Source organism: Acinonyx jubatus, chromosome A1, assembly GCF_027475565.1.
Source record: "Acinonyx jubatus isolate Ajub_Pintada_27869175 chromosome A1, VMU_Ajub_asm_v1.0, whole genome shotgun sequence".
NCBI lineage: Eukaryota > Metazoa > Chordata > Mammalia > Carnivora > Felidae > Acinonyx > Acinonyx jubatus.
The window spans coordinates 43,159,976-43,304,154 of NC_069380.1; the positions used below are offsets into that span (position 1 = coordinate 43,159,976).

Here is a 144,179-nt window from a genome sequence, read left to right on the forward strand (position 1 = left end):
TGAGCCTTGTCATCCATGAACATGGGCTATATCTCCATCTATTTAGTTCCTCTTTGATTATCATTCACCAGAGTTTTGTAATTCTCTTCCACGTATATCTTGTACATACTTTGTTAGATTTATACCTAGTTATTTCATTTTTTGAGCGCTAATGTTAGTGGTATTTTCCAAAAACCCCTCAAATTCCATTTGTTCATTCCTAGTATATAGGAAAGTTGGTTGACTTTTGTATATTTTGTGTTTTAACCCTATATCTTGCAACTTTGCTATTTAGCAAAGTAATAAGCAATTTAGTTAAAAGAGATTTTTGTTGTTGATTCTTTTGGATGTTCTACTGGGAAATCATGCCATCTGTAAACAAAGACAGTTTTATTTCTTCCACCTCTATTATCATACTTTTTATTGTCTTTTTGTGTCTTATTGCATTATCTTGTACTTCTAGTACAATGTTGAAAAGTTATAGTGGCAAGGTACATTCTTACTTTGTTCCAGATCTTTGTGGAAAAACTTCTACTTTCACACACATTAAGTTTTTAGTCTAGAAATCTGTAATCACTCTTCTGGTTAAACTATAAATCATTGTTTTCCTCTTTCTAAACTTCAAACCACATAATTTGTCTCAAAGAGTAAAATAATCCACACTTTATGTTGAAATATTTTTATATTGACTATTTAAATCGGATTAACATTAAAACTTTTATTGATTTTTACTTTAGACATGTACTAATATTAAGAAAGTGGAAGTAAATTAAGACACAATTCAATCTGCATAATAATAACTTAATAGAATTGTCCAGGCCCTATAAGGATATCAAACTGAAAGATACATATTCAGAAATTAATATACTCTTTAAAGATCTCTTTTCATTAAAAAAATATTGTCTGTGAGCTAGCATCTCAAATGTTACTTTGACAAAAAAACTCTTTGGTACTCAAACATGCTTTTTATGTTTTCTTAATATATTTAGGATAGATTTGGTATTAGAAAGACTTAACACATGTATATCAAGTACTTTAATCCTCTCCATGATGATATCCAAAAGAAAGAGAGTTTAAAAATTCCTACAGATCATTAACCGACATACATACATTGTGGTACATATAAAATTATTGCTCTTTAAAATATAAGATGTCTTTTAGAAGTTGATATTTTAACAAAAAAGGAAAAGGAGTGTTAAAGACCAAAGAACCTGAGGCTGTTACTCTATATCTCAGGACACATTTTTTAAAGAATGATTCAGTAATATCCACTATCAAGTAAGAAATGAGTTTCAGTTGCAAGTAATCTCCTAAGGAAAGAAAAACACAAAATGAAACTGTGTATCGGGCTGATTACAATGGCTGGAGTGGCATAACTTCAAGTGCTAAGAAATCAACTTATGTGAAATTAAGTAAACAAAAGTTCAAAGGTTTAGTTTCAAATCCCTATATCTGAGCCTAATGAAGCTGGATAAAATTTCACAGGAGCAGTTTTGTTGTTTTTTTTTTTTTTTAATAGACTGGTTTTCTGAATTTCATTGTTGTATAAGAGAAAGTCAACGTGTTTTGCTAGTTTACATCAATGTATATAAATTAGTATTTCTAGCAGCATTCCATTTAGGCTTTTAAAAGGTATAAATAAATCAATTTTATGAATCTGAGAACATTATTTTTTAAAAGTAACAACAAAGTATATTAATAAAGATTTAGAAATATGTTGTTACTAAATTGTAAATTTTTGAAGAGATATTTATTGCCTGGAATTATGTATTTCATAATAAGTAATGAACAATTTCCTAGAAAGGAATTAATATAAAGACTGATGTGAACCTTAATATAGATTTGGCCTAGGTTTGAGACTAAAGTCCTTTGAACTTGGGGAATAGATTTTTCCTGCTTTTATTATTTTTTTCTTATTTTTAATAATTAGAGTCTAGCAGATATCATAGTGCATATGAGACATTGAATATATATTTGTTACACAAATTATTGAATCAACAAATGTATTGTTAGTATTCAGTTTATAACAGTGAAGGTTCAGAAATGCCAATAGCAGTTCATGATAGAATTTTCACTATTTAGGAAAGGAAGATATTCAATTGAGTTTATAAATATAAAGGAATTAAGTTTGTTTCCTGAGATTATATTATATCCATTATTTATTGTTAAGATACATTTTCTCTTATGGGATACTGTTTAATGAAACATTTTTTTCTACCTTTTGTTTTATATCACTATACTGTAGTATTTCCACTTATTTCCTTTACTAAGACTGTCCCCACATTTTGGCTTTATTGTTTTGCACATTTTTTAGTATCATGCATTAGATTAAAAACGAAAACCTAAAATTAAGGCTATGCATTCTCTCGGAGTGCATCTGGTGACATTCTTCAATAATTCTTTTATGCAGCATGACACATAGTTCTACCCATGATAATAAGAGTTATGTAGTATTTTTTCCAGTGGTTTGGTTATTTCAAAATCACTAATAAGTTGTTATGAATTCTTTTGTATTAAAATCAGGAACTGTGTATTGTGAAATATTCATCGAATATATGAGATTTCCATTGTAGAAGTATACAGAATGTTTACATGTTTATATACATGGAGAAAATAGAGAGAGATAAATGATAGATGATAGATAGATAGATAGATAGATAGATCTTGTATTTTACAATGTGCAACATAAAATAAAAATTTGAAAACCTTGATTTTATAGTCCTGAACTTCAGATGCTTTTTTATTTTACCAAGTATGATATTATAAAGCAATCAGATAATATACTATTGTCTAGAGTATATGGAAAGTATGTCTAGCTGCATACGTAAACTACAGTGATGTGTTCCAATAATATTTTGTGAAGACTTGTAGTACAGTCATATATTCACTATAATCTCAGGGAATATGCTGACATTAAATTGTAGTGCTTTTTTTGGTCAGAATATCCACTATTCAGGTATTATGTGATATTAAGTTTGTGTTTTCAAGGTCACAAGAACATGAGCTTTAAATACACGCAAGAACATGAGCAACATAGTAAAAAACATTTTTTTTTTGCTATTTAATTGACTTAATGTTGAAGGACATCCAAGTGATAACTATTAAATATTTTTCCAATTATTAAAACCCATTCTTTAACACCTTTTCTCTTTCCAGAGAACCTTAGTAATCAACAATGTGCCTTGAGTATAAAATCAACAAAGAACCAATGCACTGAGTAATATTTATGTACATTCACAATACATAATTCTGTTAACATTTATTTCAAGGGTATTTTAAGTAATACTGATGTTTTCCCTATTGAATCGTTTTACTAATGTTCATCAAAATAAAGACACTGTGTATTGTAGCGAATAAGAACAGTAGTTGAATAAATATAGGAAGACAAATTTATTTCATGTCATTTATCAGAAAGGTCCCAATATTTACATTCAACTGTGTTAAAAGACAGTTGATGGGTCAAGAATGAGGGGAATTGAGGCTTGACAGTAGTTCAACAGAGTTTAACAGTAGTGATGTCAGTGATGACCTATTCCTTAACGAGTCATGTTGTACAGCCTAAATTTATACAACTTTTATTTGTCTATCATTCTTCAAGAAAACTAGCAAAAAATTGAAAAGGAAACAACATTTATTGAATAATAGTGAGAAGAGTAGCAAGTAGAGTGAATAAAACAATGGTGCAGGAGGCAAACTGGAGAATTGTCAATGTTAATTCTTGGAGTTGCATAAAGGAGATGCAATTTTTATGTACACGTGATGGTAAAGATTTTTTCCAGAAATATAGATAATTTGGAGAAATAAAGTATCAAGAGAGAAGTCAGTGTGGCCTCAGATGCAGATAGATAGATGTAATGAATGGGGCTTGCAAATGTTGTTTCCTGAATGTTTCATTTCTGTGTAAAATAGGTGGCGAGGTCATCAGTGGAAAAAAACTCAGTAGAGATGTAAGGGAAGAAGATAATCCCCCAAAAATATCTAAGTGGGATAATACAGAGAAGTAAGATAGTAAAGGGGCTAGGGAGATTCTAGTAAAACATTAGGACACAACTTGTTAGTTATTGTGAATTTACAATTTGTTCATTACAATGGCTTTGCATTTTACTCCAGCCACATTAACCTATAGGGTTAAGCATGGAATAGTCTAGGACTGGATTTTGGTTTACTCAAAATAGTAAAATGAAATTAAAGGGACTTGGCACTTAAATTCATATAAAAGTTTCAGATAGGGTTATATATTTTAGTGGTTGATATATCAGAATAAGTGAGTTTTAACCATAAGATGCAGTATTCAGAGGTTGGAGTGGCTAGAATGAAAATTGTGAGAGATTGCTGACACCTAAGCTGTAAACACAGGAATGGATACCTGAGATTGTATAAAAGATAAGAACACTGGAGAAAAAAAGTTCAAGGAACTGAGATGTCAAGTATTGGTAGCATTTATATAGTAATAATATTATTACTACACAGAATTATAAGAGGAATAGGGGCGCCTGGATGACTCAATTGGTGAAGCATCTGACTCCTCATATCAGCTCAGGTCATGATCTTATGATTCATGGGCTCAAGCCCCGCATTGGGCTCTGTGCTGACCATGTGGAGCCTGCTTGAGATTCCCTCTCTCCTTCTCTCTGCCCTTCACCTGCTGTGCGCTATCTCTCTAAATAAATAAATAAATAAAACCTAAAAATAAAGAATTATAATGGGAATAGTGTTGAAGAGAATGGGAGTAGATTCAAGTTCAAATATTTTATTGTAATATTTATTTATATAAAGAGATAAAATAATATTTTTTCCATACTACTTTTTTGGCATTGGTATTAGTATACTCCATTCTTGAAATACCGTGGTAAGTGTAATATACTATGACTATACTTCTGTGCAGTATTTACTGTTGGACTGTAGTTCTCTTGTGGTAATGCAGTGAGATAAACGAAAGGAACAATGGTGAATTCTCCCTTCTTTTTGGACCAATAGCATCCCTTTTCCTCTATCCTTAGTACTAAGACTTCTCTTGAGGTTTCTGGTGACTTCTCAGTCACTGACATCCCAGAAGTATAGATCCTTGACTGGAGCTGTCATATAAAGGCTAAACAAGTAAACACCAATTAAACCACTAAAAGAAACTCCTCCCTCATTCCTGCTGGTAAGAATCAAATTTTTCATTGCTCTAAAGAGAGATAGTTTCCCCTAGATATTTTGCTATACATACTTCTGACCAATTCCAAGACTCGGGCCCAACATTGGGTCAAAGCTGGAGAAAACAGCAACAAAAACAAAAATCTTCACTGCTATATAGGACTCTCTTCAAGTTTTGACTTCATTTTCAATCTGCCTGAATTGATTTTTCACAGTCCTCATAAAGATGATTTTTGGAGTCTGTCCAGTGCTTTCAATTGTATCTGTGGGGAAATGAGACACTGGGAGGTTCACTTCATCTTTATCAGCACTAGAATTCTGATATTGCATTATTTAATTAATAAAAATAAACTTGTATTATTCAAAGGAAAAAGAAATCACAACCAATATTGGAAGGTCAATCTAGGTTTCTAGGAAACAAGTTTGATGATAAATGAAAAATTATCCTATCAAAGGTCAAAAAACTGGACTGTGTTTAGAGTATAATTTCACATTAGATTTTGAATATATATTATAATATCAGTAAATTATCATAAGTACAAAGAAACAGTATCAAAGAAACAATAGTATAATAATCAATATCAAAGAAACAATAGTATATCAAAGAAACAATAGTAGAGTAACTACAATGTTCTCTGAAATTTAAACAATGTTCAATTTGCACTTGTTTTTGTATACCTAATTATATATAAAACTGAATTATTTTCCCCCCAAAATTTCATTATAATTAATCCGTATTTTATTTTGTTCATTGTAATATTAAAATATTAATAACTATAATAAAATAAAATAGAAGCATCCCATAATCATTCTTATAGAAGAAAATATATAATGCCCACAAGAAAAGATATTTTACAACGTTGTGAGTAAAATTCTACAACAGCCTCAGGATGAAAGGAAAAAATCATCTTTTGTGAAGCAAAATCTGTTGTTTAATGTGGTATACCAATATTTATTTGTTTCAGCACCTGATAATGTGGTATTATATTTTTTCCTTGAAATATGGTATCTATCCAACATAAGTAAAAACAGCCAACACTGAATATTAATGTTTCTTTTTAAAGCCAAACCAGACAAAATGTGCATGTTCAGTGTGTGTGTGTGTGTGTGTGTGTGTGTGTGTGTGTGTGTGTGTTGTAGGAAAAGGGAATAATTTGATGTTGCAACAAAAATGTCCAAGTGCCCCAGGCCAAAGATAAACAGTACAGTGATAAGAGTTCTGTATCATTCAATGTCATATTTGCCTTGGCTGCAGCATCTCATTAAAAGTCATATAAATTATTGTCCAGTTTTACTTCAATGGTTGGAAATAAATTACTTGCACATCTCTTGTGGATTAAGTTATCTCTATGCATACACATAAATCATGGCAAAAGAAACCAAATTACTCCCTAAGTGCTCATAGACCCATATTCTTCATTCATAATAACACGCATTTCATCTATAGACATTTAATAGTGTAGTGCAGTTAATATGTTTCAAAGATGACCCTCTAACACTCAGAATTATTAACTACAACAAATCTGAACAGCAATTCAAGGCTGCCAGTTTCTTGGCAGTATAGTAGATCATTTCAATACAAGATATACCTGATAAGTTTCAGCTGCTCTCTACTTTTAAAGGCTATTTCTGCTGCCCATTCTGCCAGAATGTTAGGATAACTTTAGTTATTCTGGCACTATATATATTTGGCTTTTTCTTTAAACCTGTCTTGGTTCATCTTTAGCTACTTAAAACTTCTCTTCTAGTAAAGTTTCAACTATTTAAAGTTTCAACTTTACAACCCACAGAATTAGTTGAAAAGGTATTATAGAAAAGATTTTTATTTGAAAACTACCTCAAGCCATGATTTTACAACTGTATTTCTGGCAGAACTACCATAATTAAATTTAACATGGTAGGAGGAGAATTAAAAAAAAAAAAACACTTTTGAATATGATGCATTCACTTTAAGTTACATAGAGGTAGGGAAATTAAATGTCTTTACACATATCTTTATTTTTCAAAATACCAAAAATCAAAAGATGGAAGAAAGATATGGAAGCCATATTTAGTGTTTATAGAATTGCTTAAATAACAATAAAATTAAGATAGTAAAATAGTAATAAAATTAAAATTTATTTAATAGGTTCTAAGCTTCTATAACTAGCAGAGGGTTTGTTGAAGAGAAGTCTTATATTGTAAAACCATAACACATCCTACCTTAAAGTGATTAGATGGTTTTGAAAATCATATGCAATTGGAAGAATTAATTATATGATGAGCAAAAAGATTGATATGTTAGCTTAAATGATTCATGTACTCCATAGATCTCACCTATTGGCAAAATTTACTAATTCCTATTAGTATATGTTGTTAAATGTTTTATGTTATTGTAAATGCTCTAAAATTTTGGAATGTTACAGACAATATACTATTTATCCACTCTTTTAAAACATACTTTAACTATAAAAATTATATTATGCAAATTTATAAAATATGACAACTAACAGTTACGCTGATCATATATGAGGTCATTTAATATAGTTCATATATATACACATATATCTTAACATTAATTTTGTCTTTATATTATACCTTCTAATACACATATCCTATTTCACAGGTTCAGAAAAGTGTATTTTCATGCTTTAGTAATTCTGAAAATTATCAAGATTTAAATTAATATTAAATGTGCTTGCCAGCCACTACCAAAAAAGAATAAGTTGTGAGGAAGATGTAATACTTTTGGGCTGGTTGGAGCAATCTGCCCTCAAATGTAAGTAATAATTGGATGTGTTGTATAAAGAGACTTTAAAATGATAATGATAAAAAATAATAATAATGGTAAAGACTAGAAGTGAGTCTTTTTATCACCCTGTACTAGTAATTCTAAACAATGTCAGTGATTAAAAATTCCTCTATGACGAAACAGACTACTCCTGCCAAAAAAAGTAAAAATATCTCCCTAAAGTTCTTGTGTGGTATTCACATAATTTTTTATTTATTTGAGTGTAGTTGACATACTCCTGCCAAAAAAAGTAAAAATATCTCCCTAAAGTTCTTGCGTGGTATTCACATATTTTTTTTATTTATTTGAGTGTAGTTGACATACATTATCACAATAGTTTCAGGTGTACAACATAGTGATTTGACAAATTTATACATTATACTATGCACACCACAAATGTAGCTACCACCTGTCACACTACAACACATTACAGTATCCATGACCTTATTCCCAATAAGTGCCTTTTGTTCCTGTGACTTACTCATTCCAAAACTGGAAGCCTGTGTGTCCCACTCCTCTTCATCCATTTTGCCCACCCCTCACCTCCTCAATTGAACTTTAAAATAACATTTATCATAAATCAAATTAAATATGAGTGTGACATTGACAAAACTGGAAGTGCATATGAAATGCCAGTATCCAAAAATGATACAAACAACCATCAAGGTTGTGAAGAGATCAATCTTCTAAGGCCCCATTTCCAAATACCATCACACTGAGGAAGGATTAAGTTTTGAAAATAAATTTTGAAGGGACACAAACATTTAGACCATAGCATTCTTTGTGTGAAGAAACAGTATTATTAATTGGAGTGCCTGGGGGTGGCTCAGTTGGCTAAGCATCTGACTTTGGCTCAGGTCATGATCTCACAGTCTGCGAGTTTCAGCCCCGCATCGGGCTGTCTGCTGTCAGAGGAGAGCCTGCTTTGGATCCTCTGTACCCACTGCCTCCCCCCTTCTGCCCCTCCCCAGCTTGTACTCTCTCTCTCAAAAATAAATAAACATTTAAAAATATACCTTAAAAAAAGAAACGGTATTATTAATCCAAAAATAAAATCATTCAGATCTTTTAGACATCATATGTTTTGAATGTTTATAAATCTGTTATTTTTATAATTTATAAACTTGTTTCTCTGTACTCAGTAATCTTAACAAAGTATAGACCAGCTCAAATATATTTTGGCCTCCCTTCATATTCATCTTATGGGGAAACTCTAACAGTATTTGAAAACTGAATACATCCTGCAAATATAAAATTCATATTTTTTAAAAATCTGAGATTAGCATACTTTGTATTTTTTATGTTAACTCATTTTATATTCTAAAGTTTTCCCCTCAGAAAATTGGAATTATTCACATAATTTCTTTTTAAATCAATGATATCCTTGCTAGGTTAGAAGGTTCCATGAAAAATAGCTGTCATTATGGGGTCTATAAAATATACATCTCACAGATGCTCACATATTCTTTCCAAAGATGAGAGAAAATGTATCTACTAATAGGCAGGCATGCTGATTTTTCTTTTGTTCTTAAGAGTAATTAGGATGTCTTTTCAGAATACAAAAATGTAAGGAAATGGTGCCACTAACACAAATAACTAATATAACTCTTGCCAACGGGGGCAGTTAGAATTAGGCAAAGGTGGGGGAGGTGAGGCTTTATAGACAGACAAAGGGTTATGTCATTCATGACATTATAGAATGTGTTGGAATTTGGGTTTTAATGAAACAGCAAAGAGAACTAATTAACTCAGTTAAAACTAGAAAGTGACATGATCATAGCTCTGTAAAAGCACTATGCTCCATGTAACATTAAATGGACTGGTGAATTAAAAGACATGGGTACATCTGTTAGGATGTTAGCATTTTGAAATGTTCCAAGTGGAGGATGAAGATAGAATAAAGTGGGATGGTATTGGTAAAGATTCTCAATTTCTGAAATGTACAAATCAAGGTAAAATTCCTTTTTAATTTGTGTTTTAAATGCACAAATATTACTGACCAATAGCTTTCAATTTGGCAACAAGAGAATATTAGAATATGTTCTTTAGATGTGCATTATAGATCATAACATGGAGGATTGCTCTCCATGATTATTTTGAGTTTTTGAAGAGGATAAAAAATATTTTTTAAGTTTCATGGTATTATAGTATTTTATTGTTCATTTTCTCATATATAATATAGAAAAATAAATCTCAATGTTAGAAAGCCCTCAAGCCTATAGCACAGTTGTATAGATTAAAGAAGCAGGTCAAATTTGTGATAATAAACTTTTCCTCACAAGAAAAATACTCTTACCTTGTTTCCTAGCTTTATTAAAGTATAAATGAAAAATAAAATTGTACACATTTAAAGTGTACAACCTGATGATTAAATATAAATACACATTGTGAAATGATCATTGCAATTAAGTTAATCAATATACCCATCAGAATAAAGAAGGTTTCAATGATATTTATATTCAAACTTTATAATAGTACCCTCAAAAAATATAGCAAAGGAAATTAACAAATAATTTCTCACTGCAAAAAGGTCTTACTGACAAAAGCAGTCATATCTGCCAGTGATAAGTATAGAGTACATAATAATTCATACCTGTGTGTTGTCAGGGAATATGTCCATTATTTTGAACATTCGAATGATGTTAGTTTTATTTCAAATATGACATTAATTACAAATTTCCAGTGTCTGGTACAGTATTTCAGTTGCTACTTTTTTTTTGAAATGTCCAAAATGGCTTTTCACGCAAAAACCAATGCTAAAATTACCGTTAAAAAAATGTTCCTTCTCCTTCACCTTGTCATGCTGAGAGCATAGAGAAGGTAGAAACAGATCAAAGACCAAATGACTGTGTTCACAGATTGATTTTTCAAATCTGTAAGGTATAGCACCTTGCTTCAACATACAAATTTCTTTTTTATACATACCAAAAATTTGGTTTATTTTTCTTTATCATAAAACACAAAAGAACATATATTCTTAATATGTTCAACCCCTCCAGCCTGTTCTAAAAAGTTCTCCCCACATAGAATCAGCAGCAACATTCTCTACTTTTATTTCTATTATTCCAATTTTTAGGATGATTGCTTAACTTTATTCTATTTTATTCACCTTCAGGGAAAATATCAGAATGAATTTGACAAAATGGAGGATTTTTGATGCTTAAAAGAGCATTTAGTAAAATTTTGGAAGTTGAACAATTTCATATCATTGTCTATCATCAGATTTAAGAAAATTAAAAAACACCGTCAGCATAGCCATAGGCCTACGGCACATTTCATAATATTATTAATAATAATAAGGCATATTCATAAAGCATAGTTTATCTAGAGTAAATTTCAGAGTATATCTACAGGCCTTCTTTTGTTTGTATAATATGATTTGCATTCCTTTGCTCTGTTGGGCATGTTCTTTTTCATAAAACAGAAGCCTGTACTGCAGAATCTCATGGCGGAAGACTCTTAATTATATAAGAGATCTCTATTCAGAGGCCTGAATGGAAAATATTCTCTTTAATACTCAAGTAGTATTTTTCCACAGTTATTTAAATTATTTTAAGTTTATTCATTTTTTAAAATACTTATTTATTTTTGAGAGACAGAGCATGAATGAGGGAGAGACAGAGATAGACAGGGAGACACAGAATCTGAAGCAGCCTCCAGGCTCCAAGCTGTCAGCACAGAGCCCGACATGGGGCAAGAACCCACCAACCGGGATATCATGACCTGAGGGTAAGTCGGATGTTTAACCGACTGAGCTACTCAGGCGCCCCAAGTTTATTCATTTTTGAAAAGAGAGAAAGTGAGAGACAGAGAGAAAGAGTGAGAGACAAAGAGAAAGAGACAGACAGAGAGAGAGAGAGAGAGAGAGAAAGAGAAAGAGAGCGAGCATGAGAGGGGGAGGGTTGGAGAGAAAGGAAGACACAGAATCTGAAGCAGGCTCCAGGCTCTAAACTGTCAGCACAGAGCTGGATGTGTGGCTCAAACCCACGAACAAATGGTGCGATCATGACCTGATCTGAAGTTGGACGCTCAACCTACTGAGACACCCATGGTGAGGGCCCCCTATGGTGAGGTGCCCCGCTTGGTTATTTTTTAATCTGGCATTATGAACCATCTCCATAGTACAGCAACTGGATTTAAAGACTGTCATTTTGCAGTAAAATGTGACTTCACAGGGTTGTGTTGTTTAATAATTATTATTGTGATAAATGGAAAACAATTACACTATTAAAAGCTAGCAAATAGTAAATAGATTTACGATAAACACTTCTTAAATTAACAGATATTACATATCAATCCATTTATTATGGAATTGTTTATCTGATATTTAATCAAAGGTTTATGGGTCTGATGTCCAACAAGATAACAAAGTTTTATAAAATAATTTAAAGTCTCCCAATTAAGTATATACTCTAATCTTTTTTAATGCAAATTTGCAAAGATAGTCAAAGTGATACTCTTCCACTGATCTAGGTTGATATCAGAAGAGATTATAGAAGACATGAGTTGAGGGGTGCCTGGGGACTCAGTTGGTGAAACCTCTGACTTCGCCTCAGGTCATCATCTCTTGGTCTGTGGGTTCAAGCCCCACATTAGGCTCTGTGCTAACAGCTCGGAGCCTGGAGCCTGGTTGGTATTCTGTGTCTCCCTCTGTCTCTGCCCCTCCCCTGCTTATGCTCTGTCTCTGTCTCTATCTCAAAAATAAACATTAAAAAAAGAAAAAAAAGAAGACATGAGTCCATTTTTAGGAGAAATCAGTGAACAAATGGAGTTTTGTATCATTTGTATCATTTTCAGTTTGGCTATATTGCAGTACAAAAACTGGGAAGAAAATATTGGAATTAAAAAAAAACACTAAAGAAAACTTTGCTGCCTGTAACAAATGCTCTAAGGAATTATATGAAAACAAGAAAAATATGTTTTACAAATATCAAATATCAGAATTGGCTTTTACTCCTAATATTAAGTGTATTAGCAATAAAATCCCTTTTATATAAAGTATGTTCATTGTTGAGAACAAAAATAAGAGACAATCTCATATCTAGACTAGTTTTTATTGTATTCTCTATAAATTTTGACTATCAACAGGATGCAATTTATTTGAGCATTTTTTTGATGATTAAAATATTTCTGATTATCTATAATGATTTAGTGTGATAGCAAAGTGTGTATACATATTTCCTTTTTTTAAACAGAAAATCAATTGGAGTCATTTGTATCAGTTAAAATGCATAAATACAAGGCATTTGCTGTTTATAACACACACAGCACACTCTATATATAAAGTTGCATATGCATGTATCTATCTCTATAAACATGTATATATAGATATACACATATAGTTGTTTATATATGTATATATATTATTATTATTATTATTATTATTATTATTACTATAGGGGAAATGTAAAATAAATGATAAGAAAGTAAAGTAATGTTTCATTGCTATTTCTGTTATTTTCTATATCTTCTTCGGCAAGATATTTCATCTATCTGTGCCTCAGTTTCCTCACCTAAAAAGATGTTGATAGTAATAATGACATACTTCATTATTTGTCCTGTTATGTAATTAAGTAAATCTCCATAAGCACTTAATGAATTGTTTGTCAATGGAAATCTTACAGTACATATTTATTATTAGTAGTAGTATTATCTTTTTTGTTATATATCAACCACAATCACTAATATTAACATTTGATTTACATACATATATTATATATTCTTTAATTAAGTTGTATTTATTGAGACATACAGATGGCCAACAAATACATGAAAAGATGTTAACATCACTTGTTATCAGGGAAATACAAACCAAAACCACAATGAGATATCATCTCATACCAGTCAGAATGGATAAAACTAACAAAACAAGTAACAACAGGTGTTGGCAGGGATGCAGAGAAAGGGCAACTTTCTTACACTGTTGGTGGGAATGCAAACTGATGCAGCCACTTTGAAGAACAGTATGGAGGTTCCTCAAAAGTTAAAAATAGAAATACCTACAATCCAACAGCTGCACTACTAGGTATTTACCCAAAGGATTACAACAATACTAATTGGGAGGGATACGTGCACACTAATGTTTATAACAGCATTATCTACCGTAGTCAAATTATGGAAGAGCTCAAATATCTATGGACTGATGAATGGATAAAGAAGGTAAAGAATGTATATGTATATGTATACACCACATATATATATGATGTGGATGGAGCTAGAGAGTATTATGCTAAGAAAGATAATCCAGAGAAAGATAAATACCATATGATTTCACTCATAGGTGGAATTTAAGAAAAAAAAATGACTATAGGGGAAAAAAGAAAGAGGCAAATCAGGAACCAGACTCTTAATTATAGAGGACAAACTGATGGTTACCAGAGGGGCGGATGGCGGGGAGAAGGAGGAAATAGGTGATATGGATTAAGGAGTGCACTCGTGATGAGCACCAGGTGTTGTATGTATGTGTTGAATCACTAAATTGTACATTTGAAACTAATATTACACTGTATCTTAACTAACTGCAATTTAAATAAAAACTAAAAAAAAAGAATATTTTTTGCCTGTCACTATATGAAACAATAAAACTATGTATTTCTACTCAGTTTTCATTTAAAAAAATGAATAATTTAATATGTAGGTAGTGTTAGGAACTTTAAATATGCTAGTATCAAATAATTACTAAAGTCAGATATCTTTTAGCAATGTCTTTGAAACCCATACATTTTTCAAAAATATATAGGAATGTCTCCAATTGCATTTAATGGCATCTTTACAAAATGTCCTTTCTGAAATAGCATGTTTACAAAATGTCCTAATAATCAACTGTTCATATTAGTGTTCTATTAGTGCAGCTTTTATTGTTTAATATTTTATTATATGTATGAAATATTTTGCTTACATTTTCGGAACTTCATTTATCTTTGTTTTATTTCTGTCTTTGTGTCTGTTTTATTTGTAGTCCTTTGTTTTAAAACCAATATGACTAGCATAAATACCTGAATGCTTTATAACGTATTTGACTGGTGTTCAGATTAGTATTTTAAATAAATGATATTTACTTGTCATTTACTATGATAATAGATGACATATCCAGGGGAAAAAATAAAACTAAGAACTAGACTTACCACACATTTAGTTGAAGTGTTGAGATCCTTACGCTTTTCCTCCATTACTTCAGTATATAAACTACAGCAACTCCTCACATAGTGTAATGTGGCAGTAGAATTATAGAACTTTTCAAGTCGTAGACTCAATTTGAAATATCAGAACCAGTGTCCCTGTGGGCCTAATTTTCTTTTCTACATCCCCTTTTCCTGCCTGCACGCCTCCCCTAGACTATGACATTTACAAGACACTTGTGAGAAGTAGCCCAAGAATACCACAAACATAACATACATAAGGAGCCACATATAAATAGTCTGTGTTTGTTTGTGTCATGAAGTTCGACAAGTGTGGTCACATCAATGTGAATCTACCTAAGCCACTAGTTTGTCTTCCTGCATTGCAAAAGGACTAGCATTTTAAAGGCTATTGTTTTCTTTAATTTTCAGATGAGCCCTAATTGTTGGACATAAAGTCAAAAGATCGGCACTTGAAAATTATGAGTGAGTAAAGTTCACATTCTTCTGTATTTCCACTTTGATCTCTTTTCACATGTTCATTTTGTGAGCAAATTGGTGAGAACTATTAATATGAATGCTATTGCAGAGCTTATAATTTGGCATGACTATTGATTACATTCATGAATGCTGGCTACAGGACTAACATATATGCTGTTGTTCGCCATGGGGAACTTTAATAGGGAGCAAAGCAGTGGCTGTGACTCTGAAAAGAACAATATTCTCCTTCTCTAATGAATTAGTGAGCTATATCTGTCATAACAAAGTACCAAATACTGGGTGACTTAAAAACAGAAATTTATTTTCTCACAACTCTAGAGGCTAGAAGTCCAAGTACAAGGGTTTGGCAAATTTCGTTTCTTCTGTGGCCTCTCTGGTTGGCTCATTTTCTCCCTGTTTTCACATGATCTTCCCTCTGTATGTGCCTATGATGTTTATAGGACACAGTCAAATTGGATTAGGATTTACCCTAATGACCTCATTTTAAACAAATTACCTGTTTAAAGATCTCATCTCCAAATATTGTCACATTCTGAGATAATGGGGCTTAGAATGTCAATTTATGAATTTTGGTGATAGGGAGGCACAATTTAGCCCATAAGACCCAACAGTGGCTTATCATCCTGCATATGTGGCCATTATTAAATTATCCACTGAACTAAGATGTTTCCGCTTGGAGTAAAAAAATAAATGAATAAAAGATTGCTTCACAGTGAGCAATTTGTGAGAATAGGGAAAATGAGAATGAGTTCAGAAAGTCAGGAAGGGAGACTTTTTGTTGAATTCCAGGAAAGAAGGCAGACAGTAAAAGTCCACTGGTACTCCTTCTATTTACAAAGAATATATAAAAATTTGCACTACTGCTAAAAGATTCAGAGAAAATATAGATTAGATTGTCTAGGAAATTATATCTGATGTTCAGTTATTATGATGGAGTAAATATGATAATAATTTATCAGGCTAAAAATCATATCTCATAAGTTATAGTTCAAGCTCTTTGAAAGGTTGAACAAGGATATCTCTCAGGGTAGGTGTGGAATTCAGGATTCAGAGGCTCTTTACAGAGGTCAAAAATACCACAGGGAACAGTGGCCCTCACAGTCATGTCAAATGAAAAACACAAGGCTAACCAGTTTATATAATTGTTAAGTTTCTAAACTTTCTCCTGTTAAATCAAGAATAAGCCATCCTGGGGCGCCTAGCTAACTCAGCAGGTTAACACCCCACTCTTGATTTCGGTTCAGGTCATGATTCTCGCAGTTTGTGGGATAGAGCCCCGTGTCCAGCTCCGTGCTGACAGCACAGAGCCTGCTTGGGATCCTCTCTCTCATGCTCTGCCCCCTCCCCCCCCCCTGCTTGTGCACTCTCTCTCTCTCTCTCTCTCTCTCTCAGAATAAATAAATAAACTTGGGGAAAAAAAAGAATAAGCTATTCTGGCATACTTTTCTTTAAATCTCCTGTTGGAGAAGTAAAAGAAATATGAACATCTATAAGGAAATCTAAATATAGATAAAGCAATTTTTTGAACAGCAATACACACAGGATAATTCACAGAAACGATGAATAGTTTTTGATCCACTTATCTATATCATTTGGAAATAACTAAAGGATAAAAGTAATTTGATAGAATGTGAATGTTTGTAATAAGAATGGTAATAACTATTAATGTCAGTGTAATCATAATTATATATATATGTACATATATACACATACACACACATATTATATTTCAGTGAGTGTCTACCTATGTTATACTGTTACACACTATCAATATTCTCTTCTAGTGTTTTGCTAGGTGGTAGGAAAAAAGTAGGACTTCAGAATTAGATTGTCCTGGTTGAGCCTCCAGACTTTACACTATCCCTTAGGAACTGTGAGACTTTGGGCATGTTTCTCAACCTCTCTCTGTGTTATGTGTAAATGGAAAATATAAAAATGTATACTACCTATTTCTCAATGTTTTAGGAAGAAGGGCTCAGTGTTCTCAACACATACTGCCCAGCAATGCAGGCTCCTTTATTTCTAAGTTTAGCAATTTCCTCTAGAAATGTTTTTCTGGCCAGAAATTCCCACTTCCTGCCCCATCTGTGCTGATAACCGTTGCATTTATTTTATAAGGCACTTAACAGATTGAATTGAATTCGGCATTAACATGTTCATTGTTCCTGTTCCCACAAACTGAAAGGTTGAGGATGGTGGTAAGCATTGTGCCTGTATGGATTGGCTTTGTATATCCAGTGATTTGCACTCTGCCTACCACATGGCAGGTGTTCCATAAACATATGTTGAATAAAGTCATGAGTGTTTAAGGTGTCTTATTATGTAATAACCTGGTAGTCTAAAGGAAACAATGTATTTTGCAGTGTCTTATGGTATACGTGCATAATGTATCTAAGGAGCAGGTTTCATAACTGTCTTTCCCTCAAGCTGGAGATATTCTTAATAAGCTATTTTATTACTCCACTGAATAGAAAACTTCATGATCAAAGAGAGCAAATATCATTACAGAATCTGGTTCACTGACTATGACTCAAAGATAATTAAATATTTGAAAGATCTTACTGATTTAATATACTGCACAGAAATACAACAGTAATTGTTTGCTAGAATTGTAACCGTCGTTTATATTTCTACATCAATGGTCTGGTTTATTTTTCAAAAACTAGAGGAAACAAAAACCTAATGGATGGGGATTATTTAAAATAGAATTATCAAATGTTGCTAATCTTAGTAATTATTTCAAATAATAACAAAATGACATTTTTTTCATTTAACTAGAGTTTAAGGAACCAAGAACCATGAATCAAGAGCTTGGGGTCTGGTCCCTTGTGTGTCTGGCTGATAGATGTTTGCCATGAAACAACCACTCTGGCCAACTGTTCTAAGCTATGAGTCATAGCATTAGATCAGTGGTTTTTCAGGATTTTAACAGTGGAAAACATTAAGATAATTTTAGAGAAATTTGATTTATAAAAAAATACAAGCTGGATTGTTCATGTTAAATGATGGTAGGGCCTAGAGTTTATCAAGTACCCATGTCTTCCAAAATGACACCAATGGCACCCCCAGGAAGCTTAAAATGTCTTCAAGGCGTGCAGTTTGCAAACTAGTGTGATAGTTTATATTTGATATGCTTTTTATCATAGAATTGTATTATTTTATCTGCTCTTTATATTTTAGATATGTTTAATACCTTATAATAATTTAGACTAGATTATGCCAAAAAGCCCTAAATGTTTACATTTTCTAAAAAAGACACTATGTTGTAAAACTTGCATCATTATGAAAATATCTCATGGATAACTTTGTGCTTAAAATATCAATGCTTATACATTTATATAGTTTTTTGAGTAAATAATATGAACCTCAATATAATTTAAATAGAATATTTTATAATTTAACATAAAAATTGATAGACATTTTTGATCCTTATATAAAAGGATGTTATAAAATATATACGTATTTTTTTTTTCTTTTTAAGTGGTTAATATAGTGCATTACATTGATTTTCCAATATTAAGGCAACCTTTCATTACTGGGATAAAATCTAATTGTCATGAAAAATCACCCTGTTTTATTTATTGCTGGATTCTATTTGCTATTTTTGCTTGTTTGTTTTTTTGGTAAATGTTACATCAACATCAAGAGATTCTCTGGTTTTCTATTTTTATAAATAGTTTCTTTGCTTTTGTTATAAGTGTAATCTGAATTCATAGAAAAATATGCAAAATAGTCACTTTTCCCCCAATACTTTGATGGAGTTTTGGCAGAATTGTTTGTTTGAAAGAAAAATTGTATTTTTAATAATTAGAAAGCTGCTTCATTTATCTCTTTAATATTGACCATGGTTTTGTAGTTTGTATCTTTTTTCTTTTATTTAAATTATAAAAAGTATTACCATAAATGTGATGTGTCTTGGGGCACCTGGGTGGCTCAGTTGGTTAAGCGTCTGATTTCGGCTCAGGTCATGATCTCACAGTTCGTGGGTTCGAGCCCCACATCGGGTTCTGTGCTCACAGCTCAGAGCCTAGAGCCTGCTTAGGATTCTGTGTCTCCCTCTCTCTCTGTTCCTCCCACACTCATGCTCTGTCTCTCTGTCTCCTTCCACAATATATAACATTTAAAAATTTTTTTAAAATGTGATGTGTCTTCTCAAGGAACATTTTTTGGTTACATCAATTTTTCTCTATTGTTTTGCATTTTCTATTTCACTGATTTCTGTTAAGATCTTATTGTCTTTCTACTATTTCTACTTTCTATTTTCTACTTTTCTACTATTAGAATTCCTCATTAAAATGAGAATACTTTAATCTCCCTTCTGTTCATTAGCTTTCTTTATTTATTTATTTTTAATTTTGTTGTTGTTGTTGTTTATTACTTGGAAGTTGATGTCATTGACTTGTGACCTTCAATTCTCATATAGGAATCTAGAGATATAAATTTTCCTTTAAATATTGCTTTAGCTATATTCCCATGTAGCTTTTAATGTTGTGTTTTCATTTTTATTCAGTTAAAATACTTTAATTTTTTTATTTCTTTTTTGATTAATGGGTTATTTGTGTGTATTATTTATTTTCCATATACTTAGGAATTTTCCAGGGTTTTTTTCGTTATTCTCATCTCTTTTAATTCTGTTGTGAGTATTTTGAAATCTGTTAAGACATATTGTATAGCCCACATATGGTCTGTGATAGTAAATATTACGCATGAGCTTGAAAGTATTCTGCTATTGCTGTAACTTGAGTATTAAAGTCACCTGCAATTACCGATTGCTTATGTTTATTAATTGATTTATATATTTGGGTGTTTTCAAATTGGGTGCAGGAACATTTATAATTGTTAGCTCTTCTTGATGGATAGACCCATAGTTATGATAAAAAGCCCTTCATCATCTCTTGTTACAGTATTTAGTTTAAATCTAGTTTGTCTAAATATGGCTCCAGCTTTGTTTTGACTTCCAGTAGCATGACAGATTGTTCTCCATCCCCTCACTTTCAATCTGAAGGTGTCCTCAGGTCTAAAATGAGTCTCTTGTAGATAGCAAATAGATGGGTCTTGTTTTTTTATCCATTCTGATACCCTTTGTCTTTTGATTGGAGCCTTTAGTCCATTTACATTCGGCATTATTTTTGAAAGATGTGGATTTAGTGTCATTGTGTTATCTGTAGGTTTCATGCTTATGGTGATGTCTCTGGTCCTTTGTAGTCTTTACAACATTCCAGTCACAGAGTCCCTCTTAGGATCTCTTGTAGAGCTGATTTAGTGATAATGAACTCCTTCAGTTTTTGTTTGTCTGGGAAAACCTTTATCTCTCCTCTATTCTAAATGACATCCTTGCTGGATAAAGGATTCTTGGCTGCATATTTTTCCTATCTAGCACATTGAATATTTCCTGCCACTCCCTTTTGGCCTGCCAAGTTTCAGTGGATACGTCTGCTACTACCCTTATGTGTCTACCCTTGTGGGTTAAGGCCCATTTGTCCCTAGCTGCTCTGTTTATCTTTGTATTTTGCCAATTTCACTATCACATGTCATGGAGAAGATTGATTCCTGTATCCAAAGTCTGTAAAGAACTTACCAAACTCATCACCCCAAAAACAAATAATCCAGTGAAGAAATGGGCAGAAGACATGAATAGACACTTTTCCAAAGAAGACATCCAGTTTGCCAACAGACACATGAGAAGATACTCAGCATCACTCATCATTAGGGAAATACAAATCAAAACCACACTGAGATACCACCTCACACTAGTCAGAGTGGCTAAAATTAACAACTCAAGAAACAACAGATGCTGGTGAGGATGTGGAGAAACGGGAACCCTCTTGCACTGTTGGTGGGAATGCAAACTGGTGCAGCCACTCTGGGAAACAGTGTGAAGGTTCCTCAAAAAATTAAAAATAGAACTACCCTATGACCCAGCAATAGCAGTACTAGGAATTTATCCAAAGGATACAGGAGTGCTGATTCATAAGGCCACATGTACTCCAATGTTTATAGCAGTGTTTTCAACAATAGCCAAATTATGGAAAGAGCCTAAATGCCCATCAACTGATAAGTGGATAAAAAAGATGTGGGTTACATATACAATAGAATACTACTTGGCAATGAGAATGAAATCCTGCCATTTGCAGCAATGTGGATGGAACTGGAGGGTATTATGCTAAGTGAAATAAGTCAGAGAAAGACAGATATCATGTTTTCACTCATATGTGGAAGTTGAGAAACTTAACTGAAGACCAGGGGTGAAGAGAAAGGGAAAAAAAACAGTTATAAACAGAGAGGGAGGGAGGCAAACCATGAGACTCTTAAATATAACAAACTGAGGGTTGATAGGGGAACAGAGGAGAGGGGAAAATGGGTGATGGGCATTGAGGAGGGCACTTGCTGGGATGAGCCCTGAGTGTTGTACGTAAGAGAAGAATCATGAAAATCTACCCCCGAAGCCAAGAGCACACTGTATACACTGTATGTTAGCCAACTTGACAATAAGTTATATTTTAAAAAATAAAAAATAAATATCTAAATATACAATGAGTGAAAAAAACAAAGTATTCTGCTATTATTGTATGAACATGGAATCTTATATAAATATCAATCAGGTCAATTTGTTTGATAGTATTCTTCAAATCTTTTACATTTTTACTAATTTTCTGATGATTTATCCTAACAATTAGAGTGAAACAGTGGTGCTGAAATCCAGAAAAGTATTCATGGATGTCTTACATCCTTTCAATACTATCTTTTTTTTCTTACAAATAATCCTTGCTTTACACACTCTCTAAAGGCACAAACTTAGGCTAAAAGTTTACTACATACATGTGACCCTCGCTACTTAACAGTTTTATCGCAAAATTCTGTCATCTGGAAATTACCATCTTTCCTAGTGACCACAACTTAATTTTCTATATTTCTCAAATTTCCTTTTTTCTTTTATCTTGTTTTTAAGAAAACAAATTTGGAAGATTTCTTTATATTTTATGAGGCAAGAAAAGCTTCAAGAATTGTGTTATATCCAAAATCCAGATTTCTTCTTCTGGTCAAGGTGATCCTTAAGAGTGTTTGTCTTTCATAATGATAGAAAAGAACACACTGATTGATTTAACCTCATTAAGTCATTCTTTCTGGTGGTTTAATTTTAATTATCTACCAGGAATAACAAGAAAATTATGTTTTCTGGGGTGCCTGGATGGCTGTCAGTTGAAGGCCAACTCTTGATTTCTGCTCAGGTCATGATCTCACGATTGTGAGGTCAAGCCCACTTTGGGCTCCACACTGGACCTGGAGCCTGCTTAAGATTCTCTCTCTCTCCCTCTGCTCCTCCCCACCTGTGTGTGTCACACACACACTCTCTCAAAAAATACAAATAAGAAAAGAAACTTATGTTTTTATATAAAAGCATTTTTCTATAATACAAAAGTAGTGCTGTATTTTTAATTTATATTATTTTATTCTACAATGGTTATTTTAAGAATTGCTTCTAACATAGTTTGATTCAATTTCAGTTAGGAAGGAAGTCATATTTAGAAACCCCAAGCATGTTATGTGAGAAAACTCCACATAGTGCAGAGGACTTTGATCAGTTAAATCATTTTAATTGGCACATTGTAGTAGTAGGAGCTATACAAAAGCACCTGTTCTCTCAGTTTTAAATATCCACAAAGTGAAATTGATTCAAAAATCAATTATAAATGTACTTTCTATTCAATACCATCTTTCTTTATTAAAATTAAAATAGCCTTTCTTTTTTTCTTCAGATTTATCATTTTCTCTAATTATGCTGGACAAAGAATCTCTGTGCTGGGCTAGAATACAACTTAAATTGCATATTTGAAAAATACCTTTGTTAGAGAACAGATATATTGTGTCCATTTTCTGTGGAAACAGAATTATGTTTTTTGACACCACATAACTTTGAAATTTTAATTAATTTAAATGTAAGTTCATCATAACTAGAAAATGGGGGAAAGTTTTATTTCACAGTTCTTTTTTTTCTGTGATCTAAAGAACCAACAATAGAAAGTTGTTTTAATTCATTATACTTAGTATTTTATAGAGTCCTACTAGAGTACTTTATATTAGCTCAGAGTGCCAAGCTTTGTATCTTCTTGAGGTACATATGATATTAATGTTGGAGTCAGGGATATTTTTTTATTATCATTGATTTTGAGATGGAATGAACCTGGTTGAATCTTTATTTCAGTGTTTCTAAGTCGGGTGTTCTTGAACATTACTGTACAGGTGGTTCAACAATTGTGTTTGGCACAGATACAGATTATCTGAAATATTACAGATTATCTAACATATTACAGATTTCTAAAATATTACCATCAAAAACTCATATTCAGTAAGATTGGGTGGATCTATGGAATATATATAATATATTTTAAATAAAATTGCAGAAGAGTTTTATAAAGGTGATCTTTAGATAATTTGTTGCCATTTCTAGTTAATCCTTATCCCTTTAGAATCACAATGTGCAAGCTTCTGCCTTGCAGCAAAATATTCTACATTAGGTATTGTGTTAAATTTTCTTGACATGGTATAGAACATGCAGTGTAGATGTTTTTCCCTAGTGGAATGTTGGACAGAAAGAAATTTCTGGACAGTAAAACAAGTACTAACCAACATCATTACAAAAGGAGGGATCTGAGGAGCTCCCCTGCTAACCTGATCACAATTATATATTTAATGTCACAATCTACTATTCAGCTTTTTCTGGGCAACTGAAAATACCTCAGAATTAATTTTGTGACCATATTTGCTCAATAAGTAAATCATAATATATTTAAATATAAGTTCATTGAATCATCTTAAATATGAGGTGATTTTTTTTTTCTCTAAAATCCAAACTTGTCCTAACATATGAGTTTTAAAGTCACAAGATAAAATATCATGGCATAGCTATTCCATGCCCCATACTTGAACCTTTAAGGAGAAAAATTTTTGACATAGTTTTGCTTGTTTCAGGATCTCTCAGAATCAGGTATATGTTTTTGTCATGTGAAATTTAAGATTCTTTCTTCCCTGTTTCTTGGATATCGCTGTTCAAATTGGACAGAATGAACTTACCTGACATGAAGTACAGCTAGGCCTACCAAATCTTTGTGAAACAGGTATTACCCTTTTGAGAAGAAGTAATAATAAATCTCTCTGAGTAAAAAAGGGCTTCATCAATTGTTAAATATAGAAGATGGCTATCCTCTTCAGCAAGTGTAGGTATGTTCCAACCATGTTCAAAGGACATCTTAGTATAAAAACTACCATACATTAGAAGCTCAATAAATCAGGTCTGTTACAAGGATCAAGGACAATGCTGAGAAAATAAAGAAATGGGATGGGAAGCATAGCCAGTGAAAACACCCTACTACTACTGGACAAATTATTTTTATCTCCAAGTTTCTATAAATTAAAAAATTGTATAACTTTTTTTAAAAAAATAATGTTTATTCATTTTTGAGAAAGAGAGACACAGCACAAGAAGGGGAGGGGCAGAGAGAGAGAGAGAGACAGAATAAGAAGCAGGCTCTAGGCTCTGAGCTATCAACACAGCTTGATGCTTGTCCTATTTGAAGAACAGAAAAATAGAACACTGAATGAGAAGAGATTAGAAAACTGAGAAAAAATATCAGGTACATCAATATAAGAATAGCAGCATGCTCAGAATGCTGAAAATAAAATAGAAAATAGAGAAAATATAAAAGACAAGAAAAATAAAAATATTTGAATAAATAATGGCTAAATTCTTTTCAAATTTGATGAAAAACGTTAATTTACAGATCTAAGAAGCTTAAAAAATTTGAGTATAATAAACAGAAAGTAATTCACATCTAGATAGAGCATAGCAAAACTTGAAAACTGAAACCAAAAATAAATCTTTAGTAAGTCAAGAGAAAACTGATGTATCAATTACAGGGGCACAACACATGATTAATAGATTTTTTTCATTAAAAAAATGAAGAGGCATAGCATGACATATTGAAACTGTGAATGGATTAAATACCCTACCCACAAAGGAGAGGGGGAATCATACTAAATAAAAACAAAAACAGACGCAAGAGCCAGCTTTTTGAGGTCTACAAGAGACACAATATAGACTCAAAGACATGAACAGATTGAAAGTTTTAAAATGGAAAAAGGTACAGTATGCAACAAGCAGTAGGAGAGATGAAATGGCTATACTATGAGACAAAATCGGTTTCAAGAAAAAAGCTATCAGAGATAAAGAATGACAGTTTATAATAAAATGACAAATTCATCAGAAAGTTATAGCAATTACAAACTCCTTCTCAACTAACAACAGAATTACACAATACATGAAACAAACCCTGGCAAAATTGAAGGGAGATATGGGCACTCTAGCAGTAATAGTTGGACACTTCAATATTACATTCTCAATAATGGATGGAACAATTGGAAAATCAGCAATAGTATTGGAGTCTCCAACAGCACAATTAGCCAACTTGATCTAACTGATATCAGAAGAACACTGCTACATCAGCAGCTGAGTGAAGATTTTTCTGAAAGACATAGGGAATATTCTTGATAAATCATAATAAAAGGTCGTAAAACAAGTCTCAATAAGTTTTAAAAAATTGAACTAACTCCATATGTTGTCTGATGTTTATGGCATTAGAAATCAATGACTGAAGGGCTATATTTGTAAGTGTATTTACAAATATTTGTAAATTAAAAGAAAATTAACCAAGGGGCACCTGGGTGGCTTACGTGGTTGGGTGACCAACTTGGGCTCAGGTCATGATCTCACAGTTTGTGAGTTCCAGCCCCACGTTGGGCTCTGTGCTGACATCTCAGAGCCTGGAGCCTGCTTCGGATTCTGTGTCTCCCTCCCTTTCTGCCCCTCCCCTGTTCACGCTCTGTCTTTCTCTGTCTCAAAAATAAATAAAACATTACAAAAATTTTTTTTAAAGAAAATTAACCAAGAAGTCAAAAACGAAATCACAAGGGGAATTAGAAAGTAGTTTGAGATGAACAAAATAAAAAGTATAACACATCGAAAATCATGAGATGTAGCTAAAGCAGTGTTTAGAGGGACATTTATAACTGCAAAGGTCTATACTAGAAATCATTAACTAAAGCATCTAATTTTAGGAACTACCAGAAAGAACAATCTAACCACAAAATAAGCACAATCAAGAAAATAATAAAAATTTGAGCAGAAATCAATGAAACAGACAACAGAAAATAGAGAAAACACAAAATACAAATCTGATCATTGGAAAGACTTTTTAAAAAATACTAACAAATTAGCTAGACTGTAGAAAAAGAAAGAATATAGAAATGATCAAAATGAGGAATATAGGTGGAGATATAACTAAATATCTTACAAAAAATAAAAAGAACTATAAAGGAACACTTTAATTTTTGTAAAAAAATTATACAACTTGTATGAAATTTACAAATTCCTACAGGAGACAAAAATACCAAAACTGGCAAAATATAGAAAATGCGAATAGACCTATGGTAATAGTTTGCATTATTAAGACAAAAAAACAAAAACTTGGTACAAAGAAGAAAGCAGTTTTCACAGGAGAATTCTATCAAACATTTTTGTAAAAAAGGAAGAATACAAATCCTTCATATACTATTTCAATAAATAGAGGAGGAGAGAATGCATTTCAACCTGTTCTACGAAGCCAATATTACCCTGATACCGGATAAAGAAATTTAGAAAATAAAGCCGAAGATCACTTTCCCTCATTAATATAGATGAAAAATACAAGAAAATATTATCAAGCCTTATCTAGCAATATATAAAAAGTATTATACACATTTTTAATAGATGTGACCATGTATATAAATGACCAAGTGATGTTATTCCAGGAATGAAGATACCTTTAATGTTCAAAGAAATCAATTGATGTAATATATTATATTTATAATACAAATGACAAAAGGCATGATCATCTCAACAGGTGCACAAAAATAATTTTGCAAAATCCATTCATAATAAAAATTTGCAACAAACTAGTAATAGAAGGAAACTTTCTGTTCCTGATAAAAAGCAGTATTGAAAAATCTACAGTTATCATTACCATTGATGGTGAAAGAATGATTTTCTTCTCTGAAACTGGGAATGAGGCAAAGATTTGATTCCTGTCACCTCTGATCAACTGGGGCTCTACCCAGTGCAACAAGGCAAAAAGAAAAAAAAAGTCAAGAAACAAATTAAAAATCATTCAGAAAGAAATAGAGCTGTTTTATTCACAAATAACATGACCCTGAATATCTCAAATTGTAAAGTTGCCATAAAATACTACCAGAACTAACAAGTCCCTTGTTTCGGCAAGGTCTCAGCATACAAGATTGACATACAAAAATTAGGCATATTTTTATGTACCAGTAACAATTAAATGAAATTTTCAAAAGTAAAGCCATTACGACAATATCAAATATAATAAAGTACTTAGCAATAAGTTTAATCAGAGAAGTGCAAGACCTGCACAATGAAAATTACAAAGATATTTGAAGAGATGTTAATAAATACAGAATGCTCCCTGTCAATGGTTTGCAAAACCTGATGTTGCACACACTTATACAATAATGAATTTGGTAAATGTTATCAATATGTATGTATAGTGTTCCAGAGCTTGATTTTTCTGTTAATTTGATGTAGTCATTTAAATGTTAAAAATTAAGATCCATGTAATACACATAAATAATGCATATATGAAAATATGTCATCTTTTTACTCGTTTATTGGGCTTTTGTATTTTTTATTAATTGTGTGCACTACTGATTTTGTCTATTTTTTCTATGGGGCGCATATATGTGGTGTATGTAGATACATATTTCTATTGAAGTATATTTATATATGAACAATTATATAAATGTTTTTCTATGACTTAAATATATGTTAATGATGTAAACTCTTGTTGATAATTCGTTGCAACATTTTCTCCCAGAATGATTATTGCCTTTTTAAATACATTTTTTTACCTGCATACATTTTCAGCGTTCATTTGCATTTCATTTTATCAGTGTTTGACTTTAAAAACTCTGTTTTGTATGTCAGGTACTTCCCTTCCTAGCCCAAGATTGAAAGTGTATGCATCATACTTCTTTTCCTCTGGTATTAATATCCTTGTATTAATCACATTTAATATTTACTGTTTTTAGAATCTACAGATATATTAAGATGTTCCAGATTTATTGCTTTGCTATTAGTTTTCTTGCCTTGTTTGTTTTTTTCCCATTTTTCATTTCTAGTGTAATTTACTGATTGGCTTTTAGCCAATTCTCCTCTCTGTGTCTTCTAATAAGATAATTTAAAATAGTCAAATTATTACATTTATTCAGGTGGACAAATATAATACATCTTATATTGTAGATTTATAATATTTAGACACTTGAATTCAAATATGTAAACTTATTTTTTCCTTAGATGCTTCTTTCATTTATTTATTTTTCAAAATGATGTTCTGCATGTAAAAGTTTACTTAATCTCCAAGGTTTTTATTAGAAAATTAACATGGATATGTAGATATTATTCAGTTTGATATATTTTCATATAACAAATCATCTTCTTTATTTTTATCACCAACTCATACATAATTACAATCCACCATTGGAAAAATTATCATAAATTTACTAATCCAAACATAATTAAAGTCATTATGAATGTTAGCAGTACCCTATACATGTAATAAGGAACAATTCTGGTTTTCTTTTGGTGACTAATGCTAATAATTCATTTATTTTTAATTTGTACAGCATTTCCCATTTGGCTTTGACATTTTTAGTTACTAATTAAGAATTAATGTAAGGTGTGTGGGGAATTAATAAGTGCTTTCATGATGCTGATGAATACATATTTGTAAGGGAATTAGTTAATATTATTCTAACCACAGCATGGATACATCCAACCTGCACAATCCACAATTGCCCTCATGTAGGCACAATTCTGGTATTTGTTTCCATTGTTTCTTTAAAACAGAGTGAATTTTTTATCAAATTACTTTGGTTTCAAATTAAACACAATAGGTAGCATACTTTAGATATTGAATGAATACGTGATTGACCATCAGATTCATGTATTTCTTCTGATGGCAATATTTTTATTATTTGATTCAAGATATATTAGACTCCAGTATATTTTTCAAAATTGCATTTTATGACTAACATAGTAAGCACAAACATTAACCTACCATGTATTTAAATGTGTGGCTTAAATTAACTGCATTTCTTCAACATGAAGGTAATTTTCTTCTATTTTTTTTATAAATTGGTTCTTCTTAAAACGTTTGTTTATTTTTGAGAGAGAGAGAGAGAGAGCACGGGGTAGGGAAGGAGACAGAATCCCAAGCAGGTTCCACACTATCAGAATCCTTTGTGGGGTTTGAGCTCATGAACTGTGAGATCACGACCGACTCAAAATCAGGAGTTGGACTCCTTACCTACTGAGCCACCCAGGGGCCCCTTAATTGGTTCTTCTCAAACAGAATATCATGCTACTTTGTTTTATAATTGAGATATAAAAAATGTTTATGTTTAATAAAATCTCTAAACAATTAGAAGTAGCTCTATTGATAAATACATATTAATCTAATAAAAATTTGGAAAAAAGTCAAATTTACTATTTGTACTGTATATATTTATGAATTCTCAATATTAAAATATAATATTGTTACATTAATCTTAAAAAGTTTTAAATCATGAAAGACCATCTATATGGATTTAAGGATAAATTAATTACATTTTATTTCATTACACTATTTCTTTTCCAGTTAAAAAATAAAACACAAAAATAAAATCTGTGTTTAAGATTTGAACTTGTCATGAAAGTGATTAGTATGTTTGACAAACAAAAACTAATGCCTAGGGTCACCTGAGTGGCTCAGATGGTCAAGCATCCATCTCTTTGATTTCAGTTCAGGTCACAATCTAATGGTTTGTGAGATCAAGTCTCTTGGGCTCCAAACTGACTTCAGAGAGTCTGCTTGGGATTCTTTCTCTCTCTCTCTCTCTTTCACTCTCTCTCTCTCTCTCTTTCTGTACCTTCGCCTCCCCTCGCACACACACAAAAGTGCGTGCGTGCTCTCTCTCTCTTTCTCTCTCTCTGTCTCTCAAAATAAATAAATAAATAAACTTAAAAAAAAAAAAGAAAAGAAAACTAACTAGCCCCTAATTGTTAGGTAACAGGGCAAGCATACTTAATTTAATTATTTTTGTAAAATTATTTTAGCAAAATCTGTACAAATAAAAATTGAATCATGCCATATAAATTCAGAGATGTAAATACACCAATCTGTTTTATATAAGTTTACACTTACATAAATAGATATATAAGGGGTACCTGGGTGGCTCAGTCAGTTAAACCTCAAACTCGGTTTTGGCTCAGGTCATGATCTCATGGTTCGTGAGTTGGAGCCCCATGTCAGGCTTTGCGCCGATGGTGTGGAGTCTGCTTGGGATTCTCTCTCTCTCTCTCTCTCTCTCTCTCTCTGTCTTTCTTTCTCTTTCCCTCTCTCTCTGACCCTCCTGCATCCTCTCTCCTTCTCTCTCTCTCAAAATAAATAAATAAAAACTTTAAAAAATAATATTTAAATAGACAAATGAATAGATATATAAGAAAATCTCTCCTTATATGCTTATATTTGTGTGTGTGCGCACGCGTGTGTGTTGCTTGCAAATGTGTAGCTAGCTATAACTGTATCTGTGAAAATAATCAGAAGACTTATAAAAATAATACATAAATATTGAAAACCTTTTTTTTTTTCTGATCTGAAACCTTGAAAACCCTTGAAGAAAGGAAAAAGTTCATTGGCAAGCACACCCAAAATATAATAATAATTAAAACAAAATCATTGGAATGGTGCTCTTTTCTCACTTCCATTTAGAGTATTGCAGACTTTTATAAGTAGCCATCACATGCCATCTTATATTATCTCATCTATGAGGTATGTTGTATTAACAGAGGCACATTGAAATTCTCAAGAGTTCCTTTGAGCAAACATAGATTTCAAATGAGGTGGCACCAAACCACAAATGGTTAGGACCACTCCAGTGCCAGGAGCAGAAGCAAAGCAAGGCAATCATCTGATCGACTATAGTTTAAGAGACTGCCCTATTTGCGAAAGCTGAATTGGCTGTTTGTGACTGGTTATTCTTAGGGTGAGGTTTCATAATTTTAAGGTATTTTGTGGCATTTATTCTGGTTAAGGTTTCATTTTCCTTTCTTAGGCTTAGAGACACTTCAGTCCAATGGTCTCCTCCTTTGTTTATTTTAATAACTTTTATACACAGTGACTCCCATCTGTCTTTATGCACAGCAAAACCTATCACTGAGACATTAGGTATGACTCTAGAAAAGGGTTTATTCGAGAGGCAGCCAAACCAGGAGGAGAGGAGAGAGCAAGCCTCAAATCCACCTCCCCAAAGGGGGAGAGAACAAGTTTATAATCATCAGGATGGAGATTATATACATATTGATGAAAAGGGTGGGGAAATATAACTATTCATAAGGAAAAATGTAGCAAGCACATTGAGCAAATATATACCTAATGTATCCCATGCTCACTTTGGAGTAGAGACTTAGCATCAGAACAAGGCAAAATTCAGCCCCTGAGGTGAGGAAGTTCTCTTAGGACAAGGAGAAGGGGCTGGCAGCATGCCTCCAGAGCTGGTATAAACTAGATGGGTTCTTGGGCCCCTTCTCTTGGGTAAGGAATGAAGGGCCTTACTTGTTCACAAGCTGGAACTGTATCAGTTGACCTTGTGTCCAGGCTTCTGCAGAGACAGCTAATGGATTTGTTAGTGGGGTGTGAAAATACACAATAGCTGATTAGGAAGAAGTAGTTCCCTGAAAAACAAGCTCTAAAGTTTCTATTAGTCTCAAACTCATTAACCCTGTGGGGCACAGTTTCTCCATGATATACTCCAAACAAGGTTGTTGAAGTTGTATAGTAAACACCATGATATATATGCCTTTGTTTTTTTTTTTTTAATTTGTTTTTACATATGGATGCAAAATATTTTAGAAGCTAAATTTTAAAAAAGAATGTAAGAAAAAACAATTGTTATAAGTACAGTGAGTTCACACTGGGAATCCCAATACAAATCTCAGTGACCAAGAAAAATGTATGAGAGAACATCTAGGCCTAGAGAGAAATTAATATAATGCCCAGAATTATAGGAAAACCCTACTTGCTGATGTTAATTTGTTGCTTTGACATTATTATTAAAAGAGTATTTGTCACTCTCAAAAGTGTGCTGTTTTGAAAGATAAGTTCAAATTGTTATCATCAGTTTCTTAATAAGAAAAAAAATAGAAATTAGCCTCGGAAACTATGCTATATACTATTGTAGTTGCTTTCAGAGATCGGATTCCATTTTGTATATTAATGTATTGATATTGATCTTTGTAAATATAAGATTATAAAAACTTTATCCTTAATTGAGGGGTTTATACTGAAGGAGGATACAAAAGTGAATATGAAGGAAAGTCAAGAGTTAAATAAAAATAATCAATATAAATCACCTCTAGTTAAGGATGAATTCAGAAGAAAAAAAAGTATTTATTTTATGTAAGCTTTAAACTAACCTGGATAACTAGCCAGACTGAGGAGAGGTACATAAATGGTTGCAGAGATTTTCAAATAATGCTTAAGGCATGACCAGAAATTAGTCTCTATTAACAAGGAGTATATTTAATATTGTTAGGGAAAACACAAAAATCTGGGGCATGCACTTTTCTTCAGGGAGTTAGAAGCAAACATTATGAGAAATATGCTTGATAAAGCAAAGGATATAGGTTGCTACTGACATGGGATTAAAATTGAGAATGGGTAATAGAAGAGATTTGCACTGATCTATGACCTCTGGTGGGGGAGGGGTTGCGGGGAGAGTTAAGAATATAGGTGCAAAGATTGCCTTGAAGCAGAAGAAGGAATTTCCAGTGTCATGGAGAAAAGGAGACATAAAATGAGCATGGATATATAAATTGTATAATTGCAATATAGAAAACATTAGGAAACTACATAAGTAATATTCTCCATTTTGTTTAGAAAGTGAGAAACTAGGTCATTTTATGAAAGGGATATAAATTTAACAGGATAGTGGCAAAAACAAGGAATAACTATTCAAGGGTATAAAAGAAAATTGGCAGTTAAGAATGAGTAAAACACTTAACAGAAGGATTGAAAGAACATCTTATGTTGGTTTTAGGTAATCACAGTAAATGTTGACATGCATTGGGACTGCCTACCGAAAGTTGATTATTTTCTTAAAGACAGACTTTTTTCTTTGATTAATCAATAGAAACTCATGTCTGTGATGTGACATGTGAAAATTTTCATCTCCATGTTAAACTGACAACAGCAATAAAGTCATAAGAACATAAGTAATACATTTTAAGTTTTTTTCTTTTTTGCTATTGTGGAATAGTCCTATATAGTACTTTATAGATCATTAATATATGTATTAAATATTACATAAAAATCTGAGGAAAAAATTTAAAACAGTTTTAATAATTATTTGCTTTTAGAATTTAATATATCAGGCCCACCTTAAACTATATCTTCCTTTTTGATATGAGAAGAATTTTCCTTTCCTGCTGTAATTTTGTATCAGGAGGGAAATTGTATTAATTTAAGAGCAAACCCTTTTTGTTCTGTCCATTTCAACCTTCACATCCAAAATCTCAACCTCTGCATTACAACAATTTTTCCCTCCCTGAGAATGTGTTTTCTTATAATACAGAAAATGAAATGAAAAAGAAAATTCAAAGTCTCCATCCTTTTAAAACTGAAATAACACACACACACACACACACACACACACACACACACACACACACCCCTACAATTTGTTTCAGCTCAAAATATCTGTGTTGCCCTTGAGTGAAGATTAGGGCAATTAATTTTGGTTGTTTCCTTTACCTGAAAATCAATCAGGCAGTGATGATATCATCAGGTACATCAAAGGTTTTAGAGAAAACAGTAAACAAGATTTAATTATTGCACTCACCACATAGTGGGTGCACTCTAGGAACCTAAACTGTAAGGCAGATTAATTTTCTTTTATTTTTCTTTTCCTGTAGTGATTGCTATAGCAACAAAACTGAATTGCATGTGAGACCAACATCTACAAACTTTTAAGGCAAAGAGCTGCTACAGGGTACTCCCAGTCTTCAGCATGAGAGAATATCCATCCAAACAAAGTGTTGAATGATTATTTGTACAAAAGGTCCCTCATTTAATGTGTATTGAACAGATCTCTCATTGTTTGGAGGGAATCCTAGAAACATCATCTTTGTTTATAGGGATAATGCAAATCATTTCTAGGGATAGTCTTCTACATAAAAGAGTACAATAAAACCTTCTTTCAGAGTTAATTAGATTTAGAAGATAAGATTATTTGTGTAAGCAATGATCCTTTATAAAAAGCTTACTCTAGCAAAATTAGAACAGTTGAAATTACGCTTTTTATTAAATGGGTGTCTTTTGCTTTTTACCATTTTCTGTGTATACATCAAGGCAAGACTGTCTGTAATACAAATCATTTTATGTGAAGTAGATTGGCACATAATAGTCCATAATAATGATACAAGGGAAATATGTTTGTGGAGATGGAGAAATTAATATTATTGTCATTTTTACCTAATACAATATATTTAATTTCAATTATGATTGTTGTATAGATACGATTTTTTTAAGTTTATTTATTTATTTGGAGAGAGAGAGCAAGAGCACCACCTGGGGAAGGGCAGAGAGAGAGGGAGAGAAAGAGAATACCAAGCAGGCTACATGCTGTCAGCACAGAGCCTGAGGTGGGGCTTGAACCCACGAACCATAAGATAATGATCCAAGCTGAAACCAAGAGTCTGGCACTTAACCGACTAAGCCACCTAGAAGCCCCTATAACTGCAACTTTTACAAGTAATAAGCAATCATCTTGCGGATCAAAACTCATGGACTTTTGAAATAAAATGCATTTGAATAAATAGTTACTATCTAATGAAAACTCTATTAAAAAAAACAGATGGCCTGCATCTTTATTAAATATAATTAAGGATCTTTCAGGTAGTATTTCATTAGCTAATTAATCAAATATTTAAATAATTGCCTGTGATTTGTTACAGGCAGCCTCATTTACCCAGACTGGCATTTTAACATTTATATATTTATTTCTTCCCTACTTCATCTCTCAGATTTTCTTTCTTTAAAGTAACACCCATTTTGTATCACAGTCATATAGTTTGAATGAAATTTTCCCAATGAATTTTTGAAGTGAGGCCCCATTAGCCTATGGGTATTAAATATTAATCCATAACCCTTGTCACCCAGTAAGCCCAAGGTTCTTCCTTTAACATATGATTGGATTAGGTAAGGATGCCTGTCTTAATTTGGTCCCATCTCAGTGAATCACAGGTATAGCAGTAGCAGTAGTATATTGACTAGAGAGAATCATTTTTTCTCTCCCTGTACCTCTCTCTTCCTCCTTCCCTCCTCTCCTCTTTTCCTATCTTGCTCTCTCTCTTCTTGGGTGAGCAAAGAGGTAATACCACAGTATTGGTTAATACCTTGTGGAAAATAAGGGCCAGTTATTTGCTAAAGCTAAAATTGGCAAAGTGCAGAAAGAAACAGCTGGGAGGTGAAAGCATTGAACCATGCAGCACAATCTAGAAGCCTGGAAAGTTTTTAAGCTTTCCAGTTGAAACTCTTAATTCTCAATGTTTTAGAAACATGTGCATTAAATGCTCTACTTGTTTAATGTACTTTGGGTTAGGTTTTATGTTACCTAAAACATAAAATCCTCACTAATATACTGCCCTTATTGACTGAGGCATGATGAAGCTAATTCTCCAGTTGGAATTTTAAAAAATGTAGACCATTTTTATGCCATATCATTATGACATGCTATATACGTAATAAAAAGAACATGGATATATAGAATTAAAGACAAGAGGTATCTATCCCTAAATTGCTCACTTTTAGGAGTATTTTTAAATCATAAAAGGTAGATTATTTTATTTAAAGAAAACTGTTAAGCACAGAAGCATTTACTCATTGAAAACTGGCATGGACACTCAGCAGTTCCACTACTGGCAAGGGCTTTAGCAGATTTCAACCTATGTATTAATTTATTTATACTATCAACTCATATGTAATAAAATTACATCAGATAAATGGCAAAATATACTACACTATTGTCTTTTCCAAAGAAACACAATAATTTGTAACAAAAGTAATCAAATGTTTAAAATCCATCTATTAATTAACTATAATATTAAAGACCTACTAAAAGCAGATGATTTGGGACACTGTGGCTAGAGCTATGCTAAAACAGGACTTTGTGATTCTTGTCTTATTGGAAATTACTGGCAACTAATACTTCAGTTATTTTAAAAATCCACAACATTGTATATAACCATATAATGACAATGCTCTAAAGGAAGCAACTGGTAAGCATGAAAGAACATAATTAGTTGCTTCTCTAAAGGCAGGAGTCAAGGGTCTTTCCAGAAATACTATTTAGGCAGACATATTTGTGATGAATAACAGTTAGTTGAGGTGTAGAAGGTGATACATGTCCTATAGGCAAAGTGACGACACGATGAGGGCTTTGATATAAACAAAGAGAGAGGGGAAAAAAAAGAGAGAGAGCAAGAACTCCTTTCATAAGGAAAATGAAAAAAAAAAAGGAAATTAGAGAGCCTAGTAAGTAGTAATCAAGAGAGTTGTACCAAAGGATACCTGAAAAACTGGCATGAGCCAGATCATATAAGAGCTCATAGATCTTTTATTTGTGTGTGTGTGTATTTTATTATAAATCCAAGTACAAATTTATGGAAAGACTTTAAACTCTAGCATGCTAATGTCTGAGAAACTATCGATATATTCCTTAGCCTGTTGTTTAAAAAATAGATTTAAAGAGAATGAGAGATGAAGCAAACAGATACAAAAGTCTCTGAGAAGGCTCTAGGCAAGAACTATAGGTCATTAGGACTAAAATAAATATTAGTGATGGAAGATAATTAAATGTTTGTGTGTGTGACTTTGTGTCTGTGTGTGCCTATAATGAAGGTGGCATCAGGGAGATCTGATGTTTGATTCAGTGTGAGATGAGAGAGCTAGATGCCGAGATGAATTTACTATTTCTGTAATATAATTTGGGGTAGTGATATTGCTCTTTTCAGAATTGGAGAAGAATGGAGAAAATTTATAAATGGGGAGTCTAGTTTGTTAATTCAGAGTTTAAATGTTTTGTTTAAATAAATGTGGAATGCCTCAGTCCCATGACCCCTAGAGATGTCAGACAGATAATTGGCTATTCAAGAGTGAAACTTAGAAGAGATCCTAGCTAAAATATTAATTGGAAATTGACAGTCTTTAGATTACTCATATAATAAAATGATAACATCACTTCACATAGAATTAATATCACATTACTTTTTAAATTAACATGCAGCAAAATTGAGTTTATTATTGAGTAGAGTTTTATGAATTTTTGGACATGTGTGTATATTCACATAAACACCACCACAATCAAGATACAGAGCAGTCCCATCACCTCCAAAGGCTCCCTCTTGTTATCCCTCTGTAGTCAATCACTTGCCCCATTGTTAATCCTTGGCAGGCATTGATCTGTTATCTGTCATTAGGATTTTTCCCTTTGTGAGAAAGTCATGTAGCTGGAATCACAAAGTAAGTGACTTTTCAGATGGCTTCTTTCAATTACTCTTTAAAATTCATACAAGTTGTGTGCATCAATAAAACCTTCTGTCAGGAGCCAAGTGATTTGGTGTATCTAAATGTAAATATCCTCTTTGATTACCCAGTATTATTCCATTGCATGGAGGTACTGCATTTTGTTTATCCATTCCATTCATAATTTGAAGTACATTTAGGTCGTTTCCAGGTTTGTTTTTTTTTATTTTTTTTATGTTTATTCACTTTTGAAAGACAGAGAGAGACAGAGCACAAGCAGGGGTGGGGTGGAGAGAGAGGGAGACACAGAATCTGAAGCAGGCTCCAGGCTCTGAGCTGTCAGCACAGAGCCTGACGCGGGCTCGAACTCAGGAACCGTGAGATCATGACCTGAGCCGAAGCTGGACACTCAACTGACTGAGCCACCCAGGCGCCCGCCAGGTTTTTATTTTGTAAATAGAATTTCTATCAACATTTGTGTTCTTGTTTTAGGCTAGTATAACTTTCACTACTCTAGGCTAAATTCTGATAAGTAGGATTGCTGAGTCATATGGTGTGTGTATGGGCAATTTTATTAAAAAAAATTGCCAAACTGTTTCCAGATTGGCTGAATATTTTTTTTTGTTTCAGTGGATGATGTGTATGAGTTCTGTATGCTCTGCATCCCCCTAGGACTTGATATTGTCATACTTCTTATTTCTTAAGCCAGTCTAATAATTATGTACTAGAATCTAATAATGAATGAATGAATGAATGAATGAATGAAATTTGTTTACTTCTCTATTTAGAAAATACACTTACTTGCCCTCTATATATTCGCACACTCTCTTTGTGTTTATTTGTCTTCCACATATATACATGTCTTATTTGCTTAAGAGTCTAAGTCATTTTTGTCTACTCTCCCCTTTTCCCATTGGATTGCTTATTTTTCACTATTGATTTTGAGTGTTCTTTATTAAGTCTGGATGCAAATAATTTCTCCCAGTCTATATTTAGCTTGTCTTTTCATTTTCTGGATGAGTCTTTCAGAAGAAAAAACAGATTTTAATATTTGATGAACTTCCATTTGTAATTTTTTAATGGTTTGTACCCTCAGTATGAGGTTTATAAACTCTTTGCCTAACTCTAGATCATGAAAATTTCTTTTGATTTCTTTTAAAATTTTTATAATTTGAAGTCTACATTCACATCTATTATTGGTTGATTTTTGTAAAAATACGAGAATTTTGTTAAGATTCATATTTATATGTACTGATGTCCACTTGTTCCAATATCAATAGTTTTTTGCCTTTACACCTTGGTCAAAAATCAACTGATCATTTTCATGTGGAAAAATTTCAGGAATGTCTGTTATTCTGTTGTATTGATCTATGTGTCTCTCACTTCACTAATACTACACTGTCTTTTTTATTGCAAGTTTATATTGTTATCAATTCAAGCAGTGTGGGACTTCCAACTCTATTCTTTTTTAAAACTGTTTTAATATTCTGTATTTCTGCTTTTCATTTATGATTTATTTATTTATTTATTTATTTATTCATTCATTTATGTTTATTTTTGAGAGAGACAGAGCACGAGTGGGGTAGGGGCAGAGAGAGAACGAGTACAGAATCTGAAGCAGACTCCAGGCTCTGAGCTGTCAGCACAGAGCCCAAGGAGAGGTTCAAACACAGGAACCATGAGATCATGACCTGAGCCGAAGTTGGCTGCTTAACTGACTGAGCCCCCCAGGCACCCTGCCCTCCTTTTGCATTTTAGAACCAGCTTGGCTATACCTACAAAATAATTATGCTGGGATTTTGATGGACATTGTATAAAATCTGTAGATCAATTTGGGAGAATTGAGCTGTTTATTATGTTGAATCTTTGAACCAATAGACTCATAATGCCTCTGTGTTAATTTAGTCCTTCTTTTATTTTATCATTTTCATTACTTAATCATTTTTAACTTTAGAATTTTAAGACTTTTTGATCTAGTTCAAATGCTATTTTTGAGTTGGATTCCAGCCATCCATTGCTTGTATATTGAAATATGATTGATGTTCGAGTGTTTAATTTGTTTCAAGTAAACCTAATAAACTCACTTATTAGTTCTGAAAGTTTCTTTGTGTATTTCCAAGATTTTATTTGTAGATAACATTGTTGGATACAAATAGGGAAAATTTTATTTATTGCTCTCCAACTGGTATGTTTTTGTTTCTTTTTCTTTTTTTTTAATTTTTTTTCTTTTTGTTTCTTTTTCTTGCCTTCTTGCACTAGTTTTGATTTCAGTGTGATATTGAATTGAAGCAATGAGAGGAATTGGTTGATTTTATCTAAGTTTTCAAATACATATGCATAAAAATGTTCATAGTTTTCCTTACACCGCTTTCAGTTGTGGTAGTGATATTGTCACCATCATTCTTGATATTGGTTATTTATGTCTTTATTTTTTCATTCTGTCTTGCGAGAAGTTCAAAAGTTTGTAAGTGTATTAAAGAATCAAATTCGGTTTCACAGAATTTTTGCTACTGCTTACTGTTTTCAATTTCATTTATTCATAATTCCTACATCTATCATCTTTATTGATGTCTTCCTTTCCTATCTTCTTTTTCTTCTTCTTCTTTTTTTTTTTTTTTTTGTATTCTTAAGATTGAACCTTTTTTTTTTAAGCTGGCAATCAACATGGCTGAATTTGGCCGACACGTTCTTTTTAGGCTCCTATGGGTTTTGGTTTTAATGTTACTTCAATTTTCAAAGATTTTGCAGTGATATTCTGACCAGCCCCGTATGTGCACCAGTCAGTAGCCACTTTGAGGAAAAAAGTAGTGATTTATCTTTGTTTAGTATTTAGATTCACTCATGCTTCATTAAGGATGAGCCAAGAGTTTAGTTTCTCTAGGTCCTCTCTTGCTGTCATCTTCCTGGTATCAGCTTTTGGGTCCTTTGGCTAGACAACGGGGACTCCATTTACCCCCTAGCACCACCAGTGTGCAATTTCTTGACTGCACCTTCATTCTGGAAAAAGTGGCATAAAGACAGGGGGAGAAAAACATCAATGGGACTTTTCCTAAAATCTGGTAAGATTGTTTTTTGAATTGAAGAGGAATTTTCCCCTCATACAGAGTCTTAGGTCTTATGAGTCTTGGCTATCACTACTGTCCTTGCCAGAAGAATCTCTTCCTACACATTAAGGCTGAACAGAGAGGCTTCTTCTGGAATTCTTTCTGATTGTGTTTATGTCCATGTCTAGTTTCTGAATTGCCTTGAGACCAGATTGAGGAAAAAAAAAAAACAGAGAAAAATGATAATTCAATGATATTTGAAATTCTGATCTTCTGAATATGTCTGCTGCTATTTACTTTTTGGAGTTCTCACCTAGTTCCCCTATGTGCTCTGTTTAGGTTTTATAGCCAAAATCATCAGGAGAGAAAGAGTGTACTGTGCTTGCTTGACTTTCAAGGTTCCTAAAGTAGGAACCTGCCTAATTTTATTTTTACAACCTCACTAAGCATACTTGTCTGATATGGGACTTTCTGTGGCAGGGATTAAAACAAATCAGCCTTAATTATAAATATGCAAACCTGTAGACTTATCCTACCTAATACAAAACCCTAAAGACAATTAAGTACTTGCTTGTGAGAGAATATGGACTTAATGGAGGTCTGAACAACGCAGCATCCTCATTCACTCAGGTATGTCTTAGCATCATCAATTTGGAATTATTTGGAAAATGAGTTTTTAATAGCAGCTATTTCTAATCCTGAAGATATGTACCATTTAAGGATCCAGCTTGAACATAACTCCCCAAACAAATTTGAACCTTATCAGCATGCAGTTTGTGGAAAACATAGCAGCCAGGACTGACTGAGAATTTAGACTAACAGAATGCCTCTGTACTGCTCGTTCTATGAAATGCATAGCAGTTATCGCAAGACTAAAGAGTATAGGAAGCATTCAAAACTGTTTTAATAGCTAGAATTCTCCATTGTGGGAATTTAAAACTTAAAATTTAATAGTATTAAAATAATATATTTAAAAAAGAAATAATGAGGGCTGTTTGTCATAATATAACCACATGCCTAAGGCGGTAAGAGATACTAAACTTAACCAAGTATCTGTAATTCCCAAGAGTAGTTATTATCTTATGACAACTATGCACTAGATTCACTTTGCTTCTATAATAAATGTCTGTATTGTGATAGAAAGTGTAGCATAATTTTCTAGGCGATAAAATCAGTTTGACAGCAGTCTCAGTTTGTTTCACATGAAATAATCTAACATGTAAAATATTTTCTAACCAAGTAAGGTGCCGCTTTTAGCTTTTCTCATTTAAAGTCAACATCACTTTGAAGACACAGAGACCTGCCAGTGAGCTTAATCCATGGGGTTCTCTGAACTATCAATCCATAGTTGACATGACAGTCACATTAATGCCTTATGATATGTATTATTTCAGAAAATTTTATAGTACAATGTGAAGCTAGAATAAGCAGAACATCAATTAGCATTTGTCTTTGGAAAATAAAATAGGTCTTTCCTTCTAAAGGTCATACAGTTTTGCTTTTAAAGTAATATTCTATAAGGTTTTTCATTATTTTTGGATTATCTGAGGATTTCTATTTCTAAATTTTATTTTTTTTTATTAAGTTTGAGGGAATGTGCATATGGTTAGGAAAACAGACTGCTTCAGGTATTTCAAACTGCCAGGGATGTAATATAGGGAATTACAGTCTTAAAATAATATGAGAAATGTTGAGGTGAGAAGGTCAAAGAATCCATAAATCCTGTTTAAGAAATCAGGACAAGCAGATATCGCTAGGAGTCTCTACAGATAAGACGAGCTGCCCGCAGCATTCAACCGTGAGATTTGAAGAGTATGCCCACAACCTACCAGCAAAACCTCACATCTATCGCCTGCCAAAGCCAATGTGCTCAGTTACCACTGCTGCAGGAAAAACCCGGCTTCTATTTCACTTTCCAGGTCTTTGCCCAAGTGTCTTTTAATAACAAAATTTTAAGTGGAAACTTTCAGGCAAGAGAGATCTCCATCAGCTCTAGTATGGACAAAAAGTTATCAAGGCAGGAATTGTGATTACTGTCAACAGGCAGTAACCTATTAGTCATCATTCCTAAATACACTTCTATTCGTAATGAAACCTAAAAGAAAAATTATACAACATCATGCTTTTGCTTATTGTACTAGTTTTCTAGGACTCCTGTAACAAAGCACCACAAACTGTATGGCTTATACAACAGAAATTTATTGTCTCATGTTCTGGACTCCAGAAGTCCAAGATCAAGGTTCATCAGGGCTGTTCATTCCTTCTGGGCGCAGTGAGGGAGAATCTGTTCCATGCCTCTCTCTTATGGTCGCTATATAAATAAAGCTTTCACTAAATCAACAGATGGCATGGCTATCAGAGCATTTTGGCAAAGGATATACATTTAAATCCAATCAAAGTATCTCTTTCAGTGAGAATGAAAGCCATCTACTGCTTCCCTGGGTAATGGTATCATTTTGGACGCTCAATTGATCTCTGCTTTTGGATATTGGGGTCAGTTTAGCCTTGGAGAGAAAAAAAGTCATCTAGTTGAACCTAGGCAAATACCTCCATACTTCCCACCATAGTTACTTTACTCATGAGCTTATTGAGCATAAGTAGGATAGCTGAGAAAAAGGCTGATTGACTTTCATAAAATAAGTCCTCTTTCAGACCTGAGTATTAAGGACCTTATCAGTATTGAGTAAGCATTCAAATGGAACACATATATTTTATGTACTGAACCCTTTCTGACAGATCCAGTCACATATATTTTTCAAGTCTTATACTTGTGCAATCCTCTGATCTTGTTCCCTCCTCATTTAGCCAAGTTATTACCACTTCAGATCAAGCAGGATATATACACATATTTGACCATTTCCCCTTTAAGCAAAATGCACACCAGATATGTATATGTATATATATATATATATATCTCAAGTCTTATACTGTGGGAGGATTTTATTCCTGTCCTCCCACAGTATAAGACTTGAGATATATATATGTATGTCTTTTACATATACTTTACACTGAGGAGATTCGAAACTAGTATAGCAGTTCACCTGTAGATGATGCTAACATTTCAACAGATTCCAAATATTTTCCTCAACACCTGAAAATAGGCATGTGTTTCCAGATTTCAGATAAATGTATGAATGTATTCTATCCCAGGTATATGCTTATATATTTCTCTTTTCTTTTCCTGAGTTATCCAATTTATAGAAATTTTTACTATATTACAGATGCAGAGATATATTAATAACTGTTGTAACTTTACAGGTAATCAGTCTTTTGCATTGTAAAGTATTCTTTGTCCCATGTAATAATTTTTAGTCCAAAATCTACCTTATCTGATATTAAAATTATATTCCAAATTCTCAATTTGCATTTGCCTTTATATATTTCCATATGTGTATTTCAGTCTTTATGAAAAACTCCATTTTATGTGGTTCCTTTCTAGAAACCATCAAAATACATTTTGCTTTATTATTGATGTATTTCTTAAATAGATATATTTATTTTCATTCATTTTTATCTGTATGTTTGAGCTTAGTTGTAAATATTTTTTTGTTTTTCTTTCAGATTTATAGTTTTATTCAATTGATTTTTTTGTGTTAATGACATAACATGTTCTATTGGGGTTTATCACGGGAACGCAAGTTTATTTAACATTTGAACATATTATCAGACTAAAAAAGAAACACAAAATAAAGAAAAACGTATGATATTTTTAATATATGCCATAATAGTTTTTGGTACAATTTAACATTCATTCATGATAATAACTGATACCAAACCTGGCACATGAAGAGCATCTCTGAAAAAAATCTAGAGATAACTTCATATTTAATGGTGAAAACTAAATGCTTCCATCCTAAACTGTTAACTAGGCTAAGACGTCCACTCTAATCATTTTAATATTGTAATGTAGCACAGGGTCTAACAAGAAGGTAACAAAATGCAAGGATAAAGTTCTGGTTTCCAGCTCAGCATATAAAGAACTTGGAAGTTGCCAGTTTATTCTAACAACAGGAAAAAGTCCAAACTGAAAAAATCAACAACTCTTCTAGTATCCATAAGAAAGATGAGGTCACAGGGTAAACTGAAGATTGGAGACACAGTCCAATATAGGGAGTCATGCCTTACTTGAGCAGAGAGTCTTGAATGATACACCCTAGAATCACCCATAGGAAAACCTGAACTGTAATTGAGGAAATGTTGGAACCTCAGTGTGAACATCTCTGAACTTTCAAAATTCCAGGAGGTCCCAGTCATAGGAATTTATAAACAATTTTGTGAAATTTACTTCCAGGAGTTCCAGTAGATGCTCATGGTAAATATCAGAGAAAATTTTCCTCTTGCTTTCACCAAGGAGAGAGTTAAAGGAACCATTTTTGAATATGCTGGAGTATTCAATTCTTCTTAAGGCTTGCCCTTGAGAGAAACTAGATGACTAGATCCTAACCTGCTGCCATATTATCAGAGCATAACTTACCTGGAGGAAGGGAAATGCCCGACTCCAACCTACTCTAGCCATTCTCTCCCATCTAAAGGGAGAGAAAAAGCCCTGAAAAACACTTGTGAAGTTAATAGTCCAGAAACATAGGCTCACCCAAAGACTTAGAGCTAGTTACAAGACTGCAGATTGCTTCCCCTCCCTGCACACCTTACAACCGCATTACTGAGGGTCTGTTTGCAGTGATTCCTTTTGCCCAGCACATCACATCTGGCTGTCAATAAAAAACTTTTAAGGTATACAATAAATAAGTAAGTAAATAAATAAATAAATAAATAAATTCAAAGAGAGCACACATCAGAACCAACATGTAAGGGATGTTGGAATATCAGAATTAGAAATGAAAACAGCTATGATTAATATTATCTCACGGATAAAATATACAGCATGCAAGAACAGATAAGCAATGTAAGCAGAAAGATAAAATTTCTAAGAAAGAGAAAATGTTAGAGATTAAAAACACAGAAATAGATATGGTGAATTTCTTTGATAAGTTTATTAGTAGACTGAATGGTTGAGCAGAGTCTCTGAACTTAAGAATATCTCAATAGAAATTTCTAAAACTGAAGAGCAGGGAACAAATATTCAAAACAAAAAACAGAATAAAATATCCAAGAACAGTGGGACAAATATGAGAGGTATAATATACATGTAATGGGGATATCAAAAGAAGAAATAAATGGAAGCAATATTTGAAATAATAATGACTGAGAATTTTCCCAAATATGTCCAATACCAAGCCACAGATCTAGGAAGTTCAGAGAATACCAAAGAGAATAACTGCGAAAAACTAAAGATAGGTACATCATTTTCAAACTACAGACGATTGAAGGTAAGGAAAGAATCCTAAAAGAAGTCAGAAAAAACAAACAAATTTCTCTTATAAAGGAACAAAGACAAGAAATACCTCTGACTTCTCAGAAACCATACAAACAAGAAGAGAGTGAAATAAAATATTTAAAGTGTTGAGACAATAAACAACCTAGAATTCTGTATCCTGTGAAACCATCCTTCAAAAATGAAGGGGGAGTGAAAACTTTCTCAGGCAAACAAAAATTAAGGGAACTTATTGATAATAAACCTGCCATATAGAAATATTTTAAAAAGATACACTTAGAGAGGAAAACAATATAGTCAGAAACTCAAATCTACAAAAGGAAAAGAGAATAGAAGAAAGAATACATTATGGTAAAATAAAACTCTAATTGATCATACTCTTAAATTGATCTACAGATAACAGTTGAAGATAATAATACGAACAATATATTTAATTATATATACTTAAGTAATATATTTGCTTAATGTATGTATATATTATATGTAGTGTACGTAGAATATATATATATATATACACACATATATATATAGGCACCATGTATATATACACATACATACATAAGCATTATATATAGTGTGTGTAGAATACATCTTATACATATTATATATATACATATATACACATATATATATACACATGTGTGTATATATATATATACATATATATACACACATGTGTGTATATATACACATATATACACACATGTGTGTATATATATATATATATATATATATATACACACACACACACATACATAAGCAAATACACAATGGATGTCATTGATACAAAGGAGAAGAGGGAGTAAATAGGGTTTTTGTTGTTGTTGTTGTTGTTGTTGTTGTTACCATAAAGTACTTACACAATCCATGAGGTGGTAGAGTATCATTTGAAAGTGGGCTTGAATGAGCTGTAAATGTTTAATTGCAAACTCTAGGGCAACCACCAAAGAAGTTTGGGCAGGGGGGAAGATATAACTCATATGCTAACAAAGAAGAGAAAAGGGAATCATATAAAATGCTTGATTAAAATCACAAAAGGCATAATAAGAGTATAAGACAAAAATATGAACAAAAAGTGACAACAGAAAAGAGTAACAACGTTAGACATAATGCAACTATATCTTATAATCACTTTGAATTTCAGTGGTCTAAATGCACCAATTAAAGAGATTGTCAGAGTGGATCAAAAAGAAGACCCAACTATATTTTGTCTACAAGAAACCCACTTTAAATATGGAGACACATTGATTAAAAGTAAATAATGGAGAAAAATATACCATGCTAACACTAATCAAAGAAAGCAGGCATAGCTGTATTGTTTTCAGACAGAACAGCCTTCTAAGCAAGGAACATTAATTACCAGGAATAAAGATGGACATTATATAATGATAAAGGTGCAAATTCTCTAAGAAAGTATAACAGTCCTTAATGGGCATGGACCTAACAACACAGTGTCGGACTATGTGAGGCAAACCCAATAAAACTACAAAGATGGGTATGCCTGGGTGGCTCAGTTGATTAGCATCCTATTCTTGGGTTTGACTCAGGTTATGATCCCTTGGTCATGAGATGGAGCCCTTCAATGGCACTGAGCTGGGCGTAGAGCCTGCTTAATATTCTCTGTCCCTGTCTCTCTGCCCCTCTGCTGCACACACTCTCTCAAAATAAATAAATAAATAAATAAATAAATAAATAAATAAAGACTGTATTAATATCATATTTTAATTTTCCTTTTTTTCTTATGTTGGTTGATGTTTATTGTTTGCTAAAATCAAATATATTATGAAAGTGAGTTTTAAAAAAATCTCTAAGTCCGTTACTAAATAAAGTATTAATTAATTCTTGGCTCCCTAAAGTCATGAAAGTGTTAATTCGATTTGACCAAGTGCTTGATATCTTTAGGGAGTATTTTATTGACTGAAAAGACTTTCCTAAATGTATCACAACTGTTTTACTTGGACATTTTCTCTAAATTCAATTCTAAATCAATTTCCTTTCTACAGCTTGGAAAAAAAAGGTGATCTCAAGTGAATGCAAGCAGATGTTTCCATTTAAAAAACAACTTTCACAAAGTTGGCATCCCTTTAATTCTAAAACTTATTTGCACTACTTATAAAACATTTTAATTAATAGTAAAAATGTAAAGTCACGTAAGTTCTTCTATCGAATTCCTAGTAATGGCTTTATCAGTTTTAAACTTCTCAAGTTTATAAAAAATGCCTTTTTTATCTATATGAGAAGCTATGTGGACTGATGTGTATACATAAATTGTGGCTTAACTCAGACACTTATATTTAATTATTCATCACTCATTTATATTTTGGTACTGTGCCTTTATCATGGATAACTTTTCCTTTTGTGACTGTTTGGTCTAGAATCAAACATTCTCCTTGTATAATTATTTGTCTTTTGTTGCAGTAGAATATAACGTGTGCACTCAACTGTGAGCTTAGTTACACTTTGTCCATCTGTAACTTAATATTGCCAGCAAAACTTATTAGAAATCATAGTTTATTTTAATGTAAAACAAAATAGATAAAAATGTCCTGGTATTAAAAGTCAAGATATTTGAAACATGGCCCAGAAAACCAGCAATTATCTAGTATTAGTTAAGAATTTGAACCTAGATAAATCACTTAATATATTGAGGTCATATTATATTATCTTCAAAATGAGAGGATTGAACCTTATTTCCCATACAACAGCAAATTCGTATTATTCCATGACAAGTGTGAAATTATGAAAATTTCTTTTCATTGTACTCTTTTCTTTCTTTTTAAAAGTAAACATTATAGGGGCGCCTGGGTGGCGCAGTCGGTTAAGCGTCCGACTTCAGCCAGGTCACGATCTCGCGGTCCGTGATTTCGAGCCCCGTGTCGGGCTCTGGGGTGATGGCTCAGAGCCTGGAGCCTGTTTCCGATTCTGTGTCTCCCTCTCTCTCTGCCCCTCCCCCGTTCATGCTCTGTCTCTCTCTGTCCCGAAAATAAATAAAACGTTGGAAAAAAATTAATAAAAAAATAAATAAATAAAAAATAAAAAAAAATAAAAGTAAACATTGTAATTTTATTGATTGTTAATAATGTCTTCCTTTGTACCTTTATGCAAGTTGATTATCTTGTGAGATAAGTGAAGCTGTCTCTTTCAAATATTGCTATTGATCTCTTAAAATCGAAGCAACTTATTGAGTCATTTTCTACTATAAAATACTACTATGAGACTTTTGATAGATTTCTAATTTATACTCCTTAATTATCTTCTTTCTATATCTTCTATGTTTTCTTTTTTAAAAAATATTTAATGTTTATTTATTTTCAAAAGAGAGAGAGAGAGAGAGAGAGAGACATAGCACAAGTGGGGGAGGGGCAGAGAGAGGGAGACACAGAATCCAAAGCAGGATCCAGGTTCTAAGATGCCAGCACAGAGCCCCACGCAGGGCTCAAATCCACGAACCGCGAGATCATGACTGGAGCTGAAGTCAGACACTTAACTGACTGAACCACTCAAGCACCCCTGTTTGTTGAATAACAAGCAAAATTATTTATTATAAAATGTACATATTTTTCCAGTCCCTTTTGTGATTTTATATATATAATTTATATATATGTATATGTATATATGTACATATATATATACATATATATACATGTACATACATATATATGTATATATGTACATATATATACATATATATGTATATATATGAAAATTAAATATTCCTAAATAATTGAAGATAAAAATTGTTTATTCATGTTATGTTTCTATTAAATAAATTCCCAAAACCAAGTTTAGAAATAAATTGACATACATTTTATATAGATATTTAGATAATGATATAGATAGATTAGCCTAAGACAGACATATACACTCACATATACTTTGTAGATACAGGTATATATGACGTGTACTTGTAAGCAGTAGGTATGAAATAATGGAGAATTCCACTGGTAGGGAAAAAAGGCATTTCCTTTTCCTATTACTGTAGAACCATTTGAATTAAGAAAAAAAGCAATGGGAAGCAGTGCGGCTTACTAGGGTGAAAACATCTCCTCTTGAGAGAGGTCTTTGTCTGGATGGTCTAAGGCAGACACCTTGGAATTAAATCATCATCCACATACCTGGCTGTTTGTTGTTGATATCTGTAGTCTTTGTCACCCTAGTATGCTAGATGAGGAAATTGACATTTACCACAGAACATCAAAAAGGAATGCTATGTGCATCCATGAATAACCCCCTAGAGGCCCTCAAACATAATCCAGAAATAATTTGAAGAGGCTGAAGTGTAAGCTTGGCCCCTAGAGGTGAATTTAATAAATATTTTAGTGCTATTTTGACATCATTATTACATAAAGATGGGTATGGTCTAGGGAAAAGCAATGTAATATAATACAAGTTAAGGATTTTTTCAAATGGCTAATAGCTGCATAATAATGTGATTTCAAATTATACTTCCAATTATGATCTAACTAATTTAACTAGTAAATTATGGTGATTTGTAAATATTTGTATTTTCATAAGTATTAATTATGAGTAATAGATTAAGGTGGCAGAAACATTTTATTTTATACCAGCTGCTCAGAATACTAAGGGAAGGGAACTACAGGAACAAATCAGATTTCCCAAAAGTATACAAATAATGAATCTTTTTGTTAAGAATGTCAAGTTTCATTTAGCATTGCTGTTTCAGTGTACTATTCTTCAACATGTATTTATTTGGGGCCTTGTGCCAGCTACCTGGATCAACTCCAATGCCTACTGAGCTAAAATCTGGCTTGTCTAAGGAGTTATTCCAATGTATTCATATTTGACACACAACATAAACATCCTTCTGAATAGTTAAACTGTTGAGAGCTATTTGAATGATGAACTTTGGTTCAATTTCTAAGAAATAATCTTGCACTATTTGGGGCCTATTATGCTATTTCAAGTTTCTCCTTCCTCTTCACTGAACCTCCTTCCTCTTTATTGAATATATTTTTATTCACTGTATAGAAAGGACAAACAGCATTTGAAACATCTGGACTTTACTACCTGATAAAGTACCTAGTGTCATCACAAATTGATTTATTCCTTTTGTATATATTTGGCACTGTTTTCCCCATACAATTAAAGGAGAAAAGTTTTTCACATTTAATAGAATACAATATCATGAACATAAACCAATTAATAAATTGAAGCAATTCCTCAGAATAGCTGGGGGAAATTATAGATCTTGCCTGCTATTGCAATATAAATACAAATAAGTAATGAGTGATCAATAATCCAAAGTTACAGACACTGAAATTCTTTTAACATTAAACCATTCATAACATTCAAACCAGTTCTAAAACTTGTGTATCTTAAAATTCCTGGGGACTGTTTTGGAAAAAGAAAATGGGACTTGTTACAGGATGTAATATTTAAAATTGTGCATTCATCTGTACATGATGTGATAATAGCCCTCTCACAAAACAAACAAGCCTTCTCTCAAACCCCAAAATCTAGATTCATTCTGTCCCAGTTCATCTAGACAATATGAATTGGAAGAAATATTTAGCATTTTTAAAATGTACTTTCCCCACTATTTTGATAACATCTTATTGTTTTCATGACTCTCGATTCTGGCTCAGTATAGTCATAGAGATCTTGCAATTCACAAACAAAGTTGACTCCAGGTTACTCCAAAAACTTCACACAATATTGAAAAATGCCAGTACACTGTTTCTGGGAAAGACATTGAAATCCAGTGTAATATTTGAGCAGCAAGATGTTATTCACCCACCTTCCTTTCAGAGTGTCACAGAGGCAGAGATTTACAGAGATGATTCTTTGTCTTACGATACATGCCATAACCATTATACCTACCATTCAAAATATTAGAATTCTCAATCCTTAACAATCATACATTGAGCTTTACAAATTAGGACACACATTATAAATAATGATCTTTGTAGCGTGATATTGTGGATAAAGGGAAACCACTCAACGTCAAATATCTCCTTGATTTGATTGAAATCGTACCAAAATTGTGTGGTCATTTTATTTAAAATTCATACAAATTATTTCTTAGCTCAGTTTTACTAAATGCCAAATACACTAGAGACTACAGTATCAATGGATGCTAAGGGACAGAAAAGACGTGCATAAAAAATAGAATAAACAATAAAACCATTAAAGGTAAACTATTGAAAACATATTTTTACTTCTTTTACGATTTGCACTAGACTGACCTACATTCAAAAAATAGATATTATCGACAAGTATATATAAAAAGGGATATATACTTTACAGCATATTCTTACAAAAATATCAAATCAACTATTTTAAGCCACAGTGTTATAAGAAAATAATAGTTCAGTATTTTGCCTGGCAAAAATATGTTATGATAAACACTTATGCATTTGATGCCCTGGATTCTGAAATGACTTTATTTCCTGCTGTGAAACTGAGAAAATGTGGTTGATAATATCAGGTTTAAGGCTCACATTTTATATTGATTTGTCAGAATGAGAAGCAGTAACTACAGGCATGGGAAACCATGCTGCTCTGCCCTTCTGGCTTCAAATAAGCCTCAGGATGAGGAGTAAATAGTAATAAGAAAAAGCAAAAAGACCCAAGGATTATTATATGAGGCATTTACTAGATCTTCTTTAGTCTAGACACATGACTGTCTTTGGAATATTTAAGAATAAAGAGTATGCAAATGAATTTGAATTTACTGAATATATTTTACAGCATTAGATATTCTGATACTAGTAATGAAAGTCTACAACAAATAAAACCTTTCTCCCTGCTATGCCTCATGCCTTGAGAAATGTAATTTCCTGAATAAGTAATCTTAATCCAATGAAGATTTAATTTGGTCTTTTTACTTTACAAATATAATTCACATACTCAATAAAATGTTGCTTGGTTTAAATAGCAAGGGATATATCAAAGACGTATTATAATGTCTTAAATAAGTCTATTTTCTTGGTGCAGCATTATGAAGCATTTTTCAAGTCATAAAGCTAATCTGTGTACCCCCATAACTGCAGACATACAAAGATAATGGATTCTTCAATGGTTATTTCATTACTCTAATGACCTCAATAAATCAATAGCATGCTTCCAAATCTCCTCCCTCCAAGAAATACTACAGTTTACATCATAAAAGTCATTTCTCCTAATTTTTATAAAACTATTATGTTTCACATATTCTTACAAACAAAGTTTGTCTGGAATTCATGACAGTGATTACCAGGGGGGATATTTAAATAGCAACAGCAAATGATGGATGGAAAAGACAAAATTATTGAATAAGGATGTCTGATGTGATCAGTTGGTACTACCAAACCAATGTTCCCTGATCTTTAGTGAAAGAACAGGGATAGGGGACTACAAAATGGAAATTTTATAATTCACTATACCCAGACAGAACCAGCTGCTAAGTGTAATGTGGTCAGGCAGAGAGACTATACCTGATACATATTTGAAGTGAAACATTTTCAGAGGTTAGGACAGAACTGTACCCTTTGATGAAGATCTTGAGTTGAAAATGTTATATTCTAAGGCTTCCATAAGTGAATAGGGGGGATATTGTAAATATCATTTTATAATATATTTTATTCTTATACCATCTTTCAACAGAGAGTTAATAAGTCTTTTAATTTGGACTTTTTGAAGAATATTCTATTTTTAAAACAAAACAGTACTAGTTATTTTTTGCCAATATATAGGGAAATAAACTGTTAATCTTTCACCTTACTTAGTGAATATATTACCACAAATACAAAATGAAAGCAATTAGCCACACTTGCTCTAAATGACTTCAGTAGCACCATAAATTGCGATAAATTTGTCTCTGAATCAGTAAGGTACTTGAATATCAGCATTTAACTCAGTTCTACTTCAGGATGTTGAGTACTGCTTACATGAGGGGGAAAAAAGCAAAACACAGCAAAGCAAGCAAACAAAAAAAAACCAAAACAAAACAAAAACTCTTCTCCCTAGTGATGAGGTTATTTGTTACAGAAGTCAACTAGAAAAAAGAACATTAAATCTTAGCTAAATCTCCGAAGTTGCTGTGCTAAAGAATTCTCATTTTGAGTGAGTGGTTTACATACCCCATTCCCAACTTTGCTTCATTCAGACACAAAGGCCAAATCACAGTTCAAAATTTAGATATCATCTGCTCAGCAAGACTATTTTTTTTAATTTTTTAAATGTCTTTATTTTTATTTTTGAGAGAGAGAGAGAGAGACAGTGTGAGCTCGGGAGGGGAAGAAAGAAAGGGAGACACAGAATCTGAAGCAGGCTCCAGGTTCTCAGCACAGAGCCCAATGGAGGGCTCAAATTCAGGGACTGCAAGATCACGACCCGAGCCAAAGTTAGATGCTTAACCAACTGAGCCATCAGGCGCCCCAAGATTATTATTAATCAGAGCCTCTTAACCAGTCTTAGTGTCTGACTCTGTGAGCAGAAAAATGTATGTGCCACAAATGTCATGTAGAAGTTAGGACGATCACTGGGGTTATGCCTGATAGCACACTATGAACTCCTTTAGGTGGTAGACTATCTTTGCTCTCTAGAATCTGATAGCTTAGCCCATTGGTTTTCACTAAATGTTTATTAAATACAGGAGTTAGTCTCTCCCGGTACTATTTCAGTACAGTTCATTGTTTTCCTTTTGTTTTTGTTTTTAATGTTTATTTATTTTGAGAGAGAGAGAGAGAGAGAGAGAGAGAATGAGTATGAATGGAGGCGGCGGGGGGGGGGGGGGAGGAAGAGAGAGGAAGAGAGACAATCCCAACCAGGCTCCATGCTGTCAGCCCAGAGCCCAGTGCGTGGCTCAAACTCACCAGCCGTGAGATCATGACCCCAGCCGAAGTCAGACGCCCGACCCACAGAGCTACTCAGGCGCCCCTACTTAAAGCTAACTTTAAATTGACGTTTTATATTGAAAGCTTTCTGAAGACATATAAGAAAGTAAAAGTGATTTCTTTAGATTCACGTTTTACTATTAACAACTAGTTTTGTGAATAATCCTCTAAATAAACATTTGTCGTAGATATATGTTCTATAGCATGTTTTCTTTCTGAAAATCTTCCCCAAAAATACATGGTATCCTAAATAGTCTGATAATACCTACAGTTAAGATATTTGATTAGTTTGTTCAGTCATGCATTTCCCAAGCTAATATGGACTCTGAATCATTTGCTTCTTATAATTCCCATTAACAAACTTGGAGTCCTCACATTTTGTAAAATATACTCTGAAAAATGTTGCATTACTTTATTATGATCATATCAAAATTTTTGTTAATATCTATCTGTTAAAGTTAGCTATAAAGTTATAGAAACAGTTCAGGAATAACAAGATCTTGAAAAGAATTGTCCCACTGTGAGAGAATAGAGCAAACAGGGAAAATAAGTCATCTAACAGACAATTAAGTAAAGTTCAATAAAATATGTACATTTTCCAAATTGAAAGAAAGCATCACTGAGTAATAGCACAATTATTTAAAATAGATTTATAAGAAAATACATCACTGGGTATCAAAAGAATGAAATAAAAGAAATTTCTGCAATCCTCTGATAAGAAAAATATAATCATAACAAATATTTTCCCATGAAGAATAAAAACTCAGGAAGTCATTGATCTTGCCAGTGACAGTGGCAGCTATGAGACACTGAACCACAAAATGCTGAAGTGAAGATTTTCCCACATAAAATCTTATACCCAGCCTTACTATCAGTTCAATGTGAGAGGAAGATAAATACACTTTCATAAAGTCTTGAACTTTACTGTCTTGCCTTGGTTTGCTCAGTTTGCCATAACAAAATACCATAAGACTGGCTGGCTAAAAACAATGGAAATTTATTTCTTGAAGTTCTGGAAGATCTCACAGGTCTTAGAATTTCAAGATCAGTGGGAATAGGGTCAGTGTCTGGTGAGAGTTCCCTGCATTGTAGATGGCTGCTTCCTTGCTGCATTCTCACATGGCCTATCATCTGGTCTCTTTTTGTAAGGCCACTAATTTCATTATGAGAGTCTCACCTTCATAACCTAATCGATGTTAATTATCTCCTAAAGGTCCCATCTGTGAATATCTTCATATTGGGGGCTGGGCATCAACATATGAATTGGAGGGGGATATAAGCATTGAGTCCATAGCACACCCCTCCTTTATTTTCATTGAGTTATTAGAAAATGCACTGGAACAAAATGAAGACCTTCAAGCATTAACCCTATCTATCCCACATATCTGCCAACTTCAGTTGCTACTAGATAATTGATTCTGTTTGATATCTTACTGTGTTCTAGACTTTATTTATTTATTCCTAAAAAGCACTTCAAAATGCCTGCTATTTCAGAATAATTGGCTTTATGTTGTTTAGGAACTGTCAGCCTCCCTGTTAAACATTTGTTCATTAATTTATTTTTTACTTTGTAAAAATTCAATTTTCTTGGCTGCTATATGTTGTGAGTGGTATATACCTACATGTCTTCACAGTTTAAAAATTCATCACTAAAAATAAAGGAGGTATGATTTTTATTTCTTTTGCTATTATCCAGTATGCTCCCAATAAGGAAAACGCATAACTGTTTTAATAAATGGAGCAGGGGTGCCTGAGTAGCTCAGTCAGTTAAGCATCCAACCGCTGATTTCGGCTCAGGTCATGATCTCATGTTTGTGGATGTAGCCCCGCATCAGGCTTTGCCATGACAGCATGGAGCCTCCTCGTGAATCTCTCTCTCTCTCTCTCTCTCTCTATCTCTCTCTCTCTCCTCCCTCTCTGCCTCTGCCCCCTGCTCATGCATGCTCTTTCTCTCTCCATTTCTCTCTCTCTCTCTCTCTCTCTCTCTCTCTCCCTTTCTATCTCTCAAAATAAATAAATAGACACTTAAAAACTAGGAAAAATAGGGGCACCTGAGTTGCTCAGTTGGTTATGCATCTGACTTTGGCTCAGGTCATGATCTCACAGTTTGTAAGTTCATGCCCTGAGTCAGGCTCTGTGCTGACAGCTTGGAGCCTGGAGCCTGCTTCAGATTCTGGTTCTCCCTCTCTCTCTGCCCCTCCCCCGCTTGCTCTTGCTCTCTCTCTCTCTCTCTCTCTCTCTCAAAAATAAACATTAAAAAGATAAACAATAAATAAATGGAATAATGAAATTACATTTTCTTATTAGATGAATGTCAGACTATGGAAGATAATGTTTCTCTTAAAGTGAGTATATGAAAATAGAACTCTGATTCCTTCCAACTCCCTCATTTAAATATTTCCCTTTTCTTTTGTCTTTATCCTGCACTTTCAACTATGTTTATGTTGATAACATGTTATGTGGATATGTGTATGCACATGTGATAGGCAGAGAGTAATCTGTATAAGGAAACAATAAGAAAGTGGAGTGGAAAGGGTGTTAGAAGAAGACCAAGGAATATCTTTTGCTGTAAAGGTGCAAGACTAAAAAACTTTTGATCATAGAATTACAGTTAGACAATTCATTATAATTAATTTATTCACTCCTTAGACAAGTCCTAAATACGGCATGAAGTTTGGACATGTCTATGGAGCACATGGTATAGCCCTTTCTAGTCTGCTCTCTGCTTAAAGAATACTGTAAAAACAAGTTAAATAGATGTTTACATTTAAAGCAATATAGTTGCTTACTCTGAATAAGGAAATTTGTTAAGCATACAAGACCATTACATGGGTTTAAAACCCAGTTATGCCATAACTCACTAGCTATGTTGTAGTGGACAAATTATTTAAACTCCATAACCCATAGTTTCCTTATCTGTATAAAGTGATAATCGTGGTACTTATTTAGTAGGGACAGATGCAGAACGATTTTTATCAGTGCCTAAAACACAGTAATTCAAAAGTGATTTATTTCAAAAATAATGTGTGTAATGACCATAATATTGTTTATATAAATAAGGGGTAGTACAATAAATAATTAATACTTATAGAATAGTTTAGAATGTATAAATCATTGTATAGTTCATCATTCATTTCCAACAATGAATTTACATGAAAATAGCAATCATATTTAGGTTTCTGGGCTTTTTGCAAGCAAACAAGAAAATAACTTTATTTTCCTTTCTTCTTAATGGAATGATATACCATACATTTTCTTATGTTGTTTTGTATAATCATGTTATTCTTATTACCAATATAAAATACAAAGACTTTCATTGTGTTCTGAAAAGATAATTTCCGGTTTAAGCTGAAAATGTTCTAAAGCCTGTTGGGTTACATTGTAACTGACATTTAAAACATATTTTTATAAGTAAAACAAGATGGACAACCAATTTGTTTAAGATTATTTATTTATGTATTTATTTTGAGAAAGAGAGAGAGAGAATGAGTGGAGGAGGGATGGAGAGGGAGAGAGAATCTCAAGCAGACTCTGTGCTGTCAGTGCAGAGCCCAACTTGGGGCTCGATCTAATAAACAGTGAGATCATGACCTGAGCCTAAATCAAGACTCAGATGTTTAACCGACTGAGCTAGCCAGCAGACAACTGAATCTTCTGCATGTTTTCAAACGTTAAATGGAGTTTGGGGATGTAAAAACTCTTTCCTGGCTCTACAATACTACTAGAGATAACTGTACAAACATAGATGCAAATGGAGATAGGCTCTTGAACATGCCATGCTGCTAAAATACTGGAATACATGCAGAACTCCCTAATCAAACTTATTTTATCTTTAACCATAATAGAGATTAGTATCTTGAGTTACCTTGATCTTGTTTCATGTCACTGAAAACTTGAGAAGATTTGTGGATAGGGATATTATTGAAATTGAGCCTTAATTGGAACTTAATCTCCATAATTATGCATAATTGCCTGTGTTTATTACTCCTACAATGAGGACACATTTTTCTTTAGTTCCCAGGAAGCATGTGTTAAAGAATCACAAACAGCATTAGATAATATGATTGTATACACTTCACTGACTTTATTTGGTTATACAGTATTATTATTCAAAGACAGACAAAGAACTTACAGCCTAATGGCCTCTGACTTTGCTAAGTAACTTCAGTGAAATCAAAGATATAACCTCAAAAACATTATCCTTTAAGAATATTTGTATAATGGACATAATTAAATTAGATTTAACCCATAGAATATATTGACTTCTTCTATAAGTCTCAGTTTTTAAATGTTTAGTAATATAGGTGTTTTAAGAATAAGATATCAAGTATTCATTACAGTTTTAGTAATCAAATAAATTTAGTTAAGATATCAATCTCCCTGAAATATCTGGCGTACAAACAGAATGAATCATTAATTTTGAAAATGCTGGCAATTTATGATGACGATGATGTCTCGTACCAAATTAAAACAATCAATAGGTACTTACTACCTTTTTTTCTGTTTGTGATGGACCAGTAATTCTTTCAATTAATGATTCCAGATTTTGTTATCAGTAACTGTGAATTTGTTAGAACTAAGGGTAAATCTAAGCAAATTGGGTAAAAAAATTAAGTGAAAGAATGTGAAGAACAATTCTTTTTTAATTTTTTTATTAAATATTTTTTGATGTTTTTATTTATTTATTTTGAGAAAGAGAGAGTGTAAGTGGAGGAGGGTCAGAGACAGAGGGAGATTCCCAAGCAGACTCCATGCTCAGCCCACAAAAGTGAGATGATGACCTGAGTTGAAATCAAGAGTCTCACCCTTAACTGACTGCCACCCAGATGTCCCTGAAGAACAATTCTTAAATGGTCCATGGATAGGCAACTCAAAGATCGCTAAAGCCTCAATTAGTGAAGAAATCATTGTATGCCTTTTTTGACATTTTATCAAATAGCTAGGACAGGGCAGATTTACTTTCTATCCCAATTCTCAAAATGTATATAGCATGTCTAAATCTGAAATAGAATGTTCTAAAGTATCATTCCTCATAATCACAAGTGAATTTGGGAACACTTTTTAAATGCTAAATGTTAGTTAATTGATTTCTTTCTTTTACTAGCTACATTTTATTAAGAGAAATCCTAGTTTAGTAAATATTTACTTGGCTTGTCCTGATATATTGAATAATGATTTTTTTTTTTTTTTTAGTGTAAATGCACCAGACCCTCCTTTTTTTAAACTGGTCTCTGAAATCATCCATCTTAGCCCCAGCCTCAATAAATAAAATATTCTCAGGATCTTTTTAACAATACAAAATATAATGGTGCTATACATTTTCTTATAGGATTCTGATTGGATCATTTCTGATGTGGTAATTACTTTTCAGGTTATTGTAATATGTACCGATGGTCATGAATCACTCCAATAGACTGTGAGCTTCTTATGAGCAGGAACATTTTTTTTTATCCAGATGGGCACCAAAACATAGACCAGAGACTGTAGCAAAAAATTTATTTTATTGTACATGTGGACTTTTTAAGTTCTGGGAAAAAAGTCTGTTGGCAACTGTCTTTTCGAAGAAGCCAACCAATCTGTGACAAGTGTCACATTTAGAAGCGCACTAGTTTGACTTTCAGTTGTGAGAAACTGAAGACATGCTTATTTTCACCAGATACATGTAGAGAAATCACTTTTGTTTCTGGTGATGTGAGAAACAGCCAGAATTTGAATAACAACGGGTGACAGAATTAAAATTCAAAACAGGATTAGGAACAGTAATAGTTGCCTAATGTACTTGCTGATACATTTATAAAACCTTCTCCAATAAAAGTTAATCATGTTCTCCTGCAAGTCTCTTTAAACTGTGGTATCCTTAGAAACAGAAGAAATTTTGTCCAGAGTGAAAGGTGTTGCCAGTTTACAACCTGGACCGTCTTTCTCTGGGACCAGGGAACCACGCCCTTTGAAATGTAATCATCAAGGAACATGATGCCCCTATCTCCCAGTTTTTGTAGGAGGGCAGAAGGCTAAACTTAGCAGGTGCCTTGCTCCAATTTTAAAACTACCTCCTGTCATAGAGATATGAGAAACCTTACTTTTTCTTTGTGCAAAACCAATTGCCAAATGGAAATGTCCTACAATCCCCTACATCAACTCTTAATAAGTTTTCAGTGCTTTGTTTCAAAAACAAAAACCTTGAATAAATTTTTTTGCCAATTTAAACTTTTCCAGTGCAATTTTTCTTTTAACATTGTTTTCATATTTTCATTTTCATTTCAGTTAACTTAAATATATATGCATACATATATACACATATATATACTGTATACACACACACACACACACACACACACACACACACACACATATATTTGCTGTTAGTTTTGCATTAAAAAAGTAGAAGAGAACAAAACCTTTTTCAGTAGTGCATGTATTACTTCTTGTGGTCTTTCATTACTTTGATTTGTGTTCCAGTAAAATCATTTACACATTACCTGAATTATGATTAATAATAACAATAACCATAATAAAATAGTGTATTAAGAATTGAGTTTTAATCTATAATCCAATTGTATTTTCATCATGCTAGAGTAAGAATTACCAACCTAAGATTATGTCTTAGCCTTGACAATACTTTTTAAGTGTCAATACATCTAATTACTTTAATAAATTTCAGAAATTTGGGGAAATTTTACATTTATTTTAGAGATAGAGTCTAGAAGTGATTTCACTTATCAAATGTGTGGGATTATATGGCTTAAAGGAAAAAAATAGGTGCAAGAAAACACAGGTTAAAAAACAATCTACTAAGGTATTTGGATGCCAAATTCAGTCGTTTCTGCTTTTCTTTCATTCTATCTTCCTCCTTAATATAATTAGGGCTGGGACTTTGCTTTTTTTAGCAATAGCATCATGTTTCTTCTCTTCTTTAGATTCCTAAAGAATAGATATCTCAAAATGCATATGAAAAACCAGAGAAGGCCCCTGTGTGGCTCAGTTAGTTGAGAGTCTGATTCTTGTTTTTTTTTAAGTTTATTTTTTTATTGAGAGAGAGAGAGAGTGCTGAAAGGGCAGAAAGAGATGGATAAAGAGACAGAATCACAAGCCGACTCCACACCATCAGTGTAGAGCCCAATGTGGGGCTTGAACTCACTAACCCTGAGATCATGACCTGGATTGAAAGTGAGAGTCGGACACTTAACCAACTGAGCCATCTAGGCACAAGAGCATCTGACTCTTGATTTCTGCTCAGTTCATGATCCCAGGGATGTGCAGCATGGAGCCTGCTTAAGATTCCCACTCTCTCTCTCTCCCTGAGCCCCTCTCCCCCACTAGTGCGTGCTTTCTCTCTTTTTCTCTCAAATAAAAAAGTAGATAAAAATACACACATACATAAATACATACCAGAGAATATTGTTGTTTATTTTGGTCATGCTTACACCAGTGTCCTCCTATGTTTATACACTTTGGTTAAACTGTTGTAAACACATAGGATTTTCTTTTCTTCTCATAAGCCTAAAATTTTAAAAGTACAACATACAGCTTTTGTCTGTATCCATTTCTCAGGCCTTTCTTCTCTATGTTATGTGTTACCAAATCTCAAGTGATCGGTAGGAAGAGGACAGCTAACAGCTCCTACCTGCTGCTGCTTAGATTGAATTACAGTAGGGAAAGGACAAATGCTTCTCTCTGTGATCTCAGTATTGGTCTCATTGCACATCACTGGTTCCAATAGGTGCAGATAACTGGATTTAAAACACATCAAGTTTGATTTGAAGAAAGTTGCCAAGAGAAATTTTAGGCATATTTACCCCGAACATGATCAATTTTCTTAATAATTAGTTAAATAAGGAGCAGCTCATCCACTTTAGACAAACACTAATAAATGTGTCAGACAGTTCAGTGAAAAAGTAAGTTGTAGACAATAGTTGCTTTATAGTACCCACACACATTTGAAAAAGACTAAGTGTAGAGTATGTGTGTACTGCAATGAAAATAGTGTTCAGTCTATGAAAGTGACATGAATTTTGTCAATTGTAATTGACAATGGAGACATTAAGTTTGCTTTATTTTCAGGATCAGTTTATTGGAATTCATTTAGTATCTTCATATATCCCATTAAAATAGCAATCAGAAGTATAAATTTATTTTTTATTTATTTTTTAAATGAACCAAATTATACATTAAGAAAGCAATGACATTTTTACGAGAACATACAAAAAAATATGAATCAATAAATACATGACATATTTGTGTTCTGAGTGAGTCAATACAGTAGAGTTGACATTTCTTTTTAAATTTGCCTATGAACCCCATCATTTTCCATTGAAATTTCAGGTTTTTTTGATGTTATCTTTATTTTGTCGAGAACATAACTGTTGATAAACTAATCTAATTTTAGTAATGGAAAGAGGGGGGGAAGGGAAAGAAGATATTTGGGAATGATGAATGACTTGAACATCTAGGCAACAAGATTCTTAGTGTAAAGTAATTAAAAGGGTACATAAATGACATATCAACAAACAGATCAATGGAATAAAATAAATAATGCAGAAATAGGCCAATTTATAGATGAGATTTCAGTTTTGGTAAAAAAGAACTTTTAAGTCTTTGGTAGAAGGATGGATAATTCAAACAAATAGGTTAAGGGAATTGGAAGTCTTTTAAAGTGTAAACATAACTTTAGAGCTCTTAAACAATACAAAAATATTCAAATAGTAAAAATATAAATGTGAAAAGAAAAGGACATTGAGGAATAGATGATCACCTGACTAGTAAGTAGTAAGTAGGGGGAATCTGACATGAGTGGCCTCACACTCTACATAAACAATAATACTTGAAAATGCATTAAAATAGTTAATTTTATAAGTTGACTGTAGGGAAATGCAAATCCATAAGATAAGATTCTAAAATGTCTCCATGTGTTAAAATTTAGCAAATTTATTTGTAAAAGTAAATATCATAAAAAAAACAATAACATAGTATTAGGAAGGAAAAAAGTATTTGCAACATAAATGAGAGAAAATGGTTAATATTCACCCTATATTTTTAAAAATATTTCAAAATAGAATAAAATGCATATGAAAAGCTGAAACATTTCCCCAAAGGATTCCATACTGGAGCATTCATTTGTTCAAAAAATACCTTTTGAAGGACTTCTATGTGGATGCAATGATGGGCAAGTAAATGCACAAGTTTTATTATCAGAGATTTTATAGTCTGCTGATCTGTTACAAAAAAAGCACAGCAGCGAACACATTTGACTTAAGTTCAAATGGATAGCTCTTAGGGATTTATTCTTGTACATTTTCGAAGTGACTTTTTAAAAGTGGTGTACTCTGTAAGGAAATGTTTTTAACAAGAATATAGAATATAATTTTAGTTAAAAAACAAAATTCAATTGTGTAAATTAAAAAAAAAATTAAGTTTATTTATTTTGAGAGAGAGAGCACACACAGGAGGGACAAAGGGAGAGAGAGAGAGTATCTCAAGCAGGCTCCACACTGCAGAGCCCAATGCAGGGTTCTAACTCATGAACCTGAGCTGAAATCAAGAGCCAGACGCTTCACCAACTGAGTCACCCAGGAGCCCCTCAAGTGTGTAAATTTTAAAGATCTTATTGGCTTTATTCAAAAATTTATGAAATGGGCAGCATCTATTTTAGCAGATAAGAAGGAGCTCTGAGGAGCTGCACAAAAGGAAACATTTTTATAGGCAGAAGGAAGTTTAGTAGGCAAAAAAGTAGTTTGGTTATTGCAAGGTTATTTTTCTTTAGGGGATGGCAGGGTATATCAGGTAGGTTACCTAACTGATGTTAACTGGGTGATTCCTGATTGACTAGTGTAAGATTCCATTTTTGGGAGAGTCAAAACTGTAATTAAGTCTCACTTTGGTGACATGGAATTTAGCACAAGCGACTCCATTTTGGGTCTGTTGTCTTGTTTTTAACAGATTTCCTATTCTAAATTATTACATTTTTTAACTTAATTAATGCATCATTTATACCCAGAATCATTATGCTTCCTTACTGCTTCATTAGGATCAAGAACAAGGATAGCATAGAAAATATAGTAGAATCTTCTTCTTCCACCAGACTTTTCTCTTATACTTCATATTATTCTAGGCACAGACATTCTCCAAACCAAGAGGAATGAGAACAATTAGGAAACAAAAACAAAATCTTTTGAAGAAAATCTAATACCCCCTACCAAGCTAAAGAATTGTTCAGTTATTTTTAAATTTAATGGGGTGCTGAATTGTAGTGGAAAGAAAATGGATCTCAGTGTTATTAGACATGCTTCAGAATGTTTGTCCTTGACATTATTACATAGAATAACAATGCAGAAATCTAAAGTACATTTATGATCAGCAAATAAAAATTGTTGCCAGAGATTGAAATGCCCTGAGGAGGACTGTTTGACCTTCTCTTATAACTGAAGCATATCGGTAAACAGCAATGATAAATTAAGATAAACAGTATTGTGAGTCAAAGTAAGGTATGTGAATTTAAATGTACCTATTTCCAATGAAGTCCATGCAATTAAATGTTAAGATATAAAACAATTAAATGTTATTATTGCAGAAAAATAGCTATTATTTCAGTAGGCTTGAAAAATTGTTTGGTCATTTATGTCTTAGTGACATAGTTTGGCAGCAGCCTTTTTCCCATTTTATAGTAACATGTCTCCTGGCATTTTGTACTAATCTAGCATAGATACCATGATCTGGATATTATTTCCACTGGGGAGCATTATTTTCATGTTTTTGGAATCAGTATCATAAAATGTTTGTAGTTATTGCAACTATCTAGGCAATATAAAAAAAGGACTCTATGAAACTGAATCACTAAACATTTTGTTTTAACAGTGTAGGATCGTCCTCTGTGTTATTTACTTTGCTGAAACATTTGCATGAACTAAAAGAATGTTGTTTATACCTGATTTACATTTGGCATTAAGTTACTTAATATTGTCATGTTATTACATTTTTATAAAGTTTACTCTATAAGATCCTAAGAAGGGAAATGAGGAAAAATCGTTTCTTTGAAAAAGTTGGCTACTGGATTGTGTTACAGGGATTGGATCCTGAAATAGAAAACAGGGTTGGGAAGGACATTAGTAGAAAAACTGGTGAAATCTGAATTAATCCTGGAACTTAGTTAATAATAATATACCATTATTAATTTCTTAATGTTTGAAATGTACCATGGTACATAAGATGTTAGAATTAGGAAAAACTGGGAGTAAGGTGTAAATAACTCTGTACCATCCTTGCAACTTTTCTGTACACTCAATACTATTAAGAAATTTAAAAATATATATATTTTGAAAAATTCAGGGAAGGAATTTTATTTTAAAATTAAGGGTTAAATAATACTTGACATATGGATAATATATTTAATGTATTTTGTGTTATTTTGCCTGGCCATTTGTTGTTGTTGTTGTTGTTTTTCATCATGGTAAGGGCACTCTTTAATCCCTATCTCCTATTTTCCCCAAACCCCACCAGTCTCCCCTCTGGAAACCATCAGTTTGTTCCCTAGAGTAAGAGTCTGTTTCCTTTTTGCTTCTCTTTCTTTAGCTCCCCTTTGCTCATTTGTTTTGTTTCTTGAACTCCACATATGAGTGAATCGTATGGTATTTGTTTTTCTCTAACTGATTTATTTTCCTCAATATTATTCACTCTAGCTCTATCCACATTGTTCCAAGTGGCAGGATTCCATTCTTTTATATGTGTATATATACTGTACACATAGCACATCTTCTTTGTCCATTCATCTATCAGTAGACATTTGGGCTGCTTCCATAGCTTGGCTATTGTAAACAATGCAGCAATAAACATGTATTCCTTTGAATACATGTGTTTGTCTTTTTGAGGTAAATACCCAGTAGTGGAATTACTGAATCTTGGGGTGGCTCTATTTTTAATTTTTTATGAAATGTCCAAAATGTTTTCAAGAGTGGCTGCACCAGTTTGCATTCCCACCAACAGTGCAAGAGGGCTCCTTTTTCTCCACATTCTTGCCAACACTTGTTGTTTCTCATTTTTTACTTCAGCCCTGTTTAATATATTTTAAAAATATTGGAAAATGCATATAGATATTTAGTCAAATGAGATCATGGATAAAATGATGTAAACCCAATCTGCTTCTCTTCAGTGTACAGATGAAATATATTCTGAGTAATAAGGATAAGGCATAAACCTCAAGAAAGTAAATATATTCTTTGACAAAGAATTGTAAGTTGGAAGCTCTCTAGTTTTTATCTAAAGTCTCTAAGGGTGAAAACTTAATGGTGATAATACACAAATCTGTCATATGTCAGTATTGACATAAATAAGCCATCTGGATGGATAATTGAACCATAAAGAAAATAAAATACAAACATGTAATATACATACCAAGAACCTGAAATTAAAGGTTTTAGGGCTTATAGTCTTATTATTTTACTATAGAAAAGATCTTCATGTAAAATTAGAGAAACTCTTTTGTCCTGACATTGTTGCGTATATTTTTCTTTCTAATGAAAGAAATGTGTGTTTTGTTTTGTTTTGTTTTGTTTTGTTTAATTTTTAAACCTTTTCCCCTCTTACTTTATGTGACTTGAACAATAGTTTTAAGAACAATGCACTGGCAAAGAATATTCAGTTAATAATCTAGAACTTCCTTAGGAAGAAAAAAACATTTAAGAATTAATATAAAAGCAGAGACTCAGGAAAGACTGCCAAGCTATGATATTCCCATGATGCCAAGACATGCAAAGAAGGTGAATGAAAGATCTAGAAAGGGAGATTTCTGATCACTTTACTCAACTGATTTAACTGTATATCCAAAAAAAAATTATATCAAATACCACTCTGGCAGCAGCTGAGACTTAAACTCAACTCCTGTAGATGGTTTGATTTTCAATAATTGCAGGATACATGTCTAATCTGCTTCTGTTTTTTTTTTAAGTTTATTTATTTTGAGAGAGAAAGAGAAAGAGCACATGTGCACCTGTGCTCAAGTCGGGGAAGGGCAGGGAGAGGGAGAGAGAGAATCCCTTGCAGGCCAGCCCTGTCTGCACAGAGCCCCACTCAGGGTGCGCTTGATCTCGCCAACCTTGAGATCATGTCTAGTAAGCGTCTTCTGATTTGAAAAGCACAATAAAGCCAAGGATAGAGGTAATAGTTATTGAGGAGTTAAGGCAGGAGTTAAATTATCGATAGAAGGGAATCCAAACTGAATAACCAAATAAGAAACTAAGACTACCTAATCTTTATTATTTATCATACTAATCATTAAGAAATTTGCTAGTACTATCGAAATTATAACCACACTTACTATAATGAATCCAGTACCAATTTATCTTCCATTTCTGAGAGATAGACACATTAAGCAAGTTGCTTATATATTGATTATGTAATGATGTGATTAATACTTTGGCCCAGAACACTATATAAAAGGATACATTTCTAACCTACCACACATGAGAATAGATAATAAAGATACCCAAAAAAATTAAAGATGGAGGGAGATAAAAAGGAAAGAAAATCCGTACTCTGAGATAACAATTAATTCTATTTATCATCATTTAAAAGAAAAATTGCTTTTGTAAATGGTATGACCCAAAAGGTAACAGAGAACTCATTAAAAAGGAAGAAAGTGTTAAGCACATGTTTTATCCAATAATTATATGACCAGTGCTTCTAGCCTGGAGTGATTGATACAATGGGGACTTTCACTTAGAAGAACCTGCCCTGCTTATGATTTCATGTTACTTCAGAAAATAGGAATTACAATGAAAAGCAAGTGATACCAAGGGGTTGCTTTTTAAGTCTCCATAGAATACTGTGGACACAATAAACACTTATTTTTAAGATGTGCAATAGAAGCAAGTAATGAAGAAAGGTATCTTTCCTTTTAGAACTGCTCTGGGAGAGAGGGCCTTGCATTAGGAACATTATGCATTTTATGAGCATAGAGTAAATCGGCTTACAACTGAAGCAGAAAAAAAGAAAGCATTGAAGGGCATCTTGCTTTGGTGGTTTTATGGCAACATCCCAGTAGCAGCTAATGAGTGACTTTAGCATATTTAGACAAGACTGTATATTTCAGCACAGAATTGTTGATTAACATGAGTCATTTCAACAGACTGCAGCAGAAAAAGAATAAAATTGAGGATCTCCTTAAATGAGCTAAGAAGGTAAGTTCACAGGCACACAAGAGCAATTCCTGAGGACACCAAAAGTTGTTTAGGAAATTTTAAAAAAAAATTTTAATGGTTTTATTGATTTTTGAAAGATAGATACAGAGCACTAATGGTAGAGGGGCAGAGAGAGAGAGGGAGACACAGAATTGGAAGCAGGCTCCAGGCTCTGAGCTGTCAGAGCCCGATACAGGGCTCAAACCCACGAACCATGAGATCATTACCTGAGCCAAAGTTGGATGTCTAGCCGACTGAGCCACCCAGGTGCCCCAAGTTGTTTAGGAAATTTTAAGAAAGGTGGAGCTCATGCAGTCTGAGAAGCGGTGAAATTATCAAAATACTTATTTTTCTACAAGTATTGTGATTCAACCTATATTTGTGGTCTCCTATACTCTGGAAAAATGTGGGTATATTTGTAATGGTGCTAGAAATGTGTTACAAGAGATCATATTGTACTTTATAAAGGATAATTCCTGGAATCTTGGGAAGTACAATATGTTAAAAAATATATATCACTATTCTCAAGAAAGTCACTTGAAGCTTTTTTTTTAAGTGGGAGTCAATGGCACAATAATTATAATTTTCCATGATTGGTAATTTATTAAATGCTTAGAATTCTTACCTATATCTTTTCATTTTAGAACTTATGGGCTTATAGATTTCATTTTATAAAAGACATGTTCCAAAAAAAATCATACAAAAATAAACACGATAAATCAAAATAAACCAAAACCATCATTTAAAGAGAAGTTTGATCATTGATTTAAATTTTCAATAAACATTTGAATACATGTGGATAATAGTAAACAAGGTTATATTATGCATACTATTTTAAAATGTATTTAATTTACTTTTAATGAAATATAGGGAGAAAACAGAAGAATGATGAGAATGTTAAATCAGAAATAATTTTTAACACAAAATATGTTCATTAATAAATAATCCCTTTAAAATTATGCACAAAGATCATGAGAGTATGGAAATTATGGCGTTCTGATGATTTTTTGAAACTAATATCCAAATATATCAACTAACTGCTTTTATTAAAGTGAGTTTAGGGGCACCTGGGTGGCTTAGTCATCTAAGGGTCTGACTTTGGCTCCCATCATGATCTCGTGGCTCAGACCACGAGAGCTCAGAGCCAGGAGCCTGATTCAGATTCTGTGTCTTCCTCTCTCCTGCCCCCCTCCCACAACCCACCCCCGCTCACACTCTGTCTCTTTGTTAAAATAAATAAACATTTAAAAATTAAAAAAAATGAAGTGAGTTTATTAGTGTAGATACTATTATATATGGCACACTTCTCCAAAGTAATGAACCACAATGTCACCATATTTCAGTGTTTTCACAATAAAGGTGAATCATAAAGACCAAAGGTGAAAGATACAGTGGTAAAAGCATAGTGATTGTCATGGGCTACATTGTGTCCCTTTACAATTCATATTTTGAAGCCCTCTCAATGCCTCAAAATGTGACATTTGGAGACAGGGCCTTAAAATGATGATTAAGCTTAAATGAGGTAGTTAAGGTGGTCCCTAATTCTGTAAAACAAATGTCCTTATAAGAGAGATTAGGACACAGATACAGAGGAAAGACTGTAAAGGCGCAGGGAGAAGACAGCTCTCTATAAGTCATGGAGAAAGGCCTCAAAAGAAACGTGTCTTGATGGCATTATCATCCTGGACTTGAAGCCTCCAGAACTGTAAAGAAATAAATGTCTGATGTTTAATCCAGGAAGTCCATGGTACTTTGTTGTAGTAGCCCTAACAAATAAAATAGTAGTATTACATCTTTCTAGTAGTGGTATGCAGAAACTCAAACTACCACATGATGACAGAATTTCACGTCCTTTGTGTTTTATACTTAAACAGAAATAGTAGGTCATGTGCCTTACATTGCTTAAAAGTATATTTTATGAACACTTCACAACAATTTGTATTGAAATTCATTTTTAACGGTATATGGATCGATCATTTTCATCCTTAAAATATCAAAGTCCATTCGTTTTGTCCTTTTGAAATTTCTAGAAGAATTTGTTATCTTAAACCTAGACCCAGTGTGGATTCTTTCCATCTTCTGGCCTATTATTACTTTCACTCTTGATTTCCTAGAGTGTTCTATATTTTTCAAAAATACTCCAGATAAGCCAAAATTATAATGTTCTGTCTGGGAGACTAAGAACAGGTTTTCTTGCACGTTGCCTTAAAATGCCACCAAAATACCTAAAAGTCATTTATCTGATTAATTAAATTAAGTCTTATAGCAACTGTTTCCACTTAGAAAATTTCCAAACATAAATATAATTCTGGTAAATATGTGTGTTATGTTTGTGTTTATTTTTCATGAAGTAAGCGTGGTAAGAATTACTTATCTTCAGGGCACCTGGGTGGCTCAGTCGGTTAAGTGTCCAACTTTGTCTCAGGTCATGATCTTGTGGTTCGTGAGTCCGAGCCCCACATTGGGCTGTGTGCTGACACCTCAAAGCCTGGAGCCTGCTTCAGATTCTGTCTCTCTCTCTCTCTCTCTCTCTCTCTGCTTTTCCCCACTCGCACTCTGTCTCTGTCTTTGTCTCTATCTCAAAACTAAATAAGCATTAAAAAACATTTAAAAAAAAGAATTACTTAACTTCAAGTTGTTGAATCATTCTCCCAAGAAATGTCTTAGCAAGTCATACAGTGAATTCTAACTAAATTGAAAGAATATATATATGAATATATATATATATATATATATATATATTTCATTGGTTATTAATTGTCACACCGAAATGGTTTACTCCTTATAATAACACTATAACATTTGGAAGATAATCATGTTGCTAGTGATAATGAAAATAAAAGGAGGAATTACAAACTTATATACCAAGTATATAAGCATTACTAAGCATTATTTCATTTAAATTTCCTAGCAGCGCTTACAGTCAAGAATTGCTATTGCTGGGGCGCCTGGGTGGCGCAGTCGGTTAAGCGTCCGACTTCAGCCAGGTCACGATCTCGCGGTCCGTGAGTTCGAGCCCCGCGTCCGGCTCTGGGCTGATGGCTCAGAGCCTGGAGCCTGTTTCCGATTCTGTGTCTCCCTCTCTCTCTGCTCCTCCCCCGTTCATGCTCTGTCTCTCTCTGTCCCGAAAATAAATAAAAAACGTTGAAAAAAATTTAAAAAAAAAGTATTGCTATTGCTCTTGATATGTAAAGAAAACTAGTCTCATAAGTGAGGAACTACTTTTCAAGATTAGATGGTACCTGGTGATGCTGAATCTCAAACTAAGTTTTGTCTAACTACAAGCCTGTACTCCTTCTATTACATGACATACCCAGTCAAAGATATTTGTTAAATAATGATCATGTGCCAGTCACTTTTCTAGGTATTGGATTATTCACAATTGAACACAAGAGACAAAAATTGCTATCTTGATGTTATTCATATACTATTGGAGGGTTCATATAATAAAATAATTTAAAGGAAATATAGTAAGGTAGATGGTGATACCTAATACAAAAATTAAAACAGGAAAGTAAAATAGGAAACAATGTTAGTGAAGGGTTCAATTTGTACGAGGATGGATAGAAGAAAGACTCACCACAAATGAGATTTTAGAACAAAGACTTGAAAGTGTTCATGTGAATATCGGGGTGTAATGCATTACAACCAGAGAAAATGCTAAATATAAAGGCAAGTGTACCTGGGTTTGAGGAACCCCAAGATGCTCACTACGAACAGAGCAGAGTGATTAGAGGAGTCGTAGGATGTGTGTTCAGAGATTTAGATGGATCCCTGTTAATACAGAAGTACCTTGCTAAAAAATCAAGTAACTGCAATTATTTATGAAATTTCCCAAATAACACAAAAATACAAAAGTAGAAAGTGCATGCTGTATCTATAATCCGTCTCATTTCACCTATACAGATAAGTATGCAGTATGCATGTTGGTAGGTGGGTATGTTTCTGTGCATTTATTTAATTCTTCATTACTTTGCTCAAGAAATTTAGAGCAAATCCAACTTATTGTTTCATTTGCCCATAAATACCTCAGTAAGTAAGTAATGCTATAAAATTTTAAAAATGATTTTTTTTGTATAACTGAAATGTCATGAAACTTCTAATAAGTATAGCAGTAATTCTATAACATCATCTGTGCTCATAATCAGATTGCCCTAAGTATCTTGAAGCTGTCATTTTACAGTGTGCTTGGTTCTATCAGAATCTAAACAAGAGTCACAGTTTGTTCATACATTTTAGTCTAACTTATAATCATCCCCAGAACTACACACACAACTTTTTTTTCCAGGCAATGTTGTTGCTGAGAAAAATGTGGATATGTCTCCTTAGAAAATTCCACATTCTGGTTATAGCTAGTTATTCCTACTTTTTTCACTGTATCTTAAAAATAGGAAATACAGAAGTTAAAAAAGATCTAGGATCACTCTGCAAGCCTGTTTTGGGTACCACAACCAAAGGCACAGACATATGGTAATCCCACTATGAAGGATGCTATAATTCATCATTATGTTCAGTTATTAACAGATTGATCTGTCTATTACAAATGGCCGAGTAGTAGTTTTATTATCTGTTGCTGATTATTGCTTAAATTACTTCACTCAGAATTTTTATGATGTTTATTTTCTAATTCTGTCATTCCATCAGAAAGTATTATCAAGAACTTTCCCTCAAACTATTCAGTTAATCACAAATGTTTATGCAATAATGGCAAAATTAATGATGTTAATGATGTTCAGTGAATATATTTAAATATCACATAAATATATATATATACATATATGTATGTGTGTATATATATATATATATATATATATATATATATATATATATTTGTGTTTGAACTCATTCTCATTTGCACTCACCATTGTCTCATCATTCAATAGTAGGAACCCCTGACTTTCAGTAAACTTTTGATATCAAATTAGAAGTCTTCAGTTATTTTCTTTTTCTCTGTATCAAAACAGTATTCCAGGCTTGCTCTGGATCAGACCTGTACCAGTTATTGGGAAGTGATATTTGGAGATCAGAGTATCAGAGTCTGGGTGCTAGGTTTATTTATTTCTAGTTTTCTGTTATTGTTGTCCTTTTTTTACCGGTCAAAACAAGGGAAAAAGAGTTTTTGATTCAATGTTAAGGTAATAAAATTTTGTAACTTAAATTCTTTGATATACATCTTGGTTTTTTGTTGTTGAAAACTTTGGTTTCTAAGATAACTAACATAATAGTGTTTATATATAATCCTGCAATACCCATATACTAATTTAAATAATAACACAGTGTTGCTACTTATACTACTGAAACTGGCTCAAGGCTTCCTTGTGGTTCCTTTGCCATTAAGATGGTTGCTGGCATTTTTATAAAGAGGTTGTTATATAGAGAATATGATTAAAATAAGGAAGTTGTCCTAATTTTATCCCTTAAGGGTTCTCTCCTCTATGGTTATTCAACATGTAATTAATAAACAAACAAACAAGTAAGTGACTTATCTATTAAGCCACGTTTGTAGTGTTTTGTGAAATTCATCTCCTCCAGATTACTTCCTCACTGGTGTTTTAATTCATGTCCCTAGTTGGTAATTCCAGGGTCCTACTATGCTCACTTTGGATCTCTTTACATGACTCAAATTTTGGCATGTTTCTCTTGATATATTTTATTGAAAACTATTGAAATTCTTGAAGGCTAAGACTGCCCTGGTACCCTATGATTTTCCTGCCATCCTTTAGCATATCTCTGAGGTCATTGTTATTATGACTTATTATCACCATTATTATTATTATTCACTTATGCTTTATTAATAACATTTGTTATGGAGTCTTTTTCAGTAATCCTCAAACTTGTTTGCCTGGAGGCAAACACTTTCTTTTGGGGAAGTGTCTGCCTTCATTCAAGAGCTAGTAATGCAATCGAGAAACTTCAACATGGGCATGGACAGCCTTATTCAGTATCCTATGTTTTTTTTTTTTAATTTTTTTAACATTTATTTATTTATTGAGAGACAGAAACAGAGCATGAGCTAGGAAGGGGGCAGAGAGAGAGGGAGAGTCACAGATTCCGAAGCAGGTTCCAGGCTCTGAGCTGTCAGCACAGAGCCCGATGGGGGGCTCCAACTCATGAACCATGAGATCATGACCTGAGCCGAAGTCGGCCGCCTAACTGACCCACCCAGGCACCCCAGTATCCTATGTTCTGTACAATAATTTCCATGTTCAAAAACAGTTTTAAATAAGAGTGACATCTTAAATAATAAGTGATACACATAAAAATTCCACAGTGAATCTTTTAAAAAATTATAAAATGTTCTCATGCAATAGTCACATGAGGACCGTGCAAAAAAATGCCATTTCCCTCCAAAAGCAATAGAATAGGTTCTAATCATATTATTATCCTCACTAATGAGTTTGTGATAGTTTGAGTAGACTCACTTTTCTGAACAAATATATCATTACTTAAGTTAATAATACTGATAAAGAGATGGTCATTCTAAAATGTGTGGGCTCATTTATACTTAGACACATTGAATACAATACGATCAACCTGTTTTTGAAAGGTTGCAATTAATACTAATTGAAATGTACTTAACTCATCTTCTTATAGAATCTTTATTTTCTTTACTCAACTGTTTATTTTCTATCAATACTATGATTTAGATTTCGTGTTTCATGTCAACATTTTATTAACGTATAACATACTTATAGCCATATGTACAAATCTTAAGTATGCAGTTCAATTAGTTTTCACAAAAATGAACAGACCTGTGTGAATAGCATTCATATCTAGAAACAAAAAAGAGCAGGACCCTAAGAGCCCTTTAATTTTCACAATAGCAACTATTATCCTAACTTCTAATAGATTAATTTTGTATTGGTTTTGATCTTTATATTATATTAAAATAGTTTATATTTATATTAATGGGATTTTTCAGTATATACTCATTTATGTCTAGGTTCTTTCGCTGTACACAATGTTTGTGAAATTAAATATATATGCTTGTTTGCTTGTAGTTTTAATCCCTCGTCTAAGTGTCATATGGTCTGATATTGACTGAATATGCCATAGTTTGTTATTCCTTGTAGTGTTGATGGATTAAGTTCTTTGAAACAGGCATAATAAGATATATTAAAATCATTTATCATATAAAGTAAGAATTATAAAATGTAGTTTAATTGATTAAAGTCTCATAAAGTTCAAGTGAAAAGGATGGCCAGTATAAAAACTTAGGATCAGTTTACTGAGTATTTATGTTTTGCCACTGAGTGCCTTTATACATTATCTTATATAATTCAGTCCTAGAGATAATGGTGAGAGCAGCTTTTATCATGATACCCATTTTTTTGAGTGAAGAACTATGTTATGCCTTGGGAACTTTAATAAATTCATGGAAAATAAATGCTAGAGATAGTATTCAAGCTGGATCTTTTGTATTGCAGACTGTACCCTTATCAACTAAAGTATATTACATGCCTGCACAGACGCTCCTTTCTTTTTTGCACCACTTTTGAGTACCTTATGATCTTATACAAGTTCAATTTCTTTATTAATTCTTTCCTCACTGAAAATCAGACCCTGTGTTTATCTCCTAGGGTAATTACCACACAAAAGTCATAGTCTCTGAATTATAGGAGCTCATAATAAATTAAAGAGGACACATTCCCATCCACTTAATTGTGTGTGTATGGTATTTCAGCATAGGCACAAGTAAATCCAATCAATTTTTATCAAATCCTATACTGATGGACTAATTCTTTCCTGATCTTTCCTATGTCAACCACCTCAGCCTTCACTGTATAACATCACCTTTGAGTCTTTCCTCTATCCTCTTCTACATCTCTTGAGAAACTTTAGCTAAGTCTAAATCTTAAGTGTCTTGCTGAGAGCTTAGCAAAACTACCCCATAATATTGCTGTCTCAGCATCCACTTTGTGTGACTACACAGCCTGCAAGGGACTGGAACTGCCACTTGGCCTTCTGCCAGCACATGCTCTGGAGAGCAGCCACAAGTAATTCTAAGTTCCCAACAGGATGCCAAGAGCCCTACCAATAAACACTCTTCAGCGCCTCCTAGGGCCTTCCCTATGTGTGCTCCTTAGGTAAGAGCCAGGCAGAGCTTAGCAAAACCCTCCTATTTTGGGTTTGAATGGACCAATCCAGCCTCAGCCCAGGAACCCCAAAGCACCCTGTCAGCATCCTGCTTTGATCTCTCTTCGAGGTTCCTGGAGGCTTGTCTTTCACCACCTCCAGGACCTGTGAGTCCTAACCTTCTCTATTTCACTCTACACTGCCGTCTTTTGTTGAACAATGGCTCACATTGGGACATCTCCGGGCTCTACTTAACAAATGTTAATTTAACAAAGTCACGACATGTGAATATTGTTTATTCTTCATCCTCACTTATACTCCCAACTTCAGCACCTTATATTCTCCCATCTCATATTTTTACATTTTCATCGGCAACAGAAATCTGTGACAGAAGCACAGAGACAGAATTAAAACTAGGGGTGCACAAAGAACAGGTATGGTGCTAAATCATTAAGTTTAGAGATTGTATTTGTTAATTTCCCCTAAGTAATAAGAGGTCTTATCTCTTGGCTCCTTACCTCTCCCCACTCCCCTCAGAACAAAGGACAATATAAATTCCGTCACACTGAACTCCTTGGCACACCTTACACAGGCACCTCAGGCACGCTACTTTATATTGCTAAGCTTTTATTCATAATCTTCTCTTATTCCATAAAGGCAATGACTTCCTGGGGAAGAAAGACAAATCAATTTTAAGAAGGATTATCATATGGAATTTGAAAAACATCGGCCCTTTGTTCCTAACTTCCATTTTAAAGGGAACAGGAGCAGGTATATATCCTATTGCCTCGGAGTTTTGTTTCTCTGGAGAAGTCTGGCTCATACAGTATGAATAGAAAATGGGATAATGGAGAACAATTAAGAGGTTACTAGACTGTCCTCAAAAGTAGACCAGTGTAAAAATGAAAAAAAAAAAAGAGAATCTATTATTCTTAATTTATAAAAACTAAGAATGGATTTAACTATATTGCTAATAATATTACTATAAATTTTTAAGTTCAAATATATAGTTTTAAAACTAAACACATCATCTTTTGCACTTTTTGAATGTTAAAAAGCACTTAGTTTTAATCTGCTATCATTAACCAAATCAAAAATAAATTAAAATGTTTGAGAAAGAAAATCACAGCTGATAATTTTATTATTAGTTAAGTAGTAATTTATATCTTGTTTTTTATTTACAATTTTAATAATATTTAATATCCTTGCTAAAATGGTGATTTTTAATAATACTGGAAGTTAAAAATATTTGGACTTAATAAATTTGGAATTAGTGCAAGAATCAGTACTTGTCGTAAGTGTTTTACATACATGACTAATTTACTGTTCACATCAGTCCCATGAAATAGGGCCTATCATTTTCCCATTTTAAGATGGAAAAACTGCCGCAGAGTGTTTTTGAAACCTGGTGTAATATTTGCAAATAATCAAGCCAGGGTTTGAGCCAGCCATCATACACTCAGGCTCTCCTACATAGTTACTTAGTTTATATTTCACTAAAGGCCTTTGCAAATTTCTATATATATTGGAGTGTAAACTGAAACATATTTGCACTGTTTCCCTTCAGTAAACCCTTTTTGTGGGATAATGTTATTTTAGGAATAGCACCACTTCATTTTTTTTTCACAGTTAACTATTTCTTAAGCCATATTGCTAGGTATGTGGTATTGAATGGACTTTGTCTTAAAAGGCCAAGATGTGACTGGACAATTTCTGTATTAAATGACAAAATTACATTTGAAAAGAGGAGAAAGATACCATTGCTCATTTTCAGGGATATGTTTTGGATTGAAAAAAATCCTATGGATCCTAATATTCTTCTGTAGAAGTTTTAAATACAAGAAATTATGTCTAAAAGTCTCACAATATATTTCTTTCATTAATCACTGTTATACATGTAAATGTAAAATATTTTGTCAATTTCTGTAGGAGGATTAGTCGATTTCTTTTTCTTATGAAATTTATTCTCAGATTGGTTTCCATACAACACCCAGTGCTCATCCCAACAGGTGCCCTCAATATCCATCACCCACCCACCCTTCCTCCCACCCCCCATAAACCCTCAGTTTGTTCTCAGTTTTTAGGAGTCTCTTATGTTTTGGCTCCCTCCCTCTCTAACTTTTTTTTTTCCTTCCCCTCCCCTATGGTCTTCTGTTAAGTTTCTCAGGATCCACATAGGAGTGAAAACGTATGGTATCTGTCCTTCTCTGTATGACTTATTTCACTTAGCATAACACTCTCCAGTTCCATCCATGTTGCTACAAAAGGCCATAATTCATTCTTTCTCATTGCCATGTAGTATTCCATTGTGTATATAAACCACAATTTCTTTATCCATTCGTCAGTTGATGCTATACAATACAAGGGGGGCGTCTTCACAGTTGGGTCACATCCATCACGTGACCAGCTGGTTAAAAAAAAAAAAGTAAAGAAGCTGAAATTAGATGGAAAATGTTTAGTTTTTTTCACTCCTTACATTATACCTGTCAGTGTGTGCTAGTTATCTGGAGTCTAACATATAAGAACATAAAGCTCTATTGGGGGATTCTCCATTGCAGGGGCTAATTGTGATTTTATGTTTATCATAATTGAGCCCTTGATGGGCAATCACCCCATGAGTTTGTATTCACCAACAGGTTCTATGCATTTGTGTTAATTTCCTAAGGCTACCTTTAAAAAGTACCACAGACTAAAACAGCAGAAATATATTGTCTCATGATTCTGGAGTCCAGAAGTGCGAAATCCAAATGTTGGCAGCCTTCTTAGGGTCTCAGAAGCCAGATTTGTTCTATAGCTCTTTCTTAGCCTCTGGTAATTGCTGTCAATCCTTGGTGTTCTTTGGCTTGTGGCCAAATAACCTCCAATCCTTCCTTTGTTGTCACATAGAATTCTCCCTCTTTATAGATGTCTCTTCTTCTTTTGTCATAAGGACACCAGTGTATTGGATTTGATTCTACTCTAACCCAGAATGACCTCATCTTAACATTATTTCATTCTGCAAAAGACACTATTTTCAAGTAAGATCACATTCATAGGTACTGGAGTGTACAACTTCAAAGTATTTGGGGAGAAACAATTCAATTCATACTCATCTGCCCTCTGACTCTCCAAAGTCCATGGCTTTCCCACATGAAAAATATGTTTACTCCATTCCAGTATCCCCAAAGGTCATAACCTATTACAGCATCTATGATAAGTCCCAAGTCTCTTTTACATGTAATCAATTCAAAAAAGTCCCAAATCTCATCTTCAAAATCATCCAAAACAGGTATGGCTGAGACTCTGAGTATGTTCCATCTGAGGACAAATTCCTCTGTATCTGTGGACCTGTGAGACTTAGAAAACAAGTTATCTGCTTCCAACATACCATGGTGGAGCAGGTGTACATTAAGCATTTCCATTCCAAAATAGAGGAATTCAATGGGAAAAGGAGGATACAGGTCCAAAGCAAGTTGAAATCCAGAAGGACATATTTCTTGAGATCTTGAGCTGAGATTCTTATCCTGAGAATAAGCTATATGTCTCAGTGCCCCATTCCCTAGTCTGAGTGGGCAATAGCCCCATCTTCTCAGTCCTTAATAGTGAGCTTATCTACTAAGCTTGTGGTAGACAGTTGCAACCCTAATGGCCTCTGAACCATCGTCAAAGTCCTTCTCTCCTTTTCCTGAAGGACAGCATGTGTACACACACCGAGTAGTTCTATTGGGCTATTTTGAACTTGTAGAATCAAGAAGTCTGATAGCCTTCCGTCATTTTGTCCCTATTCTGCCCCCTTCAATCCATTCTGGCAATATTCCTACCAAGATACTGGATTGGGTCTTTGAATCACATACTTAATCTCTCCATCAAAAGTTTACCCAGCCACACCATGGTGTTCTCTCCAGAGCAAACTTTAGCTCTTTTTTCTTTTCTTTCTTTCCTGTTCTTTTTTTTCTTTTCTTTTCTGTTCTTTCTTTTCTGTTTCCTTTTCTTTTATTTCTTTCTCCCTTTCTTTCTTTCCTTCCTTCCTTCCTTCCTTCCTTCCTTCCTTCCTTCCTTTCTTTCTTCCAATTTGGATAGGCTGAGAATTTTGCAAGCCATTAAGTCCTGGTTCCTTTTTGTTTAGCAGTTCCTTCCCCAACTTACTTATTTTCTGTCAAATATGACTGTAAGCATTAAGGAAAACCCAGGACACACCTTCAGCTCTCTGCTTAGAGATATCCTCAGCTAACAATCCATGTACATTGCTTCCAGGTTTTGCTTTTCACCCAACAGTTGAACACAATTCAGCAAAGTCTTGTGCCACTTTATAACAAGGATCACCTGCTTCCAATTTCCAGTAACATGTTCTTATTTTCATTTGAGACCTCACCAAAAGCAGCTTTGACATTCCTATTTCTACAAGACTCTTATTCATGATATCATATATACTTTCTAACAAGATGGAAACCTTGCCATTTTCTTCACTTAGTTCTGATCTCTCACCATAATTGCATTTAACATCCATCTATCTACCAACCATCACTTCGGAGCAATCAATTATTCTATCATGTTCCTCAAAATTATTCCACCTTCTAGTCAGTACCCAATTCCAAGGCCACTCCCACAGTTTTTGGTATTTGTTGGAGCAGCATCCTATTTCCTGATACCAAAATCTATGTTTGTTTCCTAATGCTGCTGTAACAAACCACAAAGTGTGTGGCTTAGAACTACAGATATTTATTTAGTTATAATTATGGAAACAGAAATCTGAAATCAAGGTATTAAGTAGAGTTGACTTTTTCCTGGGAGCTCAGAGGGTGGATGAGTCTTCATGCCTTTCAGATGGTTGATGGCCGTCCTTGGCATTAGTTGGCTTATGGCAGCACAACTCCAATCTCTATTTCTGTCATCACATGACATTCTTTCTTTTGGCTGTGTCTCTTCTCCTATTATAATGACACCAGTCATGCTGTATTAGAGATCATTCTAACCCAGTATAATCTTGTTGCAACTTGACTATACTTGCAAAGAACGTATTTCCAAATAAAATCATATTCACAGGTACTAGGGGGGTAGGATTCAACAGAAGTTTGGGAGGACACGATTCAACCCAAAACAGGATCTTATATTTTAGGGAGAATCCACATGTTTTTGTTGCTTGCTTTTAAGAGAAAAAAATTTGGAGCAACTGTCAAAAATGTAGGTATTTCTGTAGGTATGGCTTAATCCTCCAATATCAAGGTCTCACCTAAGCTTCCTTCAATCAACTCTCCTAACACAGCTCAGAGTTTTATGTCCCCCGTTGTATTTCTTGCCCCAGATTAATCCCTATAACAGGTCCAAATTCTACAGTAAGAAATAGTGAAATAATGAAAAATCAAACTCTTACTGTTCACCTATATATTACAGACTTTAAGTTTAAAGCATGTTCAATACCAAATCATTAAAATTTGTGAATTATGCAATTTGCATTTTACCAGCAGATGCAACAAAAATACAGTAAAACCTTGGTTTGCAAGCATAATTCATTCCAGAAACATGCTTGTAATCCAAAGCACATTTCCCCATAAGAAATAATGAAACTCAGATGATTTGTTTCACAAACCAAAAATACTTATATAAAAAAATGATTAAAATACTGTAATATAATACAAAATAATAAAGAAAATGCAAAATATAAAGAAAAATAAACAAATTAACCTGAATTTACCTTTGAAAACCTTTGTGGGTGCTGTGAGGGAGACAAGAGAGGAGGATTATGGTGTAGGACTACTTTCACTGTCACTAATGGAATCACTGTTATCTATTGGCTTAATGGAGTCTTTCTTTTCATGCAAATTTAACAAGGAACCTACCCAATGACACTTGCTTTTTCCTCCTTTTGAGGATTTTGTGGAAATGTGACATTGGATTGTCATTAAACAGATTCATTGCTCACACTACTACAGAGTTATTCAGGTGGTGCTTTTCTGTAAAATTTTGTACTGTTTCTCACATTTTTTCCCCACATTTCCCTAATCTCATTTGAAATGAAAGATCCCTCTTCTTTTTTCTCCTCCTCTTCTGCAGACAAGATGTGGACGTAAACTTCTTATAAAATATTGCAGTTTCAGCTACTCGCATACCCTGTTCATACTTTTTGATGATTTCCTAATTAACTTCCACTCCTTGTGGAAGTTGTCATCTCCTTCTTAATGCTTTTCTTTTCAACATTTTTCTGCATGGGGGCCATTGTGTATGATTGCACGGATGGATGACTACAGTACAGTATTAAACTCTTGTCATATACTGTATTGAATGTGACAATAAGGCAGCAGAGGAAAGGGTTTATAAATTTTATGAAGTTATATATAGATTTAAAAAAAAAAAAAGGAATGACTAATCAGCCACCTATAAAATATACCTGTCTTGGAATCCCACATATATTATACATGCATGTACACAAGCACACAAGAAAAGTATCTGGCAGATGGACAATAAAAGCTTTCTTTCTTCAAAAATAGAAAAAAAAATGATGCTGTTTTAAGACTGCAAGCAGTCTGACCTAGAATGAAGCAAAGCGTTCCTAAGCTTATTCTTGTATGGAAAGGCAACAGACTGTCCATTGGTGCTGTGAAGTCACAAGAAATAAACTAGTTCCAGTTGTGGGCACCTTCTGACGTTCTGAAAAATCACTGATTTCTGCTAAACACTGTGGCCTGAGAACAAGCATCTGAGTATGGGAGAACAATCACACACAATCTCTCAGTGACACAGAGAGAGAAAGAGAGAGAGAGAGGATCATTGACTCAGTTGTGATCATGTGATGTTCAACATCACATACTTCTCATATTGCAAGACATTGCGTGTTTATCAAGTTAACTTTTTTGAGAAATGTTTGCTTGTCTTCTGGAACACTTGCAGAACAAGTTACTCACAATCCAAGTTTTTATTGTACTGACAATTGATCCAGACCTCTACCTGGCTGATTCACTTAGTTAAATTAAAATATTTTTGAGTTTTAAAACTTCATGTAAATGCAACATAGGATATCATGATAAAGTATAAAAAAGAAAATATGACACAACTATTCAGGTCAAAACAGGTTTTTTTTTAGTGTTTTAAGGTTAACATTAGAAAAGAACATATTTTACAGGATGCAGAATATCTTCCTCAAATAAGTGGTCTCTTAAAACAGCATCACGTTTTTCTATTTTTGAAGAGAGAAAGTTTTTATTGTCCATCTGCCAGATACTTTTCTTGTGTGCTTGTGTACATGCATGTATATAATATATGTGGGATTCCAATACAGGCATATTTTATAGGTGGCTGATTGGTCATTCTTTTTTTTTTAAACCTATATATAACTTCACAAAATTTAATCTAATTACAAATCCTGTGCAATATTATTATATGGAAATATTTTATATATTTAGTACGTAAAATAACAATCTGTATTTGAAGTTTGATGAGAGTTAGTAAAAGATACCCAAATTATGTATATAAATTTATTTCTGCTGTATTTTTTAAACTATAAAAGAACTATATCTTATTCTGAATTCTTTTGATGTCTGATTCAAAGTAAGGGTAGCTATTTTATTCAGATTTCAATAACAATATTTCAAGGTGTAGTTATTAAAGATTAAAGTTAGTTTTAATTTGCATAATAAAATATTTTGTGACCAGATATATTCCTTTCTTGGAAAATAATAGAGCATTGAATGACCATAGATTTCTAAGACTATCATATCTATGTTATTTAGTGCTTACAAAGTGTCAGAAACTGAGATAAAAAATTTATATTTATTATTGCATTTAATCCATAAAGCAACACTATATGGTAGGTACTATTAATCTCTGACTTTAGAAATAAAAAATGAAATTATAGGACATTTTGTAATTTACCCAAGGTTATGAACTAGCAAATGTCTGAGATTTTAATACAGGAAGTCAGACTTAGGAATATGTTTTCAGCAACCAAACAACCAAACTATACTGCTTTCTGCTAAAATAAAATATAATTAGGGGTGCCTGGTGGCTCAATCAGGTGAGCGTCTGACTTTGGTTCAAATCATGATCTCTCACTTGGTGGGTCCAAGCTTGTGTTGGGCTTTGTGCTGGCAGCTCAGAGCCTAGAACCTGTTTCAGAGATTCTGTGTCTCCCTTTTTCTCTGCCACTCTACTACTTACACTCTTGTCTCCCTCTCAAAAATAAATAATAAACATTAAAAAATAAAAATATATATAATTAAATAAACATTTATTTTTATCTCTAACAATTGACTAATGTCTATGATCCTGCCCCTCTTTATTTTCCACCAGAAGACTTTGGAATGAGCAAGTTAGAATGTATGCTACTTAAAAGCGGATAATATTTTATTTTTTTTAATGTTTATTTATTTTGAGAGAGAGTGCACATGGATGCACACAAGCAGGGGAAGGGCAGAGACTGAGAGGTAGAGAGAGGGCCCCAAGGAGGCTCCACGCTGTCAGTGCAGTTAGCACAAAACCCCAACCCAGAGCTCGATCCCAGGAACTGCAAGACCCATGACCCAAGTAGAAATCAAGAGTCAGCCGATATCAAGAGTCATTCCTTCTCCTAATATGGAAAGGAATGCCTAGTTCACTGTATGTTCTCTATAAAAATTTGAAGAAATAAATAAATGGATGAGATTTTGTTCTCCCCAGTATTACTTTGCTATATTCATGCAAGCAAAAACAAAATGAAATGGAAAACATGGGAACACATTTTACAACAGGAATTTTGGTCAATTATCTAATAAATTATGAATGGAAGTTTTAGCACCTAAAGCAGGAGTCAGCAAACGATAGACCACTGACCAAATACTACCCACTACCCTTTTTTTTTTTTAAATTAAGTTGCATTGGTACAGAGCCACACTCATGTTTTTTATATATTATCTGTGGCTCTTTTTTGCTTCAAGGCAGGGTTGAGTGGTTATGACAGATGACATGTCCTGTAAAGTCCTAAATATTTACTATCTGGACTTTTACAGAGGAGATTTGCCGACCTCAGATTTAAAACATAGATGAAACTCTGACAGACACAATTTCAGAACTCAGTTTAAACAATTTTATTCCTTTCTTGGTACACTAGGTCTTGTCAAATAAATGGAGAACAGTGACCACCTTGATGCAGAAAAGCTGATAAGTTGATCAGAACCATATCTTTGTAATGTCCCTTGATGTAACTTCCTTGACTGCTTCTAAGAAAGCAAAAAAGAGAGAGAAATTCAAAATACGATGTAACAGGGTATCATAGTATATTGCATTACGATGTCAGCAGTAAAATAGGGCTTAAAACGGGAAACAACAAACAAACATGGAAATGCCACATTGTAGAGGTTGAGGTAGGCATTTTACTTTTTGTAGTAAGGAATGTTAAACATAAAATATTTCACGTTATTGGGGTGCCTGGATGGCTCGCATCTGACTCTTTGTTTGGCTCAGGTCATGATCTCATGGTTCATGAGTTTGAACCCAACATGGGGCTCTGCATGGACAGCACGGAGCCTCCTTGAGATTCTCTCACCCTGCCTCTTTGCCCTCCCTGACTTGTTCTTTCTCTCTCCCAAAAACAAATACAAAATTAAAAAAATATATATTTCACATTAAAAGCTAACAATATCATATGTTTAATGAGGTAGCAAAATGAGAAGTTCTTCCTATGGCCAGGTGATTATACTAGAGGATACACTATGAAATAGTAATAATAGTATAAGATAAATTATATAACAATCATCAGGAAAGTAAGGAGAAATTCTGAGAATATACTCACTTTATAACAAAGGCCCAAAAATAAGTTATTTTCAGAAGCAGAATGTTGTAGCTACCTCTAAGATGTCCCACAGTGAGCCCTGCTTCTATCTGGTCCCCCTCACCCTGTGCCAGGGTGTGTCTGAGACTCAACAGAGTCTGAGGGTCAATAGAAGTAATGGCATGTCACACAGAAAGAAACTGAGATACAGGGAGGTTGAATGAATTCCCAAAAATCTATGCAGTGAGGGTAGGGTCAGTCTGAAAAACTTTCCTCCTCCAGAAACTAAGCTCTAAATCACTATGATATCAACTAAAAAAAACCATTAATTGTACAATGCTGAATATAATAGAAAGAAGACTGGCTTTATCAATATGTTTAACTGAAACTTAACTCACAATTGTTAAAATCTTTTGCTTTGGTCATTGCAACTGCATAGATGTTTAACTTCATGACACATGTATCTGTGAAACTAGAGCAAAATTAGTTCTAAAAATGAATAAATCGATTTTTTTGTTGTCTTCTTTTAATATAGTCCATTAACTATAAATTGTTAAATTACGGTTTGCTAAACTTGAGAGCATAATTACAAAAATTAGTATTAGTATGTATATGTTTATGGGCAATTCAGAATAAATGTAGGGAAATGAAATCCTAACAGATTGCTAATATTCAGAGACTGGTTCACACAATTTACCATTTCACTCATAATCATGTTGGCCATCATAATTGTGCTTCCAGTTTGACTTGCTACAGTAATGGTTATATTAAAGATGTCGCCTTACTCCTTTGGAAAAGCAGAGACAAATTTATTAACTGGAAAATGTCAACAACAAAAAGGTTGGAATATGAACATTGGAAGAATGGGAATGTAAAATCATTCTCAAGAAATCCCATCTAAGGAATGAAAGTCATAACACAAACATGGGAGCAGAGTATTAATCTTCAGCAAATAATTTACATAAGCTCTGATAATATTTGCAAGTTGCTGTAGTATTTAAAGTGTGTAGCAAATCAGTTTTAAAAAAAAATAGGAATCTAATTTTGCATGAAGCAGGATCACAGAATAATTGAATGGAAATGTATGTCTTGATGGCTTGGGTTTATAAGAATGCATGCATTAAAGTAAAATATTCATACGGATTTATGATGAAACAAATTACTGTTACTACAGAACTAAATCTAGCTTAGAGTAAAGACATATCTTTATTATAATGTCATACTTTGGCCCAAAGGTCATGTCATAAATTAAAGCTGAAATTAGTCCAGCAGGGTCCCATTATTTTTTCTCAGCATGAAATATTAATAATATGACTTAAACTGACCTTATTTCACTATTGTTTCAACATATCTTGTTAATATTCCTCTTTTGCATTATCACCTTCTCTTCAACATATACTTTTTTTCTCTAAAAAAATATATTTTAGCTCCAGCTGCACCTTATTCAGCCTGCCATCTGTTGAACATTTGGATTCAGCTGTAAATGCTGGCATATCTCCTCTGCAGGGATATTTTGCCAAATGACCATTCTTTCTCTATATAGTCATTCCAAACACCATTGTCACATGCACGTGCTCTAACTTTCAGGAAAACAAATTTGCTATATTCAGAAAACAATGATTTCCACAAATAACTTGTAACAGTTAAGAATATTTATTAAATCTTTCCATGCACAAAGTATGTGTTGATACTAATATAATTGTGGTTTTATCTATTCTGAAATCAGAATATTAATAAAATTCCTTCAGGCATCAGTTTATCCACAAGACATTCATTTTAGTTATTTTTAAAATAATTAAACCAGTGCAGTTGTATGATTATTCTTCTATATTCATCCAATATGCTTGTTTCATCATGTGAATCTAAGATTGCTAATAATGAAAATATTTCTGTGAAATGGAAAGGTTTTAGTATCTATGCCATGCTTTCCTAAATATATGTATGTCTGCATTTAATAAATTTGCTAAATTCTCTTTAATAACCTCTACTTGTACAGTAGCATATATACGGTTTGTTTTCTAGATTTGACAAGTCCCCAAACACAGCTGTCCCTTCCGATTTTTGTTCTTTGCCCTGTCTGTGCAGCACTATTAACTATCACTTTGATATTCATGAAAGCAAAGCAATAGACAGGAGGTGAATTTTATCAACTTTAGAAACCAAAGGAATTTTATGGAAATGGATCTTTATGTAAAATTTGTAACAGTAGTTTGTTTTATGTTTAAGTAAAAACAGATCCCTTCTAAGCAACACCCTATTTGTTATACAGAGATACAAATATTGAGGATTTTTTTTTCATTTTCCATATCAGACTTCATCCTCTAAGGGAAAACTTGACTAAAGCACAATGTGTAGTGAGACATTCTGAATGAAAAATCTACCCTGTAAAGACCATTTTCACTCTTTTTCCAGAAAAATAAAATTCCTTATGACACTTGTGAGTAACATTTATTGCTTTTTTGGAATCCAGTGGAAATTAATAGTTTGTGTTAAACAGGAAATCAACTGGGCAAAATGAGTCCTTACCTGCTAAAAGCATCAATTAAAAAGTCAGGGAAGTAAGTGATGGACTTTGCTATTAAATGCTGACAAGCACATCATTTAAAAGCTGGAACTTTAAAGTGAATTTCTAAAATCTGTGAAATTGAGACCATTAGGGGCAATGAAAATTGGAATGAATTGCAAGGGAGAAATATTTTAAAGATGAAACTGAACACCTGTGAATTTGGGACCAGTTGGTAAACATATTAGAGGACATTGAACTCACATCTATAAATTGATAAGAGTTTGAGAAATGAAATGTGCTTTTCCCAGGATCAGAAATTCTGCCAACTATATATGATTCCGTACAGTTTTACATATCAAAGATGGACTTATGGACAAGAAGGTAGACATATTTTTTCCACTCTTTTTTACATAGGAAATTAAAATACAAACACAAACACACAGAAGTAAAATTTAGGAGCAGATGGTTTATCAGGCAAGATTTTTTCCTTCTCCTTTCACCATGCTGTAAAAGAGCCCATCTACGTGGACTTTTATTTAAACATTGGAAAATATATAAATATTTTATTTTTTAGCTAAAATAATTTGTCCATGCAAAAACACATTTAAAAAATATATTCATTTTTGGTTTATTTTATTAAGTGCAATGGATCAAGAATAATCAAAATATCTTTGAGTTTCTAACTTAGAAGAACAAAATGAAAACACAATACCTACTTGTTGACACAAAAGGACGCCTATTTCATTTACAATTTAAATAGTAGGAAAATAAGCATTTTTGATAAATTAGTTTCTGATGGCTGATAAAAAGATTTTGTGATTACAGTGTTTTAAATATTAACCAATATTCAATATTCAAATATTAACCAATAGTAATTTGTTAATTATTTCAGTCAAAATTATTGACTAAAAGTTTTACATATTCAACCACTTGGTCTTAAAAGATCAAGCTATTTTATGTATAAACTTTTCAAAAAGTATATAGTGTTAGTAACTATTTCTTAGAACTAAGGATACCAAATATGTTATTTGTAGAAAATATTGTTATTTTTTATAATTAAGACAAATTCTTAATAACGAATTGGGAGTTTACTCTTTTACAAGACTATTTTTGCATGAATCTCAGCGACTATTTGTACAAAGATAGCAAAGAGTGTAACTGCTCGTTATATAAAAGAGAAAAAATGAATAAATCATGACTTTAACATTTAAAATAAGAATATAAAAACAGAATACCTTAAGTAATAAGCAGCCCATGAATTTTTATACTATCTATGTATTTATAGAGTAAAATACGTATGCAGATTTGAAAGCAAATAATTGTGCAGTATGTTAGAAATTGACTATAGCCAAGCATATATTTCAACTCATATATATATGTATATTTACACACATGTATACATATATGTGTGTAAATATACACATATATATATGGAAAGTGATACTAACATCCTTATTTTTATGGAAATTTTCCTTGAAATATATATATTATATAATTTATATGTGTATATATATGCATATGCACATGCATATCTACATGCAGGTATGCAAATGTAGATTTTATGTCTATGTTTGTGTGTAAAGAAAAAATATTTTAAATTACATATAATTAGCAGTGAGCTAGTAAATAATAGTAAATAACAAACAGCTCTTAGGGAAGGAACCAAAACAATTTGTAGCATTTGCCTCTCATCAAACCAATCACCATTACTGATGTCAAGCTAACAGTGTGATGTCAACAGACTTACATGATTTATGAACTTTCAACAATCAGTTTTTGCAACACAGTGGGAGCTAGTTCCAGTACACCACCCTATGTAGTATACAGTAAGAAAGAATACAGGAACTTAGCTATTGCTCATTAACTTTATTTAAAACATTTATCATTAGGGGCGCCTGGGTGGCTTGGTCGGTTAAGCGTCCGACTTCGGCTCAGGTCATGATCTCACGGTCCGCGAGTTCGAGCCCTGCATCCGGCTCTGTGCTGACAGCTCAGAGCCTGGAGCCTGTTTCAGATTCTGTGTCTCCCTCTCTCTCTGCTCCTCCCCTGTTCATGCTCTGTCTCTGTCTCAAAAATAAATAAATGTTAAAAAAAATTTTAAATAAATAAATAAAACATTTATCATTAATTTTGGCATACAAAAGGAGTCTGGGTGGCTCAGTTAAACATCTGACTTCCACTCAGGTCATGATCTCACGGTTTGAGAGCTTGAGCCATGCTTCTGATGAAATAAACAATAACAACAACAATAAAACCCACAAAATTTCATCCTAACAATGTTTCTCTTAGTGGCCTCATGAAAACCATATCCTAAAACATTGAAATCTGTTTTACATGATATAAAATCAGCATTTTTCTATTTTTCAAAATTTCTGTATTAATTTTAGAACTTTAATGAAATTCAGGTTTTTAATTTTTTTAACATCTGGCCTATTCTACAGTTTATCTGTTATAAAATTTAGCACAAATATCCCATATCTTTTGTTATGACATTTTCCATTCATTTTCTAATTACCATGCTCCAAAATGACCATGATTTCTGGGCCCTATGTTAATAAATAAAAGTGAACAGGGCACCTGGGTGGCTCATTCATTTGAGCATCTGACTTCATCTCAGGTCATGATCTCACAGTCTGTGGGTTCAAGCCTCATGTCAGTCTCTCTGCTGACAGCTCAGAGCCTGGAGCCTGCTTCAGATTCTGTGTCTCCCTCTCTCTCTTTGCCCTACCCCCACTCATGCTCTGTCTCTCTCTCTCTCTTAAAAAAGGAAAAAATGAATAAACTTCAAATTTTTTTTAAAAAAGTGAAAATTATGTCCTTAAACACTCCTATGATATTTAATATTCACTAATATTTACCACCTTACATATAGATAGCAAAAGATAGAAGACATAAAATGTCAATTAAATCATTTATTGCATTTTTTTCATTCCTGCAGTCTTTCAATGTATTTACTTCCTTCAATGAAGTGAAATTCTTCCTCCCACATCTTAATGATAATTACTGTAGGTCTTGATTATTCACAAATGGATTTTGTCACAGAATAAAGACAGTCACTGACTTACAATTGTTCCACTTACGATTTTTTGTCTTATGCCTATGCAAAAGCAATATACACTCAGTAAAAACAGAACTCAGAGTTCTATGATCTTTTTCTAGGCTAGTTGTATGTGGTAGGATACTCCCTGGTGATGCTGGGTAGCTGCACCCAGCTCTGCTGCCAGGTCGCAAGATCACAAGAGTGGACAACCCATACACTTAACAACTGTTCTGCACCCATGCAACTATTCTATTTTTCATTTTCAGTATAGTAGTCAACAAATCACGTGATATATTCAACATTTTATTCTAAAATCAGGTTTGCACTGGATGATTTTGCCCAAGTGTAGGCCAAAGTAAGTGTTCTCGGTGCATTTAAGGTAGGCTAGGCTAAACTGTGACAGTCAGTAGTTGGGTGTATTAAATGCATTTGACTTATGATATTCTCAATTTGCAATGGGTTTATTGGGTTTTGACCTCATCATAAGTCAAGGAAGATCTATATATTTTAATGGAAATAAACTAAAAATAGTTACAAACAATACAATACAAAGCAGCATGTGCAACAATGCTCAACAACACTCAAGTGCAACAACACTCAAGTGGTGTCAAGTTTGTGCATAAATTATTCTCAGGTAAGCTTCCTAAACCATGCTGTTGTGTTTTAATGATATACCGATGTTTCTTACATTCGCTCGGCAGGAGCAAGAGTGAAAAAAGAGAACAAACTAATAGTTACAAGAGGGGAGATGGTTGGGGGAAGGGGTTTAATAGATGACGGGGATTAAGGAGTGCACTTGTGATGAGCACCGAGTGTTTCATGGAAGTGTTGAATCACTATACTGTACACCTGAAGCTAATATTACATTCTATGTTAACTAACTGGAGTTTAAATGAAGACTTAAAAAAGAATTTTAAAAACATTTATAATTTTAACGCAACTGATATATAAATGAAGAAACTCAATTCAGAAGAATTAAGTAACTTTTTCAAAGTCATACAAACGTGGCTCATATTCTAATAACCTTGTTGAATTACACTTGTCAACACCCTACTATACAAGAAGAATTTTGCATGGTTATGGTAGTACAAAGATTAAGGGCATGCTGTTTGCTTTCTAGATCTAAGATTTAGGTAAAGGAGGCTTGTAATTTTAATACATTTAAATTGGATAAGAACTGTAATTGAGAGTTGTACCAGATAATTTTGGAGCACATGAAAGAAATGACATCTTCATGAAAGTTAGACTTAGAATGGAAAATTACTGAACAAAGGATATTCTATTTTATCTATATCTTTAATATTTTAATAATGTCTACAAAAGTTATGTTTTAAAGACAAAAATATATTGAATTAAATGAAATGAAAACACAGCATATTAAAATACGTAGGGCCACGCTAAAGCAGTGCTGAGATAAAAATTTATACCAACACTGTTTACCTCAGAGAAGAGGAAAATTTTTAGATAAATAACTCAATATCTCTTTTTAAGAAATTAGAAAAACAACAGCAAAATAAATCCAAAGCAAACATAAAGAAGCAAATAATAAGGACAAGAGAGAAAAAAACACATTTATATTGAAAATAAGAAAACATGGGCAAAAATTAATGAAACAAATAACTGTTTCCTCAAAAACAAAATCAACCAAAAATTGAAAAACATCTAGAAAGACTGAGAATGAATGAATGAATGAATGAATGAATGAATATGTCTGTGTATATAGATATCTGTGTACACGTGGATATACAGGTATACACACACACACATATATGTGCATATATACATATATACTGTTAAATGTCACTGGCTTCCTTTTGATTGCCACTGTTCTTAGGAAAACATTTAGCAGGAACTTTTCATAATGAACACACAATCACTATTTAACATTTCACTAAATATTCCTGAACTTCTTAAGAAATCCAACATTTTATAATTGTAGATATCAAACTAGGAATAAGGGATTCATATAATACAAATGTGTGATACACATTTATTGATGTTGATTATAAACTATTGCCATCTAATTAACCAAGATTCCCATTTTATGATACACTTACTTACAACATGTCTGAAATGCGATACTCCAAATCTTGCCCTAATATGAAATTACAACAAATAATATTTTATTTTTCTCTGATTATTGTATGTCTGGTAATAATTGGACCTATTATTTTAAATTTAATGTTCACCATACTGCTCTATATATGTAAACAATCATATGAAATTGCCAGACACTCTAAGGAATCCAGAATACACTCTGGGGATTTGTGTTGTTTATGTTTTTTAAATTTATGATTGGGAATTTATTTTATTCTGGTAACTGTTATAAACATTGGAAGCAGAAAAAATAGTAATTGTACAGGAAAACTAAACAAACAAACAAACAAACAGTTCATTTGGTACTTGCTGACAAACCTATGTATCTATAGGAAAATGGTCATATGAGAACTAAATATAATTCTCTATGAATGTCCAAAATATTCCATTTAAAATACTGAAGTAATGTATCTCTGATAAGGCTTATAAATGCTTATCAGAAAGATTCCTCCGACTCTGGGGACTTTTTGTTGCATTATTCTGACATTGTTTTCTAGAATCCCTGAGCTATAAATTTTAGTAAAATATTGTTAATTTATAAAATTTAATGTTGTGCTTTATAAGATGCATGCACTTGGAAGATATCACAATTTGGAACCTTTGGCTAGGCACAGACTTGCAAAAATCTTGTATAACAGTTTTCTTGAAAGATATCCATTATTATATCTGAAAAATTTTGCAAATATCAAAATCATCAATGGTTCCTAAGGAATTAACATATAAGAATCCTATAGATACGAAAGGACATACCATATATACATATAATTATATATATATTCCATATATATCATAAATATTATAATATCATATATACCCTATATCACAAATGCCATATATACCATAACTATTATATATAACATACACATCATAAATATCATATATGTTTTAATTACTGTTTTCAAAGTTACTAATCCCTAGTTTTATAATATCTAGTCTTTTTTAAATTTCAAATAGTGTTATTTTTTCTCTCTAGCATTATATTTTACTTTTGTAGAATGCATATTCATATGTTCTTTATGTTTTTCATGACTTTGCTTACCTTGGTCAAGTTTTACTCAAGTTTCTTGTCTATAAATAACATTGACATAATAACTCCTTTAATGTTCTTGTCCACTTATTCTATTATTTGTTTCATTTCTGGTTCAATTTCCATTCATTGATTTTTTTTCTTGCTTCGTTTAATTTTAGTTTTTCCTGATTCATTACAAACCTGATACTTTGGGGTGCTATGTCATACATTGTCAATTTTACCTTGTCGAGTGGTAGGCATTTTAATGTTTCTATAAATATACATGTGCTTCTGGGATAGGTAAAGGAAATTAAAATTACACATTTTATTGTTATGAAAAGGAAATAATTTTTATAGTTGTTCTTAGTTCTTGCAATAATATAACCAAATCTCAGGAAATAAAGGAAAAAATAAAAAGATAAATATGAGAAGCTCAAAAATCTTATAAACATACTGAGTTGAGCAGAAATTCAAATTTACGACTAGAGTTTAAGAGTAAATTTAAGACTATAGTTATAATTTTTAAAACACAATTCCACATAATGTTTATATCTTGAGAATTAGTTTAGGTAAGAGTGTCATTTCTTAAATTTTTGGAACAATTCTCATGTTTCATGTAGCCACAAATTTACTATTACTGTTGTTGTTGTTGTTGTTGTTGTTGTTAATATTGTTATGCTGATGTTGCTGTTGTTATCATTGAGTTCTTTCTTACTAGTGTATGTACATATCTTACCTTGTAAGCAGACTGTAAAAGTCTTTGGACACTGGATACATATCTAACATTTTTTTGGAAATTCATAGAAGAAAATATGTAGCCAAGTAAAGTTACTCTAAAGTTTATAAATTTAAAAGATCTGTGTGGCAAATACATCTTAATAATGTATATTGTTTTATATTTTGAATATACATTTTATTTGAACTCTAAGAAACATAATTTGGACTTCTGGTTCTGTGTATAGCAGAGTAAATTGTATTGGCTATAACTTGAGTTAGCAAGTCTAAACTGTAGTAAAATATACAAATAACTATTTAAGAACAACTCAACATAAGTAGAAACTACCTATCCTTAAATAAAGATAAACAAACTAGATATGTGTTACATTTAGCTATCTTTTAAGAATACGTCCCAGGTAGGGCCAAATAAAAAAGGAAGAAGGAAAATAGACACAGATGATCTTACTGAGATGCAGGAATAATGGTCAAAGTTTTTGAACCTATCAGATATAGTAGGAGTTGATGGGAAGTTCTAGAAATAAGGGAGTCACTAAGACTGGATTCCCAAAATCTACACAAACGTTTTCTTCAAATCCGTTTTGGACTCTAACAGTCCATCAGGTGACAAAAATCCAAGAGGTTCAGAAAAAAATAGCAGTTTAGAGATAATTTTTTTTTTAAGCTACAACCTCTGCTGGGGAAAAGAAAAAATAAACAAAAACCCTTGACGTTAAAATTTCATCAAAAGAGAGTAGTTTGTTACAAAAAAGAATCTGGTGTTTCAGATAGACAAAGTGGACTATCTTAGGAGTCAGCTCTGGACTAAAGGTTTTTCTGTAGGACAAAGGGCAGATATCTACAATATTTTTTTGTTGTTGTTGTTGTTGTTTTTTTGTAGAACCAAAACCAGGCCTCCACAAGGTCACAATAATCCTCTGGTAATTTATCTGTCCGAATAAAACCTAGCATTCCTTTATATAAGAGGCAACACTGATACATGGTGATTAACGTAAGAACAGTAATTGCCGTTGGTTGAGGAAAGGATAATGTTTGACTGGAAAAAAGAAGAAGGGGACTTTCTGTGGTAACAGAACTTTTTATATTTTGCTCTAAATTTGTACACATTTGTGAAAAATTTTCGAACTGTGCATTTAAAATCTCATCATCTTATATATGTAAATCAAACTTCAGTCAAATTTGTTATTAAATACAAGACGAATCCAAAGGCAAATTGAAGATTTCATATCCATTTAAGTTAAACGGATATGAAGCTTGCAGTTGTGTGTGTGTGTGTGTGTGTGTGTGTGTGTGTGTGTGTGAGTGAGTATGTGTGTGTTGAGCTAAAACTAGATAAAGACTGATTTGCCAGATCCAACCCACAGGAATCAGCAATCTTACCCAAGTTACATTTTACTAATAATTTCAAACTTTTAAAGAGTAAGTAAGCATAGGTAAAGCAGAGATGTCTGGCATATCTTAGATGTCCCATTCTGTTCTACACTTCACTTATTGCTCCCTGGTACAGAACAGTAGGTTCATCAGGTCCTAAATGAGGTCCTACATCACCTCATACAGCAGGGAGCATTCATGCTATGAAACCTCTCCTTTTTTTTTTTTTTTTTTTTTTTTTTTTTTTTTTTTTTTTTTCCACAGAGACTTGACTACTTATCTGACATTTGATGTGGAGTTAGGCATAAATCCATAGATTGCAGGGGTGTTCACACGAAATGATCATAAACCAGTAATATACTATTAACAGCATTACCAAGATAAATACTCTCCCCTAGCAAATACTGTTCACCTTGAAGTCCAGTTCTCATGCTTACAAAAATATTAGATGGGGCCATTTGCCTTCTCTTTCCTCTGTGAGTGCCTGGTCGCAGAACTGCAGATAAATGGAACACAGGTGAACAACATTATCCCCTTCCTTCCCAGGTTTTATAATAAAAGAAACTAACAATGCACTCCCCATTGTATTCATTTTTAATTTAGGTTGTAATGAACTTACAAAGCAATGCTTATTTATCTTTACTCAGTTTTAATGCTGGACAAATCCTTCACAATAGCTACAAAGAGATTCCTGAATAAACACTGACAAGTAGCATGTATAAAGTTGGGTCTCTGAAGATACCTTTGATGATAACAGTTTTGTCTAAGGGGATGTCCACAGAGTACCCTGTGGGCATGAGGTGATTGTAGTTATAAACTTTCACAAAACATTGATCTTTGACCTCTTGACGATTTTCTTCTTGTCCATGGCACTGTCACTTTGTGGGAATAGCAGTCCATTTCAGTCACAAGAGACAGCATGGCTATAGGGATGATCTGAGGTACCATCATCAATGTTCTTCACAATGGCTGCTTTGCATCCAGAGTAGCATTGGGCCAGGGCCAGGACCAGAACCAACATCTGGGGTGCCATGAACTTTAGTAGACACTTGAGCCTACAGCAGAATAGAAGAAATGACATTTCAACTCAAGATAAGGTCTTTAAAGGAGTGATTAAGGTAAAATGAAGTCTTTAAGGTGGACTCTAATCCACTATGACTTATGTCCTTTTAAGTAGAGGAAATGTGGAAAATATCTGAAACTTGTGCGCACAGAGGACGGACCATGTGAGGATACAGTGGGAAGGCGGCCAGCTGCAAGACAAAGAAACCAAGCCTGCTAACATCCTGACCTTGGACTTCTCACCTCCAGAATTATAAGAAATGAATTTCTTGTTGTTGAAGCCACCTAGTCCGTGGTACTTTGCTATGGCAGGCCTACAAGACTAGTAAACTTACCCAGTCTACTTCAGTCCTCAACGTGATTGGTAGACTAATTGTAAGTTTTATGGGCCACAGAAACAAAAAATTGATGCTTTAATTCATATTTAAAATGGGATTGCAGACATAGCTATTGAAAAAATATTTTTATTCTTTAGATTTTTTTTTCTATTTGTGTGTATGTGTGTGTGTATGTGTGTTTTAGGGTATGTACATGTTTGGGTGTTGAGGAAGGAGAAAAATGACTTTGGGTAAGAAGTATGTTAATGCCAAATAAAATATAAGTGTATCATTTCACCTAAAATACTGTCTTGAATATTAATAAATCCTATCATTCTCAGTGTACAAAACTGAATAAGTGCCAAAAATCAATCATTCAATAGGCATAAACAAAGAAAAAGTGAAGTAAATAATTAATAGCTTGTATGTCTTTCACCTCTAATTCAAAAATTGGTCAGATTGTTTATTAGTTCATTAAATTTTCATTTCAGTGAGACATCAAAGCCTTGCACTCTGTATGTTTTGAAGTATATATGTGTTTACAACTAAAAACTGAGAATACATTTTGACATCTCAGATTTTCTTGCAAAATGAGTAAATGAAGGGTCACACCATGAGTATGATCCTAACCAATAGCTTGAAATAATGTGGAAATCATAAGATTGTGATTTTAAATAACAATTAATTTCTAAGTGTCTCTTTTTACAAAATGAATTTTAAAGAGATATCAATTCTTTAATTTTGATTTGCAAGACCTCTGATAACTTTTACACTAACACTATATATCTCTATCATGCAAAGTTGTCAGAGGAATATAGCAAAGAAAATCAAATAGCAGTTCAGAGAACTTACTAGACTTTTCTGGGACACAGAAATGTTAAAGAAATCAGATATGCCAGAGGGACACATCACACTTTAAAATAAATTCTATTTAAGGAAGCCAACCTATATAGCAGTTTTCTGCTCTTTTTCTTTCTTTTCTTTACTTTTTTTTAAACCAATTTCTCACAAAGCCCTAGCATTTCAGTGTACTCTCAGACAAGATTTATTAGCACAGGATTTTAGTTACTTGTCTAAACTTCAAAATTCTATTTTGTAGGATACTAGAGGCTATTCATTAGCATACTGTGAAGCATGTCATAAATAATTTAAACTATAGTTGTCAAGATAAATGAAAAAAATCAATTTATGCTGTGCTACCCTTAATTTTTTATTGTGCATGGATTTGCTTGCTTACTAATCTACAAAATCTAGTAAATCACAGTCCCTGTCATTTTAGTGAATTAATCTGCATCATTTCAACTTGACTGATTATGTCTAAGGAATTCCATCAAGAATCTTAGACTGTTATTCAAATATTGTTTTTAAAATGAATGTAAATACTTTCTCAAGTGATGTTCAGGAAACTCCAGGAAGTAATGAAGCAAAAATATTCCAACAGATTAGTATAAGTTATTTTTCATCGTTCAGAAAATTTTAGAATAACAAACTTAGGGCAAAACATGGAAAAGAGAACATCAAATTGACTCAAAATATATTAACCGGGGAAAAAAACCAGGAAAGCCATCTATTTTTACTGTGAGGATTAGCAAGTTTCAGAGATAATCTAGACTCCAAAAATACAAATTAGAGATTTTTTTTTTTTTTTTTTTAAGATTCCAGCTTAGTGCTTAAAGTGAAGAACCAATAAAAAAGGTCTGGAATTCATTTTAGTTATGTAAGTTACTCAAGAAGTAGCCTTGAGTTAATTTTTTTAACTTGTCTTTTAAAGAAAAGTTATTCCTTATCTGTGATTTCTTGGCATGATCCTTTGTCACATGGGATTCTTTGATGTTAAATTTACACTTGGCATCCATTTTAGGATCAATCTCAGTCAATTTGAATCTTTTCAGTCTATCACTTATACTGACTGAGGGACTTTTGGTTTTAAGGATCCTCTGCTATGAAATTTGTCGCTAGAAGTGGTAAAACATTTTTACGACTGTCTTTGGGTCAGAATTCTATGCTTAAATATATTTCAGCCAATGTGAATGATATCATAATCTCATGAATAAGACATTGTTTGGAATCTATGGTGCTCTGTATGAATTGAACACCCCTATTCAACATAATAGTAATTCATTTCCTTTTTTTTTTTTTCTTTATACAGATTCATGAAGTAGAGTTTTCAGGCTGTGATAGTTACCTCAGAGTAGTTTGAATCTCTGCCAAACTACAATTTTCTGCTTTGTAAATATCCTATAAAATCATACGCTCGAATTTCATAGAAAGCCAATTTAGACTGACTAAAGATACATTTTGGTGAATAAGATAAACAATAAATAAAATAAATAATAAGCACAATACAATTTAATACAAGCTTGGTTGAGTATGTGCATTTAAGCTGTTATTCATTGTGCTAGAGAAATAAGTATAACAGAAAACATATAAAAGCTTCAAAAAATTAGCTGGGCAGTTTCTGGTTCTGCATGTAAGTAAGGAGCATGGAAGTCACCAGTTAATCCTAACAAAATATAAAAAGCTAAGCAGACTGAAAAATCAAAAACTCTTCTTGGATAAGAGAGATAAAGACTCAAAGGAAACCCTGTCCCCTAAATTAGGAAGAAAGGCAAATGCAGGGAGTCTGCTTACTTCATCAGAGGCCCATGAGTAGAACCTCATTGAAAAGAGTGCTGGGGTCAGAAAACCTGCATCCTTGTAATTGGCAAATTGCTGGAGGCTCAGTGTGAACACCTTGGAGAGTTAAAAATCCAGGGAGCCACAGTCAAGGGGAATCCTCTACACTTTTAATGAGTTTTACTTCCTGAGTCCCCCAGATTCTCACAGCAAATGTAAGAGAGAGATCCCTTCATGCATCAGGCAGCAGAAGGGGGAAAATACCTGTAAATGCACCAGAGTACTCTGTTCTTGTCAAGGCCTGCCTTCAGGATAAACTAGCTAACAAGGGCCTAACTTGCTTGAGTATCAGAGCCTAAGCAACCTGGGGAAGGGAAATATTCAACTCCATCCCACTCTAGTCATTCTGTCCCACCTAAGTGGGAAGAGGGGATAAAAAACAAACTGAGAAACAGACACTCACTAAAAAGACTGAGAACTAATTAAAGGTTTACAGAACACCTCTCCTCCCCACATCTCACCACCACATTACTAAAGACCTATTTACAGCAGTTCCTTATGCTCAGTACATCATGTCTGCCAATAAAGAAAAAATTAAAATGCATACTGAAAGGCAAAAAACACAATATGAAGAAATAAAGCAAGCATCAGAACCTGGTATGTTCAGGATGTTGGAATTATTAAACCAGGAATTTAAAACAACTATGCTTAATAGGCTAAGGACTTTAATTGAAAAAGCAGGATGCAATGCCAGATGGGCAATATAAGCAAAGAGATGGAAGTCCTAAAAGAATTTTTTTTAAATGCTAGAAATAAAAAGCAAAACAAAACAAAACAACCCACTGTAACCAAAATGAATAGTGCTTTTGATGGCCCTATTGGAAGACCAGATACAGTTGAAAAAAGAACTTCTGAGCTTGAGGGTATATTCATAGAAACCTCTAAAACTGGAAAGCAAAGAGAACAAACACTGAAAAAAATAGCATAGGATATCCAAGGACTATTAATGTCAGACCAAACCACAGATCCAGGAAGCTCAGAGAACACCAAGTAGGAAAAATGCAAAAAGAAAAAAACAAAACAAAACAAAAAAACCCTGCACCTAGGCATATCATTTTCAAACCACAGAAAAGAAAAAATAAAGAAAAGATGCTTTCTTTTTTTTTTTTTTTTCATTTTGCAGGGGAAAAAAAAATGGAAGGAGCCAGAAGAAAACAAAACAAAACAAAACAAACACTTTACCTATGGAGGAAAAAAAAATGAGCATTATATCTGACATCTCCTCAGAAAACATGAAAGCATGTGAACAAGAAGAGAGTGGAGTAGTAAAACAGTTGACCAAAAAAACCCATCAACCTAGAACTTTTCTTCATGAGAAATCATCCTTCAAAGGTAAATGAGAATTACTTTCTCAAGAAGAAAAAATTGAGGAAATTTGTTGCCAGTAGAAAAATTAAATATTTCTTGCAAGAAATACTAAGTTCTTTAGGGAGAAGGAAAATGCTATGTGAGAAACTAAGATCTACTTAACGAAAGGAAGAGCAGCTAAGGAGTAAGTGAAGATAAGACAAAAACTTATTTTTCCTACTCTTGCTTGTCTATCAGATAAAAGTTGCTCAGAATAATGATAGCAATAATGCATTCATTTATCTATGCTTAAAGAGAAGTAAAATAAATGACAACAATGATAAAAATGCTAGGGTAGGCGGTTAGCTAGTTGTGAGCAGGGAACAGGTGAGGAAGGGCAGAAACCAAGTTTCAGATAGCAGGGAGAGATGCCCAGGAACACGTATGCACTCTCCCCTATGACCACTGCCCTAGAGTAAAATATAGCTTCCTTATAATACAATTACACCGGGGTTTGCCTCCCCCCACCCCCGACCCCCGCAAGGCGTGGCTGCCATGACAGTTCTGACAAGGACCATATAGGGTCAAAAACTCCCCCTCCTGACAGGTGGGAGAGGTTCCTCAGATGATTGGCTGCAACATTAGTCAGGAACCGCCCTACCTAAGACCCATAACACATTAAAAGAAAAAGAAAAGACTACCCCGACCCCAATTGTAGCTGCCAACTGGGCCTGCCTGCTCTCCCATCTTGACAGTGTCATTTCTTTCTCTTTTTAAACTTTCTAATAAACTCTTGTTTGTTTTAGTTTGGCTCTTCACTCTTTCAAGGCCAAACTCAGGAACCAAGGTAGGCGCAGAGGCCAAGGGACCTGCCACTACCACAATTGATGGAAGGGGGAAATTAGGATTACTTTGTCATTCTAAACTACAGACACTACTTATAAAGTTGTATAGTTCTATTTGAAAGAAAATTTGGATTAGTTGTAAATGTATATTGCAAACTCCAGGTAAACTTTTTCTTCAGACTGAATCCTATCTATTGTTGTATCATCCAGTTTACCAACTTTTTGCTCAGTCATCTTTATTCTGCGATTAACCCAATTCAGTGCCTTTTATGTTAATTGTTCAATGTGTATTTATTTTTTAGAGATAGTGTGAGTGGGGGAGGGGCAGAGAGCAGGAGATACAGAATCTGAAGCAGCTCCAGGCTCCATCGGAGCTGGCAGCAGAGTCTGTCCGGGGGCTCAAACTCAGGGACCTGTGAGATCATGGCCTGAGCTGAAGTGGACCACTTAACCGACTGAGCTACCCAGGCGCCCCTATTCAGTGTCTTTTAAATGTCAAATGCTTTTATTTCTCGGTTCCATTATTTCATGTTGGTCCTTTTTCATATTTTATATTTTTTTCTGATGAGACTTCTGTTTTTTCATTATTTATGAACGTTTTGCTTCTATGTCATTCAGCATGGTTATAATAGTTTGGAGTTCTTAAGTGCCAATTCAACATAAGGATCATCTCAAAGTCAGCCTCATTGACTCTTTTTCTTTGGAATACAAAAATTGTAATCTTCATTGTATCTTGGGCATTATGAATGTTGTAAGAAATGCTGAAATCTATTATGTTCTTTTTATGTTTTAATGAAACAATTGACTTCTTTGGACACAAACAACAAAATCTGTCTCTTGAGCTTCAGTTCAAATCTGGTGAGTCTGTCCCATACTTGAGTGGTTCAGGTATAAATCATCTATTTTTTTTTCCAAATAATACATGAACATTTGATATCCCCTTCTCTGGCTCTCTGCTTTCTAGGGTTCCCTCCTCACTCTCCAACAACCCTGGGCAATTCAGAATCACATCTTTAGTTCTTGAACACAGAACAAGAGCAGATTCTCTAGAGATTTCTAATTACCACATGCCATACTGGTAGGACTTGGCCTTCTGGCGAAACATCTGTGAAAAATGGAAACTCAGATTTGGTTATTACATTCTTCCAACTTGATTACTATTCAAAACTGTCTACTGTTGTTTTATCTCTAGTAACTTGGAATTTGTTTATTGTGTTTACTTGATGGTTTATAGTTCCTGAGGGATTGTCATTGTGATTGGAGTTTTCTTGGCTATATAGGAATGGGGGAACATTGTCATCTTTCACTTTTCTGCTTAAAATCCATTCTATCAATTATTATAATTAAACATAATCCCATTTTTAAAACTTTATTCACCCTAGGTCTACTTCTGAATCCCTAGTCTAATACATCTTTATCCCTTTTTTTACACTACAAGGCTGGCTTTTATCTTTTATCAAGCAAGTCCTAAAAACAATTTTGAAAACTTCCAGTGGCTTATTAGTAAATTTATTTTTAAAAACTTCTTATTGTTAGTCACTTAATAATTGGCCCTTTGCACACCTATCTCTATAATTTCATCTTAGATAAACTTTCTGTCACTCAGTTGGATATACAGAAAACTATATGATGTTTGTACTTCTTGGAAAACATTGAATCTCATAAATAGCTGATATTGTGTATCTTATCTGCCAGCTATATGATGAAGTTAAGTTGGCTCATACAGAGTTAATAAATGAGATCATTCTTGAATATATTAAATTTGAATTAATACTTTCTCTCTACATCAAGTAATTATGAAATTTGGGGTAAATTTAAATAAGCAAATGATCTCTTAAACATAATTTTCCTTAATTAAATCCGTAAAGGAAATAACACTTTGAAAGACAACATTTTTTTAAATATGTTCTTTAAACAAAGCTTTAGCATTGAACTCTCAATTCTAGGACTAAGAATGAAATAGCAATTATTTCATTAATAAAAAAAAGAAAATTTGCATAGGGATTGTACATCATCTTGTGGCATGACAGAATGTCTAAAATAGGAAAACAGACAGGAGTCTAAAGGAGAGAGCAATATAATCTAGATTTAAAATACCATGATTTCTCTAAAACTATTTATTCTGTGTATTTCTGAACTAATATTTCAGTTTTAACAGCTAAAACTTCTATTGTTTTCTGAAACATGATGTCTAAATGCCAAAACCTTTAGATTTATCAACCTGAATTATCTTCTACATCTACTCTGTCTAATGAATGTGTATACACTCTTTAATATGCATCTAATCTCAACACTCCTTTCTACTAAAAATGCCTCTGTTTAACTGCTAGGCCAGACAGTTTCCTAAAATACCAAAAACGCTAGACCAGTGATTTGGCATTGAAGCTGTAATAAAAAAAAAATTAAATAAAATAACCAAAATATATAATGAAGTTTGTTATTAAAGTTTTCAAATTTAAACTATTTAATTTTGTTGTTGATTTGCTATCTCTAGGCTATACTTGATTAATTCTGAATAGAGAGTCTTAAAATATTTATTTTGGAAGGATCTTAGCAGTATATGTATAGTTCAACTCACATTTTCTTTCCAAAATATTTGGATGATTATAAAAGAATGTGAAATATAAATTTACAAAAGAGGAATTCCAGGAGGCCAATATATATGAAAACAAATCCAAACTTACTGCTTAGCAGTGGAGTGAAAATGAAAGGGGAAAAATGAAACTCAAGTGTTCTCCTTAAAAACTGTAAATAATTTAAGAAAATTGCTACATTAGTATAAAAGAGATGTTTGCAGGCCATTCAGGTAATTGTACACTGTAAGTTGTAAATGTGTTAAAACAATTAAGCAACTATATGTTATAATGTACATGATATCAAAGTTTATGATACCTCTCTGCTTTATATATGTATCTGACACATACATGATATGTGTAACACATGTGTGTATATAAGATAGAGGTTTTTGAGAATGTGTTCCATAATAATATAACCATATGGCCAAAACAGTATTTTATATAAAGGGAAATTATAACGTAAAGAATATATAATTTGATTAATCATGGTAAAATTACATGACAGATTGTAGTAAGCTTTCAAAAATGATAGTTTTGAAGAATATATAACATCATAGAACTATGCTCATAATATATTGTTAAGTAATTAAAAACTGGTTGGAAAATGTTGCAAAATAATAGTAGTAGTTATTTATGTATGTATAGTATTTAAATGTCACTTTCTGATTTTTATATACTAAATATGCATTATTTATTATCAAAGAAAAATAAAGTAACCATTTATAAATGATACATTGGGCAGGTGGAATTATTGCATAGGTAATTTAACCTCGACTGATACATAATTAGTTAGAAATTCTAGCCTAGAAATAAAAAGTGAAATTCTATAAAGCATATATATAAAGGTATTATTTCCCTAGGATACTTAACATTTGGCGTATTTATTTTGCACTAGGAATATAGTTAGAAAAAATGTTAGTGTGAAAAATATTGGATATGTAATTCCATATTAACTCATAGATATTTATTACTATTATATTCAGAAACCCCATTGTGAATTAACCTTAGGAAACAAAATATAAACAGCTCTATTTAATAGCAGGGAAGTCATCTCACAGATGCATGTGGAAAACATGCAGATTTTATCTGAGTATCTACAATTTATGAATTAGTCAGCTCTTACTATGTTTTATACACTTATGTAGTCAATGGATATACAGTGGTGGAAAGGAGACCTATAGTTCTTCCTCTCAAGAAGCTTAATTTAGAGGGATATTTAGACAATAAAAAAACAAATATACTTAATATATTCCATATTGCTAAAGGTGCCATAAAATAATAAACCAGAATAAGGGCATACAAAATGACATGCATAGGTAGGGTGGGGTTCTATACCTACACACAAGGAATTGTGGGGGGCATAATATTAGATAGGGTACTCAAGGATGGCTCCTTTGAGGGTTTGATAATTGTTGAAAATAAGATGGAAATACTTGTCTTAATTTTCAATGACCAGTAAAGTGATGGAAATTTTTGCTAATGAAAGACAAAATAAGTACAATAAACACTTACTGGTGCAGGAGAAGAAGAGGAGTCTCACCGCAGACTTTAGTACAAAACAACTTTTAAGTTGGGAAAGTATAGTTATTGAGTTAGTTGGTGAAAATTTCTTGAATGTTCTTTCCAGGAGGAGTCTTCTTGGACACTTTCCTTTATGTACCTTGGCTTCACACTCAAAACTATCCCTATTCTTCATTCCACATTATTTGTTGTGGCCTGTCCCAAAAAAGATGTTGGCAAGAATGCTTTCTCAGTGTTCAGGTTTTATTAATTCTCTACGTTTTTGACAGATGACGAGGATTTTTATTTCTGGTTGTATGATTGCTTGAAAAATGTGGTTGGCTCCTAATATTCTTGTTTATTGTCCGTTCTGTGTGCCAAGCAACCAAAGGCAAAGGTTTTATCTGAACATAAGTTTCAGTCTTTCTGTTACTTCTTTGTTTCTTTTTCCCCGTGCTGTTTTCCTCAATTTAATGACATTTTTCAAAGCCATCTGGAAGGCCACATTCTTAATCTGAAGTTTGATACAAGGCTGCTTTACTTCATCCAACTGAGGTATTTTATAAAGTTTTCACTTTCCAAGCCTTTTTTTTTTTTTTTCAATTTTGTTGCTCTACTGGTTATTATTATAATTTCCTCTTTGGGGTCTAGAACCAGAAAGATTTTCAACATGAAATGCTTTGATCTTTATACTATCTCTCTTCATCTCTGCACTTAAAAACAAACAAACAAGCAAACAAATGAAAAACAATATTCTTTCTTGAACTATTTATTAAAATACCTTGCCTGAAGATTCCAATAATAGCCAAACACATTAACAAGGTAATCCTTTCAAGGATGGAAGGAAATCCAAGAAATCCAATCCTTCCAAGAAATCCTTCCATTTCTCTTAGAGATACAGCCTCAGTAAACACGTCATTTGCCTTGAAAATAATCACAGAAGAGAGATAGTTTTACCAATGTTTTCTCACATAAGAAGCCTCTCTGCCCTTCCATCCAGAAATATCTATCTCCTTGCCCTCTCCCTCCAGAATACTAAACCAGTGGCCAAAGAGGATCTGCAATGTTTGCTATCAGTTTCTCTATTACTAAGGCTACACTAGTCCTTTCACATATACATTTTAAAACCTCAGTGGCTTAATCCCTGGAGTTATAAATAGGATTAATGCCATTGTAAGAGTCATGAAAGAGCTTGCTTCCTTTTTCTGCTCTCTAACATGTGAGGATACAAGTGTATGGTCTACAACCTGGACAAGGATCCTCACTGGAACTCAACCATTCTGGCACCCTGATTTTAAATTCCAAACCTCTAGAACTATGAGAAATATATTTCTATTGTTTATAGGCCACCCATGTATGGCATTCTGTTACAGCAGCCTGAATGAAGACAGCAAGACAGACATTGACTTAAAAAGGCAATAAAACACCACTGGAAATGATAAACTAGAAGTAGAAAATGGTTTACAAGAACACTTATTGGAACTTGATGAGTCATTTTTTTTTTTTATACGGATACATGAAAAAAAAATGCTATCTTCAAGCATTCCAAGCTGGTATCAAAGAATGGTGTTTTGCTTATGGCTAGAGCTTTTCTTTTTCTGAGTGAGTTAAGCCAAATGGTTTGCCCCCATTGTCTAACTCCTTTCACCTAGAGAACTCAGTGTATTTATCTAAAAATAAAAGGTTTACAGTTGTTTCCAAAATTTTTTTCAGATTCTCCCTGTGATGTATAAAGCCAGAAAGAGCATGAATACCATTCTAACAATAAGAAAAAGCTGGATCAATTACAAAATCATATAAGTTTTCATGAATCCATCAGAGAATTGAGGTTATTGCACAAACAAGTAGCTTGATACCTGAGACAATATGAGTTAATTTCCCATGGGAAGGTTTGATGTGAGCACTGACCCACAGTGGCAGAGAAGAGGAAGAAGAGACATGGATACCATACAAGTATGTATAAGTTGTAAGAATTCATCTACATTTTTTAACAAATGGTTAAAAGCTGAGAATATGCTGGCTGTGTGTATAGGAACCTTGGGAGTTGCAGATAGAGTGGAGTTTGCATGCACTCACTGGCTCCTCTGCTTGGCTATCGACCATGTGTATTCATTGGGGAATTTGGAGACAGGAATAGAGAAGTATCTAATCTCTGTGGTGGCTTTTCCTGCACATACATAGAGGCCTGATTTAGCACAAAATATGGGTGAATTTCAAGGAGAGATGGGATGTGAGCACTGACCTACAGTGGCAGAAAAGAGGAGGTAGAGATGTGGAAACCATGCAAGTAGGCAGTAAGTTGTAATAATTCATCTAAATTTTATAACAAATGAACATTGGTTTACAAATGTCTGTTTGAGTCACTGCTTTGGTAACTTCTTCTAGATAGATGTAGGAGTGGTATTGCTGTATATATAGTATTCCCATGTTTAACATCTTGAGAAACCTGCACCACTTAACATTCCATAAGTAATGTAAAAGGGTTCCAATTTTTCCATATCCTTGATAACACTTGTTACTTTCCACTTTTTTTTTCTTTTTAATTATAGTGATCATAGTATGTGTAAAGTGATTATTTCCTGGTTTTAATTTGCATTTCTCTGATGACTAATGCTATTGAGCATGTTTTCATGTGGTCATTGGCTATTCATAAACCTTTTTTTTTTTAATGTTTACTTATTTTTGAGAGAGAGAATGCTCGCATGCATGCGCGAGTGGGGGAGGAGCAGAGAGAGAGGAGGACAGAGGATCTGAAGTGGGCTCTGTGCTAACAGCAGAGAGCTGGACATGGGGCTCAAACCAACAAACCATGAGATCATGACCTGAGCCAAAATCAAGAGTTGACTGCTTAACCAACTGAGCCACTCAGGTGACCCTATTGGTAAACCTTCTTTAGAGAAATGTTCATTTGAATCATTTGCCTTTTTTTGAAACGGAATATTTCACTCTTATTAACCATAGAGTAAGAATTGCCGGAGAAACTTGTATCTCCTATTTCTTTTTCTTTATTTTCTAATTTTCCCTTTCTTTGCCCTCTAACTTGTCTTAGTCACCTAATTTTTGTTTATACAGTGGGTAATGGCGCAATTTCACAGCTCACTGAAAGAAAAATGTGTGCATGTATACATACATTTATTACAAATTTTAATGATATATGTGAAGTAGAGTGCAAATATACAACTTTGGCAATTCTCTTTATTCTAAATTCTTAGAGACAATCAGTTCTCAAGAAGGCTTTTAAAATGTTTTGCCAAACCTTTTGTATCCATGGATGTAATTGACTGATGCGAATAGTTTTAACATGAAATTTGATTGATAATTTTGTTTAAATTGATGATTAAGCAAAGCAATGATGACTTATATTGGAAATTCAAAAGTCTGTCAATGATGTGTATGATTTACTTGCTGAAACAGGTGATAGTTTTATAGTAAGAGAATATTACTCCATATTGTTGTTCTAACCATAATAAAACAGCTACAGACATGGCATACACAACATTTTCAATCACTTTTATATATCTAAAAAATTAACAGAACAATAAATTCAACCCTGATTGGTAGCTATTGTCCAGGTTCATGATGCAAACAGTCACATGAGACTTTTTCAAGCTATCAATTTAACTCCACTTGCAGGTAAGAAAAAAAAAATGCAAGGCAGCAGCTACTTATTATTTTCATTATACAGCTAGAATAGGTATAACCTCAAGACAAGGGACATTAGTAGAATGTAGTAGAAGAATTAGAAAGTTGAGATGCCTTGGTGGTTCAGTGGTTTGAGCATATGATTCTTGATATCATCTCAGGTCACGATCTCACAGTCCTGAGATTGAGACCCACATCAGGCTCTGGGCTGGGCCTGGAGTCCGCTTGGGATTCTCTGTCTCCCTCTCTCTCTGCTCCTCCCCCAAGCTCTCTCTCTCTCTCTCTTTCTCTCTCCAAAATAAATAAACATTAAAAAAAAGAAGAATGAGAAAGTAATGAGATTCAAGTTTTTATTATCTTTGTCTTTAGCATAATTTAATCAGTATAAAATAGATTTAATCATGGCTGTGTTTAACGAGTGGATCTAGACAGCTGGTATGATTTGGCTTCTTCACAGAATTATTTGTATATCAGTACCTAATATCACTGTCTGATCTTTATTGCTAAACAAGTGACTATGTGACACAGAACTGAAAATACATCTGGTTTCACAAATCCTCTCTTATTTGCATGCTTCTCTGTTTATTTTTTTCAAATGTAAGATTTCCCTAAGATGATGTGAACGTGTACAGTCTATCTTTTCCACTGTTCTTAGTACAAAAAGTACATTGGGAATTTCAATAATTCTTCTGGAACCATTTCTTTTGAAGACAAAATTTTGATTTATTTAACTGATTGTTTTGGATTTATTACAGTAGTGAATTATGTGTTAAGAAAGGAAAACAAACATAATCTCTTAGAGAAGAAACATCTAAGTGCGTCTATACCCCACACAGTGTTACTCAGTGAATATTCTTGCAAGAGTGAGTTAAACCATGTAGTCCTAGATGTTTGTTCTGAATTTCCAATAATAAAAAGAAAACACCCAACTTCAATTGTCAATTAGAACTTTAGATTTGAAATAAAGAAAATAAATGACACAAAGAACAAAAACTAAACAACAAAAGCAAAAACAAAACAAAAAACCATTAGGCATCTGGTAAATTAAATTAAAAAAAAATCTTTATATAGTGTATGCCATTCCCAATCAAATTTCATTCTAATTCACTACTTTTTGTAGTTAAAAAATATCTTTAGATACATTCCACATCACCTTTTTTTGTTATGTTATTTTATTCCCAGGAAATTTGTGTATATAAAAAAAAACATAGATTTATTTTTCTCATAAGAATCACCATAATAACAGGGATGGTACACTATATTTTAAAATAATGTGTCATCTCAATGCTGCAGGGAGTCCTTGAACACATGCTGTCCATATGCCCAATGAATTTACCCTGTGCAAATTCTCCTAAATGACTAACTGACTAAATAAATTCTCTCAAGACACATCCCATCATAATGCTTGATCAGCTATGGTTCATTTATTGTTATATAATTGCAAAGGATGTTTATCCTTTCTTGCCCTTTCATGCTGCACAAGCTGTTGTAATGTTCTGGGTCACAGATAGGATGAAACTGTGACTAAGCTCTTTTGTGAGTATTCTATAATTTGATACTTTGCAAAAACCCAAGCAGATAAAATGATGTGTCTCCTATTTTGTAAATCTTAATGCTGAAACATAAGTATAGTAAAATAAAATTATAAAAAGTGGTTTAAATTTGTCAAAATGCCATAAGTGATCTTCTCTTCTTCATGTTGGTATACTTAAAATTGCAATGAATTAAAGAGGTGAAAGTACTTTAGAAACCTTCAACATATTACCCTTGTTTCAGAACTGGAAAAGTTGAGGATTTGGAGATATGAACAGATTGATGACATTACATAGATTGTAAACATATTACAACTGAATGCCAGATCCTCAAATCAAAACTCTTGAGGTGCTTCATCCGACAGAAAAATAAATAAATAAACAAATAAATAAAGCCTCTTTGATAAAATTCAGAGTGAAAAATGTATTTATGTCTGTTTAAAATTTTAGAGACAAAGACTGTAAATCATGATTCCTAAAGCTTTCAATTGTTTTCCGTATTTATTGGTACAATCCAAAGATGATTCAGTTTTTATTTTGAGAGATTGCTATCAGCCATATAGTAAACACCTTGGACGCAAGCAAGTTTTAGTCCCTATTCAAGTGAAGGACAGCTAACTCTCCTACCACATTTGATGCCTTCTTATAAGGTGTAAGGAGATGTGAACTTGAAGCTTTAGAGTTTAGGACAGTCTTTGGTCATATTCATCAATAGATAGAGCTATTGTCTAAGTATAGTCTCATCAAAGAAGAGTGCAAATAAGGTATATTTTTCCCTAATAAATGTTAAATTTATGCTGTATAAAATATTCTCACTTAAAATTTGCAGCTAGTTTCATAACTTTCAGTTTACATGTTTTAAATTAAAAGCCCATCTTTTATCACCGCATTACATATTTTCTTCTCATTCTTCGTACAATGGAAAGATATTATCTCCAGGGACTTGAATTGAGAAAGGTGTCTGACTTCCTATTTTACTCTTCTTCTTACTTACTCTGGCTCTTTGATGTAGAGATAAGTGGTATATTTTGATTCAGACATGCCTCCTCTTTTCTTTTTAAAGCTCTTACTATTTTTCTGAGAAGCTTGGAAAAGAAGAAAAAAGAGTAAAAAATAGGGCAAACATTGATTTGATAAGCTTTCCATAGCTATAGATACTTGTGGTTGGTTATTCCCGACATTCTGGCTTAGCTTGGCCATCTATTTCACTCTGGATAACAGGCACCTATATATATATGTGTTGGTTCTCAGGTAGAGTTCATGTATTTGTTACTCAGGAACCCTGTAGGGCTTTCAAGTAGCATCTAATGTTGGGCATTTGTCACCAACAGACTTTTTCCTCTACATCAGATTATGGCACAAGAAGTTATTTTCCAGAATTTCTTTCTGGTAGAATTCCCTCTCCCAGTGGGTCCCATATTTGAATTACCAATACCACTGGAGATCAGGCGCTTCCCAGTGGGGAGGACATATCTTTGCCATGCCAGTTGGTAAGATTGCAGGACACTTTACTGTCAGGAAAAACTCCACCACCACCATTCACAGCAACAATTCTCTAATTTTCTTCCCCCCTTATTCATGTAGACCTGGGCCACGTGATGCAGTTCATTAAATCCACTGCTTAATCAACCTTTGATAGGTGAATGAGATATCACTCTCCTCTTTTCATATATTGCAAGTGACCGTCTTTAAGTCCTTACTGGGGTGGAGGGGAATTCTGCATCACAAACATCTTGATGACTCACTTCTGTCCTTTTACCCACTGTTTTGTGTATCACATCAATTTCAATAACTCCTTATGAATTGATACATATACATTATATACTTATGCTTTTTTTGTCATCTACATTGTTAGCATATTTTTTTACTTCTTATTTTATGGTATTACATACCAAACAAATATTAAATGTGTATCATTAAAATTTTAATGTTTTCTTTTGGTTTTTAATATAGAGTCACTCTACTCTCAGTATCAGACTAAGAAACATTTAATTGTTTCCTTTAGTAGGAATTGATTTATTTATTGGTTCATAAGTTTGAGGCACGAATATCAATAACTAATTTATATTTTTATCTTACTTTTAACACTAGAAGTTATTTTAATTTTTTTAACTCTTGTTCGATCCTTCTATCTACTTGTAGTTATCCCAATATATTTATTTAAGCCATCACCTTCACTACATAAAATTTTAATAACTAATTTTAATAACTAAGAGCATTTTTGCTACCCCCAACTCAAACGTGAGGATAATATTTATGAATAATTTGTAATATTATTTTTATGCTATTGACAAATTAGGCATCCAAAATATGTCACCATTAAACTCATTTTTTAAATGTATTTGTTATATTCCTTTGTATTGAAAGATAGTACATTCATTTGGTAGAGTTTCTGGAAAACATAGTTTGTAGCACTATACACTCTATTTGTCAGCTTGTTATTTAAAAAAAAAAAAAACTTATTCAAGCTCTAAATGCCTTTTAATGAAAACTATTTTCCTGATTACAATGTATTCACTTTGCTCAAAAATTAAAATTGTATAAAGATACTTTATCAAATTATCCTCACCAAAGCATCCACACATCTAGCATCACTTTTATTTTTCATTTGTCTGTTTTTCTTCGTAATATATATGACTTTATTATCACTTCCCAACCTTTTTGATTTAGTTTCTGAGATTTAAACTTTTCGCTTAAAATCATAATAATGAAATCATCCCATACTGATATACTCTGTTACATGGAAATTTCTCAGTATTTTCTATAGTTACATATACATTTAATGGTTATACATTTTATTTTAATGAGCCACTCATAGATGGACTTCTTTTATTGTTTCCAATATTTTTAGAATCATAAACAATGATCCAAATTACAAACATGTTTTAGTTTAAATGTGTACTATTTATACAGAATTTAGTACCAGAAATGGGATTGCTGGGTCATTGGGTTAACTTCCAAGTTTTTCTCCAAAATATTTTTTCATTTTGCAGTCTCATTGCCAATGTAAGCTAGCACCTATTTTTCTACAGTGTTGTCAGCATTTTGAGTATTTACTAGTTTGAAAAGTTAGAAATTATGCTAGCATGCTTTTAATTAGCGTTTGTCTTATTCTTGTTGGGATTAAACATATTTTCATATATTTAAGGACCATTTGTTTTGTTTTTCTGTGAACTTTCAGTTCATCTCTGTTGCTAATTATTTTCTGAGTTCTGTCTTTTTTCTGTTTTGTCTTTCGAGAGTCTTTTTAAAAAATGCTTATATTCTTGTCTGTATTTATCTTTAGGTTAGTAGAACACATCTTATAAGTGTTAGTGCTACTTTGAATGAAGTCTTCTCTTACATTACATTTTAACTGTTTTTTATTTTAATGGATTCTATTGATTTATACATTAATTTTATTTCTACTATTTAAAAAAAATTCTTTCCAGTAATTTTGATTTGATTTCAGTAATTTTCAGTAATTTTGATTTGATTTTTTTTATTTCCTAGGCATACAGTTACATCGTCTGCCGTCTATAAATAGGGATAATAATTCCAAATTATTTTAGCTTAATTCCCTCCAATAAAATATTGATTGTTACTTTTTCTTACTATAGTGGGACTGCTTGCATAATCTATTAGGTTAGATAATGGTATTAGATCGATATATATTTATATACTTTCTTCTGTTAAGAAGTAATTACTAATTATTTTATTGAGTCATTTTATCAAAATTGTGTACTGAAATTTTGAAATTATTTCTAGCATCAAGCAACTTCTTCGTATGATTCTTTCTCTTAAATCTATCAGAAGGCTCATTTAAATTAATAGATGTCAAGGCACCTGAGTGGCTCAGTGGGTTAAGCAACAGACTCTTGATTTCCCCTCAGGTCATGATCTCACAGTGTTGAGATCTAGCCCTGTGTGTCGGCTCCACACTGAGTGTGGAGCCTCTTTGGGATTCTCTCTCTCCTTCTCTCTCTCTGCCTCTCAATGGCTTGTTCTCTCTCTTTCTCTCTCAAAATAAATAACACTCAAAAAATAAATTAATTAATAGATCTCATAATGAACCAGAATTACATTCTCTTTTTTTTTCAAGTTTATTTATTTTGAGAGACAGAGAGAGCAGGGGAGGGGCAGAGAGAGAAGGAGAGAGAGAGAATCCCAAGAAGGCTCCACTGTCAGCATACAGCCCCATATGGGGATGGAATTCATGAACAGTGAGATGATGACTTTAGCTGAAACCAAAAGTTGGGGCTTAAGTGAATGAGCCACCCAGGCACCCCACTCCTTTTTTCCTTATTAGGTTAGATAAAACTTTATAAACTCTATTGAACATTATAAAGAATTATCTCATGTATTGATTTATTTGGGATAGTTAAAATGTTTTATTTTTTTCTATTACATTAATGTCTGATTTTATTTTTATTAATTTATTTATTCGCTTTATTGCATTGATCTTTTATTTTTCCCATGTGCTTAATAATTTCATTATATCAGTGATATTGAAAATTCAGATGATTTATTTTTACTTTGTGGTCAACTTCAGCTCTGTCATATTGGTATTTTCATTAATATTGTTAGGTATTTCTTATTTTTAAGGAAGAATATACTTTTTTACAACTTTGATATTAATTTCCTGGTTTGTTTATTCATTTATTTATTCCAGGACATCTTGTCTCCAATTTTTTAGATATAAACATTCATGTGGAATTCATATTAAACTTTACAAAGTGGACATTATCTTTTATTTTCACCAAAAATATCTCCTCTTAGTTGCTGACTTTTAAAATATAGTATGCTTCAGAATATCTCATTAACATTAAAGATATTTTCTAGTCGTTCCATTGATTTTGCCTCAATACTATTAAACTTGCTGAACTTAGTTTCCTTTCTTCAATTTACACATTTGAAATGATCAAATTTTAGTCATTTTAACACAGTTGATGGGAGATTGTGACCATCAGTAATCATGGCTGTGTTGCTTTGTTGACAAAGTCCAAAACTAAAAGAGCTCAGTAAGTGGTTCAATATCAGTAGTGGACTCCCTCATACCAATGAAGAGCTAGAAAGTAAAAATGCAAGAATCCATTCAACACAGGTGAGGAATTCTCTCCAGGTCCTTACTCCAGGACTGACTGAGAGATGGGCAGGCTCCTATCAGATTTATGGTGTGTCCTTCCAACACCATGAATAAGACTTCATGGAAGCACTCAGCAGCCCAAATAACTGCAAAGCCTTCTTGCATTTTAAGAATTGTAGAGGTGTATCAGATATCTGCAAGCTTCTAGATGAGATCACATAATCCCACCTTACCATCATGCTTGAACACAAAATGCTTCTTTTTTTTTTAATGTTTATTTATTTTTGAGAGACAGAAAGAGCACAAGCAGGAGAAAGGCAGAGAGAGAGGGAGACACAGAATCCGAAGCAAGCTCCAGACTCAGAGCTGTCAGCACAGACCCGGATTTAGGGCTCAAACCCATGAGCTGAGAGATCATGACTGGAGCCTAGGTTGGCCGCTCAACCAACTAAGCCATGCAGGCACCCCTAACACAAACTGCTTCTAATGAACACACACATGCACACACAAACACCCAGACTTCACTTACAATTTCACTCAACTAGCAAGAAACAGAGAGGAAAAATAAATACACTTCTAGGCAAATACAGATTTGTAAGAAGTTTAGTTTGTTTTGATATGTAATGAAAGGTTAATAGATTTATATTTCCTTAAGAAAGTTTGCTGTTTTCACAAAATAATTTATTTTTAAAATTATTTTTACCTTTAAATAAATATTTTAACATTCAATCAATATCCATTTAGTTACTTAACTTATTTTATGTGAGCAACTGTTAGAAGTTATTACCAGCATAGATTCCTTACCATTACAATTCTAATTCAAGATATCCTTGACATTTAATTTCTTTTTCTAGAATAATATTTAGAATATTTCTACCATGTTTAAAAAACATATTGTAATTTTAATGTTAAAATGTGATATATGTATGTAAATTTACATTAAGAGAAATTTTAACAACCACAGTGTCCTAAATCATTTTTCCTTGTATTTTTATTATCATGAATGTTCAATTATAATATGTTCTCTTCAGGAACTCCATTTGTATGTAGACTGTATCATATTTCTCTACTCTCCAAATGAACCTATATGCTTTCTTTTCTTTTTTTGTTCTTTTTTTGTCTTTTATCTCTACATTCTAAGAGAGTAATTTCAATTTGCAATTTCCCATTGTAGCAATTTTACCATTTAATGTCTATAGTTTAAATATTCATTTCTACTATTTATAAATGTTTAATGATTATTTGTATCATTTTTCCTTTTCCTTTTGCATTTTTTATATTTTTATTTACATGTTATTTTATGTTCATAAATTATATGGCTCCTCCAATACCATTAATTTCATTTTGATATTCTATATGTTGTTTCAACTTGTCTTTCTGTATAATAAATCTTTCCTATGCTTCATGTTGGAATAGTGCTCAACATTCACTACATACATAAAAATAACAACAAAGTAACTTTTTCGTTAGGGACAAATAATGTGCTTTAGGGTTTGATTTCACTGCAATCAGTAGCCAAAATGATTTGGAGCCCAATTTTGGCTAAAACATAAAATAATTATAAAAATGTGTTCTAAAGTTTATTTACTAATCTCTACCTACTTCCAAGAACTTGATAATATTCCCCTATTTTCCAAAGTCTTAAGAACCTCTACATAGTGGTTTAGGGGTGCCCAGTTGGCTCAGTTCGAGTAAGCATCCAACTCTTGATTTCAGCTTAGGTCATGATCTCACAGTTTCTGGGTTCAAGCCTCTCAAGACAGCACAGAGCCTGCTTGGGATTCTCCCTCCCCCTCCCTCTCTGCCCCTCCCCTACTCATGCTCTCTCTCTCCCTCTCTCTCTCAAAATAAATAAACTTAAAGAAAAAAGAATCTCTACATAGTGGTTTATTGCTCATATTCATCTGTTTCTTTCTTGTTAACTGTATCTTCACAGAAAAAAGGACTTCTATTCATTGATCTAAATCCAGTGTCTAAGCATCAATAATGACATGTTATTAGACAAATCTACAAATGTAAGCAAAACACGTTGGGGCACTAAAATGCAGTTTCATAGTTAACTGTGGTTTGTTAACTATCACCATAGACCATCCATTTCCTCCTGATTGAAGTGTTGTGTTCACTTGATGTTTGTGAATATTCATTCACCTCATTTGTTTACTAACTTTCTAGATGTTTCTTTTCATTGTCAATTATGGCCCTCTCTTTCTCTGCTTTCATTGAAATGTTTTTCTGCTTTTACATGCCTTCATTTTATAAGCTTTTCCTTGATGATCTTAAATATTGCAGTGACTTCAAAGAGAATTTCTATATAGATTTATTTCTGTATACCAGAAATCTCTTGAGTGCTAGACTCTTGAATAATACAATGATACTGCACATATATAACAATCCAAAACAAAATTTATAGCTGTTTTCTACAAATACATTAATCTTCTAGATTTGCTTATTTCTGTAAATGACACAGTAGCAATCAGTGGTCTGATGCAGCTGGCTACCAGTGCCTCACGGAGCCAATGGTGCACATTTATTCCCAACTACACATTTAGTGACATTGTGTTCATGGCTCGAAATCAACCATAGTTTCTATATTCATACCATGGAAATCGGCAAAGGTCCTGAATAAACTTGTTTCCCTCCTCTTTGGAGAGACGGTTGTTAAATATTTATCAGCACACCAGTAGTTGCTATTGTCGAAAACAGAAACATGAGGCATTGTTGACATTTACTAACTTTTTTTGTTGCCATGATCTATTAATCACATGCTTTAGGCAATTACACTTAGGAGGGTTTCTCTAATTTACTCACTTTGTTTCAAACCTCACGGACACAACTTTAGATCCTACTCATCAGTAAACTTAAGTTAGTGTGAAATTACCTGTTTGAAAACTAACTCTCTCCTTCTACTACCACCACTATATTCAAATCTATACCAACACATTTTATAGAATTGAATAACAACATAATGATCTAGAAGGTGACATAAAAATGACATAAAATACAAGCAAAACAAATTATCTAATTCCAGATTCATAAAATTATATTTCAGTAAATACAGCTAGAACAAATATAATATGGGCAAAATTACAAAAAAAATATATATACATTAGTCCCTTATCACTGAAATTGTGTGCATAGTTAGAATGCTACATTTCTGTTATGATTACATTGCTTGTTTTCTGTTATTGAAGTGAATAAAATACTGTGAAAGGGTGATTTCTACTATTAATCCTATATATGTCTCCTTAAGTAACTGCTTTGTGTATAAATACTTAAATGTTTCTAATGTGACAAATGAGCTTGTTTCATGCTTATTTATTTATTTATTTTTATTTTTTTATGTTTATTTTTGAGGGAGAGGGAGAGACAGAATGTGAGCAGGGGAGGGGCAGAAAGAGAGGGAGACACAGCATCCAAAGCAGACTCCAGGCTCTGAGCTGTCAGCACAGAGCCCGACGCGGGGCTGGAACTCACAAACTGAGATCATGACCTGAGCTGAAGTCTGATACTTAACCAACTGAACCACCCAGGTATCCCTTATTTCATGCTTATTAAGTTACCTAGTGTATGTTGAATTCATGACAGCACTCTCTGCAAGGGATACAATACAATTAAATTGTTTCTGTCTTTTAATAATAACAATAATAAAATAAAGTCTCAGGAGGTATAAAAGATAACAAGTGACTAAACATTTAAAGCAATTTTAGCCAGTCTCAAGGAAGTCATTTCAAACTTTTTCCCCAAATGAAAGAGGTGCTGTTATATTTTCAAATTGTGAGAAAATGTATCATCAGTCTATCTGTAGCCAGTTCCAATAATGCATCCTATGTGATTATTGCTAAGTTTAAATAATAATGTTACAAAAAATTTATATTCAGTGCATTCTATTCATCTTTTTTATTGAAAAATAAAATATAAAATATTTTATTACAGTTGTAAGGGTTTTGGTTACAACTGATTACAGATATACCATGTAAAGATCATCACAAACTTCACTGATAATTACTGGCAACTCCTTGAACATGCCATAATGTTTGTAGAATCACATTTCCTCTGTTCTCCTGTTTTGCCCTTTAAATTTATCTGACATTGATAAACATGTTGCACTCCTTCCTTGTAGGTGGTTTTATAGCCATTAAAATATTGAATATATTGGATAAATAAACAAGGATGACTGTCAATTTTTTTTAAGTGGAGACCAAATTGATATCTTGCAGAAATACAAAGAGTTCATTCAAGTTTCTCAAGAGATGTTCTCCCTTCAATAACACATATCTTAATATGCAATAGTTGCTGTATATACAAGCTTCTGCAATGAGAATAACATTTAATGTAATGCATTAGATTTTGTGTATTTCATATTTTTATATTAATACATAAATCATTCATTACTGACCTTTTATATCAGTATACCTTGAATGGGCCTAGTGAAACTTCCTATATTTGGGGAACAACCAGAACATATTTCTACACAAAACTTAAACTTCAGTTCACAAATTTGACAATGAAATGCTTCATGCTGTATTCACATCAGAACTGGTTGAATTTGTGAGTCTTAAAATTGAAGGGAGCATTTCTTCAAATGCACATATACAGCAATTTATCATGTTAATAATAAGCAAATTAATTAAACTGGAAATAAAAATACTCTGCCAGCTTCTTTTTTTTTTTTTTTCCCTGAACTACTCTTCAATAACATAGCTAGTTTCTGAAGATGTGAAGTTAATTGGGTTTTGGAAAGTAGTACTTGAGCTACCTTCTTTGTTGCAGAATCAACCAGCATTTTAAACAAATATCTTTGATGTAGTCTTTTTGTTATATTTTACCAATTGGATATGTTTTTGTATATTTATCTAAGCATGAATCTATCTATCTATCTATCTATCTTATCATCTTTTTTTTAACCTAATCATCACCTAGTGTATAGGTGTCCTAGAATGCTGCTTTATAAGCCCACAAACACTCATGTTTACTTGCAAAATCTTGAACATCTGCTTCTGTCAGTGTCTTAGTCCAATACTCTATTTCATAGAACTCTTGGATTTGATGTTTTTTCTGGGTCTTGTTAAATAAATAATGCTTATGTTTTAATGGCCTTATTGTTTCATTAGTCTTTATATAGTTGAACTGCACTTTTAGGACTTCACCATCAATCGTGGCTACCAATCAAACACAATATACGTAAGATTACTTGAAGTGAAACTAGTGAAATAAGTCGTTATTTCTTCCAAATCAGTTGTATCATCACTTTATTACTGTGGAATTGTGGAAAGTTGATTTGTTTTGTTAAAAAAAAAAAAAAAAAGTACAGTTAACTGTCCAACTTCGGCTCAGATCATGATCTCACAGTTCATGGGTTCGAGCCCTACATCCAGCTCTGTGCTGGCAGCTCGGAGCCTGGAGGCTGCTTCGGATTCTGTGTCTCCCTCTCTCTGTCCCTTCCCCCTAGATCCCAGTCTCTCTCTCTCTCTCTCTCTCTCTCTCTGAAAAATAAATAAAAACATAAAATAAAATAAAATAAAATAAAATAAAATAAAATAAAATAAAAATTGTGAAAGTAACAATGCATATGAATAGCTACGTCCTCAGATTTTCATTCACCTTAAGGTAAAAATGACAAACCCAAATATATTTAATAATAAGCCTAAAATACCACACATTTGTAGGAGAGTTTTATTATAATGCCTAATATGTAGCTTGCTCCAATAATTATGAACATTCTTTTTTTAAAATTACAAATGGTTATATTAGTGTGTGTACTTATCATTTTTATCTTAACCTCTTCCATCCCCTATTGTGTAACATTATTGTCTTTACTGCTTAATCTTGAATCTCAAGATTTAAGTTAAAGAATACCAAAGGGGCATATGCCTTAGCTAGGGGAAAATACAAGACCCAAAGATAGTTAGTGAGATCTGGGGGGAAACTTTTGAGACATCTTTCAAATCATGAATATTTTTGATTATATGAAGAAAAGTTTCATGATTTTGGATATGATCATGATTTTGCTTATGTCTTTACTTAAAAGTTAAATGTGGCTAGAAGTGATATATGTAGAGACCCAGTTGACAAGATTTGGACTGTGGTAGGTTAGCAATGTGCCAATGTAGCTAGGCTGGAACTGTATTTTTCCAGTATTACATTTGCTCTGTATTTCCAAACATATGCAATTACAAGAAATTTTTTTGTGTGGAAATGAAATAGCAGCCACATTCTTTTTTAGATTCCAGTTTGGGCCAAGGCACAAGATAGCTGTTTTAACTGACATAGCTTGCCAATTATCTGCTGAACAACTTTTTTTCTTTCTTTTTTTTTCTCTAGAAGAAAAAGCAGATGTGTTGCAAGTCCAGCTCTTGATGAATCTTCTACTTCGGCTTCTTTGATGCCTCAGCCTCATTAACCAATGAGTGATCCATAGTGAAATATCCAAGTGAAATGGTGTCCATTTCACCATTTCCATAGTGAGATGTCCAAGTGAAATGGTGTCCATTTCACCATTTCCATAGTGAGATGTCCAAGTGAAATGGTGTCCATTTCACCATTTCCATAGTGAGATGTCCAAACTTTCTGGCAAATCACCCCATAAACAAAGTTGAAGATTTCAGAGTGGAACAAAATTCTGATTCATGTCTGGCTTTGGGAGTCCCACACACGTTCACAGGTTCATCTGTCGTTTCTTCTCCCAATTGCCTCCATCTTCATTTCCCAACTGCCTGACTTCCTGATGGTTTTGTTTCTAATTAACCTCCGATACAACTAATAAACAAAATATATGTATGTCTATAAAATACACTATTTGGTGTCATGAAGATTGCAATTCAAAGGACAATCTAATCATTTATAAATTATCTATTTGGTAACATTGCTGAAAGCTCTTCAATTTCTTTTCTTGGAAAATGAATCTAATAATATCCAGCTCAAAGGATTGTTTTGGCAAATAAATGAGATAAAAAATGCAAAGTGCTTTTGTTATTATGTGAACTCTTCAAGGAGCAATCAGACAATGTCAAATACAACCTATTGGAAAAAATTAAAACTTTTACTTGATTTAAAGTGAAAGTTAAAAAAAAAAAACCCTATTAGTATTTTTATGAACAGTTTCCTATATGCAAATGGTTCAAATATTTATGCTTTCAAGAACACCCAAACAAAAAATTATACTGCCTTACTTTATTTTTTTTTTTTAATGTTTATTTATTGTTGAGACAGAGAGAGACAGAGCATGAATGGGGGAGGGTCAGAGAGAGAGGGAGACACAGAATCAGAAGCAGGCTCCAGGCACTGAGCCATCAGCACAGAGCCCGATGCGGGACTCGAACTCACAAACTGTGAGATCATGACCTGAGCCTAAGTTGGACGCTCAACCAACTCAGCCACCCAGGCGCCCCTATACTGCCTTACTTTAAAAGAAAATCAATTTCTGTGTATCATTTCAGAATATCTATAAGAAGATATTAGAATAGCATGAAAAATATATGGTATCTCTCAAAATAAGCAAATATTTATGCTTATAAATGTAGGAATTATCTCTTTTAAAACTATTAGGTACATTAAAATATAAATCTATTTTCATTTGGAGGCTAAGTAGTTCAGGAAGTCTTAGAAACTTCAGATAAAGCTATGAATCTATGATAATGAACATACAATGGAAATGTGGATGGTATTTTATTTTATTATTGACTTTATTTTATTATTTTATTTCATTTTATTTTATTTTTAAACGTTTATTTCTTCATTTGAGACAGAGAGAGAAACAGCATATGCACGGGACAGGTAGAGGGAGAGGGAGAGAATCCCAAGTAGACCACACCAGCAGTGCAGAGCCCTACATGGGGGCTTGAACTTATGAACTATGAGAGCATGACCCGAGCCAAAATCCAGAGTCAGTTGCCTAACAAACTGAGCCAGCCAGGTACCTCATGTATTTTAAATTTCAACTATACTCAGGAATAATGAAAAAAAAAAATCAATAAGATGTGATATATCTATATATACAGATGTCATAGACTCTGGGTCTGGAGTTCTCTCTTGTCCAGCAAGAGAGTGGGACACGGGATTAAAAATGTGAGAGAGGCTAATGTCCAGAAGACAAGATCCTCAAGTAAGGGTCCTTGCTCCATTTTTATTAGGATCAGAAGGCTTACAAGTGTGATGGGCATGCACAAAGAGAAAATGAAACCCTGAACATTAACTCATGGCTGTGGGGAAAAGGGGGGGTTGGAGGTATGTGGTGTTAGGGGTTTGGGTGACTACAAAACAAGATTCTGGTGCTGGGAGGAAGGGTGTTTACAGCAAACATGAGGCCTCCCCTCTGATTACCTAAACTGGCCTAGGGGACAAGAAAGACAGAGCATGCTACCTCAGGGGCAACAAGGCATCTTTCTTTTGCTAATTAGCTCCGATCTGGGCAACTTTGCCCCTCTGCAGTCTATAGCCATATTTACCTGTTTACCTAATTAGTCCTTCCTTCCTGTGGAAGCAGCTTTCTGCTATTGTCCTATACCTTGTCCTATACTGGTGGCCTTTGCCCCATTTACCTAATCTTATTTGCCTAATCTTGTTTACCCAAACTTGGGTGTGTTCATCCTATGGCTTTCTAATTGTTTATGCCTTGTTAACCCATCAGTGCAGGCTCAGGAAATTCCCACCCTTGTTCCCTACATATATAGAGAGAAACTACCACTTACTTACTGCATTTTCAGTTTATAGGGCACTTTTACTTTAGTAGTTTTTTCAAATTCAGCAATATTGTGAAATAGATACAACTATTCTTATGTTGAACTTTTTAGACACCCTACTATTTATTAGTGTCATTAGCTATGAATTGTCTGTCCAAATTCATTATGATATAATTATATCTCAAAATGTCTGAGGCTACTATGAATCATATCACTTTGGAAATTATGAAATGCTAAACAATAATATATTTTCAAGATATGAATGTGAATAAGTAGGTATATCCCAAACCACAAGGATTTGAAATATTTTCCCAGTAAATCTTCACAAAGAACGGGAAATAAAATGAATAGACACTTTATGAAGGATACCATAAAGCTATGTTCTATACAGGTGGGTGTCCCTGATTGACCAGGAGACTGTTAAATCTTTTACAGATTGAGTTTGCATTAATGTTACATAAAGATGTTGTACTAATATGTTTCTGAACTCTCCCTATGGTTACATTTCAAAACACAGTAACAAGTATTATTTAGGAGTGTGGAAATCACGCTGTCTGCCTTGCACCTCTCAGTGTTTCTTCCAAAAATCAGCCTTGTCCTTCTTAAGGTGACTAAGTCTATGGAAACTCCCACTGCTTACTTATTATTGTCAATCATTTCACTTTTATTGAATAGCAACGAGGAAAAACAAAATACTTAAGAAAATGTGCCAATCAAATTAAAATGCTAAGTAAGATTACACTGAGCCTGTGTTGCGATGTAATTCAGCAATAAAATATCAGAGTTCACAGAACTAAAAAATTTTTAAAAAAAGTTTAAAAAATAGTATAATAGAAATGATGAGCAGTAGAAAAGAGAAAGAGAGGTAAATTCAGGAAATGAGAAGAAGATGTACTGAGGGACCTAAGGAAGATGTCAAATAGAATAATTTAGTGTGGATACATGGTTTGAGAACTGCTTTGTGGAGGTATTTTTTTATAAACAGTTTACAAGGGAAAGTTTCCCCATGATCTATTTATTTTGAAAGTGAATGTCTCTTTCTACTTTGTTTTGAAGATGGACATGTTAGCAACTGTTATCAAATTTTATATGCTTCTCTTTCTCTATGAAGATATGAAGAAATTTTTCCAATTATCCTGTTGAGTACACTAAAATAAGGCTGAGGCAGAACTTTTTATCATAATTTTCTGAGATAATTAGACAATCAGACATCAACAGAAATCATATACATTTTTATCATCTTTATACTTGGTTTCATAAAAGATCATTGCACTCTCATCTATAGTATAATTTAACAACACTAGAAAATGCTGTCTTATATGATACTATACGAAAATATAAAATTTTGACAAACAATAAAAATACTGAAATGTAGCTCAAAAAGTACAGAATATTTTTTAATATAACATTTCAGTTAAAGAATAATTTAGCTCAGATATGTATTATCTCTCTTATAAAGTTTGTTAATGAACATAGGAAACTTACTTAAATATATGCAAACATGGAAAATGCTTAAGATATTGGACAATAAAAAACCCCAAAGTTATGTAATCTATTTTTGTTGTTGTTACTCTTGACCAACCTATTTCTTTTCCTTTCTAGGGAGGAGACAAAAATAATTTATTTGAGAGAGCAGCTGAAGAAAAACGAAACTAAATCGTGTGTGTCTGCATGTGAGTGTGTGTGTAAATGTGTGCACACATGTGTATGTATTAATTGTGCTTCACTACTTAGCAGATAGTCTAGAGGAACTTTCTACTTATTTTCATTTTAAGTCAGGGCCACTCAGTCAAAGCTCATTCACCATGTTACACACCAGAAACTGAGAATCCGAGAAGTTACTTTGCTTCTCAAGATCACATAGCTAACAAGGAAGAGGAGGAATGAGAATTTCAAACAAATTTTTATGACACCAAAGCTACCTGTAGTTTCCCACTAAACTATGTTCCATGCTCTGTATTATTTATGACAATTTGGAGGGGGGAGCATGGAGGTATAATTGGAATAGCCATACTTGAAAATGTTTTTGAAAGCAAAGTATTATTGCTTCTCACCATTTCTAGTTTGATTTAAAGATGTTTATCTGCACTGCATAGATGTTATATTCAGTGGAAACTAAAAGCATTAAGACATTGAATATTTATCTAAAACAGACTTAAATATCATAAAAATTATTGAGGTGAGAGTTCACTGAACATGAGTGCATGATCTTTAGCTGGAAGCTTGCATAAGCTTAATCAAAATTACTTATAATGGAAAAAATGAAATCAGCATTTAGTTTTCTCTTCTTGATAGTTAAAACAGTGGCATTTTTCTCAATTCTCTGGCTTCCAAAATATGAAAAAAAATTGAATCTAGTCAATAATATAAATCCTTCAAATGGCCCTTATCTCTGATGAGGAAATTGGCCTATTTCCCCCAATACTTTAATGCCAAACATTAATCATGAAGGGAATTCAATCAAAACCAAAATGAGATGCTACTATGTACATATTAGAATGACGAAACTAAAAGAATTGAAGGTACCAGTTGTTGGTGAGGGAATTGTTTGGCTGGGACTGTAATACTGTGCTGATGAAAAGGTAAACTGTAAAAACAATCAGAAAACAGTTTGGCATTATCTTACAAATGTAAACATGCACTTACCTTAAAACCCAACAATTCTACTCCTGGATATTTACCTAAAAGAAATGCAGAAATACATACATACGTATCTTCCACAACAGCATGTATAGGTATGTTTAAGATATCATTCATAATAGCCAGAATGTGGAAGCAACCCAAATACCTATCAGCTGGTGAATGGGTAAATTACAGGGTATCAGTACATTTGCATACTATTGAAAAATCATTAGGGAAAACTAGATACTCAAACATGCAACATGCCTCAATTTGAAATACATTAAACTAAGTGTATTCAAGCCAGACACAGAAGACTGCATACTGAATGATTGCATTTACATTTATATTGCATTCATTAAACTGAAAATAATAACTAACTAACTAAATAAATAAATAAATAAATAGAAGTATGTATGTACGTATGTATTTATGTAAGAACAGAAAAGGAGCGATGATGTTCAAGAAACTGAGAGAGGGCATATGATTGATTTATCAGCTCAGGAGATATTTTGGAGGTGATGAGACCATTCTAATCTTGGTGGTCATTGCATGATTATATGCATACATCAAAACTCATCAATTATTACACTTACAATTGGTAAATTTCATTATGTGTATATACTACCTCAATAAATGAATTCTATATAGTTTCTCCTCTAGCAAACAAACATGTTTTGGAAATAATGTTAATCAAAATTTATTTACTGTTGGGATTAGGCAATTGTTTAGCCTCAGAGTACCTCTGTACCCTGGTTATGAAAATATTTATGCCAATAATTCCTTCTTCTGACTGAAAATAATTAAGTTGCTAACCCTAAGTGAATGCAAACATGCCTTAGAAGTGGATCTTAAATGTTTTCCTTCCTAAGAACTAAATGTAATGCTGGTTAAAACACAGATCCCTGCCTCTGGTTCCCAGAGAATATGATCTAGTTGTTATGGGTTAACACATGAATTTGCATTTCTAACAAGATCCCAGTTGAATCTGATGTTGCAAGTACATGAACCATACTTTAAGTTGCACTGCACTAGATCTTTGTTGGTCTTAGATAAGATTCATTTCACCTGTAGGTTCTATAGTCTATACCTTTTCTGTTAACAGCCAAGTTCTTTAGCCCTTCTTTTGTAAAGGAGTCCCAAACAGAAGGCCCCTATAGTTTTTTGGATCTTGGGGCTCGGGTGAGGGAGAAGGAAAGGGGCCAGGATTGGAAAATAGTGAGTACTGAATCAGAGTAAAGAAAAGCATCTCAACTTTCCCTCCTCTCCCCTTGATAAGGAGGTCTCAACAGTGGCAGCTGAGGACAGCCTCTGCTAAATCCTGCTCGCCCCAACACCCATAGAAAGACTTCTAAATGGAGGTATCTGGATATGCATAAGAGCAGGGTGTGGGTGCAGGGGATGAGAGAGTTGTTGAGTCCTTGATAGTGACTCTTTCATACTCTGCAAAGCACTGTTTAGGAACTAAGTCTGTGTGAAGAGGGCAGCTTTCTACTGTGAGGCCCTCCAGGTAAAGCCTTTGTCACTGACTATTCTCAGGCCCGAAAAATCACACAAACCCCTCCAGAGTGCAGTCGCTAATATCTCAGGTGCATCCAGAGGGTCTGCAATGATCTCAATAACATATCTGGAACTTTGATGCTGGCTGGCTGGTCTCTCCCCAACTGGGCTCTTATTGTAGACTATCTACTACTGGCATTTGAAAGAGTATATTGTTTGAAATTTATTAGAATTAGAGAGAAGGTGGCTGTGGTCATTGCTATGGTATTAATTACCTCTCACAAGGATTGTTAAAATTGCCTCCTATGTGGCCTTTCTTTTTTCACTATTGCCATGTCACAGTCAAACCTAATCCACAAACCAGAGCGTCTTAAAAATTACAACTCAGTTCACGTAATCCTTTTCCTCAAATTTTAGAGCAATTTTCCATTTCATTTAGAAGAGTAAGTGAACTCATTACTCATTACTACTTTCAATAAAGTCATAAAAGAACCAGACCCTGCTTACCTATCTGCTTCCTCTCCTCCTCTCCTTCTTTATTATTATGCAGATAACATTGGCCCTTGTTCCTATTTTTCAAAAATGACAATGATTTTCAGTGTAATTTCCTCAGAGGGCATTAGATGACTATTGTTACCTGACTGCCCATGTAACTTGAATTACTTTGAAACACATTTTTTCTGTTGTATTTTTTTCACAAAGTTTCTCAAAAGAAATTCCTTGTTAATTATACATGCCTTTATCACACCAGATTATAAGTTTTCTGACAGAAGGACACTTGTCCATAATTCACTTGAACCTACATGGCAACTTATATCGCTGTTATCATGGCAGGTCTGATATTTATCATTTATAAAGCTACCATATATACTGGGGTTAAAGCTTTATTTAGTTATTATTTAAATATATTAGAAAATATATTTTCTACTTATAGTCATTGCAATTGTTCATCATAAAATCTTTGACCCTAATCAAATTTTGCAAAGGTTTTTGTAAACATAATCAGAACTCAAATGGCTTTTATGAACTGTTACTTAATATTTTCTTGCAACATTGTTTTGTTTATATTTTTATAGGTGATAAAATTATATGTATTTTTACTTTCTTTTGAGTATTTTATTAGCTTACTTTTTGAACATAAGTGAATTATTTTCCCTTTACAAGTCTTACGGTGCAATGAAGAACAAGTCTTGAACTATAATATTGATAGTTCTGATTCATGATTAAGCTATAGCCCACTTTCTAAGACAATAATAATACAGATTAACAGTTCATCTAGGAGGACTTCTGAGTGTGAAAGAAAAATAAGCTGAAATATACTTCCCAAATAAAATGAAATGGAAGCTAGACCACAATTAGGCACCAGGATATAATAATGAGAATAAGTTTACATAACACTTGAAAGTGAACTAGTGGCATACAGGTAAAACAAAACAAAACAAACAAAAAACCGTCAGCCTCAAGACCTTTTTTAGGACCCAATCCCAATCCAGTCTGAAAGGTTTATAACGTTAGGCTAGCAGAATCCAAAGCAAACAGGCAAGAGGCTACAGACAGATAAGAACTTGAGGCAAATACAAAATGAGAAAGAAAACAAAAGTCTATCTGACACCTGGGACTAGGGATAAGGAGACTAAGGAAAGAGAGCTAAAAGCTTTTTATCAACACAGCCAACCCTGGAAAAATCAATGGACCCCAGGGAACTATACATGTGTTTTCTTTTGTGCCTATCCTCTCTGATTCCCATACAGGATACTAAACGGGACTGGTAATTCAAGTGGGGAATCTAGGATTTAAATATCACACAGTATTTTGAAAAGATATTAATCAGCTAGTCTGCATTAATAAAATACAACACACAAAAAATCATACATAAAACATGCATGGATATATACTGTATTCATGAAATAAGACAATGTAGAAAACTCATAACAATGACTTTTTTTGAGTTGGGCAGTTTAACATAATGAATTTTTAATTGCCTAGGAGAGTAAAGAGGATAAGAAACCTTAATATAAGGCAGTAATTTACTATTGCAAATGGTTCTGGAGGTCATCTTAACTACTGAATATATTACGAGAGCAATCAAGTTGCCCCATCAAGTAATCATGTAACACAGCATCCTCAACATCTCTATTCCTTTAATATGGTAATCATCTAAACAGACAAATTCAAAATAAAAATTTAAGACTCCATGTTTGTGGTAAACTACATAAAATGTAACTGTACACCACCAAAAGACAAATTGTTTCTCATGGTTATGAGCCCTTAGAAGACATTTAAAAAATATACATATATATATATAATATATGTAATATTACATATATTATATATATATATATATATGAAGTGCACAGCATCCTTTAACAATATATTTGTGTGCTTGCTCTTTAAAACATATTCAAAAAGAATATGGTACAATCATTTTAGGGAATTCCAAGACCTAGCACCTAGTATTTGCAGATCTAAATTTAAGAAGCCTCCATATTGTAATGATCAGGACTCCTACAAATATTTTGGAGCTCCTATTTGTAAGCACCCAAGCTTCCCCACACATCTTAAAGTTAGATGTGGCCATGTTTTCCCCGGCCATTGGAGTGTGAGTGGCAGTAACCCATGGCATTGTTTAGAGGCCTCTGAGGGCCAAGATATAATTTTCTATATCTGCTTCTTCCATGATACAGTTGGTGTAAGGACTCATTAAGATAAGCATTTTCTGCCTAAATCCCCAGCTTAGGAAAATAAACAGAACCTCCAGGTCTGAGGCGGTTATGTAGCGTGGGAAAATAAAACATGTGATGCATCACTAAGGTTGGTGAGGGAACAGGCTATAACTTCAGCATGTCCAGTTTATCCTGACTCCTATAACCCACTTGTCATGCTGATCCTGTGATATTGCTATGAGCTACACTACTATTCAATTATATCCCCAAAAAGAAGTATTAAGATCAGCTATTTTTTGTACAAAATTAGGTTTAAAAAAGTTCTTTAAGGACCTGAAGCATAAAATATGAGAGCAGGAGGAAATATAATTTTGCTATATCCAAGAAGATAAGATTTGATGATTTTTTTCAATGTGATCACTCAGAACCAAATATGATTACTTATATTCTAGTACCAATAACAAAAAAGAAATTAGTGCCATATTGGATATATGAGATTTAGAAGGATGGAATTCACACACACACACACACACACACACACACACACACACAGAGTTGTATTTATGCATATATGTTGCATGCAGCTGCATTAACATATTTATATAAACATAACATATACTGAAAAGTGGGAATTTATGAAAATAATCATCTTGCCTACTGGTATAGTCACAAATTAAACCTATTGTACAGTTTTCTTTGTTTACCTTCCTCTTAATATTGAGTAAATGGAATCACAATGCATATATGCATTGTGCATATATGCATCTCCTGTGCCTGTTTCTTTAGCACAGCATTTTTGTCAGGTTTACCTACATTTTTGTGTGTAACTAGAGTTTGGTTATAGGTTGTTTTCACATGACACATGATGTGTATTACTCTATTATATGCATATACAACAAAATTTTATGCATTCTATTGTTGATATTTTCATTGTTTGGAAGGGACTATTATTAACAATGTTGTTATGAAAAAAAACTGTAAATTTCTCACACTGCACATGTGCAAGCATTTTTGAAGAACACATGCATGAAATTTGAATTGTTGGCACAATGGTTATGCCTATGTTTAATTTAGTTAATTCAAATGGTCTTCAAGAGTCTTTGTAATATACCCTCCCACAAGCAATGCTTAAAAGTCCACATTCTCCTGGGCATCTTGTAGGCACAGACAGTGGAGCATGGACTCTCAATCTTGGGGTTATAAGTTCAAGGCCCCACATTGGGCGTAGATATTACTTTAAAAAATCTTACAAAAAAAAAAAAGAGTCCACATTCTCTTCATTATATCAAGATGGCCTCTCTCTCTCTCTCTCATATCTCATCTGGAGTAGGGGGAAAGACCTGATATATTATTGTAATTTGAATTTCATTTTCTCATTCATTAGCAGTGTTAAAATATTTTCATATGTTTATTGGCAATTATTCACATGTTCAATGTTATGTTGTGATGTCTGTTTTTTTTACTGGTTTGAAGGAGCTTATTTAAATTTTTTAAAGTTTATTTATTTATTTTGAGAGAGAGAGAGCGAGTGGTGAAAGGGCAGACAGAGAGAAGGAGCAAGAGAATCCCAAGCAGGCTCTATGCCTAGCACAGAGCCCAACGTGGGGCTAGATCTCACAACTCTGAGTTCGTGACCTGAGCAGAAACCAGGGGTCAGATGCTTAACCAATGGAGCCATCCAGGTGCCCCTGAAGGGATTCTTAACATATATTCTGGACTAGACACCTTATTTGATTACGCATGTTGCAAATATATTCTTCTACTCCATGGTACCTATTTTTAAAATATTTTTTTCTTAAAAAAAGACAATTATTCTTAAAGTTACCTTATATATCCTATAAAGAGAGTTTCTGTACTCTAGACATGTATATGTTATTTTATTTTAGATTTTAGTATATTTATTGTTTTACATTTCCTATATAATTTATCATTTTAAATGATGTCAAATAGGAGTTGTATTTCATTTTCTTCCTTATGAACATACAATGTTGCCTAGCTGATTGAAGCACTATCCTTACCCAATTGCTCCAAGGTACCATCTGTGTCCAACACAAGTGACCAAACGTGTATGCATCCGATTCTGCTCTTTCAATTGTGTTTCATTCCAACCACACCCTACTCTTTTCCTCATTTTAAACATTAAATAACTCTTGATATATGATAGTCCTTCAACTCCCTTTTTCTTAAGTTTACACTGAGTACTTTTGGCCTTTTTCTTTTACCTAATAATTTCCAAATTTATAAATTTAAACCTACTTTGCATTTTAATTTGTTTGTGATTATATGGTATTATTGGCCTGTACATTTAATTTCTTGTAATGTCCTTGTTGAGTTTTCGTGTGTTTGTATTTTTTTAAAGACTTTATTTTCTCAGAGCAGTTTTATGTTCACAGCAATATTGAGAGGAAGGTACATACCTTTGTATGTATCTATTGCTTCTACACATGCCTAGCCGCCCCCTTTATCCATAGTGGTACATTTGTTAAAACGGATGAACCTTCATTGACACATCAAAATCATAGTTTACATTACAGGTCACTCTTGGTATTATGCATCCTATGGATTACACAAGAGTATAATGGCATGCATCATCATTATAGTATCATACAGAGTATTTTACTGCCCTAAAAATCCTTTGTGTTTCACGTATTCATCTCACCACCTACCCTCCCCCCAAATCCCCTGATCTTTCTACTGTCTCTATAGTTTTGCCTTTCCAAGAATGTTATATATTCCAAGTCATACAGATTTTCAGATTGGCTTCTTACACTTAATAATATACGTTTTAAGTCTCTTCTGTGTTTTTTCATAGCTTGACAGCTCTTTTCTTTTTAGAGTTGAATGGTATTCCATTGTCTGGACGTATCACAGTTTATTTATCCATTTACCTACTAGGGGGCATCTTGATTGCTTCCAAGTTTGGGCAATTATGAATAAAGCTGCTATAAATATCTGTGTGCAGGTTTTTATGTAGACATAATTTTTCAGCTGTTGGATAAATACAAAGGAACACAATTGCTGGATCAGATAGTAAGAGTATGCTTAGTTTTATAAGAAACTACAAATTGTCTTCCAAAGTGGTTGTACTATTCTGCACTCCCATCAGCAATGAATGAGAGTTTCCATTGCTCAACATCCTCACCACCATCATGTGTTACCTTACAAAAATTGACAATAGGCTTGTCCATGAAGCGGATCTCAAAAAAGTTCAAAACATTGATACTATGCAGGATATTATCTTTTGACATAGGTATTTTGAAGTAACTAGCAATAACTAACATTTTCTTCATTTATATCAACAAGTTGTTTTGATGTGAAAATGAATTTAATTGTTCTAGACTACTATGGGTTATATAAAATTGTTATTAACATTTTTATCATTGACATCTCAGCATTTAGAGAAAGTGACTTCATAACAGCATCAGTGAACATAATTTGCATCACACGACTGGAAGATTGGGAAGGTAGGATTTCATTGTGAACCATCTAATTCCATCCCTTACTTTGGCAGTTTGAGTATTTTTTACCTTCTTTCTAGATCTGCCTAAGGAGAGATCAAAACGCCATCCTGTGACTCACCTACAACTTTGCTTTCAGGTTCCATTGTAGCTATGTCTTCACAAGTGAACTTGCCTTTCATCAGGTAGAACTACTTAAAGGAAAATAGAGGATATTTGATTCTTCTCATATACAGGATTCTCTTGTACTCCATATAATTCTTTTCAGCCCCTGGTCTTAATCTGTCTGCTCATATGAACATTACCTTGTTAGAGAGAAATCAACTTTCTAAACCTGCCAAGGTTCTAGGTTATTTGCTTAGCAGTCAAATTTAATATCTAACTGTAGGGACACAGGACCTTTCCTGGCAATGCCATATTGTTCTCTTTTCTCTTTTATTCTGGGAAGTTCTCTGTGTACCATGCAAGTCACATAGGCAGACTTCCTTTTACTCAAGATTTAAAGTAACCAACACACTTCAACATTGAAGATTTCTTGCTCAGATCCCAAATCCTGATTCCAATATTAAATGATGTTACACTTTAACGGTGGTCTGCCCATGTTTAGCGAGCGTTGCCATTCTCTAAAGCCAGCATATATCAGATACCTCTCTAATCTTCTCACTATCTCTAATTAAAATGAACAGACTAGTACCTATTATCGGAAGCTTCATGGTACCAAGTCTTATAAAATCAAAGCTTTTGGTAGCAAAGAATCTGCTAACATAAGACAAAAATACATTTAATAAAGGCTACTGGATATATCACAAATTTAGCAAAAACTTAAATACAGGGTGCCCAGTTATATTGGAAATTCTGTTAATAACCGCAGCAACAACAAAAAAAGAAATGTATGCTCCATGCAACATTTGGAATATACTTCTTGAAAATAGTATTTCTTGTTTACCTGAAATTCAAATTTAACCCTGTGTCCTGTGTTTTCTCTGGTAACTACATTTAGATAAGCAACACAAACGCACAGACATGCCACTGTTAAACACTACCAAAAACAATCTCTTTTTCTCATTGCTTGCAACTGGTGCTACTCGGTAAGATTGCTGCCATACTGGTCACTGTTTCTGCAGCTTTGGAAATGGCTCCGCAGCTGAATTTTAAACTGACCTTTTGTTTTTAAGTTATTTCCTTGAGACTTAAATTCTTCAACTCTTACTTAGAAGCTTCATTTGTCTGTGACCTTAACACCAGTACGAGACTAAGGGATTTTTATGTTCATTCAATCCTTTACTGGAAAAATAAGCCTTATCTCACGCCAAATTAGATGGAGGTCAAGGTGGGGAGAGGGTTCCCCTCCAAAATAGTACATTTGTATCATAGTGAATGGCATAAAATGTTTTTACTCATTATTGTATGTTACTGAATGGAGATTACATTAGTTACAAATAATTAACCAGATTTTTTTTAACTTATGAACAACAATTTATTTGACAGGTGAAGTTGAGAACCTCCCGGCTATTCCTCAGTGTTGATGAGAAAAGAATTCTAGACAACAGGTTCAGACAGTCTGATTTAATTAGGAAGTTAAGTAAGCTGTGAGTGGAATAGGATAATCAGAAGATTGGCATGGGACCCCTGGAGGACTGGCCATCTTTGTCATGTAAGAATGGGAAGGAGAACAATTCTTCCTCTCCGAGGTAAGGCACAAGCTATTTGGCAAAGAGACATGACAAGTGGAACCCCACTGTCAAAGAACATGCCAAGAAGGCCATTTGAAGTCTATGCAGTATGGGACCGTTAAAACCACTTGAGCCATGGAGGTAAGCATCAGGGAAAGTTGAGGGATCGGGCTGTTGGTAAAAGCTTGTGGTTCATCTGGGAGATGTTGAGTGATGTTTGAGTGTCTCTGCACACTCTCAAGGAGGCAGCTCAGGATTTCTGGTGCTTTACAGAGCATTTCAGCCACCCCTGCAGCTCCGCTTCCACTGGACGCCAGTTTGATCATATTGGCTAAGGTCAAGGGACCACTGTGCCACTGGGGTCAGCTCCTCTAGCAGCATGCCTAGCTGTGGTCTCCTGGTACAGCTGTAATGAATGCTTTTGCCTTCTTAGCTGTCTGTTCAGCTTCCACCTAGCTCTCCTTCTTCTATAGCAAAGGCTTTGGACTCCTTACACATATACACACTCATCTTCTGCCTCTGGCGGCATAATTAGCTGGGACTTCTCTCCTTTGGCTAGGCCTCCAGCTTGTAGCATTATGCTTCTTTCCGGTGGCTTCCTCCAGCTCTTTTCTGGGGTAATTTCCTGCTCCTGCACTGCCACCTGCTGGGCCTGCTCCACCATCCACACCTGTACCTGCTACTCTTTGTCTCCTTAGTCTTGGCCACCTGAAGCTAATTGGCCAGGTCAGCCTGTGCTAGGCTGGTGTTGACCTTGATGTCCAATGTGGCCTTCTTCAACTCTTAGTCCCTCTGCACCTTGGCCACCTCCATGCTACTCAGGTATTGAGCCTTTTTCTGCTTGGCTGTGGTCTCTCAGATCTCAAAATTTCTCTTGGCCTCTGCTTCCCCAGCCCCAGCATTTTTTGGACTTGAGCCATTGGAGCTTCCCCAAAGAGGTGCAAATACTGTTGACCATGGTGAATGTCCTTCAGGGTATAACTAACCATGCTAGATGCTCTTAAAGAATTCACCAGAAGTGGTTGTTGTTACTGTAATAAAAGTAAATGTCTCTTTCTTCTCATTGTCTTGTTTCAGGCAATAAATCCCCCTTTCACATTACTTTTTTCAGTTTTTCTGTTACTTGCAACTAGAAGCAATTTAAGTTAACTAATATCAATTTTTTTCTGTTTATTTCTTTCTTTTAAATTCAGTCAAGGAGGTTTTCTTGTGACAGTTCAGTAAATTACTACTTAATCTAGTGAAATAAATACTCTTTATACCTCAGTTGGGGTGTTAAGTTATGTTATATTTTGGACATTCCATGTGTTAGATAAATGGCCATATTTGGCTTTTCTTTCAGTTTAGTGCATGAAAAAAACAAAACCTTCTAATAACATAATAAACCTTCCACAATAATAATGATCTGTTTTTCATTCTCTCTCTGCACCTTTATATAAAATAACCACTTGTTTCAAAATGAAAAAACCCACACCCCTCCTCTCTCTACACTCATCTTGTGTAGAGAAAGCTGTCATTTCTGACAATGTGTAACAATAGTGCACTTGAATGGGCCAGGACAGATCATTAATTGATGATAATTATGATGAACTTTTGTATAATATTAGCACAGCTTCATAAAAATCAGAGTAACTTATCCACTCTAAAAAATAGAAGTCAAATAGTAGATGAAGGTATTCAGTGAGAGAGGAAGATTATTCTTTTAAGTCTATTGATTTTGTATGAATAAGCTATGCTATATATCTTAGAAATAGTAGTTGAGAGGTAATTAATATAAAACATCGCTCTCTTTTTCATACCCAGTTATGATCTTTGGGGTCTAGAAATTTTTTTTGTTTGGAACAATAAATTAAATGAGGAGATATTAAACAGATACTTTTATTCAAAATTTCTATCCACTTTCTATATTATATATATATATATAGAGAGAGAGAGAGAGAGAGAGAGAGAGAGAGAGAGGGAGACCACAGTATCTGCTAAAATGGCCTGGTTTACCAAAACAAAACAAATGAACAACAAAAAACATGAATAAGTATGAAAATTCTAGAATGGGATACTAAGGAGTAATATGTAATTGAGTTTCCTGCACATACATTTATTAATGGAACAGGTAGACATCTTTAGTAATTAAAATTATGAAAGTCATTAAAGGCATTTATTTAAACCAGAAAAATCAAAGTGTGTTATAATATTTTTATTTCTCTGATCCATACAATCTGAATGCCTATTGATCAAATAACTTGATGATTTAAAAATAATTGTTTTGCCTTTTTACTGACACATAATACATCTACATGTGCTATTTAATAGACGAAACGACACTAATTTGAATATCCACAAAGATAGCCAGAAAGAGAATTCAGGCAAACAAAATTTATCTCCCTGTGATAATAATTATGCTACCATAATTTCTAATAGCCCAAGGCCACTTTTGGATAACATGCAGAAATAATCCATTCTAACAATTTCCAAATTAGCCTACAAATCAACTTTTAACAAAAAGCCTGCCATCGTAATGGATCAGATAATAGCCCACATTGGGACTTTTGTACACCCCACTTTAAGTCAGAACATATGACTAAACTTTTCCTGTTGCAAGGAAAGTGCTGTGAATTTAATCAAGGGCCACAACACCAGAGTACAGAATTGTTGCTCAAGTCTAACTCAATATGGTTTGCTTCATAAAAAACCTGGAAATTTTGTCCCGGGGTTGATTGGACTGGATCAAGCCGGGAAGACATTTTAATTAGTCACTGATTAAGCTTCCTTTCCTGGTGGTCAAAAATAACTAACAATAACATTAATGATAATAAGGGTAAGAAAAATGCAATTGATTTTGTATGAAAAAACAATTTAAATATTTTTGTCAATACCATGATTATGATTTGCACAATAAAATACTAAAGATAAAATGCATTAGAGACAATGAATACTATTATATAAGGAAAAAAACTTAAGATGTCACATTGTTTTTTATTAGGAACCAAATGCTGGAACTAAGAACTCAGGCTTATTCATTAAGATTTTTAGGTAAAATATGACTGTGAGTAATGTTTCTTAATTGAAATAATGTATATAATACATGTTATTATTAAGGGATAGTTATTTTACAACCAAATGAGATAAAACTGTGGGTTTTTTCCATTCTCTAAACAGCAACAACTGTGTTCTAATATGAACACTTTGCTTGACATAGTTCATCAGAGAAAAAAAAAAAACTAAAGACAAAACACAAACACACACAACACACACTCATGGTGGCTACATCTATTTTAGTGACCACTGAGTAATATATAGAATGTTGACTCATTAATGTTGTATATCTGAGGTTAATATAGCATAATGTGTTAATTATACATACATAAAAAAGAAGAAAAAAACACACACACTCAAAAACTCACCACAGTTATATACTTCCATCATGTATCATGGATAGCATCATTAATAACTATTTACTACTGGGCAAAGTAGCCTGGTTGCTCAAAAATTTAAGTATGTACCATCAATATATAGGAGTTTGTAAGCTCAATAAATGCACATTTTTTTTACAAAAATGCATGGATGGGAAAATAAGATCTCCGTGTCCAATTTCTTTCCTATAATTTTTTGAATTTAAGATGTGTATCAGTTGGATATGTTTTATATATTTATTTTATACATAAATATGCTATTGAGCTCTAACAAGTCTGTCTAATAAATTATGAAAAAGTCTAATAAATTATGCTTTGATATATTTCCTCTTTTTGTGGAATAGAAAATTCTGACAATCTGTGCTTCTACCTAAAATAACTAGAAAATCCATCAAAACATAGATATGATCTGTTTGAAGGCAACAGAGTTAATTGTGCCAATCAGAACTAGAGAGGCATGAGCATAGAGCCGGGGAAATATTGGAGTGGTTACCTATGTCCTGTAGCCACTTCTACTCCAAAAGAATTCTTTAAATTTGATTAAAGCAGGAGGTTGAAGATCCAGATGATAGCCCAGGGAGGTAGCACTGTGACTAGACAAAAATGTCAGAAGAATTTCTGGTGGAGATATGGAACTCCAAAGGCATGACTTGTTTCCATCTTAATACATTTGCTGAATAATGGAGTTACCTGAGATCTATGACCAAAATCATCAGCAAAAGTTCTCTGACATGCAAACAGGACATTTTTGGAAGATTTATTAGGCAAATATTGGAGTTCAAAAGCACTAGAGCAATAGGTCCACAAAATACAAGACAATTGCAGTTGAAAACTCTGGAAACTCAAGGGCAAATCAAAGGTAAATCCAGATTTATCAGGGCACCTGGGTGGCTCAGTCAGTTAAGCATCTGAATCTTGGTTTTGACTTAGGTCATAATCTCAGGGTTCATGGGTTCGAGCCCCACATCAGGCTCTACACTGAGGACATGCAGCCTGCTTGGGATAATCCCTTTCTCACTCTGTCTACCCCTCCTCTTCTCTCTCTATCTCTCAAAATAAATAAATAAAAATTAAAAAAAGTAAACCTAGATTTATAGGAATCTCAATACAGACTCAACTCAAAACAGTCTATAATTAATGAGAATAGCCATCACTCTATTTGTCTAAAAGAAGGAAAAGTTAATTATTTCTAAAGGAAGATAACATTATCTGAAGATTATAAAGTTTTTCTTTATTGAAAATGTCTAACATTGTCAAGCTTTACTAGGCTCACCAATATACACACATGTAAACACAAACACAAAATGTACCTCTTGACTAGAAATCAAAGAAGAAAAAAAAATAGAATTACACCCATGGGTGATCCACATATTGAGGTTGCATAACAAAGAAGAAACAAATATCATTTAATAGGTTCCAGAACACACAGAAAATTATTAGAAAATAGAAAAAAATGCATAGAAGATGTAACAGTGGATTGGAATCTACAGAGTGAATTTTAAAAATCTAGATGTTCTAGGACATATAGAATTAAGAACTCTAAAAGTAATTTAACAGATTATATAC

At 33.2% G+C, this 144,179-nt stretch overlaps 1 long non-coding RNA gene across 1 annotated transcript; it reads left to right on the plus strand.

Annotated features, from left to right (window-relative positions):
* Positions 1–15,438: 15,438 nt before the first annotated feature.
* Positions 15,439–110,326, plus strand: LOC128314345 (uncharacterized). The gene is made up of 2 exons (XR_008295878.1): positions 15,439–15,492; positions 110,087–110,326. It is a non-coding gene; the product is annotated as an uncharacterized LOC128314345 (long non-coding RNA).
* The last annotated feature ends 33,853 nt before the right edge of the window (positions 110,327–144,179 follow it).